The 142,716-nt window shown below is 38.2% G+C and overlaps 9 protein-coding genes and 4 long non-coding RNA genes across 16 annotated transcripts in view; 11 read left to right on the top strand and 2 right to left on the bottom strand.

The window, feature by feature from the left end:
• Positions 1–4,834, top strand: part of LOC137129738 (macrophage mannose receptor 1-like) — a 6,852-nt gene extending 2,018 nt beyond the window's left edge. The window contains exons 4-7 of one of the 2 annotated variants that reach the window (XM_067508924.1): positions 934–1,275; positions 1,763–1,854; positions 1,977–2,074; positions 2,159–4,834. In XM_067508924.1, the coding sequence (XP_067365025.1) occupies positions 934–1,275; positions 1,763–1,854; positions 1,977–2,074; positions 2,159–2,180 (554 nt within the window). In that variant the 3' untranslated portion in view covers positions 2,181–4,834. Of the gene's footprint in view, positions 1–933; positions 1,276–1,762; positions 1,855–1,976 lie in introns of both variants that reach the window. The other variant, XM_067508923.1, reaches the window with a different exon arrangement.
• A 1,676-nt stretch (positions 4,835–6,510) lies between these two features.
• Positions 6,511–10,521, top strand: LOC137129747 (macrophage mannose receptor 1-like). The gene is made up of 6 exons (XM_067508970.1): positions 6,511–6,803; positions 7,607–7,654; positions 8,995–9,399; positions 9,624–9,965; positions 10,057–10,145; positions 10,266–10,521. Exons 2-6 carry the CDS (start codon positions 7,618–7,620, stop codon positions 10,374–10,376), a joined length of 984 nt encoding a protein of 327 aa, XP_067365071.1. The 5' UTR covers positions 6,511–6,803; positions 7,607–7,617; the 3' UTR covers positions 10,377–10,521.
• An 8,036-nt stretch (positions 10,522–18,557) lies between these two features.
• LOC137130952 (uncharacterized) lies at positions 18,558–19,630 on the top strand. Its single transcript, XR_010914923.1, has 3 exons — positions 18,558–18,892; positions 18,986–19,074; positions 19,158–19,630. It is a non-coding gene; the product is annotated as an uncharacterized lncRNA (long non-coding RNA).
• Positions 19,631–22,619: 2,989 nt separating this feature from the next.
• On the top strand, positions 22,620–26,195 carry LOC137130821 (putative C-type lectin domain family 20 member A). Its single transcript, XM_067511409.1, has 5 exons — positions 22,620–22,751; positions 23,372–23,779; positions 24,902–25,228; positions 25,313–25,401; positions 25,529–26,195. The coding sequence occupies exons 1-5, from the start codon at positions 22,715–22,717 to the stop codon at positions 25,634–25,636; spliced, it is 969 nt and encodes a 322-aa protein (XP_067367510.1). The 5' UTR covers positions 22,620–22,714; the 3' UTR covers positions 25,637–26,195.
• Positions 26,196–29,021: 2,826 nt separating this feature from the next.
• On the top strand, positions 29,022–30,015 carry LOC137129795 (uncharacterized). The gene is made up of 3 exons (XR_010914766.1): positions 29,022–29,277; positions 29,371–29,459; positions 29,543–30,015. It is a non-coding gene; the product is annotated as an uncharacterized lncRNA (long non-coding RNA).
• Positions 30,016–38,571: 8,556 nt separating this feature from the next.
• Positions 38,572–43,143, top strand: LOC137130599 (uncharacterized). The gene is made up of 3 exons (XR_010914867.1): positions 38,572–38,624; positions 39,979–40,026; positions 42,684–43,143. It is a non-coding gene; the product is annotated as an uncharacterized lncRNA (long non-coding RNA).
• Positions 43,144–43,148: 5 nt separating this feature from the next.
• LOC137130600 (uncharacterized) lies at positions 43,149–45,012 on the top strand. The gene is made up of 3 exons (XR_010914868.1): positions 43,149–44,236; positions 44,359–44,447; positions 44,592–45,012. It is a non-coding gene; the product is annotated as an uncharacterized lncRNA (long non-coding RNA).
• A 7,361-nt stretch (positions 45,013–52,373) lies between these two features.
• LOC137129746 (macrophage mannose receptor 1-like) lies at positions 52,374–58,829 on the top strand. Of its 2 annotated transcripts, XM_067508969.1 has the most exons (6): positions 52,374–52,448; positions 53,804–53,851; positions 56,858–57,262; positions 57,713–58,054; positions 58,177–58,265; positions 58,410–58,829. In XM_067508969.1, the coding sequence occupies exons 2-6, from the start codon at positions 53,815–53,817 to the stop codon at positions 58,551–58,553; spliced, it is 1,017 nt and encodes a 338-aa protein (XP_067365070.1). In that variant the 5' UTR covers positions 52,374–52,448; positions 53,804–53,814; the 3' UTR covers positions 58,554–58,829. The 2 variants fall into 2 exon arrangements, with proteins under 2 accessions (XP_067365070.1, XP_067365069.1); XM_067508968.1 differs by lacking the exons at positions 52,374–52,448; positions 53,804–53,851 and having other exon boundaries at positions 54,478–57,262.
• A 23,624-nt stretch (positions 58,830–82,453) lies between these two features.
• LOC137131070 (retinoic acid receptor beta-like) lies at positions 82,454–96,954 on the top strand. Its single transcript, XM_067511881.1, has 8 exons — positions 82,454–82,817; positions 88,621–88,781; positions 89,474–89,615; positions 92,914–93,080; positions 94,503–94,679; positions 95,479–95,683; positions 95,836–95,994; positions 96,174–96,954. The coding sequence occupies exons 1-8, from the start codon at positions 82,661–82,663 to the stop codon at positions 96,371–96,373; spliced, it is 1,368 nt and encodes a 455-aa protein (XP_067367982.1). The 5' UTR covers positions 82,454–82,660; the 3' UTR covers positions 96,374–96,954.
• A 1,153-nt stretch (positions 96,955–98,107) lies between these two features.
• On the bottom strand, positions 98,108–111,080 carry nek10 (NIMA-related kinase 10). The gene is made up of 36 exons (XM_067509171.1): positions 110,964–111,080; positions 110,355–110,466; positions 110,184–110,244; positions 109,926–110,062; positions 109,639–109,734; positions 109,483–109,567; positions 109,305–109,346; positions 109,118–109,196; positions 108,956–109,023; positions 108,286–108,365; positions 108,128–108,214; positions 107,310–107,534; positions 106,660–106,799; positions 106,300–106,361; positions 106,126–106,197; positions 105,966–106,030; positions 105,699–105,801; positions 105,418–105,546; positions 105,197–105,334; positions 105,057–105,102; positions 104,845–104,966; positions 104,074–104,176; positions 103,925–104,000; positions 102,665–102,794; positions 102,511–102,581; positions 102,099–102,306; positions 101,901–102,009; positions 101,753–101,827; positions 101,539–101,581; positions 101,373–101,410; positions 101,093–101,193; positions 100,198–100,308; positions 99,864–99,969; positions 99,662–99,705; positions 99,359–99,414; positions 98,108–98,885 (listed from the first exon to the last, which is right to left on the bottom strand). Exons 2-36 carry the CDS (start codon positions 110,435–110,437, stop codon positions 98,849–98,851), a joined length of 3,228 nt encoding a protein of 1,075 aa, XP_067365272.1. The 5' UTR covers positions 110,438–110,466; positions 110,964–111,080; the 3' UTR covers positions 98,108–98,848.
• Positions 111,081–113,556: 2,476 nt separating this feature from the next.
• Positions 113,557–127,252, top strand: septin7b (septin 7b). Of its 2 annotated transcripts, XM_067509168.1 has the most exons (13): positions 113,557–113,658; positions 115,323–115,429; positions 116,648–116,748; positions 116,911–117,045; positions 119,843–119,960; positions 120,495–120,587; positions 120,703–120,799; positions 121,211–121,262; positions 121,509–121,637; positions 122,654–122,674; positions 124,045–124,180; positions 125,253–125,395; positions 125,997–127,252. In XM_067509168.1, exons 1-13 carry the CDS (start codon positions 113,649–113,651, stop codon positions 126,034–126,036), a joined length of 1,182 nt encoding a protein of 393 aa, XP_067365269.1. In that variant the 5' UTR covers positions 113,557–113,648; the 3' UTR covers positions 126,037–127,252. The 2 variants fall into 2 exon arrangements, with proteins under 2 accessions (XP_067365269.1, XP_067365270.1); XM_067509169.1 differs by lacking the exon at positions 122,654–122,674.
• Positions 127,253–127,373: 121 nt separating this feature from the next.
• Positions 127,374–129,841, bottom strand: LOC137129833 (protachykinin). The gene is made up of 5 exons (XM_067509170.1): positions 129,262–129,841; positions 128,992–129,094; positions 128,872–128,895; positions 128,737–128,793; positions 127,374–128,645 (listed from the first exon to the last, which is right to left on the bottom strand). Exons 1-5 carry the CDS (start codon positions 129,361–129,363, stop codon positions 128,608–128,610), a joined length of 324 nt encoding a protein of 107 aa, XP_067365271.1. The 5' UTR covers positions 129,364–129,841; the 3' UTR covers positions 127,374–128,607.
• Positions 129,842–130,054: 213 nt separating this feature from the next.
• si:dkey-256h2.1 (uncharacterized protein LOC337520 homolog) lies at positions 130,055–141,309 on the top strand. Its single transcript, XM_067509163.1, has 12 exons — positions 130,055–130,660; positions 131,274–131,413; positions 131,634–131,809; positions 132,079–132,239; positions 132,487–132,627; positions 134,784–134,905; positions 135,176–135,344; positions 135,572–135,717; positions 137,090–137,214; positions 137,287–137,413; positions 138,589–138,722; positions 141,113–141,309. The coding sequence occupies exons 1-12, from the start codon at positions 130,203–130,205 to the stop codon at positions 141,230–141,232; spliced, it is 2,019 nt and encodes a 672-aa protein (XP_067365264.1). The 5' UTR covers positions 130,055–130,202; the 3' UTR covers positions 141,233–141,309.
• The last annotated feature ends 1,407 nt before the right edge of the window (positions 141,310–142,716 follow it).

The following is a 142,716-nucleotide window of genomic DNA, read 5'->3' as shown; positions in this document are numbered from 1 at the left end:
GATTGAGGTCCATAGGCACTAATGCATAGGCACTAATGCACCCCCAGACCATCAGAGATGCAGGCTCCTAAACTGTCTGCTCCCTCTCCTCTTTAGTCAGCAGGACACAGCGTCCATGGTTTCCAAAAAGAACTTCAAATGGTGATTCATCTGACCACAGACCATTTGTTAAATGAGCTTTGGCCCAGAGAACATGGCAGGTTTTCTGGATCACGTTTACATATGGCTTCTTTTTTGCATGATACAGCTTTAACTTACATTTGTGGATTGAACAGTGAGCTGTGTTCACGGACAGTGATTTCTGGAAGTGTTCTTGAGCCCATGCAGTGATGTCCATTACAGAATCATATCCGTTTTTAATGCAGTGCTGACCTAGAGCACGAAGATCATACAAATACAGTTTTGACGTTTGCTAGCAGAGATTCCTCCTAATTCTCTGAATCTTTTGATATTATATTATAGACTGTAGATAGTGGGACCTTTTAAGTCTGCAATTTTACGTTGAGGAACATTTTTCTAAAATTGTTGTCACTAATTTTTTTGTTGCATATTGGTTAACCTCTGCCCAGCTTTACATTGCAGAGGCTCCGCCTCTTAAATGCTCCTTTTATACCCAGGCATGTTACCGACCTTATGCCAATTAACATAATTAGTTGTCAAATGCTCCTCCATGTGTTTTTTCCAGCAATTACTTTTACAGGCTTTTGTTGCTTCTGTTCCAACTTTTTTGAGATGTGGTGCTACCGTCAAAGTTTTGTATTTATTTATGTTCTATTGTGAGTAAAAGATGGGTTGATGAGCTTTGCAAATTATTGCACTCTGTTTTCATTTACATACTACACATAGTCCCTACTTATTTGAATTGGGGTTGGATATTGACAAACTACGTGTAATTAATGCACTTCCTCCACTCTACTGATTTTACCTCAACAGGTATCAATTACATCCCCGTTTGGACTGCATTGACTTGGATGGATGCCAAGGCAAAATGCAAGGCTCAAGCCTCGAGTCTGGCTAAGATACCTGATCTCATAGCAAATGCTGCAATTCTGGCGACGATGACTGCAGCCCTAATGCCGGAGGCCTGGATAGGCCTCAAAACAACTCAATTGTGGCAGTGGTCAAAAACGAGCGAAAACTACGCATACAGGAACTGGCAACTAGGACAACCTGACACAGTGAATGGAGGAAAAGACTGTGCCGCTATAGCGGTGAAGAATGGAACGTGGACTGACGAGCAGTGCAGTGCACAATACCCATTCTTCTGCTATGATGGTATGAATAACTTTCACATATTCCTAGTTATAAAACTTCAGCTAGAATCCAGAAGCTCAGTGTTATTCTAGACTACAGAAAGTTTGGTGTACTGGCTTTGAAACAGAACAAGCACAGAACAATATCAAAGAACATTTTGGACAGAGTCCAAAGGAAAATAAAGGTGTGGTGACAGATCTGCTCGGCTTGATGTAGACATGGGCTGAGAAAGGTTGAGCTTCATACAAATATCCTCAGCTAGGGGAGACAAAAAAGACCAGCTTGTAGAAACAAATCGTTTGCTGCTGTCAGTGGCACATAGGTCAGGCAACAACTGTCCAGTTGAAGCAGAGCATTTAAATTACATGTTTTAACTCACCTCGAGAACTACAGCTTTGACGAAGCCCAGCTATGGCCAAATACGCTGTATTATTGTGAGGAAACACACTGCGAGGCCTTCTGCTTACTGAAACAAAGTAATTGTGTGGCTGTGTGTAACCCTGTGCAGTTTACAAATCGAGGACAACAGTGATGAGAATGACAATCCAGTCCAGCACAAACATGGAAAATCCAGCTTCGAGTGACAGCCTGCTGCAGCAGGTACCATATACATAATGTGGTACCTGTGGTAAAATTTGTGTGTGTGTGTTTGTGCGTGTTTGTCTGCGTTTAAAAAACAAACGAGGGAAAAACTAAACATATTTCTTTCTATTCCATTTTAGTTGAATGCAACACTTGTTAAACACGGCGTGACTCACTTCAGAATGACCTGGAAAAAAGTGTCAGTGAAACAGACACAAGAGAGTGTGATAACTACTAGGTACAAGTCTCACACACACACACACACACACTCACACACAACATGTCTCCTTTAAATATTAAATGCTTTTGTCTTTTTGTTTAGTTGCTTGTTGACATCGCTGTGAGACCAAGAAGGATGCACAATAGGATTTTCAGAAAAAAAGTTTTGCATTGTTCATTAATCTGGAAACACTGAGAGGACTTAACAGGTTTGTCCCGTTTCAGATTAAAAACTGGAATCAAAGGAGTTCAGCCTCGGCATGTAAATGTTTTACTTGGTTAGTATATTTTGTGCACAATTAGTTTTACACTGCATAAATCCAACACAAAAGTTGCAGCTGTGTGAAGTAAATGTGAAGATGCAGCTTTCTAATTTTTTTTTTCTTTCTCGTTTAGTGATTTGCATTTGACATAGCAATGCATCATGTATATAACCTTTATCACAATAAACATTCCTTAATTGAAGATTAGCACATTAATATTTTACTAGTTATAAACATTTTAAAAATGAAATTTTGGTAAGTTACTAGTTAAGTTTCACTGTTTGTGATTTAAGATTTCTTATGAATTTTAATATAATGGGCTAAAGCAGCATAGTCTGCACACACACTCACACACTCGCGCTCTCCTCACTCCCCTGAGCAATGTGGGTTTCAGTGTTTTGCCCAGGAACTCCTCAACATATTGACAGGAGGAGCCGAACATTGAACAGCCGACCGTGCCATTGGTGGAAGAACCCTCTACCTCCTGAGCCACAGCCAGGTCACTGCAGGAAGAAAGTCCTGTGTTTGAAACTTGGTTGTCACGTTGGCAATCTGTTGTGTATCACTGAACGTAGGAACTGGATTTGAAATGAAAAGGGAAAGTAGGTGTTCAGTGTGTCCAGTTTACTCACACACAGCCCATCATCAGCAAGAGCTTAACTTCAGGTGAAACAAAGGCAAATGTCACGCAGCAGAAAACCACAAACCATTTGTGTTTCATTTTAAAGGTTTGGTTAAGAAATTTGCTTCTCCTTTCTGTAATCTTCTGAAAAGCAAGCTATGATTTAAAGTACAAAAGATAAAAAAAAAAAATTTGGATACTTATTTATATTAAGCTCAAAAATAGAACCCACCATAGCCCCTTTTAGACATGGATATCTGACATTATCCTGATTTTTTAGGAGGTGGTGTATGTGTGAATGAAAATATCCAAGTGAAATGCTGCAGACATTATCCGAACTATATCCTTCGAGCCCCTTAGTGCAATGTCTGTATTATGTTCGTGCAACACGCTGCTCTGTGCCGAACCATCGGGAGGGTTAAAGGCGAGCGAGTGGGCGTGGTGACGTTTCTATCACTCAACTGCCGCTGTAGTCGAATGATTAAACCTTTTTTTGTTAGTTACACAACTCAGATGTTCTGTAAACTTTTTTTTTATTTTAATTTATTAATTTATTTATTTTTTACAGACAGTAGAGTTTTTTTAATGTTTAAGGTACAAATAAGTGTTACACTAGCCATCATTTAGAGACAGCGGCCACTATTTTGGTGCCTGTTGCCAAAAGGGTGCAATTGCAACAGAATCCTGCCTCCCTAAGTGGGGATGCTCCATCCTCTTGGTTGTACAAGAGGGTATATTTATGGGCATAAAGGTTAAAGGACTTTTAAAAAGTCCATGAAAAAAATGATATACCTTCTTGCTATAGAAAATATCTGTTTTGTGTAGGTCACTTTTATAGTTTAGAACTGGTCAAAGCATAACAAAGTGATAAAACCATACTGATACTAGAGTAGAATACAAGACAAATAAGATCTCTACAGGCAAACTGACCCAGGCCGAAGAAGAATTTGTCACTGACCTAGACAATATTCAAATTGTGTAGTTTGCATAGTTATTTGCAATGGAGATTTAAAGGCAGGCAACAGCGGAGGAACAGAGCCTGAAACAACAATATGCCTCCTAATACAAGGAATAAGTTTTTTTCCAACAGTGGTGTGTAAAAAAATGAATTAATACTCCTTTGTTTTTCTATCTAGTCATTTGTTCCTATCATCATTCCTGCTTCAAAAACACACAAGTAGCAATGTAAGTTTAAATTCCAAAAAGAAAAACACCAGAGCTTGTGCTAAGGTCAGTTAAACCATTAGGCTGCATTTTAAATGGCTTCTTCTGGTTTAACTTTCATGTAACAACTGTGATAGAAACACAATATTTGTCTTTTTAAGTTAGATGGGACACTATGGGCTCTAGAGTCAATATTTATATCTTGTACTATAAGTAGTACTATAAGTGTATGATCTCTTGTGAGCCTGTATATTAGCAGTTCGTAAAGGAGTAAAAACAAGTTGTAACCAAGAATTACAAGGATTTACAAATTAATAAAGCAAGTTTTTTTAACCATGTTATAACATAATTTTGCTTTGCATCTGAAAATCATGTTCGGCACTACATATTACATTACATATATATTAATTTATATTCTGTGTTGACGCATTTCTCCGTTTTAGATATATTTGGTAAGATAATTGGCACCTTTGAAATAAATAAGAACTGCAGTAAAAGCAACCTAAATGGCTGTGAAGGAGAGCAGCACCAAAGCAAAACTTAGGCAAACAAAACTCATTAAAGTTCAACCAGGTACGTTCTAAATAAAATGAGGAATTATACCGAATGAGGCGAAAATTAGCAAACTTAAAATCTGTTTTGTTAATCTGAATATGTTTCCCTATACGCATCTGTGTCAAGTAAATACACAGAACTGTTCGTTTACATTATAAATATTTCATTTATCAGATTTCTGCCAGGAAAAAATTGATTTAAAAAGTTGGAAAGAAATTTACTGCCAAAGTGAATTTATTTCAGCACAAGTTGTCTTGTCAGACTTTTTTCTTTGAGTTGTGTGTGCGGATAGTTCACTAAATACACCCTCCATCATCAACTCTCAGGATATATTCCCAACTCCTGCTCCTCCTGGATTTACCTACTGATTTATTTTGACAGGCTGTTTAAAAAAAATATGTGGAATTTAAATACAAAAATGTCACAGTCCAAAAAATAAATAAAACAGAAAAAAAAAAAATCCAAACCAAAACTTGAACATCTCTGACTTTTAAAATTTAGTCCATTCACTCCTATCCAACTGGTCACAGATTCATGATCATCCCGCTGACTTCCTTTGTCTATGATTCAGGCTTGAAAATAGCAACACAGAGCATCTTTTACAGATATACAGGGACTGATTGCTGATAAATGAGTTTTGTGTAGGTGGGCTGCACACATATACATAAGAAATTCCTAATTTTCCATGAAATTTAATTCATTTCTATGAGCTGGGAACTTCCCGAAAGTGAATACAGGCCATTTTTGTTGTCGTATGTCTAAAAACTGAATCTTTTGAGGTTGTGGTCAGACAATCTTGGAATGGAAGAAAGTATTAAGTCTCTTATTAAGTAGGGCTGTTTTGGAGGATGAAAGTGTCTATAAAAACCAAATAAATAATAAAAACAACATCTATAATAAAAGGAAATGTATGAATAAATAAAAATCTATTTTTGTGATGATCTAAAAGTTCACCAAGAAAGTGAAGGGTGTTGCGTTGCATTGTGTAAATCAGTTTTTTGTCATCAAACAGCAGCAGAATTTGACCAGGATTATAATCTGAAATTAAAGGGGAACCACCCAAATTCCTGAAGTTCACTTTAAAGTCTACAAAAAGCAAAAGAACCTGCAGACTTGTATGCACTGAAAAGAACAGCTCCCACCAGACTAAAAAAGTAAAACAGTTTGCCAACCAGATGTGACATAAAAGCTTTCCAATAATTGATTGTATTATGTATTGTTGTTAGTGAAGTTTAGTGTTGAAATGTTGAATCTTCATAAGGAGTAGATTATTTTTCACAACACTGGTTCTTGGTCAATTTTTACCTCAAGCAAAAAATTAATAATAATTTAACTTTAGGGCAAATATCATTATATGTACTTTGGCTCTGTTTGTAATAGTTGTGGGTTTATCTGAATGGCGCCATGAGGAAGATGAACACATTAGTAAGAAGCGTCTCGATGACCCAAAGCAATTGCTTTAAAAGGAGAACAAAGCCAGCAGGGTCAGCATGGTAGAGAAGAGGTTAGTGCTGCTGCCTCAGAGCTAAAAGATCCCATTTTTGGGGTTGGGGGCTTTTCTGTCTGGAGTTTGCATGTTCTCCTTGGTTTTTCCTCTGTGAACTCCAGTTTCGTCCCACAGTCCAACATCATGAACGTTGTATTTATGAATGTATTGGTGTGAATGTGAGTCTGCATGGTTATTAGTCTGTTTCTCTCTGACCCTCCGTTCAACAGGATAACTAGTTAATAAACAACTTCTTTTTTGGACAAAAGGTAAATGTTCTGCACTTATATAGCGCTTTTCTACCTATTGCCACTCAAAGTGCTTTACACTGCTCATACTCAAAGGGAGCAACTAAGTTGGGGTTCAGTGTCTTGCTCAAGGACACTTTGACATGTGAGCAGACAAGCCGGGGATTGAACCAACAACTGTGAGATTGGTGGACAACCGCGCTACCTTCCTGCGCCACAGTCGCCCCAAACTTGCAAATGGGTGGTTTGCATAATATTGCATGAAGGGGGTAAAGAGTAAAAGACACATGAAAAGAACAGCTCCCATCAGACTAAAAAAGTCTCTCTCTCTATCACACAGAGAGAGATAGTTGGGAGCAGCAGTTAGAAGAAAAAGTACAACACTCAATACTTGCTTCTTTTCAAGTGTGGTGAGTAAACTACATGCTGCCTTCTGACAAAAAAAGAGAAACGGTGCATTTAGATCTATGAATTTTTATTTGTGGTGCCTACTTTTAATACCCAATCACAGCAATTTAGGTTGTAATGCTAAACAGTGATGTTTAAAATACTTTGACTGGTTTCTCTGACTTTTGCAACCACTCATAAATACTTTATAATATAAACACACCATTTTTAAGTTGCCAAATATTATGTACAGAAAGAATAATGAAGTTTGTGGCTGAATAGGACCATTTTAAATATGTATGTGGATGAGAATAAGAAGCAGTATAGTTAGAATTGAGTGCACAGATTTTGTTGATTCCGTAAATGTCATATTTATGCTTCAAATGATCTCTGATAGATTACTTTTGCACATGTCAAACTTTGAGTATGAAAATTGGGATAAGCTTAAGTTTTAGCTGGGTTATAGTTATAACATGTACAACATTTTAACTTGTTTTTAACTTGTAATTTGTTTGTTTTTTGTTTGTTTTGATTTTCCTGATCAAATCCAAGACTCTGCAGAATCCCAATATTCAAAATGCTAACAATGTTCTCACAACTTCCCACTTAAACAGTCAATGTTCTTTTTTCTTATCCGTTTTACTTGCATTTGTCCTACAAAACTAAAACATTTCTTCTGATCGCCCTCTCCTTAATTTCCTTCTCCCTTCATTAGATTTTTGCTCACTTTAAATATTACTTATAAGGTATTTTTTAAATAAATTGGTCAGAGGCTTTGATGTTGTGTGTTATATACATTATTCAACCATTTTATTCTTGTTTGCAGTAAAATCAAAAATGGATTTTTACGTGACTCTAATTCTCATCTTCTTTGGTGAGTTTGATTTTAAATAATTTAATGTAAGCAATGTGAATTTAGTTTTGCAGTTGACACACTTAAGCTAAAAAAAGCTAAATAAATGTGCACTGCTAGAAGATAAAAAAAGAAGAAGACTTATTACTGCTGAAAAGTGACTAACTGAAATCTCGCAGGTAAACAAGACTGAGGACACAACCTTATCAACAGAGGCTGTGACACATAGTTTGGTCATCAAATTATTTTGTGTTTTAAAGGATAAGTATGAGCATCTAATCTACATTTACCTTAAATCAACCAAAGCAATTCTAAGCTTGAGGATCTGAACTTCAGCAGCAGGGGTGGGAGGATGGAGCTGTTTATAGACACTGAGCGTATATCCCCAGACTATTGTTACATTAAGCTGGAAAGGGCTGAATGATTCAAATTGACATAGCATTTTAACCTTTTTGTTTTGTTTTGATATTTTTTAACGCTGCAATAATAAGACACGCATTTTACAGAGATGTGAACACTGTATAAGTGAGAGTGAATAAAGAACGTTTAGGACAATTGAGTTTAGGTGTAAGGTCGCATACTGTGATGATAATGGCCTCGGCAGAAGCAAAGCCCAATGTCAACGAGCAAGAGATCACACTGCTACGTGCACGCACATGCATGCAGTTGAATATGAATGGAGTTCGCAAAAAGAGAAAAATGCTCCTGCTGCCACCATCGTACACACTATCACCAACAACATTTTTCAGGCATAGTAGCAAGGGGATAATAGAGGTTTTGCACGCACACACAAAAAAATTTGGTGGGGATGTAATTCTCATGCAGCACCTTTGGTTTGTAAATTATATGTAAGGGTCAAGTAAAACAAAATGAATATAAATAAGATGTATTTTCCTGTAGGTCTCACTGGGTATCGCAAAAATATTACACATCGTATGGCCTTGTTATTTACATAAGATATCACCAACCACTATTACTGTGCTATTATCTAGATATTACACCTATATCGCTGGAATGGAATCGCTGAATGGAAGAGGGGTCAAACATTCCACCGCAGCAATATTAAAGGCTGTTTCCCAGTTATCTGAAGCATTCATTTTAAGTTTTTGCTGCTAAAGGTGGCACAACTATCTATTAAGAATTTTTTACAAGGTAGACGTAGCTGTTGCTTATCTTCCTTTTGAAAATGTAAGTAATTTGTTAAATCATTGAAAAACTTAAAGATAAATAAATGCCTCGGATTTTTGTAAAATTTTCAGTAGAGAATTAGAATCTAGTGTGAGATGAATAATATGAAAATTCTGAATGTATTAATACATACTTTCATACTCAAATGTATACACTCTATTATCAACCCTCAGGATGTAACCTTAGTACCTGCTCTCAGTTCCCCCTGCGTACATACTACTATGTTAACTTGGCAGCGACCTGGACCGATGCTCAGCGGTACTGCAGAGTGTACTACAATGACCTCGCAACCTTCGAAAACATCAATGACATAGGCCTGTTAAAACCCAACTTTTCCTATTCATGGGCATGGATTGGACTGAGTGATGACCCAGTGTCATGGAAGATTAACAATGGCCATGATAGCAACTCTTGGAGATGGTCAGCAACTGGTGAAAGCAGCAATACTGGTTATCATATCTGGAATCCTAACGAACCAAACCGTAAAGGCGGAAAAGAAAGCTGTGTGGTAATGACATCTGGTGGGGGATGGACAGATGTCACCTGTGATTCACAAAACAGTTTTGTCTGTTACAATGGTAAAAGCATATTTGAGTTAAAAAAAACAAAAATAAAGAAATCATGATGTAGACATTTCACACCTCACACAAAAATACAACTTTGACTGTACAGAGTAAACAATTACTTAATTAGGACCCACTTTATTTATTGCCCCATTACAAAGAATTCAGAAAAAAAATTTAATGTTAATTGATTGTATATTCTGTGTTAATTGTAAATGTTAATTATCTTTCTGTTGCAGTCACAAACCAAAATCAGAAAATCTATGCATTCATCTCAACATTGACAACATGGAATTCTGCCCAAGCGTTCTGCAGAACACACTACACCGACTTGCCAACAATCGAGAACAGTATTGAAAATGCCGCAGTCTATTCTGTTACACCAGGCGATGCTCAAGCTTGGATTGGTCTGTACAGAGTACCATGGGCTTGGTCTGACAATTCTCAAAGCACCTTCAGACACTGGCAAGCTTCCAGACCAAATAACTATGGTGGTAACCAGTTCTGTTCGAGTGAGAATTCTCTACACGAATGGGACGACGAAGCGTGTACAACTGAGCACGCTTTTATCTGTCAACAAGGTAATATTGAAGGAAACAAAAACTTTGTTAGAGTTTATGAATAAACTTGTATGTCTCTGTTTTGTAATAGCATTTCTGTTATACTGTTCAGTTTCGAAAGTGAAGACAACGATGAAGATGAGAATTAAGACTGACACTGACATAACCAATACTGTTTTTAATGCCCAGATCTTGCAACAGGTAAAACAATTAATCCCACTTAATCATTGTATAGAAATGTAAAATTACAGACAAATCAGAAAATGATTTAAACCTAAAGAAATTCTTCAAATAAGTCTATATTTTTCTTTTATCCCACAGCTAGGTATGGTGCTGGAAAGCCAGGGATGGACAGACTTCAGTCTGCAATGGAATATTCAGCCCAAAAAGCAGGAGAAAAAACCTGCAGAACCTCTGTGGAAAAAATGCTAATTTAAACGTTTAATTGTGCAAACCGCATGTCAGTGTTCCAATGAGAATTGACTTTTTATTGTTTTATATGTAATATGCAATTTAGGGTGACATTGCTGATTAGTTTTAATGTCCAAGAAATTGTCCCAATACAGAAAAAAAATTAAACCAGAAACAATGTGTTTATGTTTTTTCTTTTGGCAGCAAGATATCAAGACCTCACATTCAACAAAATGCTGAATATGTGGTTGGAACGTTAGCAGATATTATATCCCTTTTTCCTCCACACCATCACAAAAAACACACAAACAAACATATTTTAAATACTATCGATGTGATCATTTTGTGGATGTGTTGTATTAGAATTTTACTTTTGCTGTACGTCCTCGCTACTCTGACTCACTCATTTCTAAACTGGTCTAAATTGACCAATAGCTATTAAAAGTGACAAACTGCCCTACTTTAAGTTGTGACATGATCAGAGAGTGAGAACTGGTGAATGAGAAGCAACATTGAATAAAAGTGCAATATAAGCAGCCCAATTACCAGGGAATTAATTACTAAATGAGATTACACACAACTGCACAAACAATAACTGAACAAGTTTAAACAATAACAACTTTAAGCGCTAAAGTTGACAACTGTGTTGACAATCGTCACCTCTGACTGAAAGATATGCAAAGAAAACAATCCTTGACCTACATAATTTGCACGTCTATCTATGGTTTGCATGATGACATATGAAGAGGATTAAGAGGCAGTATTAGAGGGACAGTCTGAAACAGGAAATGACTGCAAAATAGTTGTAGCTGAAATTGGCAAGATTAAAATTGTGGACACAATGTGAATTATGCTGGTTCACAAATATATTTTGCACTAACAATCAGTTACTAGTGTGGCGTTTCCATGGGGATTGGATCTTTATGATACACCGATCTTTAAGTGATAATTGTGAAGGTCATGCTTTGCATATGAAAATAGTGACAGCAATATAAATTAATCCTTGACAACATAATTTGTGCTTACAAGTGACAACCACTTGCCATTAATACAAAACATGCCTATACAGTAGGCAAGAAAGTATATGTTGTATTGCAATATTCTAGACCTCATTAATAAAACTATATGCATTTTCACAGCTCTCCCAATAATTGTAATAATAATAATAATCACAATCAACATGTTAGGTTTCAAGGTCCCATTCTACAGCACGAGTTATGTAGGCTTCCAGTGAATAGGGATGTCCCTATCAAGTTTAGTTAGTTAGTTAGTTAGTTAGTTAGTAAGTTAGTTTTTAGTCCTTGCATAGTTGCATAGGCAACTAAATAAGCATAGGCCTGTAACACACAAGGTCTGAATCGTTGATCATTGTTTCACTTCTTATTGAATATCCAACAACTTTTAGTGACCAAAATGGTACTATGTATGGTTTAGAGTTTCTCTAAATATATCTCTACTTTTCCATGGCAATGCAGATTTATATATAGAAAAGTTTGATGCAGTAATGTAATGTAATATATACTAAAAGAAAAAAACCCACACCTTTAAATTTGATTTTTGAGTTAAAACACCTCTCTGAGAGGCAAATGGAATGCAGAGAACAGTTTTTCATTCTCCTAGAAGATTTGCAAATGTCTGGGGTTTGCATAGTTATGTATGAAGAGGATTAAAGACAAAAAGACAAACAAAACAAGGAGACAGTCTGAAGCAGCAAATGACCTCCAGAGAAGAAGAGAGAGGACATTCACCGTTTGATTAGTTCATCTTCTACATTCTTACCAATTTTAACAATTAGTGCAGATAGGAAGATGTTTTAAGATGTGTATTTTTTATTTATGATTTTTAGTTGTAGGTCATACTTTTTGTGTAACTGTTAAACTACAACATTTACAAAGTACAGTTTTAGTTTTACACTTTATTATAAGACTCTATTATGACTGTAAATTAACTTTGTACAAGCAGTTTGTGAATAAACAAAATTGAGTTATAGTTGAAGACATACTTAGTTGAAGTTGTACTTATTATGCAATTATGCAACCAATCTCTAAAGCATTACGTTTGCTAAAGAACTAGTTTGCATAGGAAAATTGTGTTCTCAATGGGTTTATAGTGTACTATCGCGTGTGAAAGAGTCTGTAGTTAATAATTCCCTGCAAGATATAAAGACTCCACAATATAACTAAAGGAAGACCTTTTTCCATTTAATTTAAAGGAATGCGTTGCAATCTACATTTTGCAATTCAAAAGTAAAAAAAAAAAAAAAAAAAAAATTGGCAGAGCTCCCAGAGCATCATGTTGATTGCTCTCTGCTTAAAATAACCTCATACTTTAGATGGTCACAGTCTAGTTTTTTCCCCTGCTCATCAGTGATGACTGGTGAGACTCCAAAGTCTCTGCAGACACAGCCATCTTACTTCCTACTTACGGAGCAAAATCCTAAAGAGATTAAAAAGGTCAAAATAATCACAATTAAAATCTAAATTACTATGTACTGGCAAATACATCAAAACTGTCAATGAAATGCCAAGTAAATCACCTATATGTTGTACTTATTGTGATGCGTCTCAGATTGCCACGATACCAGCACAAGTGTGCTGGCATGTCTTTTCTCAGGTGTGTGAAATTCCTTTCAAAACATGTGTGGTCACACGTTTCTGGTAAACCAGAAATAAAATGTGTGTGGTGATGGAACTTTATGGAGGATGGATGGATGTGTCATGTTATTCACAATACAGCTTCATTTTTTACAGTGGTACAAAGAATTCTGAGTTTATGAATTTATCTTCTGACTAAGTGCATCGGGCAGGTTGGGTTTCTTTTAATCAATGAATTTTACTGAATATATCACTGTTCCAAAACTACAGGTTTTATAAATAACTAATAAATGTGTCCATTTTATTAGCAGTAGAATAAGAACAAAGAGAGGGCATCATAAGAATGCTTGTTTTTAAATTGAAGTGTGTCATACATTTCCTCCCTTAATTCAGATTGAAAGGTCTATAAAAAATAAGCATTTACTTTAATTTGAGTTTACATTTGAGTTTAGTTACTAAGAATAGTAGCTCATATATTCATGTTACTGTGGGGGAAAAACTGTAGGAAGCAATGATTTTTGACAATATTCGGTAATGTCACAGTAAAATCTGGGAGCCATGAGTGTAAAATACATCTGAGGTGGAGGTGATATCACATTACTGTTCTGCTACGTACATGTGCATATGCAGATTGAATAACCATGTTTCTTTTCACATTCAATTCATCAAATTAACTGCAAAATGTGATATATTTTACGGTGGGCAAACAAGTTTTGTTTAAGCTTCTAATATCTATACCCAATCTGATTTGCTGACGTGGCAGTTCAAAAACTTGGCCTTCTTTTTAGGTTAAGGGCATACAAAACTGACTTATTTGATATTTGATCAACCAAGTACAATTAAAAATATTTTATTTTAATATTTTAAGGAGCACAACCAACCAGTGAGGAGTAAAATTAGTCAGAGACAGTTGAAATGAATGTCAGCCTAAATGCAGTGAGGGCCTCACAACCCATTCAGCAGAATATGTCCATGGATTAATCCAACAGTTAATTCAAGTTACTGACTGAAGATAATGGTTTTCATTATTTTCTGTATCATGCATGTGTAGTAATTGGTCCCTAAATCACAAATGAATGTAATATTACTTTGATTACAAAGAGCTTGATAATTTCAGAACATCCTGGGATTTATTGAGGGGAATTATCGAAGCTTAAGTAGTTGTGTGTGCCCAATATGTACATAATGTGCTAGAACATGATTGGAATGTGACTTCTAAGGAACTAATGAGGCAGGATACAGTAATAGTGTAAAAAGTAAAAGTGTAGTGCAATGTTAAATGCAAAGACGGTAGTAAAACGAAGATAGTTAACGCTATAATAACAAGAGCAAAGCTGGTTTGGCAAAACGTCCAGTGCAACAAACACGGCAAATGTCATGTCTGTATTGTTTGAATGGGAGTGGGACCAAAACAGCAAGCAGTAGAAATGCTACACCACCATTGGCTCATTATTATTTAGTTTTAACAGTAAGGCCCTTTTTTACAGAACAGAAAATTGTTCATTGACCCTGCCTGTCTGCTATGCAAATTGGTAATGACTTTTAGTGGTACTGGTATTATTAGAATTCTAGTATTATATCATCCCAAGTTTCTTCTGACTTTACTTATTGTGAACAAAAATTTAAAAAAAAAATAAAAACTGAGAGGCCTCAATAAGTTTGTCTCCCTTAGAACCCGAGAAAAAAATGAATGAAGAAAAGAATTACATATAAACTCAAATAAAGAACCGTAGACACACTTAGCAAGTTACTTATGGAGTCAAACAACTGCACGTAAAAAGAAATCTGTAGATATTTTACACACCATGAAGAAAAAAGTGTTCAAATTATTATAGACTCACTGTAGTCGTATCACTATACAGAGAAAACGGAAATGATTTATTTAACTGTTGCACTGGTTTCATTTCTGTCTGTTGCAGTGCAGACTTGGCTATGATCGAAAACACTGTAAAAAACAGTGCAGTCTTTAATGGGGAAAAAAAAGAAAACAGTGGTAACGATAAGCAACAACCCTAAGCACACAGATAACAAAGGAGTGGCTACAGGACAACTCTGTGAATGTCCTTGAGTGGTGCAGCCAGAGCCCAGAACTTGAACCCGATCTCTGAGAGAGATCTAAAAATGGCTGTGCACCGATGTTCCCAATCCAACCTGATGGAGCCTGAGAGGTAATGCAAAGAAGAATGGGAGAAACTGCCCAAAAATAGGTGTATTTGTTGTAATACATTAGCAAAGATGTCAAATAAACTTCTTTCACATTGTAATTATGGGGTATTTTTTGTAGAATTTTGAGGAAAATAATGGATTTAATCAATTTTGAAATAACACTAACATAACAAAATGTTAAAAAAGTGAAGTGCTCTAAATACTTTCTGGATGCACTGTATATATGAGCAATGCAATATATTACAAAAATTAAAAAAAAATAAAAAATAAAACACAGCTTTGATGAGTTTGAAGTACACCTCTCTGAAATGGTCAAGTGGAAAGCACAGAACAGTTTGTCATTCTCCTAGAAGGTTTGCAAATGTCTGTGGTTTGCATAGTTACGGATGAAGAAGATTAAAGACAAAAAGACATATAAAAATCAGAAGGAGACAGTCTGACCATATAAGAAGAGAGAGAACATTCACGGTTTGATTCTTCTCAAGGGTGGTGAGTAAACTATATATCATCCCTAACTATTTTCTATAAAGTCTTTCCAGTCTCTCATAGTTACATAAAATACAGAAAAATTTGTTGTAGTTGAAAACTTTAAAACCAAAATAATTTAAAAATTTATCAAATTTAATCAAATATTATACATTTCTGATCTACACAGAGTACAATATTTATTAATGTAACCAATCTCTAAAGAATGACCTTTGCTAAAGTAATACTTTGCATAGGAAAATTGTGTTCTCAGTGGGTTTTTGATGTACCTTTGCGTGTGAAAGTGTAGTTTTTATTAATTCACTGCAGAGTGCAGATCACAGATTTCTTTTAAAAAATGAATATACCTATATATTTCAAAGGAATTAAAGAGATGGATGATATACCACTGAGGTGTTGTACAGGGAAATAAGATTTAAAAAAAATTAAAATAAAATAAAAAGGGGGGAATCAATCTTTTCTTTAACTGGAAACCGTATCACTGTTTTGTCGAGTTGTATATCAAAATAATCAATATTAAAATCTAAATTACAGTGTCCCGGCAAATATAACAAAACTGTCATTGAAATGTCAATTATACCATCAGTATATCTATGTACTTATTTTCATGTGTCCCAGATTGTGACTACAACAGCAAAAACCTGTGTGGTTTAGAGTTGGGCTTTACATATGTTATTTTTTATTGATTTTTTTGTTTGCAGTGAAATCAGAAATGACTTGCTATGGTACTCTGATTCTCCTCCTCTCTGGTAAGTGTCGATCGTGCGAGTGGGCTAACATTCCCCAACCTGTATGACAAAATACTCAGCTTTGCGGCCCCTTCCGTCTGTAGTAGAATGCAATTTGGTCCAGCGAGGTTTTTTATCTGGTCTGCACTCCTCTGGATTTTCCTGTCATGTCTTCACCAACCTGCGGCAAGTCTACTCCAGTATACAGCCGCCAAGCTCCTGACTGACCATTTTGCACTCTGCCTTTCTGTAATCAATCCATTTTTTAATATTAATCAATATTGATAACCTTCTTTCTAACCTTAACACAAAATCCTCCTGTACACTTTCAAGGCCATTCACATATCGCCCATCCATATCTGTCTGATCTCCTCCACCTCCTCCTGCCCTCTCAGATGTTCCTCTTCCATCCACTGCACTGTCTCCCCCTTGCTTGCCTCAGCACCAGAGCGGCTAAAAGATCAGCTCCCAAACTCTGGAATTCAATCCCACCATACATGTTTAACCTGTTTAGGATACCATACTCACTATAACAGTGATTTCTTTGTCCTGTCATTGTCTCACCCTGTTGGTTTTAGTTATTTGTTGATTCTTTTTTTTCAGTGTCCATGTGTTTTTAGAAACGTGCCTATAAGAAATGTATTATTATTATTATTATTATAATAACAGTAGTAGTAGTACGAGTAGTAGTAGTATTAATACGACATAACCTCTATCTTCAACCCCCAGGATGTATCTTCAACTCCTGCTCTATGTTCCCCCTGCGTACATACAACTTTTTTAATTTGACAACAAACTGGACCAATGCTCAGCAATACTGCAGACACCACAACACTGACCTGGCGACTGTCGACAGCATGATTGACACAAGCATTCTTCAACCCCTTTCTCCCTATACATGGGCATGGATTGGACTAAATGATGACCCCAAATCCTGGAATGGGACCATAGGCAATGATTTAAACTCCTGGAAATGGTCAACAACTGGTGAAACAGTCAAAAGTGTGTATCAGGTCTGGTTGCTTGGTAAACCAGATGTTAGGGTTGGAAATAAAACCTGTGTTGTGATGGAACCTCATGGGGCATGGATCGATGTCTCATGTGATTCACAATACAGTTTCGTTTGCTACAGTGGTAAGAACGTTTTTGAGTTTCTGAATTTACATTCTGACCAATCATATCAGACACGTTGGGTTTATTAACTTAACAATTTCACAGAAAATATCACTGGCTTCACCAATAACTAATAAATTCTTCTATTTTATTAGAAGTAGGATAAGTACAAAGACATGACTTCATATGAATGCTTGTTTTTAGCTGGAGGTGTACTATACATTTCCTCCCTTAATTCAGAGTGAAATGTCTAAAATAGGCTACATTTACTTTAATAGGAGAGTAAACAGGTGAGATTAGTGACTGACAATAGTAGCTCAGGTTTTCATGTTATCATTAGATTACTCTCCTGCTAAATACAGGCGTATAAGCGTATTTCCAAAAACCGTGTTTATTTACCATATGTAAATGCTTTTCTGTAATTACCTGAGAAAACTGATTTCTCAGAGAAAATTGGTTGATTAGGTGCACGTCACTGCAGTCACTTACACAAAAGAAACATGTTGCACCCACTGAAACATTCCACAGTCATCAAAATTACAGGAAAACAAAATGTAGTCTTTTGTTTAAACGTTTATAGGTGTTGGGTGTTGTGTCAACGTAAAATGCAGCGGCACAAGTCTACAGTTAGTAGACTTGTGGCGCTGTAGTAGTTTTAATTAAAGTAGTTTTAATTATTTTCTCTATCACACATCAATCCCTACATCACAAGTAAATGTGATTTTAATGTGATTACATCGGTTTATTTTGCTTTTGCTTGGCAAATTAGTAGAGAAATGTAGACTTTTAGTCACACTGATATTCTGTCATCTCAAATTTCTCTTCACTTCACTTATTGTAACCAGAAATGAAACAAATACAAACTGAGAGGCCTTATTCTGTTTGTTTCCCTCAGAACCTGAGATAAAAATGTGTAATTACATTTAAACTGTAGACACACTTAGCAAGTTACTTTTAGACTCGAACAACTGCATGAAAAGAAAAGATATTTTAAAATGCCATTAGGAAAAAGATTACAATTATTCAAACTAATTCTTCATCACCCTGCCCTGAGAAAACAGAAATAATTTATTAACTGTTGCATTGATTTCATTTCTGTCTGTTGCAGTCACAAACCAAAATCAGAAAATCTTTGTGTTTAGTTCAACATTGACAACGTGGAATTCTGCCCAAGCGTACTGCAGACAACACTACACAGACTTGGCTATGATCGAAAACAGTGTCGAAAACCATGCGGTCTATGTTGCAAAGCAAAGCGGTGCCATTGTTTGGATCGGTCTCCATCGAGTGCCATGGACTTGGTCTGACAATTCTCCAAGCACTGTCAGAAAATGGCAAAGTGGCCAACCTGATAGCAGTGGTGAAAACAAATACTGTGCAGCTGTGAATCTTCAACATGAATGGGCCAGTTATGACTGTGACACCAAGTACCCGTTCATCTGCTATCAAGGTGATACTTCTGAAATTCCTCAGTTAACTTACTGCTCGTGTTTTACAACACGTGTGTTTTGTAACGGCATGTTTTTTGTACTGTATCATTCAGTTTCAAAGAGGAAGACCGTAGTGAAGATAACAATTAAGACTGATGCCAACATAACCAATCCAGCTATTAACGCCCAAATACTGCAGCAGGTAAAATTATATTTCCCTTTTGTTTTTGAAGACATAAATTAAAATTCCAAACTACAACTAAAGTTTACTATGTTTTTCCTCAGCTAGGTTCAGTGCTGAAAATCCGGATTTGGACCAACCTCACTCTGCAATGGAAAATTCAGCCAAAAATTCAGCAATAAAAATCCACAGAAGCTTACATTTTTAATGTTCTTCTCCGTTAACAGCATGTCAGCCTGTTTGCTTTTAAATAAAGTGGCTGGATTTCAGTAATAACAAGGAACTAAATACACAATTCCTTCTATTTTTATTGTGCCACTAATAAAAAACAATTGCTCTTTCTTAGCTAATATAATGATGGTTATGCTTTGTGTGATGTGGCATTATGGCTTTTAAAGTGCCAAGTACAGTGCTTTGTTCATTCTGTGCCTGTGTTTTTGTTTTTCATTGCTTAGAATTGTACTGTAGCTGTTTCCATGCTATGTTATCCCTGTTGCAAAAGGTTTGTCCAAAGTTACACTGAGTTGCATCACTTATATCATTGATCAGTTATAATGCATGAATGTAGTTTTGCTAGATTCTGTCCCACCCATGGCTAACAATAAAAAAAATAGGTTGATATGAATGACATAGTAGCATTGTGCTTGATTTCATGGCCTTGACTCTCTCATGCCTGGAGGTTCAATAAGAAGATATAATTTGCTGTTATTATTGCTACAGTCCTTTATAAAGAAAACCAAATTGGTATTACAGAAATTATGTCTATGATCTTGACAAGAAATGTTCCAATACAGTGCTAAATTATCAGTACCAGCAGCAATCCTGGCATACGGTATGTCAAAGGATTGTTATTAGCCAAAATAAAGCATAATGATTTCCACTAAATCTCTAGTTTACAGTCATATATTTGAGCAGGTTAAGGATACGTGCTCTACAGTCCTTAAGGCAAGTGTGGGATTTGGTTTATGACTTGTGGACATTAGGGAGCAATCAATTTCCGAAATACTCAGGAAACTCTGGAATTAGTGAAACTGTTGCGACCAGCACATTTCTGTGGTTAGAAAAGTTTATGAAGCCACAACACAACTTATTAATATGCAAGAAGCTTTAGACAACACAGGGATGTCACGTTCCTTCTGTAAGGAAGTTGTTGTGGGATGCGCTGCACATACAGTGCAGCCCAGTTCTTCCCACTGAGAAAAACTTGCACATTCTAGAATGATTAGTTTTGACCAAAGAGAGCTCACAAAATTAATATTTATTTATTTATTTATATAGCTATATATCACAAGACTAAATGGTGCAATGTCAGTTTTTTTCAATATTGTGCAGCCCTAATACAATATTTTACAAGCCAAAAAAAGCAAAACTGCAGTTTGACCAGTGGGTTGAATCAACACCTATCAACACCAAAATCAGACTTAATACAGAGAAGAGTTGAGTTTTTCATTATCTCATATAATTTGCAAATGTGGTTTGCATAGTAATTTGCAATGGACATTTGGAGGAAAGGACAAAACAGAAAAGGAAGACAGCCTGAAACAGAAAATAACAACCTTAAGAAAAGCTTTCGAGTTTGATGAGTAAAATAGGTAAAAGTATCAATATACACAGATCAGTGCAGGTATATTAAATTCTTTTAAATTCTTTTCGTAGCCATGATACTTTGTCTACTGCATTTGTACCATTATAGAAAATAGTGTGAAAAACAAAACAAAATAGGGGTTTTCTTGGTTTGTACTTCACATATATACAGTTTCAGTATAAACCGGTCTAGCTGTAAATATTCTGCTAAGTTTGTATCACTACAATTAAAATCGAAATTTAATCTACAGGTTGAATATGACCATTTGTAAACCTGTGTATATAGAATGTAGAAAACAAAAACAAGCTGTAGTTAAAGATTACATGATCAAATGTGCACATAGATAATGTGAATTACACTGGCTTTACAAGTAAAATACACCTGAAAGCATAAGAAGAAAAAAACATTTTTCCATCAATTACATAAAACCACTGGTGTAAAAACATTGTTAAAATGATCTCAACTAGCTGACTAATACAAAGTCAAGATTTGCATATTAAAATTATGTGCTCAGTGTGCTTAGACCTAGACTAAGAGACTCTGTTTTTGGATTATTCACTTCAATGAGTTAAGATCTTGAGATTCAAGAGCTGAACTTTAAATATGTAAGTACAAGTTGGTACTTTGAGAGTTTGTGAGATTGTTACTGCATCTTTACAATGAACATGGACTGCACGGAAAAGCCCAAATTTAAAAAAACTGGATTCTGTTCTACAGGTCCTCATTTACCTAAAATGTGCTTTAAACCAACTTTTTAAATTCTGCTTAATTCTTTTTACATTTTGTTAATACCAGAACAAAATAGCTGGAATCATGTCTTTATTGTTGGAAAATCCATTGTAATACTTGTCTTTTCTTCTTATGACCTTCAACTTTAAAGTATAAACTGGGCAATCTTTGGTTGACACATTTATTTTTAAGATTACTCTCTAGTTTATATGAAAACTAGTACAGAATAGTACAGAATATATATATATATATATATATATATATATATATATATATATATGTATGGACAAGCACCAAGCTAGGACAGGAGATATACTCAACTAGTAAGTACTGTTTGAAATTTGTTTGTTGATTTCAGAGGTAGCTGAGTTTCTGTCATTTTTCTTGAGTCTGCTGCTTTAGTCTGGTTGTTTGTAATAGTTAAGTACTGTAGGTAGAAAGTTTTTCTCTTCTGGTGAAGTGGATATTTGGTCTGTTGTTGGTGGTAGTTTCAGCTTAGTAATCACCAAGCGTTCACACCTTTGACCTAACAAAGGCACAAGAGGTAGGTTGGTTTCAACAAGGGGGCGGTTTCGGCTGTAGCCAATTAAGACCATATTTAAGGCACCTGTTGGGCTGGAGCGTCAGCCCTTGTTCAGCCCTCCTTGTGTGAAGACAGACGGTGTAAAGACAAGCGAGTCTACCTGCGCGAGTCCACTAGGTAGTTTATTTCAAACTTCTTCTACTTCTATTTCTCTACTTTGCTCTACATTAACCCTTTCTACTCCGAAAAGCCTTTTCTTTGTTTTACTATGTGTTTTCAGCAGATCCCTGGGTGGGTGGGACTGGACTCCTCATCAATGACACCTGGAAGTTTTCCTCGACAGCACCACTCAGCATTTTTCTTATTTTTATTTATTTTTAAGATTACTCTCTAGTTTATATGAAAACTAGTACAGAATTATATATATATATATATATATATATATATATATATGCGCTCTATAATACTTTTATTTAACCCTTTGAATTATTACACTGTAAGGACATATTGACTGGTGCAAAACTACAAAAATGTTGTCACAATTCTTTTCGACCTGCCTGTAGATCTTTGTACTTTTGTCTCATTTTGACTCTGGCAGTACAAAGATGTTATAACTTTTCTTCTCTGGAGTGTGACTTGTCTTTCACCAATTACCTGTTGATAGCTATTCATACATGAAATTCTGTGAAATTATTTTACATTCTTTTAATCTTAGTTTCTTTGAAGCATGAATTAGCTAGAATAGATGCAAAAAACTGTGGAGAACATGTGGATAATGTTACATATAATAACAAATTCTCTTCTTGATTGCAGTAACATCGGAAATGAATTGTTATGAGGTTCTGATTCTCATCTTCCTTAGTAAGTCCAAGAGTGTCAAATACATACATTTCATGGATAAAATTTCTGTTTGTTGATTTTAAGTTTGTGAACCACACAGCTGTTTGGTAAAACAGGCCAGAAATCTGTGCTGATGAAAGTATAAAAAGGAGATTATTGCAAGCAACCTAATTTTTAAGGGTTAGGAACTTCAAGATCCTTTTTTTTTTTTTGCTTTACATGGCTTACAGCTGCTGAATATGCTTATGAATAGCCCAATGAAACTGTTTGAGAGGTTTTATAAGTCAAGTTAGTTCTAAACTACACTTTCATTCTTATTTTATTAATTGGACTCCAGGTTTGTCAACATCTGACTCCAGTTGATGTTTAGTGACATCAGAATCCTAGTGTTTCAATTTTTCCACCATAACCTTGTATTTTTAATGGGTGTCTTCAAAAAGAACATAAAACACTAACAGCCAAAGTCTTTTATCAGCTTAGAAATATTGGGTTTGTTCATTTTTGTGGTTTTGGTGAAGATCAGATCACTTTTCATGAAGGATTTGTGCAGAAAACTGGGAAATTGGAATTTTTTTTTACGTGTAACATTGTGTAAACTACTCAAGAAAATACTAAATATACTGTCTATCATCAACCCTCAGGATGTAACATCAACTTCTGCTCCCAGTTCCCACTGCGTACATACCACTATGTTAACATGAAAAAGACCTGGATCGATGCTCAGCAATATTGCAGAGTGTACTACAGTGACCTGGCCACATTTGAAACCATAAATGACATAAGCTTCCCGAAACCTGATTTTTCCTATTCGTGGGCATGGATAGGACTTCAGGATGACCCAAACTCCTGGAAATATAACATGGGCAATGATTCCAACTCCTGGAGATGGTCAGCAACTGGTGAACCAAGCAAAACTGGTTTTCAGGCCTGGAATTTTGTGGGTGGTGATCCAAATAGTTCAGGTGGACAGGAAAAGTGTGCGATGATGAGCACTGGAAAATGGCATGATGTGCCCTGTCAAGACCTTAAAAGTTTTGTTTGTTTCAATGGTAAGAAAGAGTTACTTCACTTTAGCTACTGACTTAGATGGGTTTGTTCGCCCAGTAGCTGTGCTTCTCCCTCCCTGTCTCCTTCTCCCTATAGTTTTCTGCAGGCATCCCTGGTTTCAGACTTGTATGCTTGCAATGTGCAGTAATGGGTTTTACCAACTTGCCTATTCGTGCTCATTCTCTCTCTCTCGCTCTCTGAATGAATGGCTACCATGAGCCTTCCGAGTGTTGCCTAAAGGGGTATTTGTTGGGTTTTATATATAATTCTGTAAGGTCTTGAACTACAATACAAAGTCCCTTGAGAAGATTTTTTTTTATGATGTGATGATATATAAAGAAAATTATGGGACTGAATTATTGCCGGTATCTTATAGAAAGTAGGGCTTTCAACAAATATTCTAGATTAAAATGTTACAATAACTGATTCCCCTACTACTACTACTATTACTAACTCTAACACTTTTTAGTGCTGAAAAGTGCAGACATTCAAAATGAGGACACAACAAAATTTAAAAAAAAAACTTTTTTTTTTTGCAAATTTATGGCATCGACTAATTGGTAGAGGGACGGGGGTGATTTAGTGTGGAGGCTGCGATCATGTCCACCAGAACTTGCCTACTTATTATGTGATAATTTAAGCTAAACTGTGAGCATAAACATCATGTTTTAGTGTAGTGCATTGGCTTTTTACTCTGCAGTTTTTTACTGTGCATGTTACGTCACAAACAATTGTCAACCTATGTCACCTCAGCCGCTTCATCTCCTCTCATGTTTGGCAGAAGTCTGCTGCTGTGGTTTGAGAGGGTGTGTGGAGGAGCTTCTGCTTCCTCACTCAAACAGAGAGGATTTGATACACTACATCATTAACACTACCATAACTTCACATTCTCTACTCTCACTCAGTGCACTTACGTGGAAAAACATTTTTGTAATTGGGGGGCATTGCTACTCAGAGTCATTCAAAGTGTCAAGACTTGTGGACCCATTTCTATTTAATCAAAAAATAAAAAGTTCAAGTCAAGTTATTTAACATCACTGTGGCCTAACAATTATTAACTGTAGTTTGTGCCTCATAAGACAGAGAGAAAATAATTTATTGCATTGTTATCATTTGTGTTGCAGTTACAAACTATGTGTTCATCTCAACTTCTGCAACATGGAATTCCGCCCAAACATACTGCAGACAAAACTACAAAGACTTTCCAACAATTGAGAACAATGCAGAAAACTCTGCAATGTATTCTGCCAAACCAAGTGCTACTGAAGTCTGGATCGGTCTGTATCGAGTGCCATGGGCTTGGTCTGACAAATCTCAAAGCTCTTTCCGAAGTTGGCTAAGTGGCCAACCTGATAATAGTAATGGAAAAGAGTTCTGCGCGGCCGAGAATCCTTCACATATGTTCGCCGATTTGGACTGTGCCACCAAAATTCCTTTCGTCTGTCATCAAGGTAATAATATTTTTGAGTCGACTGATCAAATATTACAAGCATGTCTCCTTTTTTTTGTGACTGCATATTTATTGTACTGTTCAGTTTTAAAACTGAGGACCACGCTACGGATGAAGATTCAGACCGAGGCTGAGATAACTAGTCCAGTTAACAATGCCCAAATCCTCCAGCAGGTAAAGTTATAATTCCTATTTTAGGTTTTGTTCTTAAATGACAGAGGACAAAGAAAATGACATGAAACTAGAGAGTGGTACACAAAATTAGATAAAAGCCCTCCAAATTTTTTCTATTTTAATTTAGTTAGGTGCAGTGCTGAAAAGTCAGGGATGGAGAGACGTCATTCTACAATGGAAGATTCTGCACAAACAAATGGAAAAGACACTCGAAACAACATCAGGAACTATGTAAAAGTAAGGTGGCTGAATCTGAGCAATAATAATGTACAGTACTTAATGTAATATTTCTTTCAAAGGAGTAAGTTGTTTGGTGAATTTGTGTTCTGCAATTACTGTACACTTAAGCCAAAAACAAATATCTACCACTACATTTACTTGGAAATATCTCCGAAGTTGATCATCTCAAGTTAAATATAAAAACCCAGTACTCATCTCTGAGGCTTCACTTTGAGGAAGCTTGGAAACAATTTCTAGAACATTTCAACTTAAAGAAAATGCCTGGGACTGAAGCCACGCGCATCTCCACACACCCCGCCACAAACAGCTAAAAATGACATGCCTTTTATTCCTGAATACCTATCATCACTCTTATTAATATCCATCATTATTATTAGCAGTAGTAATCAATTACAATTACAGTTATCATCATCATCATCATCAATATCATTTTTATCATTAGTGAAAGTAGCAGATTTCATTCCCCCACTTTTGTGTGTGTTCTCCAAATTCTATAATTATATCATTTAACTATGACTTCTTTTGTATCCTTTCAAATAATGCTAATGTTGTTATCAGCCTATTTGGTAATATAAGCTTTATTATCATAACTATTTTTATTAATATTATTATTAACATTATTAAAAAAATTTATTACAATTGTTTGCTATATATATATATATATATATATATATATATATATATATATATATACATTCTCTCTCTCTTTGTTCTGTTTTAGCTAATTTATCTGAATGTGCTATCAGTTCTCAAATAATTATTACACAATATATATGCTTAAAAAATGTTTATATCCTTAGTATGTATACTCTTACCCAGTATTCCCCCCCCCCCAACTTTCGTTTCTCGTTTATGATTATACACGTTCTGCTCATCCTAACTACCCCTCCTCAATCCTTCAACCCTGATGCACCTTTACAAGCAAACATACACTGTACATAGGTAACACATGTCATCTTTTTGTCATACCTCACTGTTGTTATGCAGTTATGTTTTGTATTGTGTGATTTGTACAGGGTTTTTTTTTTTTTGTGGTGAATAAAAAATTAAAAAAACACATACCCAGACATCAGCAACTATTTCATTTTCATACTAAGTGATTTTTGCATACACCCTAATAGAGTTTACACCAACCAGACATAACTTTATGGTCATTGATAGGTGAAGTTAATTTGGAGGGAAAAGAATTAATGCTGGTTCCAATAGAAAAAAATGTCAGAATACACAGTGTATTGCTAATTGTCGTGTACAAGGCTGCATGGATGCGTTTTAGTTTAACTATAGTTTATAACAAGAGATGGCTGTGGCTTAAACATATACACTGTAGGGATGTGTATGTGATCCTGCATGAGTTTTAGTATCTGTGCTTTAGCCTCCGCGGCCTTCTTAAAACCATAACGTTAAACCTCATATTTGAAATCTGCTAGTTGTCTTTTCACTGCATCCGCATGATAAGGAAAAGGATATTTAGCAGGACAGGCAGGTGTAAAGTACACAAACACACACACTGAGCCAACCAAACCTGTCAGAGGCATTGGAACGTGGCTGTATTCATCCTTCCTAAAGCTCTTAACCAGTGTCCCTGTCCCTGCTGCTGGGATGAACTCAGATAGCACAATGCTGCCACCATTTTGCTTAGGGATGGTATTTGCCAAGTGACGAGTAGTGCCTGGGGTTCTCCAGACATTGTGACAATTTTAAGTCTCCCTTACGCTGTAATAATTATTGCTATATACATTAAGTATCATGTTTGGTTAGATTACATTGATTTAAAGCTCAAGAAAAATCATTATTTAAAAAAAATTTAAAAAGTATATAATGTTTGTGAAGTCAAAAGTAATTGCATCATATCATCATGATCACAATACAGAAAAGAATGGTGATTATGATTTTAAGCACAATTGAGCAGCTTTGTTTGTCAAATCATGTTTAAACTATAGATGTTTGAGGGGCCAGGGGAACGCTCTATAAAATGCTATGTTTTCTACAATTATGAAGGCATATAAAGAAAAGGATGGGTAAGCATTCACTAAAGCTTTTGGGTAGTTAGACTTTGCCCACATTTCTAGAGATCAGCTTAAGTGCACAGTGTCAGTAAAGTAAAAAAAGGACTTCTTCCTCAAGTTGTTAAGATGATATCTTATGATGATATGATGATATCTATCATTATCTTTCCTGCTTACTTTGTTTAGGGTTGTGAAGGGTGCGGAAACAAATCCCAGCTGCTGTCAATGCCACAAAAGGCATGATACACCTTAAACAGATTACTGCTTTGTCATAGAAGTATAAATTTGTGTATACACACACTCCCCACGAGTGTGTGTGTCATTGTGAGCATAAAAGGGTGAACAAGAAGCAGTGTATAGCTCTTTGTGTGCCAGTAGGTAGAAAAGCGCTATATTTGTCCAGACTATTTACCATTTAATATATTCTCTTTGTTTGTAGAAAAGTCATAAATGGATCACAACATGTCTCTGACTCTGCTCTTCTTTGGTAAGATCAGCAGTTCTTCTTTGTCTACATCATTTTAAAATGTGGTTTGCTCTTTGGTTTTGGAGGCTGTACCACCGTTCTTATTATCTTATCAGCTCGGCTAACCAAACATAGTAGTGGTGAAACACAATGCTAATCTTCAATGTATTTTTATGTGTCGTGCTTCTTCGACTGTTGAGGACTTTCACCAGACATCATCAGGTCACAGAACAAGTCACTTCCCACATGCTGAACATGTGGCTATGTGTCCCAACCACACAGTCTATGTTCGAAGCATCCATGTGTAGATGTTAGATACTAGGATAAAGACAATCCACCAGACTATAAACAACGGTATAGTAAAAGGTGTTTTAAGTCTATAATCTGCTAGTTGTTTTGCCACATCAAAATATTCTAAAAGCTAAGATGTTTTGTCCAAAGATCAATGGCTTTCGGCTTGTCCCTTCAGGGGTCGGCACAGCAGAACACGTGTTTTTACGCTGGATCCTGTCGCAACCCCCCCCTTTTTTTTAATCTGGGCTGGGGACCAAGGTTGCAATTGGACTCAGGGCGGGGCCACGCCTGGTGGGGTGGAATTTGAACCTGCGGCCTTCTGCATCCCAACCCAATGCTCTACCACTGCACCACTATGCCTAGCAAGTTACTTTTAGACTCGAACAACTGCATGAAAATAAAAGATATTTTAAAATGCCATTAGGAAAAAGATTACAATTATTCAAACTAATTCTTCATCACCCTGCCCTGAGAAAACGGAAATAATTTATTAACTGTTGCATTGGTTTCATTTTCTGTCTGTTGCAGTCACAAACCAAAATCAGAAAATCTTTGTGTTTAGTTCAACATTGACAACGTGGAATTCTGCCCAAGCGTACTGCAGACAACACTACACAGACTTGGCTATGATCGAAAACAGTGTCGAAAACCATGCGGTCTATGTTGCAAAGCAAAGCGGTGCCATTGTTTGGATCGGTCTCCATCGAGTGCCATGGACTTGGTCTGACAATTCTCCAAGCACTGTCAGAAAATGGCAAAGTGGCCAACCTGATAGCAGTGGTGAAAACAAATACTGTGCAGCTGTGAATCTTCAACATGAATGGGCCAGTTATGACTGTGACACCAAGTACCCGTTCATCTGCTATCAAGGTGATACTTCTGAAATTCCTCAGTTAACTTACTGCTCGTGTTTTACAACACGTGTGTTTTGTAACGGCATGTTTTTTGTACTGTATCATTCAGTTTCAAAGAGGAAGACCGTAGTGAAGATAACAATTAAGACTGATGCCAACATAACCAATCCAGCTATTAACGCCCAAATACTGCAGCAGGTAAAATTATATTTCCCTTTTGTTTTTGAAGACATAAATTAAAATTCCAAACTACAACTAAAGTTTACTATGTTTTTCCTCAGCTAGGTTCAGTGCTGAAAATCCGGATTTGGACCAACCTCACTCTGCAATGGAAAATTCAGCCAAAAATTCAGCAATAAAAATCCACAGAAGCTTACATTTTTAATGTTCTTCTCCGTTAACAGCATGTCAGCCTGTTTGCTTTTAAATAAAGTGGCTGGATTTCAGTAATAACAAGGAACTAAATACACAATTCCTTCTATTTTTATTGTGCCACTAATAAAAAACAATTGCTCTTTCTTAGCTAATATAATGATGGTTATGCTTTGTGTGATGTGGCATTATGGCTTTTAAAGTGCCAAGTACAGTGCTTTGTTCATTCTGTGCCTGTGTTTTTGTTTTTCATTGCTTAGAATTGTACTGTAGCTGTTTCCATGCTATGTTATCCCTGTTGCAAAAGGTTTGTCCAAAGTTACACTGAGTTGCATCACTTATATCATTGATCAGTTATAATGCATGAATGTAGTTTTGCTAGATTCTGTCCCACCCATGGCTAACAATAAAAAAAATAGGTTGATATGAATGACATAGTAGCATTGTGCTTGATTTCATGGCCTTGACTCTCTCATGCCTGGAGGTTCAATAAGAAGATATAATTTGCTGTTATTATTGCTACAGTCCTTTATAAAGAAAACCAAATTGGTATTACAGAAATTATGTCTATGATCTTGACAAGAAATGTTCCAATACAGTGCTAAATTATCAGTACCAGCCGCAATCCTGGCATACGGTATGTCACAGGATTGTTATTAGCCAAAATAAAGCATAATGATTTCCACTACATCTCTAGTTTACAGTCATATATTTGAGCAGGTTAAAGATACGTGCTCTACAGTCCTTAAGGCAAGTGTGGGATTTGGTTTATGACTTGTGGACATTAGGGAGCAATCAATTTCCGAAATACTCAGGAAACTCTGGAATTAGTGAAACTGTTGCGACCAGCACATTTCTGTGGTTAGAAAAGTTTATGAAGCCACAACACAACTTATTAATATGCAAGAAGCTTTAGACAACACAGGGATGTCACGTTCCTTCTGTAAGGAAGTTGTTGTGGGATGCGCTGCGCATACAGTGCAGCCCAGTTCTTCCCACTGAGAAAAACTTAGTTTTGACCAAAGAGAACTCACAAAATTAATATTTATTTATTTATTTATTTATTTATATAGCTATATATCACAAGACTAAATGGTGCAATGTCAGTTTTTTTCAATATTGTGCAGCCCTAATACAATATTTTACAAGCCAAAAAAAGCAAAACTGCAGTTTGACCAGTGGGTTGAAACAACACCTATCAACACCAAAATCAGACTTAATACAGAGAAGAGTTGAGTTTTTCATTATCTCATATAATTTGCAAATGTGGTTTGCATAGTAATTTGCAATGGACATTTGGAGGAAAGGACAAAACAGAAAAGGAAGACAGCCTGAAACAGAAAATAACAACCTTAAGAAAAGCTTTCGAGTTTGATGAGTAAAATAGGTAAAAGTATCAATATACACAGATCAGTGCAGGTATATTAAATTCTTTTAAATTCTTTTCGTAGCCATGATACTTTGTCTCATGTGAATTACACTGGCTTTACAAGTAAAATACACCTGAAAGCATAAGAAGAAAAAAACATTTTTCCATCAATTACATAAAACCACTGGTGTAAAAACATTGTTAAAATGATCTCAACTAGCTGACTAATACAAAGTCAAGATTTGCATATTAAAATTATGTGCTCAGTGTGCTTAGACCTAGACTAAGAGACTCTGTTTTTGGATTATTCACTTCAATGAGTTAAGATCTTGAGATTCAAGAGCTGAACTTTAAATATGTAAGTACAAGTTTATACTTTGAGAGTTTGTGAGATTGTTACTGCATCTTTACAATGAACATGGACTGCACGGAAAAGCCCAAATTTAAAAAAACTGGATTCTGTTCTACAGGTCCTCATTTACCTAAAATGTGCTTTAAACCAACTTTTTAAATTCTGCTTAATTCTTTTTACATTTTGTTAATACCAGAACAAAATAGCTGGAATCATGTCTTTATTGTTGGAAAATCCATTGTAATACTTGTCTTTTCTTCTTATGACCTTCAACTTTAAAGTATAAACTGGGCAAACTTTGGTTGACACATTTATTTTTAAGATTACTCTCTAGTTTATATGAAAACTAGTACAGAATTTTATATATATATATGCGCTCTGTAATACTTTTATTTAACCCTTTGAATTATTACACTGTAAGGACATATTGACTGGTGCAAAACTACAAAAATGTTGTCACAATACTTTTCGACCTGCCTGTAGATCTTTGTACTTTGTCTCATTTTGACTCTGGCAGTACAAAGATGTTATAACTTTTCTTCTCTGGAGTGTGACTTGTCTTTCACCAATTACCTGTTGATAGCTATTCATACATGAAATTCTGTGAAATTATTTTACATTCTTTTAATCTTAGTTTCTTTGAAGCATGAATTAGCTAGAATAGATGCAAAAAACTGTGGAGAACATGTGGATAATGTTACATATAATAACAAATTCTCTTCTTGATTGCAGTAACATCGGAAATGAATTGTTATGAGGTTCTGATTCTCATCTTCCTTAGTAAGTCCAAGATTGTCAAATACATACATTTCATGGATAAAATTTCTGTTTGTTGATTTTCAGTTTATGTGAACCACACAGCTGTTTGGTAAAACAGGCCAGAAATCTGTGCTGATTACAGTATAAAAAGGAGAATTATTAATTGATTATTGCAAGCAACCTAATTTTTCATCTAATTTGAATTTTTTAAGGGTTAGGAACTCCAAGATCCTTTTTTTTATTTTTTTGCTTTACATGGCTTACAGCTGCTGAATATGCTTATGAATAGTCCAATGAAACTGTTTGAGAGGTTTTATAAGTCAAGTTAGTTCTAAACTACACTTTCATTCTTATTTTATTAATTGGACTCCAGGTTTGTCAACATCTGACTCCAGTTGATGTTTAGTGACATCAGAATCCTAGTGTTTCCATTTTTCCACCATAACCTTGTCTTTTTAATGGGTGTCTTCAAAAAGAACATAAAACACTAACAGCCAAAGTCTTTTATCAGCTTAGAAATATTGGGTTTGTTCATTTTTGTGGTTTTGGTGAAGATCAGATCACTTTTCATGAAGGATTTGTGCAGAAAACTGGGAAATTGGAATTTTTTTTTACGTGTAACATTGTGTAAACTACTCAAGAAAATACTAAATATACTGTCTATCATCAACCCTCAGGATGTAACATCAACTTCTGCTCCCAGTTCCCACTGCGTACATACCACTATGTTAACATGAAAAAGACCTGGATCGATGCTCAGCAATATTGCAGAGTGTACTACAGTGACCTGGCCACATTTGAAACCATGAATGACATAAGCTTGCTGAAACCTGATTTTTCCTATTCGTGGGCATGGATAGGACTTCAGGATGACCCAAACTCCTGGAAATATAACATGGGCAATGATTCCAACTCCTGGAGATGGTCAGCAACTGGTGAACCAAGCAAAACTGGTTATCAGGCCTGGGATTTTGTGGGTGGTGATCCAAGTAGTTCAGGTGGACAGGAAAAGTGTGCGATGATGAGCACTGGAATTTGGCATGATGTGCTCTGTCAATCCCTTAAAAGTTTTGTTTGTTTCAATGGTAAGAAAGAGTTACTTCACTTTAGCTACTGACTTAGATGGGTTTGTTCGCCCAGTAGCTGTGCTTCTCCCTCCCTGTCTCCTTCTCCCTATAGTTTTCTGCAGGCATCCCTGGTTTCAGACTTGTATGCTTGCAATGTGTAGTTATGGGTTTTACCAACTTTCCTATTCGTGCTCATTCTCTCTCTCTCGCTCTCTGAATGAATGGCTACCATGAGCCTTCAGAGTGTTGCCTAAAGGGGTATTTGTTGGGTTTTATATATAATTCTGGAAGGTCTTGAACTACAATGCAAAGTGCCTTGAGAAGATTTTTGTTATGATGTGATGCTATATAAAGAAAATTATTACAGGTATGGGACTGAATTATTGCCGGTATTTTATAGAAAGTAGGGCTTTCAACAAATATTCTAGATAACTGTTACAATAACTGATTCCCCTACTACTACTACTACTACTACTACTACTACTACTACTACTACTACTACTAACTCTAACGCTTTTTAGTGCTGAAAATTGCAGACATTCAAAATGAGGACACAACAAAATAAAATAAAAAAAACTGAAATCCCAAATTTATGGCATCGACTAATTGGTAGAGGGAGGGGGGTGATTTAGTGTGGAGGCTGCGATCATGTCCACCAGAACTTCCCTAGTTATTATGTGATAATTTAAGCTAAACTGTGAGCATAACATCATGTTTTAGTGTAGTGTATTAGTAAACCACTAATATTGGCTTTTTACTCTGCAGTTTTTTACTGCGCATGTTACGTCACAAACAATTGTCAACCTATGTCACCTCAGCCGCTTCATCTCCTCTCATGTTTGGCAGAAGTCTGCTGCTGTGGTTTGAGAGGGTGTGTGGAGGAGCTTCTGCTTCCTCACTCAAACAGAGAAGATTTGATACACTACATCATTAACACTACCATAACTTCACATTCTCTACTCTCACTCAGTGCACTTACGTGGAAAAACATTTTTGTAATTGGGGGGCATTGCTACTCAGAGTCATTCAAAGTGTCAAGACTTGTGCCTGAATGGCAAGGAGTCATAATACAGAACATGCATGTTCTGTATTACGTCTGTATTGACGAAAAATGCTTTTAACACGTGTTAAAAGCAAATGGACCCATTTCCATTTAATCCAAAAATAAAAAGTTCAACTCAAATTATTTAACATCACTGTGGCTTAACAATTATTAACTGTAGTTTTTACCTCATAAGAAAGAGAGAAAATAATTTATTGCAGTGTTATCATTTGTGTTGCAGTTACAAACTATGTGTTCATCTCAACTTCTGCAACATGGAATTCCGCCCAAACATACTGCAGACAAAACTACAAAGACTTTCCAACAATTGAGAACAATGCAGAAAACTCTGCAGTGTATTCTGCCAAACCAAGTGCTACTAAAGTCTGGATCGGTCTGTATCGAGTGCCATGGGCTTGGTCTGACAAATCTCAAAGCTCTTTCCGAAATTGGCTAAGTGGCCAACCTGATAATAGTAATGGAAACGAGTTCTGTGCGGCCGAGAATCCTTCACATATGTTCGCCGATTTGGACTGTGCCACCAAAATTCCTTTCGTCTGTCATCAAGGTAATAATATTTTTGAGTCGACTGATCAAATATTACAAGCATGTCTCCTTTTTTTTGTGACTGCATATTTATTGTACTGTTCAGTTTTAAAACTGAGGACCACGCTACGGATGAAGATTCAGACCGAGGCTGAGATAACTAGTCCAGTTAACAATGCCCAAATCCTCCAGCAGGTAAAGTTATAATTCCTATTTTAGGTTTTGTTCTTAAATGACAGAGGACAAAGAAAATGACATGAAACTAGAGAGTGGTACACAAAATTAGATAAAAGCCCTCCAAATTTTTTCTATTTTAATTTAGTTAGGTGCAGTGCTGAAAAGTCAGGGATGGAGAGACGTCATTCTACAATGGAAGATTCTGCACAAACAAATGGAAAAGACACTCGAAACAACATCAGGAACTATGTAAAAGTAAGGTGGCTGAATCTGAGCAATAATAATGTACAGTACTTAATGTAATATTTCTTTCAAAGGAGTAAGTTGTTTGGTGAATTTGTGTTCTGCAATTACTGTACACTTAAGCCAAAAACAAATATCTACTATACTGTTGGGTTTTCATTGTTTGTTAACAACCGACTTGGTGATATAGGGTCTGCTGAATACATATTTTATCAACAATGTCCAAAAGGTTGTCCCAAAACAAAAAGGGAGACCTGAAATGAGTTTTCTTAAAATATTTTGATAGCGATTCATTTTGCTTAGTACCAGTTTCTGGAATGTTCAACAGAGAACGTGAAGTTATGTCGCACTATGTTAACGGTTGGTCATCGTCTTGTGATCTTTAAAGGTTTGATCTTTAAACTCTATAAAATTATATCGAGCAAAGACTAATAACAACAGTCCCATTAGAAAAATGAAAAAAAGATCTTACTCTCTCCCCCAACTCTGGCTTTTGTAACAACCTTCTTCATGACTAGCAACAAAACAAATGTACAACTTATACAACACAAGACCATTCACAGAACCCACATCACTCAAAGCCAAATGTTTAAAATGGACTAATCCAACGCAGATACCTGCTCACAATGCACCTCAGGTAGCACAGACGATTACTTCCACGGACCTTGGGCCTGCAAACCGTTGCATTCTTTCTGGGTAGCAGTGACAGAGACAGTCTCCACTACCCTGAGCTGCAGAATCCCCTCATCTCCATCCCTCTGTTTACTTGGAAACATCTCCGAAGTTGATCACCTCAAGTTAAATATAAAAACCCAGTACTCATCTCTGAGGCTTAACTTTGATGAAGCTTGGAAACCATTTCTAGAACATTTCAACTTAAACAAAATGCCTGGGACTGAAAACACGCACATCTCCACAAACAGCTAAAAATGACATGCCTTTTATTCCTAAATACCTACCATCACTCTTATTAATATCCATCAATATTAGTAACAATGTAGTAGTCGATTACAATTACAGTTATCATCATCATCAATATAATTTTTATCATTAGTGGAAGTAGCAGATTTCATTCCCCCACTTTTGTGTGTGTTCTCCAAATACTATAAATATATCATCATTATATTATTTAACTATGACTTGTTGTGTATCCTTTCTGTTATTGGTAATGTTGTTATCAGCCTATTTGGTATTATTAGTTTTATTATCATTATTATCACTACTATTATTATTGATATTATTATTAACATTATTACAATTTTAATTGTCTGCTATATATATTTATATTCTCTCTCTCTTTGTTGTTTTATCTAATTTATCTGAATGTACTATCAGTTCTCAAATAATTATTACACAATATATATGCTTAGAACATGTTTATACCCTTAGTATGTATACTCCTACCCAGTATTTCCCCCCCCCCCCCCCCCAACTGTTGCTTCTCTTCTGATTATACACGTTCTGCTCATCCTAACTACCCCTCCTCAATCCTTCAACCCTGATGCACCTTTACAAGCAAACATACACTGTTCATAGGTAACACATGTCATCTTTTTGTCATACCTCACTGTTGTTATGCATTTATGTTTTGTATTGTGTGATTTGTACAGGGGGTTTTTTTTTGTGGTGAATAAAAAATAAAAAAAAAAACATACCCAGACATCAGCAGCTATTTCATTTTCATACTAAGTGATTTTTGCATACACCCTAAAAGAGTTTACACCAACCAGACATAACTTTATGGTCATTGATAGGTGAAGTTAATTTGGAGGGAAAAGAATTAATGCTGGTTCCAATAGAAAAAATGTCAGAATACACAGTGTATTGCTAATTGTCGTGTACAAGGCTGCATGGATGCGTTTTAGTTTTGCTAAAGTTTATAACAAGAGCTGGCTGTGGCTTAAACATATACACTGTAGGGATGTGTATGTGATCCTGCATGAGTGTTCACACTGCATGTGTTTTAGTATCTGTGCTTTAGCCTCCGCGGCTTTCTTTAAAACCATAACGTTAAACCTCATGTTTGAAATCTGCTAGTTGTCTTTTCACTGCATCTGCATGATGAGGAAAAGGATATTTAGCAGGACAGGCAGGTGTAAAGTACACAAACACACACACTGAGCCAACCAAACCTGTCAGAGGCATTGGAACGTGGCTGTATTCATCCTTCCTAAAGGTCTTAACCAGTGTCCCTGTCCCTGCTGCTGGGATGAACTCCGAGAGCACAATGCTGCCACCATTATGTGACGAGTAGTGCCTGGGGTTCTCCCGACGTTGTGCTTGGAGTTCTGCTCAAGAGTTAAATATTTTCAATAGAGCAAAACACAATTTTAAGTCTCCCTTATGCTGTAATAATTATTGCTATATAGATTAAGTATCTTTTTTGGTTGGATGAACCGCATCCACCTCTGCCACAACATTCATGATTTTTCGGACTCAAGAAGTCACAATTTGAAATACACATCTCAAAACACAGTGAAATCAAGCTAGTACACTAAAGACTAAATAAAGCAGCAGTACAACAATAGAATATATATCATACAACATACAAATATTGTATAGGTGTGAACAGTTACGTAGGTGTGTGCGACGGGGCCTCTGCAACCTACGGTTACCCATAATTTCCTTCTCTACTTACGTCCGCGTTGACATTTACATGCATCAACAGAGAAGTATAAATCAGCCTTTAATTCCCCATTGCAGCTATACACTCACTGGCACTTTATAAGATACACCTGTACAATCTATTGCAATCCAATACAGCAGCTCTGCTATTATTCAACCTTTAAAGTGTTATAATTTCTCAGTTTTTAAGTTGAAACTGTCAGAAAGGTAACATTTCTACTATGCGTTTACTACTGAGGTCAAAGTGGGTAGTGGAGTTGCACTAGAGTGCATTATAAGAAGAGCTGGTCCTAATGTTTCAGCACACATTTTTAAATGCAAGCAGAGCAAATCTGGCATAATCAAGTAATTATTAATATAATTTTGCAATTTTCAATGCAAGAATATTATTTCCAAAGACCAATGTGAGGGTTTGCCGTTTTGTGCCTAAACTAAAAAGCTCATATTTAAAGTCTGAAATGTTGGTCAGACAAAATGACTTTTGAAAATATTTTGGACCCCTGAATAAAAAGCATTTTGTAATTCCACCTGTAAATAAATTGACTGAAAATAATAAACAGATTGAACAATAATGCAAATCTTTAACTACATATACTTTAGATTTGCTCTTTCTATTACCATATTAAACTGCATTACTGACACATGCCCCTGTAACACAAAATGTAAACTTCCAGGGAGCCATTCTTTGCATATGAAAATGAAGGCAAGAGGACTCTGTATAAATCCAAAGGGAAAAGCAGACATCTTTATTTTTGGAAGCTTCACTACAAAGCATTCATATATCACCAATCAACCGCTGGATTTTAAAGTTGTGAGTATCCCTTTACACTTCCAAGGAATTAATGACGGTTAAATTGCCAGTGTAAATGCTATAAGAAAAGAAGTTAAGTACCTAATGAGAAATAGCTACAAGTTACTATTGGGTCAGTTGTGTTAATAGAAATAATTATAATGTCATGACATGGCACGGTTGCTTTTAAAATATTTTTTGAATTATTTTGCCTATAAGACAAATAATTGTTGATCAGCCGTGTACATTATCAACCTATACATAGAAGAGACATTTTGTCTCTCTGAATTAGGCCCTTTGGTAAATAATATTTATTTGAGCTGGCTGGGGTATATTCTTTATACATTATAAGGCTGTACTTAATGTTTGCTGATGTCACTGAAGAAAATTGTATTGCTCCCTCATCTAGAATTGATTTTTGCTCTGGCTTATAAATAAACAGTTTAGGAAAGAGATTAAACTTGATCAAGTATGCAAAAATAGCATTTATTTGGTAAAATGCAGCACGAGTAGATAACTGTGTAGGGTAGATTGAACTACAGTTTCAACGGTTCAAAAATGGCTTTATTTCAGTTTGCAGAAAATTAAGTCACTGAAATACCCCATTAAAAATATAATTTGACTTCCAAATGAGTACATCCCGTTTACCTAGAACCATCATAATAACATGTCCAACTAATGCAACATATATTTGATACTTCAGATTCTGTACTACAGCAATCAAATATTAGCAAATTTGTGGTTTGACCATATTCACTCCGGTAGATTTGATCAACTCAGAGGTTTGTTCACCTGTTTAAAATATGACTGATATAGAAGGAAACATGGTTGCAAAGAGAAGCTTTGTTTGTCAAATCATGTTTAAACTATAGATGTTTGAGGGGCCAGGGGAACGAACTAAAAATGCTATGTTTTCTACAATTATGAAGGCATATAAAGAAAAGGATGGGTAAGCATTCACTAAAGCTTTTGGGTAGTTAGACTTTGCCCACATTTCTAGAGATCAGCTTAAGTGCACAGTGTCAGTAAAGTAAAAAAAGGACTTCTTCCTCAAATTGTTAAGATGATATCTTATGATGATATGATGATATCTATCATTATCTTTCCTGCTTACTTTGTTTAGGGTTGTGAAGGGTGCGGAAACAAATCCCAGCTGCTGTCAATGCCACAAAAGGCATGATACACCTTAAACAGATTACTGCTTTGTCATAGAAGTATAAATTGTGTATACACACACTCCCCACGAGTGTGTGTGTCATTGTGAGCATAAAAGGGTGAACAAGAAGCAGTGTATAGCTCTTTGTGTGCCAGTAGGTAGAAAAGCGCTATATTTGTCCAGACTATTTACCATTTAATATATTCTCTTTGTTTGTAGAAAAGTCATAAATGGATCACAACATGTCTCTGACTCTGCTCTTCTTTGGTAAGATCAGCAGTTCTTCTTTGTCTACATCATTTTAAAATGTGGTTTGCTCTTTGGTTTTGGAGGCTGTACCACCGTTCTTATTATCTTTTCAGCTCGGGTAAAAAAACATAGTAGTGGTGAAACACAATGCTAATCTTCAATGTATTTTTATGTGTCGTGCTTCTTCGACTGTTGAGGACTTTCACCAGACATCATCAGGTCACAGAACAAGTCACTTCCCACATGCTGAACATGTGGCTGTGTGTCCCAACCACACAGTCCATGTTCGAAGCATCCATGTGTAGATGTTAGATTCTAGGATAAAGACAATCCACCAGACTATAAACAACGGTATAGTTAAAGGTGTTTTAAGTCTATAATCTGCTAGTTGTTTTGCCACATCAAAATATTCTAAAAACTAAGATGTTTTGTCCAAGATCAATGGCTTTCGGCTTGTCCCTTCAGGGGTCGCCACAGCAGAACACGTGTTTTTACGCTGGATGCTCTATCCTGTCGCAACCCCCCCCCCTTTTATCTGGGCTCGGGACCAAGGTTGCAATTGGACTCAGGGCGGGGCCACGCCTGGTGGGGTGGAATTTGCACCTGCGGCCTTCTGCATCCCAACCCAATGCTCTACCACTGCACCACTATGCCCCCTGTTCTGTCCAACTATAGTGTTCTGTCCAAATATAGGGTGGGAGACTAGTAAAGTTAAAACAAGGGCAAGCAACATGTTTACATTTAAGAGGATTAAAGTACAGATATTTTCTGTTCGATGTAGTGAAGTAAAACTCCGTACAGTAACGAAGTACTTGTACTTTGTTATTTTCCACCATTTATTATTACTATAGTACAAATAGTACTATAGTACAAATTTTTGAAAAAAGTTTAACCCCATCAGCAACTACACGGGGAGACTTTAGCGTTAGTCACACAGAGCCAGAAGAACAAACGTAACGTTACCTGTGAAAGAGAGACACTGGAAAAGTATCAGACTTACATTATCAGACTGAAGCCCGTTTTCTTTCACGAGGAAGTGAAGTTTCTTCCAAGTTTGTTGACAGCTGATAGGTGACTTAAAAAAAGAAAAAAGCTTTTTAGCTAATATTCGCAACACTATCTATAACTAACGTTAGCTTGACTTGGTTGTTCATTTACCATCAGTATTAAGTATCAACTGTATTTTTAACATTGACGTTGTTGTTAGGTCACATAACAAACGTCACACAAACGTTGCCGCAATTTTCGTAACCAGAGACCGTTTAGTGTTGTTTAGTGGCCAAATCTGCTTTTCTTAATAACTTACATGTTCGTTAGCGAGCGACGACTCTGGACGCGACATCGCCGGCTGGAACGTACGTCAACGTCGCCGCCATATTGGACGTGGCAAGCTCGGCTTGTAAACATTAAAGGCGGGAGTTCCGGGTTTAGCGTTATAACGTTTACATTTGTCAACCGACTTTAGTGAACCTGGTTTCTATTAAAGAGTTAATGATCAAAGTGTGGCAAAAAAAAAACTACAGTCACAGAGAATCTCCAAAATGTTATTATTGTTGTTGTTGTTTGTTTTTTGTTGTTGTTGTTGTACAACAGTACAGTCCCCTACATTAGTAGGGGACAATATAATCTGTATTTAATTTATTGTTAATATATACAGTAAGTAAAAGTGACAATGCCACGCAGTAAAACAAAAACTGCTACAAGAGAAATCCTGTGATTATTTGCTAGGGCTACAAGTAAGTACATACTGAGTGGAGCAGCATATCTTAAGTATCAGTTTCATTTACCCATCACTGCCACTACTCATCCTAGTGGTTCCCAAACCTGGTCCACCCTACCTAACTAGTGCCCTACCCACTGCTGATTATCTGGATCACGTGTGTCCAGTAAATCAAAAGTTGGAAGATACTTGTTTTCTTTGTCTTCCCCACCCCAGCCTAATCTAAGATAGTGTCTTCCAGGTTGGTGTTGACTGAACACACCTGATCCAGGTAATTGGTCAAAGGTGAGGCGCTACCTGGATAAGGCCAACTTAGAGGATTGCACGGGGCCCTTTAAAGCAAAAGGCTCCTAGTTAAAGCTTCTGGCTGAGAATACACATGGATCCTTAGCCTGAGTCTATATAAAAACCTTAATATCTGGAACATTTCTGGCTGTCCAGTGTTGGTTAACTGGCAGCAAGATTTGGAAGTGGCCCACGTGTGGAAGTATTAAGCCAGAAGATATATAAATATTCACCAGAATGATTTTGGTATCTGGGTTCCAACTGACATTTGGTGAATGGCACCTTGATCAATTTGTCAGTCTATCACATGGTGGATACATAGAGACAGACAAAAATTCACACCTACTAGTTATTTAGTTGCAATATTAATCTTGATCTTTGGATTAATATGGTGACTGGGCAGCATACCCTCTCCACCTGAAAAGGCTTTTGCCAGAAAGCAGGTTCAAACCCAGCACTATGAGTATACTTTGTGATGCTTTAACACACAAGCTGCATTTTAGTGCCACAAATGGTCAAGAGGGACAAATCTGAGCATTTAGCTGAGGACCAGCGTGACGAGCATCTAATCACAACTTTAAAGCGCTAATGGCATTGCAACATTTTTGTTCTGTCTTGATTTATGATAAATTCTGTACTAGTCTAAACATATGCTATTGTCAATCCCTAGTCTTTTGCATCTCCTCCTCCTCATCCTCTCTTATTCGTAAGTTCCACTATGTCAACTTGAAGATGACCTGGGCCACTGCTCAAAAGTACTGTAGAACAAATTATACCGACCTTGCTACCATCAGAAGCATGGAAGAAATCAGCAGGTTAAACAGACCTACCTCCATCACCTCAGTGGCCTGGATTGGACTGAATGATGACCCAAATGGCTGGTTCCAAATCATGGGAAACGATGCCAACTCCTGGAGATGGTCAGCGACTGGTGAAGGAAGCAAAACTGGCTATAAAAACTGGGCACATTATCAGCCTAATGATCAATATATAGAATACTGTGGGATGATAAACATTTATGGGTATTGGAATGATATATCATGTGCCACTGTGTCTAGTTTCGTCTGTTATACAGGTAAAGAAATTAAGTTGATGAATTTTAACTTAATTTTATTCATTAAATGAATCAACTACAGCACAATAACCTTTTAACAACATCTGGTCTAATCTGAAGCTAACATTATTTATAATAAATGTATCTATTTTGAAAACACATTTTTTTAGTGATTCATTGCAGGCACTATAAAAATGAATCGTACTGACTGAACAGTAGTCCTCAATTTCAGATACAAAGATACACCTCACTATTATGAAAAAACTAACAAGAGAATATTAGAAATATCAGTTTATGACTTAAGCAAATATTTTCTAAGAATGTTCTGTTGAATAACAGAACAAATTCCCTAAAAAAAAATTCACTAAAAGCAGTGAGATAATTCAATTTTTTACTAACCCTAACCAAAGTGCAATTTCATATTTTACAGCAAAAAACATGTTGGCAGTTTTAAAAGAAAAATGAAACTGTTATGCCAAGTTTATAATATGTGGACAGGAACATTTACTTAGCAATACAACAAACTTTCTCACAACTCTGCTAATATTTAAAGGTCTAAAATATTTTATTATTGCATATCCCTTCTAATTAATCAATATGTTTATTATTGAGGTCACAGTGGAGTGCATTATAAAAATAGGTGGTTCTAATGTTTTGCCTCGTTCATTTTAAATGGGGTGGCCAAAGCATTAAATTGCACAGTTGGTCATAATGGTATGCCTGATTCGTGTGCATATAGTCTATATGGTAGGAACTGCATTAAATGAAAACATAATTTCATTTACTTGAATTATAATTACACTTGTTTCATTTTCTTTCTGTTGCAGAGACACTTCAAAATACAAAAAACTACGTGTTCTTCCCAAATCCAGTAACATGGACTGATGCCCAAAGTTACTGCAGACTACACTTCACAGACTTACCAACAATTGAAAGTTCTGTAGACAATGCAAATGTCTTTAAAGCAATACCGAGCAATAATTATGCATGGATTGGTCTGTACCGACTGGCATGGAAATGGTCTGATTCCAGCAACAGCTCATTCAGAAACTGGCAAACTGGACAGCCAGATAACTATAACACTAACCAGTACTGTGTGAGTGAAAATAATCTACATGAGTGGCAGGACGACAACTGTCAGAACATGAACGCTTTCATCTGCCATCAAGGTAATAATTCAGTGCATGGAGAGTTCGGTTTGCCTTTTTAAAAAAAATGTATTCTATAAAAAAAATAAATTTATTGCATCCACCAGTTTGGTTTGTGATTGTGTGTTTACTGGACTCTTTAGATCTAACAGAGCAGAAGATTGTAAAGATAAAGATTCAGACTAGCGCTGACCTGATGGATCCAGCTGTTGACACCGAGCTTCTCAAAAAGGTACATTTTTCTCCCTCTTTGTTTTGTCTTTAACACAGGAAATTTACAGAGAATGATTAAATGAAGGTGTACAAAGTTTATTAATGTAGATAACACTATAGAAGTTAGAGATGAGATATATAAATGTCCTTTATTGCTTCTCAGCTAGATGCTGTGTTAGGATTGCCTTACAGAACGCTGCGGTGGAGAGTTCAGCCCAGGAAACAGGAGACAGAAAAAAATCTGTGCACCTAACTTTTTTAATACACAGTGCACAACAAAGCTAAATCAAGCCTTGAATCCTTATTAACTTTACCTTAAAGTGCCTTTCATGCCATAACCTAACCTCCATAAACATGTCTGGATGCAAAACCTGCAACCTGGAGTCAAAGTCTTGCATTTTGCATTTCACCTATCCATGTACAACTGTTTGTGTTGTACTAAACATAATTAAAATCCAGGTCCAGTCAGTGATTGCATTTGTTTTTTAGTAAAACATAATTGGAAAAATAAATATGTAAATGCTATTTTGTGAAAATATGGTTGTTTGCTAGCAACAATGTCAGAAATAATACACATAGTTGTTCACTCATAATAGTTTTGCAACCAAATGTAAATTAAAATACATTTTGGGGTGTTGGCCTCATTTTTGTTTCCATTTTTGTGGCTGTGCATTTCTGTTAGCTTGGTTGTTTGTCCATGTGCTGCTGAGTGACACACTTCACAGTTGTTCTCCATTTTACACACAACAAATTGAACTATAAGCACACAAATCTGAAAACTGCCTACGCCCGTATCAACAACATGACTCCAAATAATTAAAGTCAATTCTAGTAGTCTCATTTAAATATCATTGTAAATCACAATTGTGTAAATCTCTGAACACTAATTGCATCAATTAGCACAGTATGTGTAAACATTGGCTTTAAAAATGGATCCCCAAGATTACCAATCATATTGCCCCTGCACAAACTCAGCAACCAGATATTTAAAAAGGAAAACCTGAAACTTGGACACGGTTGTGAATCGTGGCCTAACCATAACCGAAGCTGGGTCCTATAAAGTGTATCATTACATTTTACAGAAAAGAAAGACCTCCAGGAGGAGTTATCAGATGCCGGAAATTCAGCTGTGTTTAATCAGACAAACAAGTGAGCACCACATGCCAAAGCAATCCACACTAAACGAGGATTAAATTTCAGTCGAGATGCTGAAACATTTTACTTTTGTACCACAGGCTGACCTTAGCCAGATTTCTGGCAAAGCAGGTTTGCATATGAAAATGTATCTGCAAATGTGTACGGTTCCAGCTTTGTGCACCAGATGGTTAATTCAGTGGTTGGTTATCATTGAGTAGCAATAGCAGTGTGTATTGCCATATGCAGATTCATTAAATTAATTTACACTTTTTATAAACATGTAAATTAATTTGTATGGAAAATATATATTAGAATGAACAAGTTACATTTTCTGTATTCTTTTTACTTTCTTTGTTTTTCGCATTGAGTGCCAGTCTGTGTATTTTAGTCTATTTAAAAAGCAGAAATTTCATCTATCCATTATCTGTAATCGCATATCCTGTTTAGGGTCAGGGCGCTGAACCCTATCCCAGCTGTCATTGGGCAAGAGGCACGGTATACTCTGGACAGGTTGGCAGTCTATCTCAGGGCCAACACAAAATTAATTAACTGATTGATATAAAAAAGGTACAAGCAGTGGGCTAAGAAAATGATCGACTAAATTTTCAACTTCAAAAAAACAATTTATTTAAACAATACTGATTGTGATTATTATGGCAAACATACATTAATACAAATTAAAAGGTCCACAGTTGCTGTTATTAAAGATGTAGCTGATTCTAACCAATTTATGTGCTGACAGGTGATTAATCCATGATGACACCACAGCATTTATTAGCTGATAATATTTTTAATTAAAAAAAAAAAAAGCAAAAAAAACCTTTGAAATATACATAATACTACATACTACATGACTATACAATGTCTTAGCTTTTAGTTTGGGTTACTTTAAATCAATACGGAAATAGAAAGGCTTTGAGATATGATCCAATGAATACAGTATAGTTTAAAGGACGATCAAAAGTAATTAGTCAGATGAACATTAAGTCAAACAATCATCATAAATATTATTTTGTGGTAAATGGACATGATCACATTTTCTATCTTCCCCTGTGATGCTTGCACAGGCTTTCACTGCAGACATATCTACCTTGTTGTTTGCAAATCTATTGCAAATAAAAAACGAAAAAAATCACACGTACATAAGTATTGTCTGCCTTTGCCATGACACACATTTCTGTAGCATTGATGGTCCTAATGAGCGCAGTGGCCTCTATCATCTGTAAATTGAAGAAGATTGGAACCACCAGGAATCTTCCTAGAGAGGAAACTGAGCGATCGAGAAAGAAGGACCTTATTCAGGTTGGTGGCCAAGAACACGATGGTCACTTTGAAAGAGCTCCAGCATTTCTCTTCCCTTCCAGAAGAACAACCATGTCTGCAGCACTCCACCAATCAGGCCTGTATTGTAGAGTGACCAGACGGAAACCACTCCTCCGTAAGAAGACCATGACATCCTACCTAAAGGACTTTCAGACCATGTAAAACAAGATTCTCTGGTCCGGTGAAACAAAGATTGACGTCTTGTGTCATGTTTGGAAGAAACCAATACCATTCCTACAGTAAAGCTTGGTGGTGGCAGCATCGTGCTGTGGGGAAGTTTTTCAGTGGCAGGAACTGGGAGACTAGTCAGGATTGAGGGAAAGATGAATGCAGCAATGTACAGAGACGTCTTTGATGAAAACCTGTTCCAGAGAGCTCTGGACCTCAGAATAGGGCAACGGTTTATCTTTCAACAAGACAAAGACCCTAAGCACACAGCCAAGATAACAAAGGAGTGGCTACGGGACAACTCTGTGAATGTCCTTGAGTGGCCCAGCCAGAGACCAGACTTGAACCCAATTGAACATCTCTGTGCACCGACGCTCCCCATCCAACCTGATGGAGCTCGAGAGGTACTGCAAAGAGTATTAAGCAGAGGCGGTGAATACTTATGTAAATGTGATTTTTCATTTTGTATTTTTAATAGATTTGCAAAGATTTAAAAAAAATATCATGTTGTTATTATCGGGCATTGTTTGTAGAATTCTGAGGAAAATAATGAAATTAATCAATTTTGAAATAAGGCTGTAACATAACAAAATGGAGAAAAAGTTAAGCAATTCAAATACTTTCTGGATGCACTGTACACCTGCATGATGCAGTACAGTACAGTAGACATATAGTAGGAAACTTGTCAATACAACATTAAAGTATGTAAAAGTACCTCAAATACTATAAAATGACATGTAGTCCATTGCAAGACCAGCGCTTTTGCCATTTTTCTAGTATACATATAAACAAACATAGATTTATAAATACAAAAATATGCAAAAACTATGTCAGATTTTTTACCTGCCATGCAAAGAGAACAGGGTTTTTGCATTTTCTTGCGTATTGCCTGTGCATTGGCTGGGTTTGTGTGTCGTCTGACAGCAGTGTTTGGTTTGAGCAAAGTTAAAATTGTTTTGGATTTTACAAGACAAGTCAGAGGTTTGTTAATTACAGCTTGAACTTTGGGTTTAATGTTTACCATTTTGAGAAAATGGGAGGAGATTTCAGTATATGTGTTTATTATTTTTTTTATATATAAACATGACAGGTCATCAGCACCAGATTATTCAGGAAAAGTGATAAAAAAATTTAAATTTTCGACACACTATGAAACAAAAGAAGGTTGTTTGGCTTTCATCAAGTAGAACCAATGTGACCTTTGCCAAATGGCTGATTTGTATATTTAAATACAAGTCTGTCAATCTCTAATAATACAACATTAGAAGTGGCCTTTCAGCACAAAGGCCACAGAACTGGCTCAGTCTTGGTGTGTCGGGGGATATTTACCTGCAAGCCTGACTGATTCCGGCATCAAAAACTTTGCAACTTTGGGCACCAAGGAGTTGAAGATAACAGATTAAGTCGCATTTTTTGCAAATAGGAAACATCCTCAAAACACCCAACAGCTGGATTTAAAGTGGTGAGTATTTGCTTTCTAAACAACCTAAAGGCATTAGAACATCACTCTGCTTTAAAATGGAAGCAGGAATTCTGCAAAACAAAATGTGCATTAGCAATGTTGTTGCTAATGCACATTTTGACTTTTTAAGGCATTTTTTAAACCACAGGTTAAAATAATGAACTGTTGGTACACACTGACAGCAATCTCTTCATTTTTTTCTTTGGTCACACAAAATGTAAATAAAGGTTGGAAAAAGTATCAAACTGTATTCAAACCTGTTACAGTTTTCCGCTTTGCTAAAACGCTAGACCCCAAATTTTGCAACATTACTGTACACTGCTAAAACTAGTTATTCTGCAAATTCTTCAATAACATTCATTACTGAGACCGACCTTTTGGCAAAACTATAAACACAGTTTCACTAACAAAACACATTGTGCACGGGGATGAGATCTGATGCAAATTGGCAACACACAGGCCGCAAAGATTAAACACAACTATTGTTAACAACTGTTGTTAATACAATACAAGTCAAGACTGTACACACTTGTGCTTAGTCACTGGTTGGGGATAAACCCTCTAAGTTAAAAGCCAGTTCCAAATGCAAGTGTCATGTGTGAGTTGAATTGTGACTTCAGTAACAACACAGGAGAAAGAGGAGCACATCTCAGGGACGGTGAAATGTGAGGAAGAGGAGTATGATGAGGAAGGCCAACAAGAGAGTCATAACAGAGGAAGTAACAACGCTCACTTTTAGTGGGCTCAACAATCAGGACATTCACATACAGTGTATCCAGAAAGTATTCGAATCGCTTAACTCCTTCCACATTTTGTTATGTTGCAGCCTTATTCCCACATGGATCAAATTTATTATTTTCCTCAAAATTCTAAAAACAATGCTACAAAATGTCAACGCGAAATAAGTTTGTTTAAAATCTTAAAAAAACCAAGAAAAATCACATGTACATAAGTGTAAGTCTCACTTTCAGAGGAGTCAACAATCAGGACATTGAGAGACAGTAAGATGTCTTAGTGCATTTCTCACCTGTACTCTGTATAGAGAATGTAACATAACAATATGAAGACTAATACTGTAAAATGAAAGATGGCCATGTGAGGTCCTGTGTTCCATCCAAAGGCCAGAGGCTAAATGAATGGTTGACACTGTTTACTGTAGATATTTACTGAAATTATGATCCTTTTCCCTCCAAATGCAAATGCAAAACTGAACAATTGTTCCAAATTCAAACTGTCAGAACCAAACTACGCATTTAGACATGACACAAAAGCCATCAAATACACAAACACTACACAACAGGTAGGACTGATATACTGTATAACAATCCATTTCGGTAAGATTCTGGGCTAAAAAATGTTTTGGTGGCGGTAACATGTTTCAGTATTTTTCCACTCTTTCTTTACCATGCATTTTACATGTAGGGGGGATGCCAACCTAACCCTAAAGCCAACATAAAAACAACGCATATTCAGCAGGTGCAAACATCAAGTGAAAAAAACTTATACAGGAATGTATTAAAAAAAGTTACAGTAAAGTAATGAAAATTTAATTTGTGCAAAAGTTTGCATCCCCTTTGATGAATTAAGAAAAAAATAACACATTTCTTATGAACATTTGTACAAGCTCAATGCGCATTAAATATTAGGGTGATGAAAACAAATCTTTGCTTTACAGTTTTTGCCATTACAAAATAAGGGGATGCAAATGTTTGCACCAAGCTGCATGTAGCACAAAGCCCACTATGCAATTTTATATAAATACACCTTCATCCATTATCTAAACCTCTGATCCATTTGGAGTTGTTCCCAGCTGTCATGGGCAAAAGGGGAGGTACAGCCTAAACAGGGCGCTAGTTTATCTCAGGGCTGAAACATACATACAACCACTGACACAGACACCTTTATCATTATATTATTTAACTATGACTTGTTTTCTATCCTTTCTATTATTGCTAATGTTGTTATATTAGTTTTATTATCATCATAATTAATAAAAAAATAATTGTTTGATATATTCTGTCTCTTTGTTCATTTTTAGCTAATATATCTGAATGTACTATCAGTTCTCATAAATAATTATTACACAATATATATGCTTACAACATGTTTATATCCTTAGTATGTATACTCCTACCCAGTATCCCCCCCCCCCCCCCCCCCCAACTGTTGCTTCTCTTCTGATTATACACGTTCTGCTCATCCTAACTACCCCTCCTCAATCCTTCAACCCTGATGCACCTTTACAAGCAAACATACACTGTACATAGGTAACATGTCATCTTTTTGTCATACCTCACTGTTGTTATGCATTTATGTTTTGTATTGTGTGATTTGTACAGGGGGTTTTTTTTTTGTGGTGAATAAAAAATAAAAAAAACCACATACCCAGACATCAGCAACTATTTCATTTTCATACTAAGTGATTTTTGCATACACCCTAATAGAGTTTACACCAACCAGACATAACTTTATGGTCATTGATAGGTGAAGTTAATTTGGAGGGAAAAGAATTAATGCTGGTTCCAATAGAAAAAATGTCAGAATACACAGTGTAATGCTAATTGTCGTGTACAAGGCTGCATGGATGCGTTTTAGTTTAACTATAGTTTATAACAAGAGATGGCTGTGGCTTAAACATATACACTGTAGGGATGTGTATGTGATCCTGCATGAGTTTTAGTATCTGTGCTTTAGCCTCCGCGGCCTTCTTAAAACCATAACGTTAAACCTCATATTTGAAATCTGCTAGTTGTCTTTTCACTGCATCCGCATGATAAGGAAAAGGATATTTAGCAGGACAGGCAGGTGTAAAGTACACAAACACACACATCCACCTCTGCCACTACATTCATGATTTTTCGGACTCAAAAAGTCACAATTTGAAATACACATCTCAAAATACAGTGAAAGCGAACTGAATGAACTAAAGACTAAATAAAGCAGAAGTACAACAAAAGAATATATATCATAAAACATACAAATATTGAATAGGTGTGAACAGTTACGTTTCTTGTTCTACTTTTCTGTTGATTTTCGGTTCTATTCTCATTTCGATCCTGCCTCCAGACGTTATCCAATCAGCTTCGTTGACACACAGCTTTGCACAGTACATTGTTGAGATTTGGGAGGTGTGTGCGTCGGGGCCTCTGCAACCTACGGTTACCCATAATTTCCTTCTCTACGTACGTCCGCGTTGACATTTACATGTATCAACAGAGAAGTAGCCTTTAATTCCCCATTGCAGCTATACACTCACTGGCACTTTATAAGATACACCTGTACAATCCATTGCAATCCAATACAGCAGCTCTGCTATTATTCAACCTTTAAAGTGTTATAATTTCTCAGTTTTTCGAGGTCAAAGTGGGTAGTGGAGTTGCACTAGAGTGCATTATAAGAAGAGCTGGTCCTAATGTTTCAGCACAAATTTTTAAATGCAAGCAGAGCAAATCTGGCATAATCAAGTAATTATTAATATAATTTTGCAATTTTCAATGCAAGAATATTATTTCCAAAGACCAATGTGAGGGTTTGCCGTTTTGTGCCTAAACTAAAAAGCTCATATTTAAAGTCTGAAATGTTGGTCAGACAAAATGACTTTTGAAAATATTTTGGACCCCTGAATAAAAAGCATTTTGTAATTCCACCTGTAAATAAATTGACTGAAAATAATAAACAGATTGAACAATAATGCAAATCTTTAACTACATATACTTTAGATTTGCTCTTTCTATTACCATATTAAACTGCATTACTGACACATGCCCCTGTAACACAAAATGTAAACTTCCAGGGAGCCATTCTTTGCATATGAAAATGAAGGCAAGAGGACTCTGTATAAATCCAAAGGGAAAAGCAGACATCTTTATTTTTGGAAGCTTCACTACAAAGCATTCATATATCACCAATCAACCGCTGGATTTTAAAGTTGTGAGTATCCCTTTACACTTCCAAGGAATTAATGACGGTTAAATTGCCGGTGTAAATGCTATAAGAAAAGAAGTTAAGTACCTAATGAGAAATAGCTACAAGTTACTATTGGGTCAGTTGTGTTAATAGAAATAATTATAATGTCATGACATGGCACGGTTGCTTTTAAAATATTTTTTGAATTATTTTGCCTATAAGACAAATAATTGTTGATCAGCCGTGTACATTATCAACCTGTACATAGAAGAGACATTTTGTCTCTCTGAATTAGGCCCTTTGGTAAATAATATTTATTTGAGCTGGCTGGGGTATATTCTTTATACATTATAAGGCTGTACTTAATGTTTGCTGATGTCACTGAAGAAAATTGTATTGCTCCCTCATCTAGAATTGATTTTTGCTCTGGCTTATAAATAAACAGTTTAGGAAAGAGATTAAACTTGATCAAGTATGCAAAAATAGCATTTATTTGGTAAAATGCAGCACGAGTAGATAACTGTGTAGGTTGGATTGAACTACAGTTTCAACGGTTCAAAAATGGCTTTATTTCAGTTTGCAGAAAATTAAGTCACTGAAATACCCCATTAAAAATATAATTTGACTTCCAAATGAGTACATCCCGTTTACCTAGAACCATCATAATAACATGTCCAACTAATGCAACATATATTTGATACTTCAGATTCTGTACTACAGCAATCAAATATTAGCAAATTTGTGGTTTGACCATATTCACTCCGGTAGATTTGATCAACTCAGAGGTTTGTTCACCTGTTTAAAATATGACTGATATAGAAGGAAACATGGTTGCAAAGAGAAGCTTTGTTTGTCAAATCATGTTTAAACTATAGATGTTTTAGGGGCCAGGGGAACGAACTAAAAATGCTATGTTTTCTACAATTATGAAGGCATATAAAGAAAAGGATGGGTAAGCATTCACTAAAGCTTTTGGGTAGTTAGACTTTGCCCACATTTCTAGAGATCAGCTTAAGTGCACAGTGTCAGTAAAATAAAAAAAAGGACTTCTTCCTCAAATTGTTAAGATGATATCTTATGATGATATGATGATATCTATCATTATTTTCCTGCTTACTTTGTTTAGGGTTGTGAAGGGTGCGGAAACAAATCCCAGCTGCTGTCAATGCCACAAAAGGCATGATACACCTTAAACAGATTACTGCTTTGTCATAGAAGTATAAATTTGTGTATACACACACTCCCCACGAGTGTGTGTGTCATTGTGAGCATAAAAGGGTGAACAAGAAGCAGTGTATAGCTCTTTGTGTGCCAGTAGGTAGAAAAGCGCTATATTTGTCCAGACTATTTACCATTTAATATATTCTCTTTGTTTGTAGAAAAGTCATAAATGGATCACAACATGTCTCTGACTCTGCTCTTCTTTGGTAAGATCAGCAGTTCTTCTTTGTCTACATCATTTTAAAATGTGGTTTGCTCTTTGGTTTTGGAGGCTGTACCACCGTTCTTATTATCTTATCAGCTCGGCTAACCAAACATAGTAGTGGTGAAACACAATGCTAATCTTCAATGTATTTTTATGTGTCGTGCTTCTTCGACTGTTGAGGACTTTCACCAGACATCATCAGGTCACAGAACAAGTCACTTCCCACATGCTGAACATGTGGCTGTGTGTCCCAACCACACAGTCTATGTTCGAAGCATCCATGTGTAGATGTTAGATACTAGGATAAAGACAATCCACCAGACTATAAACAACGGTATAGTAAAAGGTGTTTTAAGTCTATAATCTGCTAGTTGTTTTGCCACATCAAAATATTCTAAAACCTAAGATGTTTTGTCCAAAGATCAATGGCTTTCGGCTTGTCCCTTCAGGGGTCGCCACAGCAGAACACTCCCCTCCCCCCCCCCCCCCCTCCCCTCCCCTCCCTTTTTTTTAATCTGGGCTGGGGACCAAGGTTGCAATTGGACTCAGGGCGGGGCCACGCCTGGTGGGGTGGAATTTGCACCTGCGGCCTTCTGCATCCCAACCCAATGCTCTACCACTGCACCACTATGCCCCCTGTTCTGTCCAAATATAGGGTGGGAGACTAGTAAAGTTAAAACAAGGGCAAGCAACAAGTTTACATTTTGGAAGATTTAAAACACAAATTGTTGAAAATACAAACAACAAAAGAATCACTGATAGTAATTCTCCCTATTGGCACCAGACAAAGTTAAAACCAAGTGTGAACTGGCCCACTGCTAATATGTCAAATAAATCTCCTAAATAAGACCGTAGAAGAAGGAACTAACGTTGAACCTGCCTGTGACAGATTTAATAAAGTGATTCCTATTTTGCAAGTGAATCATTTTCATTAAAAATAAATAAAAGAGGAAACGTGCTGTATTATGTTTATGTGTAAAGCAATGTGATAATAAAGTGTAACCCAACTTTGACTGAAAATGTAGTACAAAATGTAGAGTAAAAAGTACAGATATTTTCTGTTCGATGTAGTGAAGTAAAAGTCCGTACAGTAACGAAGTACTTGTACTTTGTTATTTTCCACCATTTATGATTACTATAGTTTCTCAGCAAACGAACGACGTCTAAACCATCACGATTTTTTTAGACCACCCTCTTAAATTGACTTGAGTAACAGAGAAATATGTAACGTTACCACTACAAATTTTTGAAAAAAGTTTAACCCCATCAGCAACTACACGGGGAGACTTTGCCGTTAGTCACACAGAGCCAGAAGAACAAACGTACCGTTACATGTGAGAGAGAGACACTGGAAAAGTATCGGACTTACGTTATCAGACTGAAGCCCGTTTTCTTTCACGATGAAGTGAAGTTTATTCCAAGTTTGTTGACAGCTGATGGATGATTTAAAAAAAAAAAAAGCTTGTTAGCTAATATTCGCAACACTAGCTATAACTAACGTTAGCTTGACTTGGTTGTTCGTTTACCATCAGTATTAAGTATCAACTGTATTTTTAACATTGACGTTGTTGTTAGGTCACATAACAAACACGCTGCCGCAATTTTCGTAACCAGAGACCGTTTAGTGTTGTTTAGTGGCCAAATCTGCTTTTCTTAATAACTTACATGTTCGTTAGCGAGCGACGACTGTGGACGCGACATCGCCGGCTGGAACGTACGTCAACGTCGCCGCCATATTGGACGTGGCAAGCTCGGCCTGTAAACAAGTAACATTAAAGGCGGGAGTTCCGGGTTTAGCGTTATAACGTTTAGATTTGTCAACCGATTTTAATGAACCTGGTTTCTATTAAAGGGTTAATGATCAAAGTGTGGCAAAAAAAAAAAATACAGTCACGGAGAATCTCCAAAATTTTATTATTGTTGTTGTTGTTGTTTTTTGTTTTTGTTTTGTTGTACAACAGTACAGTCCCCTACATTAGTAGGGGAAAATAAGTAAAAGTGACAATGCCACGCAGTAAAACAAAAACTGCTACAAGAGAAATCCTGTGATTATTTGCTAGGGCTACAAGTAAGTACATACTGAGTGGAGCAGCATATCTTAAGTATCAGTTTCATTTACCCATCACTGCCACTACTCATCCTAGTGGTTCCCAAACCTGGTCCACCCTACCTAACTAGTGCCCTACCCACTGCTGATTATCTGGATCACGTGTGTCCAGTAAATCAAAAGTTGGAAGATACTTGTTTTCTTTGTCTTCCCCACCCCAGCCTAATCTAAGATAGTGTCTTCCAGGTTGGTGTTGACTGAACACACCTGATCCAGGTAATTGGTCAAAGGTGAGGCGCTACCTGGATAAGGCCAACTTAGAGGATTGCACGGGGCCCTTTAAAGCAAAAGGCTCCTAGTTAAAGCTTCTGGCTGAGAATACACATGGATCCTTAGCCTGAGTCTATATAAAAACCTTAATATCTGGAACATTTCTGGCTGTCCAGTGTTGGTTAACTGGCAGCAAGATTTGGAAGTGGCCCACGTGTGGAAGTATTAAGCCAGAAGATATATAAATATTCACCAGAATGATTTTGGTATCTGGGTTCCAACTGACATTTGGTGAATGGCACCTTGATCAATTTGTCAGTCTATCACATGGTGGATACATAGAGACAGACAAAAATTCACACCTACTAGTTATTTAGTTGCAATATTAATCTTGATCTTTGGATTAATATGGTGACTGGGCAGCATACCCTCTCCAACTGAAAACGCTTTTGCCAGAAAGCAGGTTCAAACCCAGCACTATGAGTATATTTCGTGATGCTTTAACACACAAGCTGCATTTTAGTGCCACAAATGGTCAAGAGGGACAAATCTGAGCATTTAGCTGAGGACCAGCGTGACGAGCGTCTAATCACAGCTTTAAAGCGCTGATGGCATTGCAACATTTTTGTTCTGTCTTGATTTATGATAAATTCTGTACTAGTCTAAACATATGCTATTGTCAATCCCTAGTCTTTTGCATCTCCTCCTCCTCATCCTCTCTTATTCGTAAGTTCCACTATGTGAACTTGAAGATGACCTGGGCCACTGCTCAGAAGTACTGTAGAACAAATTATACCGACCTTGCTACCATCAGAAGCATGGAAGAAATCAGCAGGTTAAACAGACCTACCTCCATCACCTCAGTGGCCTGGATTGGACTGAATGATGACCCAAATGGCTGGTTGGGATTCATGAGGAACGACGCCAACTCCTGGAGATGGTCAGCGACTGGTGAAGGAAGCAAAACTGGCTATAAAAACTGGGCTACTTATGAGCCTAATGATAAATATATAGAATACTGTGGGACGATGAACATTTATGGGTATTGGAATGATATTTCATGTGCCACTGTGTCTAGTTTCGTCTGTTATACAGGTAAAGAAATTAAGTTAATGAATTTTAACTTAATTTTATTCATTAAATGAATCAACTACAGCACAATTTTTACAATATCTGGTCTAATCTGAAGCTAACACATTTTTATAAATGTATCTAATTTTGAAAAAAAAAATGAATAATTTTTTAATCAGTTTAGTGATTCATTGCATGCACTATAAAAATGAATTGTACTGACTGGACAGTCGTCCTCAATCTCAGATACAAAGATACACCTCACTATTATGAATAAACTAACAACAGAATACTAGAAATATCAGTTTATGACTTAAGCAAATATTTTCTAAGAATGTTCTGTTGAATAACAGAACAAATTCCCTAAAAGCAGTGTAACTGAGAGAATTCAATTTTTTACTAACCCTAAGCAAAGTGCATAATTTCATTTACTTGAATTATAATTACACTTGTTTCATTTTCTTTCTGTTGCAGAGACACTTCAAAATACAAAAAACTACGTGTTCTTCCCAAATCCAGTAACATGGACTGATGCCCAAAGTTACTGCAGACTACACTTCACAGACTTACCAACAATTGAAAGTTCTGTAGACAATGCAAATGTCTTTAAAGCAATACCGAGCAATAATTATGCATGGATTGGTCTGTACCGACTGGCATGGAAATGGTCTGATTCCAGCAACAGCTCATTCAGAAACTGGCAAACTGGACAGCCAGATAACTATAACACTAACCAGTACTGTGTGAGTGAAAATAATCTACATGAGTGGCAGGACGACAACTGTCAGAACATGAACGCTTTCATCTGCCATCAAGGTAATAATTCAGTGCATGGAGAGTTCGGTTTGCCTTTTTAAAAAAATGTATTCTATTTAAAAATATATATTTATTGCATCCACCAGTTTGGTTTGTGATTGTGTGTTTACTGGACTGTCTAGATCTAACAGAGCAGAAGATTGTAAAGATGAAGATTCAGACTAGCGCTGACCTGATGGATCCAGCTGTTGACACCGAGCTCCTCCAAAAGGTACATTTTTCTCAATCTTTCGTTTGTCTTTAACACAGGAAATTTACAGAGAATGATTAAATGAAGGTGTACAAAGTTTATTAATGTAGATAACACTATAGAAACTAGAGATGAGATATATAATTGTCCTTTATTGCTTCTCAGCTAGATGCTGTGTTAGGATTGCCTTACAGAACGCTGCGGTGGAGAGTTCAGCCCAGGAAACAGGAGACAGAAAAAATCTGTGCACCTAACTTTTTTAATACACAGTGCACAACAAAGCTAAATCAAGCCTTGAATCCTTATTAACTTTACCTTAAAGTGCCTTTCATGCCATAACCTAACCTCCATAAACATGTCTGCATGCAAAACCTGCAACCTGGAGTCAAAGTCTTGCATTTTGCATGTCACCTATACATGTACAACTGTTTGTGTTGTACTGAACATAATTAAAATCCAGATCCAGTCAGTGATTGCATTTGTTTTTTAGTAAAACATAATTGGAAAAATAAATATGTAAATGCTATTTTGTGAAAATATGGTTGTTTGCTAGCAACAATGTCAGAAATAATACACATAGTTGTTCACTCATAATAGTTTTGCAACCAAATGTAAATTAAAATACATTTTGGGGTGTTGGCCTCATTTTTGTTTCCATTTTTGTGGCTGTGCATTTCTGTTAGCTTGGTTGTTTGTCCATGTGCTGCTGAGTGACACACTTCACAGTTGTTCTCCATTTTACACACAACAAATTGAACTATAAGCACACAAATCTGAAAACTGACTCCAGATAATTAAAGTCAAGTCTAGTAGTCTCATTTAAATATCATTGTAAATCACAGTTGTGTAAATCTCTGAACACTAATTCCATCAATATGCACAGTATGTGTAAACACTTTACACTTTAAAAAATGGATCCCCAAGATTACCAATCATATTGCCCCTGCACAAACTCAGGAACCAGATATTTCCAAAGAAAAACCTGCAACTTTGACACGGTTGTAAATCGTGGCCTAACCATAACTGAAGCTGGGTCCTATAAAGTGTATCGTTACATTTTACAGAAAAGAAAGACCTCCAGGAGGAGTTATCAGATGCCAGAAATTCACAGACAAGCAAGTGAGCGCCACAATCAACATGTTTTGGAAAATAAAGCAATCACCCTGAGGGGGAAATTGGAGAAAGACTCCTAAAAGACATTATCCATTTCATAGTTACCAGGTCATTCTGTCCACAATGAACTGTGTCATAAATCAGTTCCATTTGAGAATGGGAGACGGTCTATTGATTTCCATTTTAGCCCAACTCTGACCAAGTGAAGGAGCAACAATATTCCCAATTTGTAAATCCAATAGAGGAATTCTTTTCAGCACGGTGGTGGAAAGTGTACAAACAGAGATCCTACGAGTTTGTGGCACTATGCCGGGCAGTAAAAGAAGCGGGTGGTGAAATTTACACAGATAAATGCCAGGAATGGAGCCCAGCCCAACAATGTCCAAAATAAGATGTCCCCCACCAGAACTATGGAGTCAAAGATCCCAAACAAGCTGCACTAAAACTGCTGTTTAATTCATAAGCACAAATAACAGCTAGTGCCTTAACCTTAGCAAATTTCAGTCCCATAGCGTGGAAGGACTCCAACCGTCTGGGAACTTTACAGTATCCCAATACCCGCCCAATGCCTCTCACTCTGGAAAACCCCAGAGTGAGAAAGACCGAAAAGAAAAGGGTCCAACCCCTTTATAGGAGTTTGGATCCAGAGCCAGCACTATGTGTAGCAGCTATATCTAGTTATTGCTCAACTTCTCACTTCAGTTTCAGCTCCTTCACTGACAGAAGGATGATATTCCACATTTCTAGAACTAGTTTACGAAGCCTGTGATCAGCAGGCCTAGACTCCCGACCTTGCCTGCTGCCCAGCTTGCATTCCACCCGACACTGACTCCTGTCCCTCAGGGAGATAGTTCCATATTATTTCCTTACGCTGTGCCCGAATGGGCCCCATGGAATAAGATGGCTACCAGATGCTTGCTGACGAGCTCCCCTCCTACGTCTGGCTCCAGAATAATCAGTTTAATCAATTTAATCGCAATCAGTTTTGAGCGCTGTGTTATATTTTGCAAGAGATTTCTGAGTTTTGACAAAAAGTTCCCTGTTTTCCGTTTGTTTTTAGAGTCTTGAGAAACTGAACCCACAGTGTGGTTAAATATTTTGATAGAACTGTAATAAGTGACAATGCTGAATAGCAACACAGTTTTCATGCCAAAGCAATCCACACTAAACGAGGATTAAATTTCAGTCGAGATGCCGAAACATTTTACTTTTGTACCACAGGCTGACCTTAGCCAGATTTCTGGTTTGCATATGAAAATGTAGCTGCAAATGTGTGTGGTTCCAGCTTTGTGCACCAGATAGTGAATTCAGTGGTTGGTTATCATTGAGTAGCATTAGCAGTGTGTATTGCCAGATGCAGATTAATTAAATTAATTTACACTTTTTATAAACATGTAAATTAATTTGTATGGAAAATATATATTAGAATGAACAAGTTACTTTTTCTGTATTCTTTTTACTTTCTTCGTTTTTCGCATTGAGTGCAAGTCTGTGTATTTGAGTCTATTTAAAAAACAGAAATTTCATCTATCCGTTATCTGTAATCGCATATCCTGTTTAGGGTCAGGGCGCTGAACCCTATCCCAGCTGTCATTGGGCAAGAGGCACGGTATACTCTGGACAGGTTGGCAGTCTATCTCAGGGCCAACACAAAATTAATATTGATATAAAAAAGGTACAAGCAGTGGCCTAAGAAAACTGTCCACTAAATTTACAACTTCAAAAAAACAATTTATTTAAAAACTACTAATTGTGATTATTATGGCAAACATGTACATTAATTCATAAAAATTAAAGGTCCACAGTTGCTGTTATTAAAGATGTAGCTGATTCTAACTAATTTATGTGCTGACAGGTGATTAATCCATGATGACACCACAGCATTTCTTAGCTGATAATATTTTTTAGAATAAAAAAAACAACATATTTTTTATATTAAAACCACCAGGCGGTATTAATATTGTGGCTGATCATTGCATATTCTTTAGGTTTCAGCACAATTTGAAATATACATAATACTAGATACTACATAAATAGACAATGTCTTAGCTTTTAGTTTGGGTTAATTTAAATCAATACGGAATTAGAAAGGCTTTGAGATATAATCCAGGGAATACAGTATAGTTTAAAGGACGATCAAAAGTAATTAGTCAGATGAACATTAAGTCAAACAATCATCATATTTATTATTTTGTGGTAAATGGACATGATCACATTTTCTATCTTCCCCTGTGATGCTTGCACAGGCTTTCACTGCAGACATATCTACCTTGTTGTTTGCAAATCTATAAATTGAAGAAGATTGGAACCACCAGGAATCTTCCTAGAGAGGAAACTGAGCGATCGAGAAAGAAGGACCTTATTCAGGTTGGTGGCCAAGAACACGATGGTCACTTTGAAAGAGCTCCAGCATTTCTCTTCCCTTCCAGAAGAACAACCATGTCTGCAGCACTCCACCAATCAGGCCTGTATTGTAGAGTGACCAGACGGAAACCACTCCTCCGTAAGAAGACCATGACATCCCACCTGATGGACTCTCAGACCATGTAAAACAAGATTCTCTGGTCCGGTGAAACAAAGATTGACGTCTTGTGTCATGTTTGGAAGAAACCAATACCATTCCTACAGTAAAGCTTGGTGGTGGCAGCATCGTGCTGTGGGGAAGTTTTTCAGTGGCAGGAACTGGGAGACTAGTCAGGATTGAGGGAAAGATGAATGCAGCAATGTACAGAGACGTCTTTGATGAAAACCTGTTCCAGAGAGCTCTGGACCTCAGAATAGGGCAACGGTTTATCTTTCAACAGGACAAAGACCCTAAGCACACAGCCAAGATAACAAAGGAGTGGCTACGGGACAACTCTGTGAATGTCCTTGAGTGGCCCAGCCAGAGACCAGACTTGAACCCAATTGAACATCTCTGGAGAGATCTGAAGATGGCTGTGCACCGTCGCTCCCCATCCAACCTGATGAAGCTCGAGAAGTACTGCAAAGAGTATTAAGCAGAGGCGGTGAATGTAAATGTGATTTTTCATTTTGTATTTTTAATAGATTTGCAAAGATTTCAAAAATAAAATCATGTTGTTATTATGGGGTATTGTTTGTAGAATTCTGAAGAAAATAATGAAATTAATCAATTTTGAAATAAGGCTGTAACATAACAAAATGGAGAAAAAGTTAAGAAATTCAAATACTTTCTGGATGCACTGTATAGCTGCATGATGCAGTACAGTACAGTAGACATATAGTAGGAAACTTGTCAATACAGCATTAAAGTATGTAAAAGTACCTCAAATACTATAAAATGACATGTAGTCCATTGCAAGACCAGCGCTTTTGCCATTTTTCTAGTATACATATAAACAAACATAGATTTATAAATACAAAAATATGCAAAAACTATGTCAGATTTTTTACCTGCCATGCAAAGAGAACAGGGTTTTTGCATTATCTTGCGTATTGCCTGTGCATTGGCTGGGTTTGTGTGTCGTCTGACAGCAGTGTTTGGTTTGAGCAAAGTTAAAATTGTTTTTGATTTTACAAGACAAGTCAGAGGTTTGTTAATTACAGCTTGAACTTTGGGTTTAATGTTTACCATTTTGAGAAAATGAGAGGAGATTTCAGTATATGTGTTTATTTTATTTTTTTTTATATATAAACATGACAGGTCATCAGCACCAGATTATTCAGGAAAAGTGATAAAAAAATTTCAATTTTCGACACACTATGAAACAAAAGAAGGTTGTTTGGCTTTCATCAAGTAGAACCAATGTGACCTTTGCCAAATGGCTGATTTGTATATTTAAATACAAGTCTGTCAATCTCTAATAATACAACATTAGAAGTGGCCTTTCAGCACAAAGGCCACAGAACTGGCTCAGTCTTGGTGTGTCGGGGGATATTTACCTGCAAGCCTGACTGATTCCGGCATCAAAAACTTTGCAACTTTGGGCACCAAGGAGTTGAAGATAAGAGATTAAGTCGCATTTTTTGCAAATAGGAAACATCCTCAAAACACCCAACAGCTGGATTTAAAGTGGTGAGTATTTGCTTTCTAAACAACCTAAAGGCATTAGAACATCACTCTGCTTTAACAAGGAAGCAGGAATTCTGCAAAACAAAATGTGCATTAGCAATGTTGTTGCTAATGCACATTTTGACATTTTAAGGCATTTTTTAAACCACAGGTTAAAATAATGAACTGTTGGTACATTCTGACAGCAATCTCTTGATTTTTTTCTTTGGTCACACAAAATGTAAATAAAAGTTGGAAAAAGTATCAAACTGTATTCAAACTTGTTACAGTTTTTCATTTACTTGTCAGTACACTTCCACATATTAGATTTTGTTACATAAAGGACTTTTGACTTTGGGAATATTGAGGTAATTTGTGGTTTCTGCTTTTCAGTAAAGTCACACATGGATCACAAAGTGCTTGTGGTGTTTGTCCATTTCGGTAAGATTCTGGGCTAAAAAATGTTTTGGTGGCGGTAATAGGTTTCAGTGTTTTTCCACTCTTTCTTTAACATGCATTTTACTATAACAATTAAAAATTATAAACTGCTTGGAAAACACTTCATTCATTTGGATTTGTCCATCACAGTGATTATGCATGCTTTTAGTTTTGTTCAAACATTTGCATTGCCTCATTTTGCAATGCACAATTAGCTAGAATAAATGGTCTTTTATTAAATTATTATTATTAAATTAATTAAGTTCATTTTTGTTCACTGAGGGTCACATGTAGGGGGGATGCCAACCTAACCCTAAACCCAACATAAAAACAATGCATATTCAGCAGGTGCAAACATCAAGTCAACAAAACTTATAAAGGAGTGTATTAAAAAAAGTTACAGTAAAGTAATGAAAATTTAATTTGTGCAAAAGAGTTTTTATTCATGAGAATATTATGTTACATTTATACTAGTGTTCTTTACTTTTAACCCTCAGGGTTTGGCCTCATTTGCTCTCACGCTCTCTTTCGTAAGTATCATTATGTAAACCTGTCGATGACCTGGGCCGATGCTCAGAGTTACTGCAGAATGAACTACACCGACCTGGCGACTATTGAGAACGCGGATGATATAAACAAATTAAACAGACCTACTGTCGACGACTCACTAGCATGGATTGGTCTGAATGATGATCCAAAAGGCTGGAAAGGAGTCATGGGCAACGATTTAAACTCGTGGAGATGGTCAGCAACTGGTAAAACAAGCGTAACTGGTTACAGGAACTGGGCACTTGGCCAGCCAAATAATAGTGAAGGGAATCAGAGCTGTGTGGCCATGAACGTCGGTGGGGGATGGAATGATGACAACTGCGAAACTAGAAAATCTGTTGTTTGTTACAGCGGTAAGAGGAAGATCTTGGATGGATTTCACTTATTTCCTCAGCTGGTCAGGGGCAGACAGACAACGAGCTGCCCAAACTCATGAACTTAGAGTTTTTTATTACCTTGTATTGGTTCCTCTGCAGCTGCACCACACCAAACCAAGCCAGGCCAGGCTCCATTTATTCAAATAATAGCCACAGTATTTAATGAGCTGAGATTATTCTAAATATCTCTGCTGCTTTTATTTTATTGCAAACTATTTTGTATTTAACCATAACAAATGTGGTCTGATCTGCTCCAATGTATTAGGACATTTGCTTGTAGATGTGTCTTGTGCAGCTCTGTGTGCACCCTGATTTTTCTTCCCTCTTAAATTGAACCCATTTTAAATTACATTATCAAAACAACATCTATTTATCACTACACACAATTAATACCTTGGGGCTTCTAACCTTGGCTGTTCTCTATTTCAGTAAACAGTTCCACAGGTGAAACCACCTATACAGCAATCGCTGATGTAAAGACGCAGCGAGATGCCCTGGCTTACTGCAGAACGTACCACACAGACCTGCCTATGATCGAGAGCGCTGCACAAAACGCAGCGATTGCATCAGTAAAGTCGTCATTGGTCGTGTGGATCGGCTTGTACAGAGTACAGTGGAAATGGTCCGACACCAGCAGCGGCTCCTTTAAGAACTGGCAAAGCGGACGGCCAAATAACTATGATGGTAACGACTTCTGTGCAGCTGAGAACTCAGATCACCTTTGGCAGGACGTGAGTTGTGGCACTAAGCATTTCTTCTGGTGTCACGAAGGTGAAGAAGTTAAATCTCACTAATATGTGTCAGTTTTTTTCCTAACAGTATAATAATATTTCGCTCCTTGATTTGTTGTCATATGTTCGTTGAACTGTTCAGCCCTAAACCTGACGGCCATGACCATACTGAGGATAAAGATTCAGACTGATGCTGTTCTTTCAGATTCAGCTACTAACGCTGCCATTTTACAACAGGTAAAACTTCTTTTCAGTCTCGTCGCTCTCCGTCAATTCTTATAAGGGAATTTCACATATTTTACCCAATACAGCAAATGCGAAAAAAAGTAGCGCCAAGGAAGTATAAGTTCAAAGGCTTTCGTGGCTCCAGAGGGAGCTGCATTAAACACCTGATGAATGAAAAACAGGAGTCTACAAGTTTGAAAGTCAGTTTTAAGGGGTTTTCTTAAACCCCTTAATTTCCCTTTTTCTTAAAAAGACTGACACATTCTTTGTGTGCATCTATATTTACCTGCAAACAGGCATTTTTGTCCCTTACTACATGAACTTGGATCGTGTTCCATTTAAAGAATAGAATGTGGCAGCTGTGACGCAGAAGGTTGTTGGTTTGTAACAGTTGTTGGTTTGATCCCCGGCTCCTCTGGTCACATGTCAAAGTGTCCTTATGCAAAACATTGAACCCCAACCTAGTTGCTCCCGGTGAGTGTTTGCAAGCTGCATAGTGTGTGTGATTGTGTGATGGTGACTGCGAATAGGTGAATAAGAAGCAGTGTAAAGCGCGTTGATTGCCAACCATTAGAAAAGCGCTGTACTGTCACACTTTCTCTAGTGTTACTTTAATTTTGGTAGGACCCAAAAAAGGAGCAGACGGGAAAGGAAGGGGTTATAGTAACTTAAGGTTTATTTAAAGCAAAGCAAGCAACAGAAAATCACTCAGAGAGGAGGACGGGAAAACACACGCAGCTAAAATGGAACATTTACTTTAACACTCCGGCGGAAAAGAAACTAAATAACAGTGCAAGGGAATTAACTAAGACAATAAGGGAAGGCAGACAGGGACGAACTAAACATTAGGCACTGCCAGACTGAAAGAGACAAACGAACACTCAAACATCAAACGAGGGTCAAACACACAGAGGAGACCAGAAACAAAACTACACACTGAAACGAACTGGAAAGCAAACCTGAGACCAAAATACACGGGGAACAGGTTGGCCATCAAAGGGCAAAGAGGTAATGTTCTCTGGGGAAACTGGGGAGACGATCTGGCAGCGAGCGGTGGGGAAACCTGGGTATAAATAGACTGGGGAACAGGCGAAACAAATCAGGACAAAACGAGGAAAGTAAAGACACTAAACAGACTCACAGGAAGAGACACCGGAGGAGCAACAAAGAAAAAGCCAAAAACAGGAAATCAAGTGAAACAAAACTGGTCCAAAAACGGGGACTGTGACGTGTATAAGTGCAGACCATTTACCAATAGTATGAATCCAGTGTCATGAATGTCTATCACATTGCATCATCTCCAATTCTCCCCATCTTTACTCACCTTTTAGTCTATGTATGCAACACTCCGCAGAACTAGAGGCTGTGTGAGCCGTTAATCCGATTTTCCTCTCATTTACATATGTGAAACACACAAACTATAACATTACAACAGGAGAATGCAGCGTGTTTCAGTTGGAAATAGGTGCATGTGATGTGATGATATATTTTTGAATAACATCAGTCATTCGTATATTGCACATGCGAGTACATTTAGGAGTATATAAGTATTGTTTCAGTTTTTTTTTAATAAAGCTCTCTACACTGTAGTCTGAGAGGATCTTACTAGGAGCAGTTTCTAAATCTCTGGTTCACTCTCTATGTCAGTGACATATCATAATGTATAATAATAGATTGCAAGCTTGCGTCCTTCTTTTGGGCCTACAGACTTTTAATGTTTATTTGTCAACTTACTTTATGCCTAAAGTTGAAAGTTAAAATTAACATTAATAAGTTAACATTAATTAACATAGAATAAGTGGGTTTAAATTCAAACACATTGCAAGTAGATTTCAAGCTTTGTTAAGCAGCGTTTTATGAGTACATTGGAAATGTGCATTCACCAAGTTGAGGTCCGTTTAGGTAGAAATCCCAGTTCTGTCTATTGCCGTTAATTTGACCCTTTTTTATGATGGATTTCCCTAAACACACAAAACAAAATCAACACCACCCCGGCAGAAGCATGTGTATAGAAGAATGATGTCTAGCAAGAGAAATAATGCATATTTCGAAATAAAAAGCACAGCAGAACAAACGATCAGACAAAAATTGAAGAGAGTGATCAGAGTGGTGGCAAAATTGTTTATGCAATAAGATGTACTCTTAAAAACAAGACCCAAGCAGCAGTCCTTTAAGAATCTCCCTGTTTCTCCAAGGTACGGTACACAGTCATTAACACAATGCACCACGATTAAAGCCCCAGAACTATTTCTTCTGTGGCAGACTCTCCCAGAGCAAACAATCAGGGGCTGGGGAAACAAAAAGTATTCAAAATGTTGCAAGCCCCCAAGCTACAAGCTGACACTTCCCTTTTATACACACACCATGTTGGCATAGACACAAGTTTACTTCCGATAATACGAAGTGCTTTGTAGCCACGGCGTAAAAAGAGCTTTAGGGAGGTGTAGCAATTCTGAGTATAGGTTTGACTTGGTTTTGACTGAAAATTGTCGTGTAATATTGAATGTATTTCTTTTTAGCTTGGCACAGTGCTAAAACATGCCGCGCTGCCTGACACCCAAATGAAGTGGATCATTCAGCCCAGAACACAGGAGGAAGGACGCACACATACCACCGAGTGACGAGGGTTGTTTATGAGCAGCAAAAAGAGTTTGCACGTCACTTTGAGTAATGAATCTTGTGTGAGCTACAGTAATAAATGTGGAGCTGCATCCATTTTTCTTAAATTTGGACACAAACCCCACCAGGGAAAAATACTGATACTAGATGCAGGAACACAACTGATGTCTCCCACTGATCTACACCCACTTTCTCCCCACATGGATGTGACAGAAGCTGTGACATTCCAGCTTCTGACATATTTACTTCCACTGCTAGTTGTCATCCCATTAGCTGACTTATGGATAACTTACATCATTGAAAATATTGGAAGGTAGAAAGTCTCCTACTGAGCCATAATAACATGCATAATTGGCAATGTGCTATAAATTGAATGGTCCGGTTAAATGTCGGGAAAACCATCTGCACTGTACATTTTGGTTTCTGTGATTTACATTTAGTAATTTAGTACATGGAACACATTTTATTGTACAGAATATTAAATAAGGAGTCATTTCATTTTTGTAAATTCAGTTTATTTGATAAGTTGTCAGTACAGTAGATTCTATTTGTAGCGCGCACATTTAGTTAACTCAATCATTATTAAGTTACCACTGCAGGTGGGGAAGGACATCTTGTTCCTTTCTTCTTGTACCGTACCAAGAGCCTGCTACCTTAAGGGGGGATTGTACTTTCTGTTTTCGGATTTTGGGTGATTTAGCTATGTTATGTTAGTTATTTAATATAGTTGATTTGGATAATATCTATTCCCATTCTGATCAGGATAATTTGTAACATCTTCTGTGATTTTGCTCAATGCACTGTTTTATCAAAGCATAGCCTCAAAGATTCAAGGCTCTATATGAAAATTATTTTACTGCGTATAGATAATACTGTGTTTCTGCGTTTGCCTACTCATAAAACATACAATAAATTCAATTTGTTACATATGATTTATTACTTGGTACTTCTTGTTTCCTCTTTTTGTTGTTTAATGGTGTTTAGTTTCACTGTTGTATCTTTTTGAGATGCTTCAATATCACAATTTACATTTTTCACGTGGTACAGTACTTTTTAAAAGATATTGCAGAAACATGCAGAACTGATTTACCTTGTGACATTGCTACATTGCCAACACTTGCACTGTTTTCTCTCTGAGTTAAAACTAATCTACTTTCTCTCCTATATCAGCTCTGTACAATAAGCACACTGCAGCCATCTGTTGGTAACAGCCAGCCACCTTTTCCTTTTTCACCTGGCACCTGTAAAAGATCTTTGAAACCCTGTGTGACTAAGCTGGAATAATAGGAATGCAGGGGTTGTAACTTTGGTTTGGTCTCTGACTGGTGTAACTTAAAAAGCTCTGACATATTTTTAATGTCGCATGTATTACAGATGCAGTTAACTGACAATTCATTGCAACAGACCTAACCATAAAAATACTTTGCAGATAAACAGTAGATTTCAGCCCTAACCACAACATTTAAACCTAAACCTAATCATCTTTATTTACCCTGACGTCTTTATGCCCAATTGTAATCCAGCCTTCCTGCCTGTTTAAGACTTTAAAAAAAGTGGTACACCGGCAGCCATTTTGACATCACCGTGCATTTTGAGATGGAATTTTAACTAAAAGGATGGAACCTTTTAATCAAGTCTGACTCAAAGAGAGCAAATAAAATGTGAAAATCTGAATTCAACTGGGCTTATTGACCAGTAGGTCTTTACATACTAGGAATTTGTCTTCTTTATCAGAACGAATCGTCACACTTTAGTCACTGGATCAGAGACGTGACTGCACAACCACATTTTACATGTCAGATCTTTGCATCTTGTACCACGAATCTAAACTCAGTCCTTGGATCCCAGGGAGGAGGTGTCACAGGTCAGATATTTTAGTCCCTTTGCGTTTGGCTTTTAGCAGTTGCATAATTATTTGTGTTTTAAATTCACACTTCTATGAATGTGTCAATTTTTTAATTGCATGTGTTATATTAACTATCATGCCCTGCATGCGTCTTTTAACTAAATTTACTTAACGACCGCAAGAGTCCTGACTGTGTTCGTAGTGGCAGAGCCAGAGGTTGTAGCCAGAGGTCGTAGCTACAAGATTAAAAGAAACTGCCGTCGAATCATGATTTTCTCTAGCCACTTGATGCCCATAAATGTCTTTTTATATAATGTATTTTTAAATTTTATGTATATGTAAAGGTGGTATTGTTAAAGACTTGTATTTGCTCCTCAGCTAATTTAAAATAACGTATGTGATTGTATGTAATCCTTTAAAATTGTGGCTATACTTGGCATTGTTCTGTTTATAAAATTCTAACATTAATTTAAATAGAAACCACATCCCACTCACAGACAGTTTGACATTCCATAACCAGAGCCAGTGTTTCTGAAACATCTCAGGACTTTGTGGCGTGAACACCGTTACTCTGCTACTACACCCAAATTTAAAGCGGTTTCTCCCATCCTTACACTCTCGAGTTACACATTTCTGAGAGTTTTTGGCCGTTCAAACCTGTCACATTTCATGTTCTCAACATTACATGACACACACAATCTGCCCCAACACAGATTACTTTACATTTTTAAGGAAGGGTAAGTCCTCAGTATTCGTCCTTTGGATCAAATCTTAGACCTAAAACATACAAAGATTCAGGCATCAGATGCCCTCAAATAAATTTGCACACATTTTTACAACTTATTTTGTGCTAAACCTCAGTAGACACAGTAAAAACACTCACAATGACCATTGTTTTAAATTGTATGTAGGACTGTGACTACAACAACAAGTAAACAGTTTTACTTTTACTCACTCAAGGTGACCTCTCAGAATCCTCATTTGTATAGTAAAATATCTACTGGTTGTAATGCAGATGTTCTCGGATACTAGTGGGTCCAATTTTGAGAAACTGGCTGCAAAAACTTGATAAAATACCGGATTTAAAACTTGTGAGTAAACTTTCTAATAGAATTTCTCTATTGTTCGTAGAGTTAAGGGACTAGTGAGATATGCCTACATTACTTCACATGCTGTGGTGACCTTCTCAAACTCTAACTGTAGCTGATTACTGCAGCATTATTGAAATAGCCATATTAATGTATTGTTAAACAAACAAATGTATGTTAAACAAAAACGGTGAGTTAATATTAATATTTCTATGGCTTTAGTTTATGTACAATCATGACTTTATGTCATGATTGTGAAAAGTGATGCCACAGTAGATCACAGCTGCTGCCATGCGAGTAGCACTATGTTGCCATGGCTCAGAATTACTGAGTGTGATGACCATGACGAGTAAGGACGACATGAGCTCGTTGTCTAGACCTCGGTCAAACAAGGGATGGTGCTAACGCCTGGTGATGGTCAGTGACTTGCCAAACAAGCAAAACAAGCTATTGCAATTGGAATCCATGCGACTCAGATTGTAGATATGCAAAGGAGACATGTGTGTCTGTAATCACGAATAGGAAATGGGTCGAACGCTCCTGTGACAACCTCGTACTTGCTATATGTTTTGGTAAGAAAGTTATTTATTTTAAGGTAAATCACAACGATTATGAACAGTACCATGTGCAGGAAGTCAGCAAAAGACCAGCAGCTCTCAAACAGTCTTCAATTGATCAAAAAAAAAAAATTTCCCCAGATGTTTATGATTGTTAATGTTTTTTAGATTTGACACATCCTGATGATTACATGATTTTCTGCTTATTTTTTGGCAGATAAAATAAAAAAGAAGAATACACAAACACAAACTGAAGTTGTATTTAATATGTATGTTTGATCAATAAAATAATAAAACCTCATAATAATGATTCCGTTTAATTAATGTCATCACTATATTTTTCCATCTGGTGAATTATCATAAACATTTTACCTGTATATTGATATGGGGCATCCTTTGGTTTTTAAATTGCAATGTTTATTGCAATATTTTTGGGCCTTTCTCAGTAATGAAATTGCAGCAGCAAAGGACAATTGAAAAAAGCATTTGGTTTCAAATATCATACCACATTGAGCCAGATTTTCAAAAGTTCCAAATTTGAACTTAATCTGTTTGTCACAAGATTGAACCAGAATATCCACAGACAACACAAAATATGTGGCAACAATGATATAAATCAACACAGAGATAATAAATGTGGAGAGTACCACGCACTTGGTCTTAAAAAAAAAACAAGTCGCAATTTTTTGATACACAAAAAATGCCATATGCATCAGGAAGGGCATCCGGCGTAAAAACTGGGCCAAATCAACATGCGGACAGTGATCCACTGTGGCGACCCTGAACTCGCGGGATAAGACAAAAGGCCAAAAAAAATACAAAAATAATGTAGAAGTCAACCTGCACTATGAGCAAGTAAAGAAAAGAAAATGCACTGTGTTTGCTGTTGTAATCAGCTTCAGCACTACAAAAGCACAATGAAATGATCACAGCAATTATTACATTGGTTTTGTTTGCTTTTGTTACAGATACAAATGCAGCTAGAAAAGGTTGGACATAAAACAAACACAAAGACCTGGCAATTATTGAGAATGCTGAGGACACCGGAAAATATCCCTGTGACAGTAACAAAGTAGAAAGCCACGTAATATACAATACTCACACTGATTATATTATATAGTTCTACAATCATCATGTATTAATAAACACAGTGTGTCATAATTCAGTGTGGGTAACTTAATGTATCTAAGAAAGTCCTGTGGTTGTGATCAGAACTTTCAGTCCACAAAAATTTGAATTGGTAGCTTACAGTCTGTTAGACGCTCTGTTCTTCATAGTTTGGGTTTGGTTGGTCAGTAAATGCAAAACATGTATAAGTTAAAAGGATTTTTACAATTTTGCCAAACTCAAGGTTTGTAAATGGTAAATGATCTGCACTTACCTATTGGTACTCAAAGTGCTTTACACTGCTTCTTATTCACCCGTTCACACTCACAATCACAGTCCCAATCACACACTGATGGGGGAGCTGCTATGCAGCTGGCCAACACTCACCGGGAGGTACTGAGTTGGGGTTCAGTGTCTTGCTTAAGGACACTCCGTCATGTGACCGGAGCAGCCGGGGATCGAACCAACAACTGATTGGTGGATGACCGCTCTACGTCCCGCACCACATTCTCTCTCTAAATACAGTCAACTGTGAAGAAAAATGTTATTCTCCAAAAATGTGGAATTAATAGAATGTATTTAATCCTGGAATGAACTATTGTAAAATGAATTCAGACAATACAGTTTTTAAAGTTAGTTTATAGTTAGTCACGTTATTTCAAACAGTACTGTAGTAACAGGCATCAATGTGCAATGTATTCTGATACTGTATTTTGGATTTGTTTGCCTAGTGTGGAAAACTGTGCCGTGAAGACAAACTAAAACTGAGTAATATGGTTATTTTCTGTATTTACTTTGAATCTTCTAGCTACAGCTTTCTGGACCATTTAACAGCATCCAATACTCGCTCAGAGAAGGACTGAAAACAAAGCATTACAATAATCCAACCTGATTTGCCTGCACTGGCCATGCACAGAGAAAACTTTTTGTTTAATTTTTATTTTATTTTATTTTATTTTTATTTTAAACGTGTTCCCATGGGCAAAGCTTTAGTTGACAACCTTTGGTTACAGTTTTGGCTGTAACTAAAGTTGGCTGGGTAGTTGGCTTATTTGCAAACGTGTAAAGGCTTTGTCTTGCATATAAAACTAATAAATTTCCTGTCTTCATCAAAACTGACCCTGAATTTGTCGAATTCCGCCTGGAAGCATCTTTAGTGAACTCTGCAGTTCATCTAATGGGGAGGAATTCAAACTGAGTTACACCTCTGTTTACTTTGAAGTAGCTCAGTTAAAACAGCTGCTTGATCTGAAATAACACAAGTTTTTTTTTTTTTATAAACTGGTTTATACCAGTTAAGTGCCAAGTGGACTTCAGACACTTTCCGGGGGGTCGAGTACTGTGCAACATGATGTTCAAACAACCAAAAACATTTTAGTTCAATCAAAGCAAATGTACCGGATAAAAGACTGCAGACAAGGTTTAGAATGAAGGCCAGGTGTGAAACAAAACCCACTCTGGAGGATATAACTGGGTCCCTGGCTCCTTGGATGAGTATCGAAACGTTTCTTTAGATTACTGGTTTAGAGAGTTTCACACTAAATTTTTCTTTGGATTTGAATAATATTAGATAGAGTATTCAACATTATTTAAATGGGCAGGTAGAAAACTAAGTAAAACATTTTATTTATTTAGGTTGAATTAAGGTAAATATTGTTATGAAATTACTTTGACCCTAGTAGAAAAAAACTTCAAAAAACTGGTCTTTTTTTAAAATGTAAGAAACTATATTTGCAATGGCCAAACAATTAGCCATTGTTATTTGCTGCATGTCCTATGAAAAGTGTTAAATACATAAATAAATCTGACTTGACTAAGTTTACTTAACTATGCACCATTTGATGCAACACCACATTTGGACACAATATGCAAATGGACAAAATTAGGGGTTAATTAATGATTTATAGCTTCATCCAACCCAAATATTGGTTTGTGTGTTTTGTACGTTTATGGTAGAGTTCCTCTGTCCAAATCATGACAAAAACATAAATGCGGAGACTGTCCACCCAGTGGACAGTGGACCCAGTGGCTTCAACTATAGTTTGGGGGTAATTATGGTGGATCCACATGTGAATTTTCCTCTTTTGTTTGACCACCTCTGGACTCCATGGCAGAGGTGAGGAGGAGGAGGAGGATGTGATATTGCACCTTAACCTGCAGTTTGTTCCAAAGGTCAGTGACTCATATGGCTGCACACCCCCTCCCTCCCCCTCCCCCCTCCCCCCCCCATTCTGGAACAGTCTGGTCGATTGGTCTTTCCCCTGACACACGTGTGGTGGAACGGGAGGTTCAATGACTGGTCATGCCCAAGGCCACTTCCCAATCCGGGTTACCATAGTAACCAAACAGTTTGTGTACCTCCAGCATTTCCAGCTGTTGTCACCCAGCTGTTGTGTGTGTGTTTGTGTGTGTGTTAAGTACAGTTCACTCACTCATCAGATGTGTGTAGCTTCCACACGACTGTTGGAGATTAGAAATCTGCAGCATTGTCTTCAGACGTGTTCCCAGCAAAAATATTTCGATTATTATTGCTCAAAATCATAGGACTGTGACGGAAACAAACTATTTTGCTTATCGTTGACCAAAGCTGTACATCAGGTGCCACTAAAGGTGACCTTTGTAAGATTCCTTATTTGAATATTTAAATATCAACCTACTGAAATACAGCACAACTCTGGATGCTTCTCACTTAAGTCTTTTTCAATTCCACACAATTCACTGCAAAAAGTAGAAGGTGATTTTAAACTTGTGAGTATATTTTCTTTTGCTGTCTTTAAATGGTGTTATAGTGAACTAGTGCCGCAAGTGTAAGTTAAGCTTTAATTTCTATCAGTGTGTCTTCTTCCCCAGTTTCTCTTTTTAAAAATGAATTACAGAAGTTGATACAAAGTGTGACAAACACGTTGATCATTGCCAAATTGCTTCTTAAATTTAAAATGTCTATTTAGTCAAAATTGGTATGTTTGAGTGGATGAGAAATTAATTTGGATTCTTAATTTAAAGGTTAAATTAGGTAGTTTCTAATATCAAATTGTGTTCTCCTGAAGTCTTTCACATTTTAAAATTGTAAATCCCTTGTCAATTACAATTTTAATTATATTCTGTATTATTTAATTATTCATTAGGTTCGTTTTCCCATTTTCAATGTCATTTTCACACATACTGTATGTATGACATAATAGCCAAAACTCTTAATTTACTTCTGCTGTAAATTTATTTAAACATCAAACAAATGTGAATTTGGGCCACCAGTCTACATCATTGCTCAATAAGACAAAGTCAATACATATTTTTAAATGTTTGTTTCGTTTCGCAAATAAAAAATTCACAATTACACAAAACACAACACACAAAATAGTAACTTTAATGTTTAGCATTTAAAAGGAAAATGACACAGTAAAGCAGATGTACTGAAGAAAAGTATTAGTACTGAAAAATAAAACAGTTTCACCTTCTTCTGTCAATCCAGCTATTATTTGTTATTAAAATATATAATATATACATAGTATATAATCGCAACAATGACAATAACATGTTCCTTATAATCAACCTCTACTGGGTTTATTGTGTCTATGTCTGTGATGGTTTCGGTTATACATGTTATTCTTTATGCACATATTCTGTTGTGGTATAGAATTCTTTTCTCAAATGTCTTCAGCCTATATAATGTATTTTCTCTGTGTTTGTTTGTTTTTTACTTTTGCAGCATAATTGGAGATGAATCGTACAATGTTTTTGATTTCGCTCTTTTGTGGTAAGAATCAAGACTGTGATTTCCATGTTGTGTATGGTTTGCATGCACTATAAATGACACTTTATGAGCTTCCTTTGCAACTTCCTTTGTTTTATGTCATACTCTTTGCCTGGCTCTCCGTACCAGTCATATAAAAACTAACTCTCTACACATGTGATATTTCAAATGTAACTTCAGTCATGAGAACCCCCATACAGACACTAAAACCAACAATAAATTCCCTCTACTCATGTTCAATATTTGTCAACCTATAGTATAAAAAATCCACCAAAAACACATCAGCCAGATACAACTAGAGTAGCACTAGAGTAACACATCATATTATTATTATTATTATTTACATTTTAACATTTCTCATTATCTTGCAGGTTTGGGCTGCTGTCAAGTCGCTCGTCTTAAATACTACTATGCTGACATGAGAGTGAACTTCATCCAAGCTCAAAGTTACTGCAGGGCAAAACTCATTGACATGGCAACGGTAACGAGCAAGCAGGAGATGAGCTTGCTGAACAGACCGAGTTCAAACACAGCATTGGTATGGATTGGTCTGATCGATGACCCAAAATCCTGGCAGGGAGTTATGGGCAATGACACTAACTCCTGGAGATGGTCAGTGACGGGTCTAACAAGCTCTAGCACTTATTGCAACTGGAGGCTTAACCAGCCAGATAACTGGAGGGGAAAAGAGACATGTGTCGTCATCGAAAGTAATGGACGATGGAATGATGTCTTTTGTGAATATCTACTAATGAGTATTTGTTTTGGTAAGAAAAGACATTTTATATACCCCGAGAAATATTTCCAACAGTAGACTGAGCACTTTTTACACACTAATTACACAGCAGCAGAAATTTAACTTGTGTTCTATTTCCAGTGTCTGAGATGAGCAAGGAGCTGTGCAATATTTCAACCATGGATCACAAAGCAGCAACACATAATAATTACTACATGCTCTTCTGACTCGGACAACTGTTTTAATTATTTATTTATTAGTTTTATTAGTTCCGTTTATGATACCCTGGGATATACAAATGCCTAGTAATACTAAAAATACATAAGTAAGTGGGATGTAAATCCATTCAGTACAATATTGCACTACCTAAAGTCTAATGCATCTTAGGTATGACATAAATATGCAGTACATCACAGGTGTTTTCTACCTTTAAATAGGTTATATTAATATGTTTTACATTTGACTTTTTCCCGTGTGTTATTATTTCCTATTTTTGCTAAAGTGTTTGTAGTGCAGTCTTTAGGTCTACAACGAATTAGAGAACGAGCGTAAATCATGATGGGACTCAGACACTCAGGTTAACGGCAGCCAGAGAGGTGGATTCACCTGCTAAATTTAAAAAAGCAAAACAAACAGCTGCTGGTTCAGAATCCAGATACTGAGAGCAGTCATTTCAAAGACCTCTGCAGCAGGGTATATTTTCAGGAGGTTTGAAAACAAAAGACATATCAGCTCAGAACATAAAAAATCTTTTTATGAATTAATTTGTTGTATCACTCACTCACACACCATTTAATTGTCATCACCTTTTGTTATTAGCCCGATAGCTATGGACCAGTAGGTCCCTGCTCCACATGCCAGTAGGCTCAGTAGGTCATTATCATGCAATATTATCTGCTGCTATGTTGCCTGGTGTGCAGCTTGGTGGTGAATTGGTGAACGCTGGCGTTGTGGCCTGAAGGTCTCCGGTTTGAATCCACGTGCTGGCTGCAGCCTTTTTGGTGTGGAACGTGCTATAAATAGAGCCACTTGTTTAAATCGAAATTTGGGCTTTGCTGCTATTGTAATTAATCTAAAATGACTTTTCTTTATCGCAGATACAAATGCAACTGGAAAAACTTATGTGCTCGTTTCAGCTCAACTAACATGGACAGATGCTCGAACATACTGCAGACAGTACCACAAAGACCTGCCAATTATTGAGAGCGCTGAGGACAATGAAGCCGTCCGGTCCCTAAACATAACGACTTTTGCATGGATTGGTTTATTCCGAGTGCCATGGACTTGGTCAGATGGGAGAAACACCACATTCAAGAATTTCGCTGTCGGCAAGCCAGATAACGCTCAGGGGACCAATCATTGTGCGGCTGAGGGTCCTGATCACTTCTGGGTTGATTTGCCCTGTGCAAACAACTTGGCTTTCTTTTGCACTGGAGGTAAAGCACAGATGTTCTTTTGGGTTCTAAAAAATCTGACTTGCAGTTAAATGCATTAAATATTTATGTCTCCCTTGTCTGTAAATATATTATATGTTGGGCTGTCAAGTTCCAAAACTGAGCACCACTTTGAGACTGAAAATTCAGACTGAGGCTAACATGAAAGATCCAACTACTAACACTCAGATCCTCCAACAGGTACAACTTTCTTTCTTCTTCACTGTTTTTCTGTTTCTTTAATGCACTAAAGTGACAACGAGAAGAAATAGAGTGAAACTAGAAACTAAACCCTTGATATTTTTTTCACTTTTACCAGATTAATGCAACGCTGATGAACCAGGGATGGAATGATGTCAAGTTGAAATGGAGGACTCAGGTCACAAGACAAAATAAGACGGACTAAGAAGACTTTTCTAACGTTTAATGTTTTTGCTGCATAGTTTCATAAGTGAGTATAGTAACAGTGCTTTATGAGATTATTTGCACTTTCAGATTGTATCTAATACAATAAAATATTTAAACAGAGTGAGAAATGTTTATTTAACATTTACATACACTTTATCTCACCTTTAACTAGTACTATACAAAACTAGGTTAACCTATAGATCTAGACTCAACAATATTTGTGCATATTATTTTGCCTGTATTTATTGAATTTTATAAATACCAGAATAATAATCAATGTGTAAGTAAATAAAATCTGTTCAGTTTAAATTCAATGAATCATTATTGAACAAATGATTCAAATGTGTAGAACAAATAAATAATACTTAGCAAAATATCAGTACTGACAGTATCTGGAAAAACTTTATTTTGCATCAACAATGTTGTGTCAAACAAAACTGAACTTCATGCTGCGTCTTATCCAAATTTGACCCACATGCACCTCATTAATACATTTTATGCAGGATTGTTAAATCCTTAAACAATCCGTTATTTTGATTTTTATTTGAGAAACATTCATTTACCTTCATCCAATCAGAATATTGCATTTTATTAATAAAAACGGAAACTAATGTTAGGAGAAGAGAAAATATTTCAACTCATTTCACGTAAATGCTGTGAACTGAAAAACCCCTGTACACACTGCCAGGTGGTTAGACATATTTTGTATTTAGAATAAGTATAGGAATAAGTATAAGGTTTCCCAATTAACTGGAGTGAAGTACAAACGACATGAAGAACTTACAACATCAAGTGCAGTAGTGAGTTACGGTGCAGCTATTACATCTTCTTTAGCATATTAGCATGTTGCTGATAACATTACTTTAAAGCAGCTGTGCTAATCACACACATACACACAGCTGTTAACATGTTCGCACACGCTTATTCTTAAATTCCTGCCGAAAAACCATCAAGGAACGGCTGAATCCCCGACCTCAGAACGGAAACAAATGACTGAATGAAAACTGGGAGGAGTGAGGACAAGAACAAAATCTTAGTGACGGAAAATGGGACAGAATAAAGAGAAGGAAGATGAGGATGGATGAAGCAGGAAAAAAGGAGGACGGGGGAAGCCTGATCAGGGAGGGAGGTCCAGTAGCAGCAGCAGCAGCAGGCTGCAGGAATGTTTCAAATGTCTGTCCTCTGGATGACCTCGCCCCCCTGGAGTGTGGGAGATAGTGGGACTAATTAACATCCTTTACCATCGGAGCTGTGCTGCCCCTACACCTCAATGGAGTTAGCAGTGGCATTGAAGGAGATCAAGTGTATTTATACTTAGAACCAAGATAAGTGTTGTGTTTCTCGTTGGCACCACTCACCTGTAGCGCTCTAAGGTGATGCAATAAAACCCCTTTTCTTCTGTCCCTCTTCAGAGAGAAAGTGGTTTAATGGAGAACTGTTAGTTGATGAATGCTGTAAATAAGTTCCATTATTTTGAATGGAACAGACCCCCTCATTCCTAGCACCAACCCATCTTACAGATGACCTACTTTATCCTCAGTAAATTTAATCACAGGTCCTCAACTGCAAATATTTCTAACTTAAAGTCAAACAGAAGGAATTGAAGGGGACACAAATGAGGAGAAAGTGGGCCTAAAAAGTATCGATTTTGTAAAAGGCCACATGGTTTTAATCATGAAATGACGATTGTGGAACATCAGTGTGGTGCCTTTTACTTAAAACGGGAAAGCGTCTTTTTGTGGAAAATCCAAACACTAAAACCAAGAATCCCCTCGACGAGGCTCATACTAATGCACTTGTGTGATTTCTGGAGAATATTTTAATCGGGATTCGGAATAATCGTCAACAATCTGTGAAAACATTTTCAGATTTCAGAAGGTTTAGACCTTGTGTACACAATGACTGTGGAGTCCACTTTTTCTTCTACTTGTAAAATCTTTGAAAAACCATTAGATTAGTATGGAGAAAAAAAATGCATTATCTCTCATATTGTTTACTTTAGTTCGCTCAAAGAAAATAATTTGGTCCCATGTTGTTTTCAGTGGACAATGTTTTGCTATCAAATGAGAAAGCCAAGTCATTTTCTGGCTAATTTAAAGCTTGTACGCTACACAGAATGCACACATTTCGCAAAGCCAAATTTACATTCAGATATGTGAGAAGGTTGATCCTTCATCGAGGTGTGGAGCCCTAACCAAGCCAGAATGACGTGGGTTCCTGACAACACAAACTGGCAGACTACGGGGCAAATTATCCACATCCATGAGTTTGTTTCCAAGACCTAAATCTCCTCACGAGGGTCTGGGTGGACTGGATGGATATCGTATATTAAAGGCTCGTGATTTTCCATTGTAAAGAATCTGGTTTGGTAAAAATCCTGCAACTGCTGGATTTCCTCAACCTGCGGAGGTGCATTCTATCGTGTACCAGCTCTCCTTGTTCTCAATGATGCTTTTTAGAATTAGACATTTTAAGCTACAAGAAACAGTTCAAGAATGATTTACTTTATATTGGAGATGAGAACATAAAAAGCCATCTTGGTACTTCAGCCTTTATGTCTACCAACAGCTTTTGTGCAGATTAAATAACCCTGATCACTACTAAAACCTGACAGACGCGTGATGTCTGTTCTGTAGACCTCCAAGGATTAAAAACAAATCAGCCAGCATTTAGTTTAATTCTTTTCTTCTTCTTTTTTAAATCTCTCTCAAAAAAAAAAAGCGTTTTGGAACAAATAAACATGTGATGGAGCAGTATGTCTGGCTGATTTGTTTCCAATTATTTTTGCACTGCAGCAGTCAAACAAGGGGATCCAGGCTACAACCTACAGCCTGGTTTTAGTGTCTGTTTGCGAATAAATGCAATCAATTTAGAAAAGCATCCTTATAACCTGACCCACTGAATTCTCCACAATCTGGCAACCCAATACTTAGGCTGATTAATTGACTCTAATTGACCTGGGAAACAACGTAGCAATTAATAAAAGCATGAATTGCGGCCTTGGAAAACCTGATTTAACTCTGAGGGCCCTATGGCTGCTTTTGCTCCTTCTCCTCCGCCACTGTAATGGTACTTTTAGTCCTTCAGTACTTGTTTCCACCGCTGCTGGGTCATGTGAAGGTCAGCAGCGGAGGAGGTTCACGGAGAGTTCACGCGCATACATTAGGTAACACCATCGCTCGCCGTGACATAACCAGTACGAGGAAGGTTGAGGCGAAACATTCGTCAGTAAAGAAGAGATAAGATGAAGGAGAAGACGTCCTGGAACAAACTTTGTTATGCAAATCAGCCTCCAGATCTGGATGTTTAGGCGGATCTCTGCTGGCTGCGCGTCTGTACCGGAGCGCGCGCGCCCCTTCTCACTTTTATTCCGCGCCTCCAAGTCGCCTCAGTCTGAAGCATCCGCATCATCTCCAGACGCAGATCATGTTTGACTATGTGGAATTTCAAGCTTTCGGGCCCGAAGACATCATGGATGTCTACGCCGCATCCAGCCCTGTCTCCATGCTGCAGGAGCAGGACTGGGCAGCCTTCTTCCCAGAGGTGATCGAGGCGGACTGGCAGGAGCTCCGGTTCTCGCAATGTAGGTGGAGAACATTTGCTTTGCTTCAGATTTCAACGAGTGCGCAATTGTTGAGCCAAGGGATGTTGTTTGGCCCGGAATCAAAGGGTGTCATATCTGTGCAGGACATGCATTTACTCACCAAAACCTACTTTAACTATGATGCAACTGTCCGGATATTATGTCTTGAAGACTGAGTGCTGCAGCATCCGAATGATGCAGATTTAAATACAATTTCGGGTTTCAGGCGCACAATTAAGAACAGAGCCTTTTACAAGTATCTTCATTTATTCAAAGTGCGAGTACTTGCAATGCAAACATAATGAAGGATAAGCATGTTTACATGAAAAAAGAAGAAGAAATGCTAAATATTAAATCAGTTCAAATACTCACAGGAAACCAAAAGACAAATATAGAGATGGTATAGGTAATATAGTAGGTGTACTGCAGCCAAACCTCACAGATATGAATTCAACTTTATTTATATAGTGCCAATTCACAGCAAAGTCATCTCAAGGAATTTTACAGAATAAAGTCAAGATGCATTTATAGGATGCTACATCGGGGCCTAAATTAGGAAAGACTAGAATTTACAGTAAAAGAAAAAGAATAAAATTTTAAAAAATGGTTAGTTTGAGAATTTTGTCATCCAGATGTGGAGAAGTTAGTCTGGTAAACATTTCCACAGTTGTAATTATAGAAAACATGTCTACATTAATAAATACTTAAAGTATGTATGTATTTATTCAATTATTTATTGAAGAGCTGCCTCATGCAAAGACTTTGCTTTGTAACAGAAAAGCAGCAGAAACCAGTTCACTGTGTTCGAGAGCAGAGCAGCTCAAGTCAGCGTGATGGTCACTTTGGGGTCACTGCAGGTTCACGAGACGGTCACCAGCTCAGTAAACCAGAGCCAGGTTTTCACTGAAGTAAAAGTACAAGTCCTGCATACAGAACCCTAAAGTACTAGTTTTGCAGTTAAAAGGCCTCCATATAATAATATTATTATTAATAATATTTATCATTAATGTTACAGTGATCTGCAGCACAAATCTGTATTACTTTTTTTTTCTATTCTCAAATATTGGAACACTTTTCCTGTCTGGGGCTCAAACAGTCGATTTGAGACGTTCTGAAACACGACAAGGAGGCCAGTTACTTGGTTTCTGTAAAATTGTCCTTTTTAGAAGCTGTCAGACAAATGTAGAAGAGTAGAAGCTACAAGCTACAAACAACAGTAACAAAAGTAACAAAAGTCTTTGTACTGTAACATTTTCCCTAGTACAATATTTGAGGAAATGAATGAAAAGGAACATTTTCAGCTAGAAAACACAAACCAGTACTTATTTGTCATTATTTTATATTTTATTTTAAAAGTTCCCACAGCAGAGAAATGAACAGACAAATGGAGACATTTGAAAACCTCAGCAAACGCTCTGGAAAACACTGATGGACATTTTCTTTACCTTTTTGGGGGGGGTAAAAAAATCTCAATTGAAAATGCTAAAACAGTCATTATTTTTGGAACCCAAACCCAAAGATTATGATTAATTTGTAGTCCATCAATGAATCCTTAGAAAGTGGTCTACAGAGTCCTCACAGCCGCTTCACAAATAACCTGAATGATAATTCCTCTACATATCTGCATAATTTGGACTTTATTATGTAAAGTGCCTTGAAATGACTATGCTGTGAATTGCTGCTTTATAAATCAAGTGATTCATAAAGCAAATTGAAAAACTCAGAAAATGTTGCTGATCATTTTCTAGTGGCCGATGTGACATCCGAACATTGCAGCTCTTAACATAGTACAATAGAGTCTAATAAATAGGCAGTGCTAGCAAAAGGAAATCCAAGATTTAAGATTTTAAAAAAAAGCCCATCGTGTGAAGCGTTTAAATAAAAAATAAAGGAAAATACTACTGGATAAAAACAGAAACTGTTTTTTTTTCTGATGTTTTTTTATTCATGGAAACACTTAAGTTCTCTTTCTTAGTAAAACTGAAAATAACCTTCTGCAGCATGTGTCTGGTTCACACGGCGTCTAATCTCACCCAAACACATCTTCCTTCTGACTTTTCCTTAAAGCTTTTGAGTCACTGTGGCATACATCAAATAACACCACCCAAACCGGGATGGGGGGGGGGGGGGCAACCTCCTTTCCCTTCCCCCGACCAAATCACTTACTCTGCCCCACCACACTCACCACTCACTCTCTGTGTCTGTCTCTTCTCCCTCTCTCTCATCAGTGAGTTGGCCTTGTTGCGAGCTCCGACATTGTTTTGTGTGGGGAAAGCACTCAGAGTGGGGGGGTGGGGGTGGGGGGGGGAGTCCTCGTTTGACCCGCTGACTGCAGGTTCACCCAGAGGCTACGGGTTCAAGGGGACAGAGATGACCAATTTTCTGGTTTTGTCCCCTTTTCAAAATGTCTTTCTTCGTTTTTTTTGTCAGCGCTGCAGCAGTGGAGGTGATCAGAGAACCAGCTGGAGGCTTAAATGAGCCCCTCAGCGCAGAGCGAACCTCTTCTTCAAAGTGTTGTTGTACGTACATTCAGAGGCAGAAAATGGCGGCTGAAGCTCTGCCGTAGGTGACAAGATTTCAGAGGGACAAGAATTCTCCACATTTCGGAACCCAACTGCTGTGTGACACTTTAAGGAAAGCAATGCTGTCTCTGGCTTTTCCATTTGTGACCCAGTTTGGGTTTTTTGGGGTTTTTCTTCTTGGTTCCTGAAGTGCACATATGTAGCCGGTCAAACCGAGCAGTGTAAGTGAATTAGCAGGGGTGGGAGGTGGCTGCTTTTTCTCGGTCTCGTGCCTTTGGGCCTGATAAAAGCTGATGAGATTGGCGCAGATTTACATCACAGCCCTGCTCAGTGAGCTGCGACTAGTGAAGAATGTATGTTAAATGAATTTACCCCCTAAATCTTACACCAGTCCTTTTTTAGGATCAACCAAACTTGAATTGTTTTAGTTCCAAATTTAAAATCGTTCACGTCCAAACACTGACATTGTCTTTTTATGAATACTAAATAGTAGGGACTGATTAGAGAAAGGATCTACTGGGCACTTTGTTAGATATGTGCGGCCATTTTTTATTACAGATTTATGGATATTACTTAACAGACGCAAAATGACCACAAATATTTAAAAAATGTTCAAGTAACACAAAAATAACCAATTAAGAGACCAAAAGCGAACATCAGGTAACGTTGCAGTTACTATATATAACACCTGTTAATGCAGATATCAACTGCAAATATTAAACATTTTTTAAAATGTTCTTGAGAAACAGTCTGGATTGTGAGGGACCTGGTGGATCAGTGGTGGCCACACCCCACCAGGTGTGGCCCCGCCCAGTCACCAAGCTATCTTACAAAAATCGGAGGGTTGCGGCAGGAACGGCATCCGGCGTAAAAACCTATGCCGAATCAACGTGTGGAACATGTTCCGCTGTGGCGACCCCCGAAGGGACAAGCTGAAAGCCGTTGATCTTGATAAACATCCTTGACTATGACTGTTAGTATCTAGATGGAGTGTCGGAGTTTGCAACTGCAGAGCAGGAAGTTAGAGCAGTCGTCCACCAATCTCACAGTGGTTGGTTCGATCCCCAGCTCCTCCGGTCACATGTTGAATTGTCCTTTAGCAAGACACTGAACCCAAACTTAGTTGTTCTCAGTGAGCATTGGCCAGCTGTATAGCAGCTCCCCCATCGGTGTGTGAGTGTGTGTCTGGGTGTGAATGGGTGAACTAGATGCAGTGTACAGTGCTTTGAGTGCCCAAAGGTAGAAAAGTGCTATGTTAGTGCAGATCATTTAGCACAGCAGAGCTGCCGTTGGCCCATCCGTTATCTTAAAACAGCCCTAAACCAAAGATGTTTTTCCACCTCTGTCTGCCTGTGCAGGTTATCATGGTATTGTGTGCAGTATTTGAGAAGTTTTTTGTGTAGTACAAGTACACAAAGGTAGTATTGGGGCCCGATGCCCGATACTGGTATCAGACGTCCCTAACAGGAATTATTGACAATGTAGAGTGTTGATGTTTTGACTTCAGCTTTTCCACACTTGCTCAGTGTGGGACATTATTTATATTATATTTCTTTTTATTTGTTCATATTTTTTGACATTTATTTGTTTTTTGGTTTAGCGTGATGTAAATTTTGCGCCATTCCGGATTAAGTTCTGTCTATTTTAACAATTCCCATGGACACACTAAAACCAACAATGAATTACTTCTACTCACAGCTGATGTGTGTCAGTCTAAAACCTGGATGCCTCTGTGCCATAGACCATATGCACAGTTATTGCAAATGCACAAAGTAATTTGTAGTAAATTCATCAGTAGTTTTGGTGTCTGGAAAGACAGTGAAAGAAGGATTAATTTTGAAACTAACCAAAGTCATTCTATAAAAAAAAAATGGAGCCTCCTTTCCACGTGTTCTTTAGAGGTCGTGTCACAATCCTGTTCCCTGAGTTCAGTGTGTCCCTGTTTCCCCTGCTTCACTTCCTGTCCCAAGCTTTTATTTTGTAGATATTTCAGCATACATCCTGTCAGTTCTCTCTACTACCTGTCACCAGCCCAAAATACTTTCACCTGTGCCCATTTGCCAGCCAGTCTTGTTTCTCTGTTCTGCCTGTTTCCTGTTTTTGCCATTTTGATTTGAGGTTTGGTTATTTGTGTTATTTTGTTCCCCTTACTGTTCTGTCCGGTCCCTGTATGTACACATTCTTTAGTTTATTGTGTAGCCTGGATTCTGTCAATGAATATGTACGCACCTCTTTTGGTTTAATGTTTGTGTGTTTGTGTGTGTTTCTTTGTTTCCCTGCTCCTCCGGCACTGTGTCTTCCTTTTCCTCAGTATTTAAGTTATAGTTCTGATTTATTGTGTTGCAGTTCTTACCCATTTCTTTTTTTTTATTTTTAGTTTTCTTTTTTTACACTTGTGTTCACTCTCAGTTCCTTTTGTTTGTGACCACCTCTTGCCGTCTCCCCACTTGGGTCCTCAAAAGCCTACTACCCTAATCCAGCGGTTGCTAAGTCTCAGCTGGGAACGAGGCCCTTAACCCTAACTGAACCACGTTGAAAGACCTATCCTGTGTTCATCAGGTCTCTAGGTTCAGCAACATTATGTGCCCAAGAAAGGTCAGCTGCCTACGTGAATATACTGAATGACCAGGTTTATCATCAGTGGATTATTATTTTTTTTCTTTTCTGATGGCATGGGCACACTTCCAGAGGACAATGCCAGGATTCATTGGCCTCAAATTGTGAATGAGTAGTGCAGGGAGCACGATGTGATATTTATTTTTTATTTTTTCATATGGATGGGCAACTTTAACTCTATTAAGAACCTTTGGCACGTGCTAGAGGAGAATTTACACAGTGGTGAAAAATTAATGCAACTCTGGACGGAAATAAATGTTATTTGATGCGTAAGCTCATTGAAATAATGCCACGTCGAATGCGTGTTGCAATCAAACAAAATATTAGATTTGATTTTGTTTTGGCCAGGCAGTGTATTTTACAGACACTAATTGATGATTTCTATGATTTGTTTTTTAAGCATATGCATGATGAACACCAGAAAGCTAAATCCTGAAATATACAGTGTGTTTCATGTCTGTGTGTTTACATGAATTACTGCTCTTGCTACTGTAGGAGTGTAATTTTTGCTGCTTTTCACAGCAATTAGACAGAGACGTGCTGCAGCTTAAACGGCTGAATGTCAATTAGCAGACAAATCAGCACATTTCCAATTGTTGTTTCTGGTCAAGTAGACTCTCCCCTTTGTGCTTGTGGATCAGTTTGATCATTTTGTGTATTTGCAGCAGTGGGCAGCCAGAGCTCCAGCTCCAGCTCCAGCTCAGACGACCTTTTCACCAGCCCCCCCTCTCCACCTCCACCTCCGCGTACTTACAAACCCTGTTTTGTGTGTCAAGACAAGTCCTCGGGCTACCACTATGGAGTCAGCGCCTGTGAAGGCTGCAAGGTAACTACAGCTACAAAGATCACAAAATAAATGGGTAAGAAAGTATATATTGAACAGTTCCTGATTTGTTGTTGCTCAGAGAAACAAAATTACTACTAGACCTTGATTTATCCCGATAAACCAAACATGAGTGAGAAACGTGGTGTTCACTTAATATTATCACATCTTACCGTCAGAAAATCCTATACAACACAAACAAGGGCCTTTTCCAACAGTTTCCTCTTAAAAATAATCAGATTTATGTAATTGGACAGACATTTTGTTTGTTGTGTGCAGATTTTTTCCCCCCCCATTATTTCTAATTACATTCTAGTTGTGCGGACATTTTTCATGGAATCAAACAGCTGATTTCTGCTAAGAATCAAGCGATTTAAGTGTGTAGCACACACATCGATAACATCATCCTCAAACCATGTTATAAATTTTAGTAGAAACAAGCAATTTAGCATTTTCCAGCCTGGTGTTATTGTTATTACACATAAACTATTACATGTGTTCCAGGGTAATGAGTTAACAGCAGTAAATGTAGATGTTTTTGATTTTGTGCTGTAGTCAGACATTTTGAAACCATAAACCTATGTTACTATTAATTAAAATATACTTGTTTATAGTCTAAGATTATTCCAAATTTGGGCTGGAATTTCTTTAGGTTAAATTATATATCTCCTAATTCTTTCCTGGTGTTTCTGCAGGGCTTCTTCCGACGCAGCGTGCAGAAAAACATGGTGTACACCTGCCACCGCGACAGAAACTGCATTATCAACAAGATCACCAGGAACCGCTGTCAGTACTGCCGACTGCAGAGGTGCTTCGCTGTGGGAATGTCCAAGGAATGTAAGTGTCTGATCCACTCTCCTTCAGCAACGAGGGCTCGGGAGACCCATTGCTCTGTCGTGCGGAAAATACAGTCTCTTTTCTGACAGCTGACGTTCTCCATTTACAGAATTTGCTCTACCCATATATAGAATTACATCTAGATTATTATGACAGAGCGGAAGAGTGATGACTTACAGTATTGTTATTTACCCCAGTTAGTTCATGACTTGGTTACAATCAGCTCCAACTTTAGCAACTGCAACAAGTAAGTAAAATCTATTTATATTGCACCTTTCAGAGATAAAATCACAAAGTGCTTAACAAAATGTAAAAAAAGAGAAAATAATAAAGACAACAAAAATCTAATCTAAATTAAAAAAAACTACAACAAAGATGCAACCATAAGAGCCCAGTCAGCTAAAAGCTCTTCTGGAGAAAAGGGTCTTCGGTTACTTTTTAAAAGAATCAGCAGAATCGCCCACATGCAGAGACAGTGGCAGGGCGTCTGGGAGCCACTGACTGAGAACAAAGATCCCCAGAGTTTTAAAATGGGTTTTAGGGACCACAAGCAGATTTTGACCCGATGACCTGAATATTTTAGTTGAGTTATAAGGGGTCAACAGGTCAGAGATGTACTCAGGAGCTTGGCCTCGAAGGGCTCTATGAGTGAGCACCAGAATATTAAAATCAATTCTATATTTGATTGGTAAACAGTGAAGGGAATATTAAACCGGTGTGGTCTGGGGTCTTCCACTGGTTCCTGTTAAATGCCTCGCTGCTGAGTTTTGAACAATCTGATAGCGATTTATAACACGTTTGTTAAGAAAAAGTAAAGGGTGAATTACAATTGTCCAAAGGAGACGAGATAAAAGCATGTATGGTCATCTCTAAATCTCCACTGGACAACATTTTCCTCACTTGAGAAATTTTGTGTCTAGATAATAAAAACAGGTGGTTTTGGACCATCTGTCCTGAGAGTTGATCTGAGGACATAAATTGATCGAATGCAACACAGAGGTTCCTGATGGTTGACTAAACAGAGGAGCCCAAAGAACAAAGGTGTTGCCTGATCTGTGGAATGTTACGATCAACTTTACGTCTTTTTTTTTTTTATTTAATTGGAAGTAGTTATTACCCAACCACTCCTCAATACAAGACAAACATTCCAGCCAGCTAGACAACTAGTGACACGTGCTTAAAATGCTGAATAATTCGAGCAAGAGATGTCGTATACAGTAAAAACAGCAAGGGACCTAAACCTGATCCCTGTGGAACTCCACATGAAAGAGGCATTGAGTCAGACATGACCTGGTTAATTCAACAGAAAAAGTTCTATCAGTAAGATATGAAGAAAACCACTGAAGTACAGAGCCAGACAAACCAATAACAATTTGGAGACAATTTGTCAAAATTCTGTGGTATTTCTGTAATGTCCTGTGGGGTGACAGGACCAGGTGTGGAGAGGAGAACCGCTGGTATAGGTGTGCGAGGAAGGACAAATAGTGTCCCTGATGTCCTGCACTTTACTGACAGTCAGCCTGTATACATGAATATACTACGTGCACTCGTGACATATTTTTAATGGTATCAAACAAGACTTTAGGATTATTCTTATTCACAGATATAAGATGAAATAAGGTGAAATAATGTGATCTGGCCTGTTTAATCGTGACATTCAGAGATGTGATGAGTTCCTTAAGTTGTAATCTGTGTACTTTGGTTTAGAGGTTTTTACAAAAATGTCTCCTAAAAACTAAGGAGGCTTTGGTTTAGCCGAGCACAATGTTTCTGAGGAGAAATAACACAATGTGGTGCCACATTATTTAACACAGAGATACAATGATGATTAAATGACTGAACTAGTCACTCAGCATCAGCACATTAATTAAAAGAACTGGGATCAAATGAAGAACAAAACTTATCAACAGCAGCTTGATTTTTTTTTTTTAATGCATCGCTGAGTGATCACCTTAGGTGAGGGAGACTCCGCTGAATAACTTCGATAGATATTGGAAGAATATACAAAGTCCTCCTCCTCCATCATCATCATATAAATCATTCTGCATAATAAGTTCTCTTACTTTAGTTTTTTTACTGTTTCATTTCTGAATTGAGGAAATTAAATGAGTGTTTTTGAAGGAATTCTTTCCTGACCATTTTAGATTTCTGCAGAAAACTTGTCAGGACTAGATTAGTACATTCTCTTTCTTAGTACTTTTACTAATTTCAGCATGTTCATAGTACTTCAGACTGAGTAAAGAATTGTGGAGCACTCTGTTAGGGAAAAGTATTTGTAGTTTTACTTGAATGCTGAGTTTGTGTACTTCTGAAACACCTGTTCATCAACCTGAAACTATCTGCAAGGCTTGGACAAAAGACTTTGACTACAATTATACTTTTACATATTTCTTTTGATGTGATTAACTTGGAAGTGACCCAAATAACTGAGGGAGTGTTATGTATAGAGGGAGAGCCATGGGCACACATAGGGCACAAGTGAAGGATCCACCCATCCACATGTTCCACCCTCAGAAACACACACATTACATAAATACAAACATCAAAAGTAGCAGACAGATGGCTGGATGTGTAATATGATCTCGCTCCGAGTGTTTACGCAATAAGGCCTGGATGTAGGGCATCCGCAGAGAGGAGGCGGTGGCTGGAGAGAGGAAGGGGGGAGACTGAGGTGTTGCATAATGTCGATCTCCCCTGACATGTGCGTGGCTGCCTGAGCCAAGTCAGTGGGACGCACCGAAACGCGTTGACACCGTTAGCGAAGCGATTATGAAAGGCTAACCCGGTTAACGCCGCATTTGCCGGCTTCACGTGAAGCAACGGATGATCCACACAGCTCGCTGCCAACTGCGTTCACTGTAATTTAAGTTCTACAGCGTGAAGAGTTGCTGCCATTTTTCTTTCTATCCTGTTAATTTGAAACTCAGTTCATCTCCATTATAGTTGGTGAAAGTGTTGCTCTGAGGAACTGGCTGCTTAACCTCAGAAATACAAAGCTAAACAACACTTGTGTTTGTCCATGTGTACAAGGCCTATGTCAACCTCATAAATAAGGTTCCTGCAGAAATCAAAAACATTTAAACGTTGTTAAATTTTGGTAATGAAAAGTGTAATTTATGAACAGATTCAGGGAAAGAATGACTTTAAAAAACCTGAGATTTGCGAGACAGTTTCATTTTTTTAAATTCAGAAAAACCATTTGATAACAAAACAAGGCTTTTCCATGATTTCTTATATTTGAGCATTTAAGTACCTTTTTTTTTTTTTTTAAACATCCTGTGTGATTTATTTTCCACAGCAGTGAGAAACGACAGAAACAGGAGAAAGGGGAAGAAGGAAGCAGTGAAGATGACAATAATGGAGACGTATGAGCTGACGGCAGAGCTGGGCCTGATAGTGGAGAAGATCTGCATGGCTCACAGAGAGACCTTCCCCTCCCTTTGCCAGCTTGGAAAATACACCACAGTGAGTCACGACATGAGACCCGACCGCTCCTCTGTTTACAAACTGCCACTAACAGATATTGAGGTGGAAGATTTTTGTACACTTAGGATTATTGAGGATTTAAAGGCTCATGGGAAATGTAGGAATGTCTGCTTTGATCCATGGCAAGAAGGGTTAAGCTTTGTGGGGCCAGTGGCATTTAAAGCTTCCAAAAGGTCAGAGCTCAATGCAGCAGCTAAACTCCTGTTTAAGGTCACTGTGTCGCTGAAATCATAAATGTTACCTGTAAATACAACTTATTCAATCAATATTTGCATTTAACATTGATATTTTTGTTATTATTGACAGAATGTAGAATTAGTCACAGTTAAACCTCAGGGCCATGTCAATAAAACCGTGTTGCTAATCAGGGGATCTACAAGGCCAATTCATTAGTAGAAACCATTTAATTACGTAGAAACTTTTCAAGCACTTTTTAAAATAGAGCCATTAAAACATCAACAAAATAAAAATGAGCAATGCAAATGATAAATACACACTTACTGTGAGTGTATAAAACATAATATACAGGCCTTGAGAAGGTTTAAGAAGCACTATTTCAAGTTTCTCAGAATGAAGGTATTCAAGATAAATATGTGTTGTTGTTTTTTTTTACCAAAATCTGCTTAAAAATATTCCAGTGCCTTTGCTACAGACACTGGATGTTATGTAATAACTTAGATTTATTTCATATATCAGGTGATGTATTTATTTACTTTTAACCAGTAGCTCTATCCATCAGTTTTCTAAAGAAGATGAAGTGCAGGTCATGATCAATACGTAATCACTGGTAGTGTTGGTATTGTGGGACACAGCTATAGGTATCCTTTCTGCTGGTTTTCATCGATATGTTTTATAATCGAAAAGAATCCTGCAGAAACGCTGTTATACCTTGATGGTGAAGATGTAAATTTATACAGACTGAATACGTTTGCTCAGTTAGACCAGTGCATGAGTTGGAATTGCTTTGCTAAAAATTTGCATAGTCTTCAACAGTGAACACACAAAATACACATGGTGCCAGTCATGCAAACTGTGTCTCACACACACACACACACACACACACACACACACACACCCACCCACACACACACACACACACCCACACACGTTGAACCGGAAAATCTGCATAGCCCAGTGTACAGTATGTAATACACAATTGAGGAATCAGTTCCCGAAATCTCTTGTACTTTGAAAAGGCAGCTGAGGTGACGGGTGCCAGAAAGTATGAGGATATTCGGGAAATACAGAAATTAAAAGCCACCTGACTATATTAGTAATGAGAATAATTGCTCCAAAATATGTTAATTGATCTTTTAAAGATAACTGCGTCTGTTCTCTTTATTTACATTACTCTCTCATCATTACATCTGACACATATTTGATCCTCTGTGCTCTATCCAGAACTCCAGCTCAGAGCACAGGATCCAGCTGGACCTCGGTCTGTGGGACAAGTTCAGCGAACTCGCCACCAAATGCATCGTCAAGGTGGTGGAGTTCGCCAAACGAGTGCCAGGCTTCACAGGCCTGACCATCGCTGACCAGATCACTCTGCTCAAAGCTGCCTGCCTGGACATCCTGGTACGTCACCAACAAACAAGATTCACTGATGAGAAATAAAAGAGGTAGAAATCCAAGTAGAAGCTTCGTAATAATGACCAAAATAGTTTAACCGTTACTACTACCGCACCCACACAAGATTAATTTAAACTCCATGACCTGAAGCACACACACACACGCACACACAGCTCCTACAGTGTTGTGATTCAGAGTAGTTATGAGTCACTTGTCATTCAATATTCATGTCAAAGACAAGCAGCCTGACAGACAGAGAGCAGCTGTCAGGCAGAGCGCCGTCGGCATGCTTTATTCTCCTTCATCCTCCCTCCGGCTCCTCTGTCATTTAAGGCCGAGTCCATTATGTCATGGTTCCCGTCGGAGCCTGATAATTTACTGTGCCACTCTCTGATCTCAGCAGGCGAACTGCCGTGCGTCATCGAGAGATTTCATACATGCTCCGCTGATGAGTTTGTCTCTTCCTCCCTGGCACCACTGTAAACTTAAGCATGTCAAAGTGTTCGTGCTTCTCCAGCTGGTGGTTCGTCATTCAGCAGGGGCCCTGCACAGAAACCAACGTGCACCACACACAGACCCGCTGGTCTTTTGCTGATTTATTTTAACTGCACTGTTGGCCCAATGAAAATGGAGGAAAACGAAACAGAGAAGTGGTATTTGACAAAAGTTTTGGTAGCTATGGCAGTAAGGAAGCCAACACAAAAAACTATAAAAAACTTTCAGCGATATCCTGCAGCAGCCTTTGCTCCATATGACCGATCTCTTCCTTAGTGTTTTCTGTTTTTACTTTTTTTCTTTTATCCAGATCCTGAGAATTTGCACTCGGTACACTCCCGACCAGGACACTATGACCTTCTCTGACGGATTGACCCTGACACGCACTCAAATCCACAACGCTGGATTTGGACCCCTGACAGATCAGGTTTTCACATTTGCTGGGCAGCTGCTGCCACTCGAGATGGACGAAACAGAGAGTGGACTCCTCAGCGCTATCTGCCTCGTCTCTGGAGGTACTGAAGCTTGGACTCAAGGAGAATCCACGTCATCCGCCCGACCTGTATAAGTTTAATAGTTTACTGTACCTCATTCTTTACTGAGTGAAAATGTTAATGCAGAAATATTGAAATTAGTAAACAGTCGTCATCTCTGTCTGTCTGATCAGACCGACAGGATCTGAAGGAGCCGTCTAAGGTGGAGGTGCTGCAGGAGCCCCTGCTGGAGGCACTGAAGATCTACTCCCGCAAACGGAGGCCCAGCATGCCCCTCATGTTCCCCAAGGCCCTCATGAAGATCACGGACCTTCGAAGCATCAGCGCTAAAGGTCAGAACAGATCCTCCTTCAGAACAGATCCGTCCTTCTTTAAAATTCTGAATTTGGCACTAATTATTTAAGAAACTTTTATTTCATTTATTGTCAGGAGTTAAACTAGAAGGTCACTGCCACCTTCAAATCTGTTGTTAAGAAGTACTGAGTGTGTAAAGGCAACATTGTGTCCACAGGGGCCGAGCGGGTGGTGACGCTTAAGATGGAGATCCCAGGCTCCATGCCTCCTCTGATCGAGGAGATGCTGGAGGATCTGCAGAACCTGGAGAAACACCAGAAGAAACACTCGGAGGAGAGCCGAGCGGAGCAGAACAACAATCGACACACACAGACCATTTCCTCACAGCACACAAAGTCACCCACTATACTTCTTTGAAGCTGCTCTAAGAACATTTTGTCCGTCGCCACTTTTACCACAGGAAACATTAACACGATAATGTACAGATGCAGTCCCGAGCATCACTAAAGTGCTCCAACAGTGTTGAATATTCAGATCTTGTTCTGCAGACGTGACACCGTGTTAAGGGGAGAGACTCCGTCTTTTACCTTGGAAAAAGAGAAGGATGCAGTAATGTTTGAATTTATCACAGTTTAATTTAAGCCCAGTTTGCAGGTTCCTCATCACCGGTGAGAATCACTCTTACTCTATCTGGTGTTTGTATTTGCGTGAGAGATCAGGTTGATTTTTACCTCATTAAATAACATCGTTAGCATTAGAGTAGCAACAATAGTCACAAATAATAATTTTATTTAGCTTTTCACAAAACAATGAATTCTTTTCACTTATCAAGACTTTCTACTGGCTGTTCGAACCTGTTACTTTACTCTGCCCAGTGTGTATGAAAAGAAAAGGGAAATGGAAAAACTCGACACTTTTTACACATTAGGGTGAATGTTCATGTTCTGCGTTGGCGTATCTACAAATTTGTAGCTATGTTGATGCAGGAAATGGGAAATAAACGCATAAATCTTGCTGCTTGGGTGGGTGGGGTGGGTGGGTTGGGTGGGGAGGACAGTCTACTCTTTTTCTGGAGTCATGCATTTTGTTAAAAAAAATAAGCTTTTTTTTTTTTCTTTTTTTGCAGTATGAATTAAGACTTTATACACTGTAAAGTAACAAAACTTCCTTACAGATTTTTTTTTGATACTCAATACTTTTTGATACTCAAGTGTATAGAGTTAAAAACATCTTTTCTAAAAATTGTTTCACAAAAACCGTCTGAAACACCGGGGTTCTGGTTTCCTGCCGTGAAGCCGCTGTGAAGCTTTGAGGTTGTTTAAGGTCAACTTGTCTCCAAAACAAGGCTCATACTGCCACTTGTGGAGCTGCTAGAGAATCACACCACAGCTCAAGAAATATTTAAAATTCACTGTTCACTGTACTGAAACCTTTGGGCCTAGAGGGCACAGGCCCAAAATACACATTTCATACTGTGAAACTTACTACTCATATTCATAGGACGATGCTGTACTCAATACTCCTTTACATTCATCTGAAAGCTGTATCTCTGCAGATTAACACATTTCATATATACTGTACTTCTAGTAAAAGTTGGTGCATTGTTAAAGATTTTGATTCATGACTTTTTTTTTTTTTTTTTCTTTTTTTTTTACAAAACAAGCAGTTGGAGCCTCTTAGGTGGTCTCGATTAAATAATCATTTATGGTCCAAAGAGATAAAAATGTTCAACATTTCACACCAAAAAGCAAAGATTAGAGGGAAAAAAGCTAAAAATAACGTATAAAAGTTGTGCACACCTATGAATTATCTCACAACTCCTCATATTTCTCTGATGACTCTTTGGGAAACTACTACAAACTAACTTTTAAAAAAGGTATTTCAAACTAGCCACTTCCACCATGTACAGCAGTAAAATACTGCTCACACACATGGAGCTGGTACTTTTACATTTGCTACTACAAAAACATTTCCTGATAACATTTATATGTTTTCTAAATGCAATTGTTTCATAAGTACTAAACTAAGTGGTTTGAATACTTCCACTACCACACGTTTTATCAAGATCAGTCACTTCCTGTTCAATGCGTATGTTCCTCATTGTACAGCATAGAAGACACAAAGTTTATTAAAATATGGCAAAACTGGACATTGAATTAAATATTGTTTATTTAGTGACTCATTTAAAAATTGTTTACTATCTTTACACTGACAAATGTCGCTCACAAGAAAGCTTTCGGTTGCCTATCAAAATCAAATGTTACATTGAATTAGACACAAATTATGTCAGTTGATTGATTAAAATTATAGTTTTACTGCATGTTTGAAAATCTATGCTGAGTTCAGGTGCACGCTGGTATTTGTATCAGCTCTTTGAAAGTGAAGCGAACAAGGAAATTGTGGCTTGCAGCCACCTCCAGAACACGTGCAGTCCTGCAGTGAAGAATCAAGACAGTGAAACTAGCGAGTCTGGTCCTGAGGATTTAAAGTGCTAAACTCACTCGACCGTGTGACTCAAAAAGGGCAAACTGAGTGTGGGGGCTGCACCTTAGAGATAAACAACCTTTACACACTGTAGTGGTGGAGGTTGAGTCGGTTGCCTCCTGTGTGTTTTTTTTTTTTTTTTTGCATGCTCATGCTTCCCGTAGTGTTAGAGGCATTTAACGAGATAAAAAATGCTTCAGCCTTCATTGCCTGCACACGCAGTGTACATATATTAAATTATCACTGGAGAGTCGCAGTTTACATTTGTACAAAAAAATCAATGTCTGAGAATCAAAGGTGTGTGTGTGACATACATGATAAATAATTTTTTGTATATAAAGAGCATTTCATCAGTTAAAATGTAAATGTAAGTGTAGTATCTGGAACAAAGTCCGAGCTGGTTGATGGTCACTTCTTCTTGTCATCATTTCTTTTCTCTGTGACCCTAAAATTGCCATAAAACAATAGAATTATTTGATGTTAATGAATTTAGAAAAGTGTTTTTAAATAGCATTAAGGTAACAGATCAATGTTTTAGGAACACGGAGCTCTGCAACTTTATAACAGTCTAACAGGTCAAACCACATTGAAATAAGCAATAATTTGTGACAATGGATTTTCTAAAGCCTTGACTGTGGGTGGCTGTCATTGAAACCCGAGCTGCCTTCAGTAGGTCATATAAGGTGCAGCTCTGTCACCATCAGTGTGTCAGTGTGAGAATGGCCCCCGAAAGGGTAGAAAGGGTGCTACAGAAGTGTCGACCGTTCACCACAGGAAATAAAATATTATTTCAGTCACACCTAAAAACAAAACACCTTACGGGTTTACTATGAAGCCTCATCATGGGATTAGTTATTACTAAAAGGCCTTTGAGGATGAATAATGCCTGGCTTTCAGGTGTCTGCTGTCAGCTGTCACCTGCTGTGCGTCAGTCCGTAGTAGCTGTTCTCTTCCAGCAGCTCTTCTATGATCCCCTGAGAGAAGAAGCATTTGAACGGGAAATCACTACTTCAGCAGCAGACAGACATTCAATTTGACTTAGAAGTTGAAATTATCTCTTTCAAAATGGAAATTCTAGATCTTCCAAAAAAACAAAAGATAATAAAAAAAAATTTAAACAGACTCAACTTGAGTATTTCCTTGTCAGATGCAGCCAACTGAAAGCTAATAAGCCAAAAATAAAATGACAAATTCAATAAAAGAAATCTCAAGGAAACTGACCTGCATCTGTTGATAAGTGACTCCATCTTTGAGATTATCATCCCCTGTGCAAAAAAACGAAAAGAGGGGTCAGCATTAACATTTTAGCATGAAAACAGAGGCCACTTGTTTCTGCATCCTCACTGACATCAGCAAACCTAATGACAATCGAACAAATCACTAAACCTGATCACATAATTGTGGTGACATGAACCAGCTCTACCTGTGCGGTCAGCAGCCTGGGGGTCTCCTGTGAAGTGATGTGTCATAGGCCACCAGTCTGAGCTGGTTAAGCTTAATTCCATCAGGTCTGGAGAGGCCTGAAAAAGCTGCAGAGAAAGAGGACATGGATTGTCATTTTGCTCACGTTCTCCAGTGCTTATGATGCTTATCACACTGACACCACTGAAAACTTATCGGGGAACAAGACCTAGTTTTGCATCACAGATTTATTAATATAGTCAGTCAAATATAAAGGATTTTCACTAAACTTATGCATGGATGCCAGGGCTCTGGTTAAAATGACCCTTTCACTGCAGTGATTTGACAGTACAAACCTTGCTGAGCTCTACTTTCAGGCTGTATGGATCACTGCCGTGGTGGAACAGAGACTTTTTAAATTTTTCAACGACCCGTCGTTTGATGTTATTGTGTGAAGCTGGTGGAAGCTGGAGATTTAAAAAGAAGTGTTAATATAAAAATCCCGAGTTTCCTGAATACTGTGTATAATTTGAAGCTGTCTGGAAGCTGATATGATTATTCCATAACTTCCAGGAGAGGCAGGATATCTGCAAAAAAGTCTGCTACAGACGGTGGATGGTAAGCCCCTGAACTTCTATACTGTTTTGCAACACCTACAAAGTTGTGATGGATGAGAAACTAATATCATTGATTGACCAACTTTCTACCAGAAAATACATCTGAAAAAAATCACTAAAATGTTAGGACAACAGTCAAGGCAAATCCTTATGACAGACTATTGCATCCAGATCAAGGTAAGATTTATAAAAGCATGTTTAGAGGCAACTTAGTGTTGCATTAATCACAGATGCACAGAAGTTGTGTTTATTTGCACGACAAGCCGTGGGCACCTTATTAACACGAATTGGCTTTCATTTTGAAACAAACATTTTACATTTCAATTTGCTCATGCAATTTGAATGCAAATCAGGAATTTTATGCCAAAATGTCAATACGGCAGGGACTGATTAGAAGCATAAGCTTTGTTGTTATAGACTGTATGAAACTTGCAATATTTTATTTATTGTAATTATAGATACTGTATGAACTGTCTTATACTTACAAATGGAAGCTTTATTTGTGTTGTGTTGCAAAAATGATGCTCATTAGTATTTTGAAAACCAGAATCAGTTTGGGCTGATGAGCTGTGACTGTAGCTTCCAACTCTAAACTCTAATAAGACTATAAAATGAAATTATGTTGTTACTGTACTTGAGAGATGTAAATAATTTTGTGCAGCTGCACGAGAAGCATCTGGATGGGATCATCGATCTGTCGAAGTTTCTTCTGAGAGACGCAGATCCCCGCTGACACTGAGCATATGAGCAAAAACATGCTTACTGACAAGGGATAAACAAACGACATAGTTTTATAATTGAAATATTTAGTTGACACATTTATTCTTTGGGCTGCATTTTAAAGTCTACTCATATCTAATGAGGTTAACTCTTCTTCTCAGAGGATAAGTGTTCTCATGTGATTGAAAAGGTACCTGGTCTTGGTTTCATCTTTGCAGCAACATAATGCCCACTAAGCAGACAGACAAGGGAGGCAATAAACAGTTTTGGATAAAAATTATCGGTGGGTTTATGTCTGGTTGTATATGCATTGCCCAACATCTGTCTCTATTTATTGTTGGTACTGTGGTTTGGACTCACCTAGATATAATTTGGTCGGGTGTAACACAGGAACTGGGCATTTCTGTCAATCAATCAATCAAACAAACAAAGGCAAAAGCTCAAATCTTGGTTAATTGAGACAAATTAACTCTTTGGATCAATCGATCTGTTTAAATTCCATAAGCATTAGATGGAAAACAGTAACTTTATCAGCCTCGTCACAGCAAGCCTTCCAGTTTGAATCCAGACTAACCGTAGTGTTTTTCTGCAGAGTCAACACTGTTGTGTTGCGTATCAGAAGGTTCAACGTCATCATCTGAGGCCTCATCTAAAAACACACACATAATTATTTACAGCATCTGGGAATTTGAAGTTTAGGTCCTTCCTGTGCAACAAGTCACCCTGACTGATTCTTTGATCACCCTGGGTTGTGCTGCAGGCTGCAGAAGAGCGTGGTGTCAGGAATCCAGTCTTCATAAGGGGTCGTTCCTGGAAGTGGAGCAACACACCCTTAAAATCAAGAAATAAGTTTAAAAATACTGTTGGGTCGTACTAAATATCTTCCCTTAATCACTTCAAATCCTCAAAATGTTACTTACCTCAGACAGATTTGACTGACAGCAGTTTGTCCAGTGTTTGTGCCTTTCCAGGAAATACTTCTGCGCTCGTTTTCTGTCTCTCTCTGCTCTTCTTTCTAGTGCATTCTGGGAAGTATAGAGGCCATCTATCAGCTTCATCATAAGATCAGAGATCCTGGAGCTGATGGCCACAATGTCAGGACGCTGGTCTGCATCTGGGCTCAAACACCTTTTCGCACAGTCCAAAAAGAGAAAACTTCATCTCATATCGTTTCATACTTTTATTCTACTACAGTAAATACACAAAAATTAAATTATTATTATATATATGCAATGTCATTTTTTGATGCAAGTTATTTTAAACCCTAACTCTAAGTTTGTAAAGACGTGCTCTGATTAATACACCAACAGGTATTTCAAATAAAAGTCTCACCATCTGATCATGTCGGTGACTCTCTCCGAGAAAGCTCCTTCTTCAATCGGCTCATAGACGGCCTCAACAATCTACCAGCACAGAGCAAGAAGCAAATGACAATAGCTAGACCAAAACAGAGAATCCAGATTGTGTTTGTGTGTGTTTATGCTACCTTGCTGGCCAGCGACAGCATGTTACTGCTGTAGAACGGTGGCTTTAAAGTGGCCATCTGGTAGAGGATGCAGCCCAAAGCCCAGATGTCGGCCTTCTCTCCGTAAGGCTCATTTTTTACCACCTCTGGACTAACACATACACAAACACCTGTAAATCTTTTCTTATAAGCACGTGGGGTGTTCTACTGAATAGGTGAAAAAAGATGGTTAGATTATTTAGACTTTTATGAACACCCAAATCAATGACTGTGGGTGCTTGAGTTATCCAGTCAATAATATATTTGCCAGGTGGTGACAAAGAAAACAATTATAGGAAATGAATGCTCTGATTTTGATACTTTTTGTCCATGAGTCTAAAAATGTTGAAGTGAGAGTGTCCTTTTAAGCTTTACATTCCCTTTAAAGCCCTTTAAAGATGTGAAAACAAGGTAAAAGCTACAAAAATTGCTTTGCTCGCAAGAGCTGCAACTCAAGTTTAGCCTTTAATCAACCAAGCAAGTTTTATTATCTTAACTAAAACTAAAATAACTTTTGGCTTCTGCAGTTTTTGTCTGCGTGTTCTAATCACTTCATCCATTATTCGAAGTGGATATTTGTGCCAGATGTACAAAAACTCCTTCCAAGGCTTTCTGGGACGTGGTGTTCACAAGAATGGGACAGAAATGAGGCCACAGTGACCTTGACCTTTGACCTTCGAAGCCAAATCACTTCATCAATTCGTCCAAGTGACTGCCTGTGCCAAATGTGAAGAAATTCCCTTAAGCTGTTCCTCTAATATAACGTTCACAACATGGAATGAATGTTCACTCAACCTAAGAGCATTGTGCCTCCAGCCACAGCTGTCAGCGCAAAAAGACATAATGAAGTTTAAAACTAAAATGTAATGGACAGTTGCACAAATGGGACTGGAGGATCTATAATGTGACTGTGGTAAGAGTTTTTTGTTACTGCACAATGGTTCGAGTCACAGGACAAACTGTCCCTAGAATTAGAATCTTTAGTGGAAATTGAGCACATATACATTTTCACATACACGTTTTAATGAAATCCAGCCTCTGGATTCAACCCATTCTTCTGGGGGAAGCAGTGGGCTGCTACAGGGGGCACCGGGGCTGTGAGCGCTGAGTGCTGGGATTTGATAATGCAGACTTCTGCATCCCAGCCTGATGCTCAACCCGTTGAGCCACCAGGCCTAGCTAATAGGGTCCTATGACTTAATTCAAAAGCAGCTGGATATTAAAAAAAAATCATGTCCTCACCAAGAGTAAAGGATGGTGCCAACCACGGACGTTAGCTTGCTGCTCTCCTGCTTCTGCTTGGCAAGGCCAAAGTCCGCTTAAAGAGAAGACACGTGTCACAGGAAGTGACATGAATGTGAGCTGTGATAAAACCATAAAATCATACTCACTGATGGTGACTTTGTCTCTCTCCCCCAGCATAATGTTGTTAGGCGTGAGGTCACGGTGGACTATTCTCTTCTCCTTGTGCAGGTACCTCAATGCTAGACACATCTGAGGGAGCACGGAGGAGTTAGAGTTACAGACAGAGAGAGTTTCCACTCAGCTAAAACATCTCTCCTTTAACACTAGAAAATATTTACATTGCTATTTTAGGCTTTCATCCAAAACTGTGGCAATGAGCACAAAAACTGAACAGACTGGAATTCCTGAACTGCTAGAAAATCAAAACACACTGATATTTTGCAGAACGGGGAAGAAACCCGTAGGAAAATGTGGGCATATTTACTTTGGGATACTTTTACTGTGGCGGTTACCAGCTTTTAAAAGGAGCTCAAGTGCCCCCACATCATCATCAACAGCAACATTATAGTGTAACGATTCTCCAAAACCACTTTGGCTCAATTGAGGTCACCGGGCAACCAAAGTTTTCTACGTTTGTATCAGAGTTTCAGTCGCGGTTTCAGAATTGTTTCGCTGTTTTCTTGAGACCCACAGATACATAACACATGAGGCAATAGACTATAACTAAAAACATATCCTTGTGAGTGAAAGGGTGGAATATATTAGCAAATCTGCAACTGACATTTTGTTGAACACCAATGTTTTGTCACAGGACGGTTGTGTAGTAACAGTAGAACATCCAAATCAAACATTACAGATCATTTCCATCCTACATCTATGGAAATTAAAATATACAGAATCTGCAGTTCAGTTGTTACCTGTATGAATATATTCCAAACTCTGTCTTCTGTGAACTGTTGCTGCTTCTCTTTCAGGGAATTAAAATATTCGGCCAGTGGCACTCCTTCGATCAGCTCCATCACAATGTACAGCTTGTCACCTAAAATGCACGTCAGGGTTACGTTTGAAACTTTGGTTGTCCACCTTCTCCCAATAGCTGCAGACCTGCAGGAACAGTAATTATCCTCACCTTCCTTAAATGTCTTGTAATATTTAACAATGTTTGGGTGTGTCATCTACAGAGGAAGAAGCAAACAGCACTTGAAATGACAGGTTAGACAGCATGTTAATAAATAGATTGAAATTGATTTAATGATTAAAGATTTGTGCCTGTTCTTTGATGATTGTCAGCTCAGAGATGATTTTTTCCACATTACTGTCTCTGGACTTTTTGTCTTTGCCAAAAGCTGGGTTGTGCAAGTTCACTTCCTTCAGAGCCAGGAGGTTCTGGCCACTCTGCTTTCGGACCTGTCATTGAGGAGATCGACGTTAATAACTGGCACTAACTGTCAACCGCCTGAAGCCCTCAGGCACAAGAAAGCTTATTGTACCTTGAAGACACTTCCAAAGGCCCCGGTACCCAGATGATCCAGGATGGAGTAACCATTAGTGATTTTAAGAGGCGGTCGGTTCTGGTCAACAGCTTTGATGCTATCTCTCAGACTGTCCAGTTCCTCTTCCTGCATTAGAAAAGCATTCAAAACACCATCATTTTGTAAGATAAAGGATCCATCTTGTCACTCTCCCAAAACAGAGTAATATTTATTTTTATTTTACAGCCTAAAATCCAGCTGAAAAAACAGACAAATCCATTTACAAACTTTTTTCTTACAGTGTAGAGTGAAACTTTGGTTTGCAGTCGCTCATAGGCCGCAAGGTCTCGCACATAATGGCCAACATCAATAAACAGCTCAAAGAGGTCTGTGGGAAAGAGTCTGAAATGGATAAAAGATTATCTAACAGTCATGAGATGAGATTTCGTTCCAAAGCAGCCATCCAACAGAGGCTTGTTTTAATGGATTTATTCATGACACGAACTTGAGAATGTTTTTCTTTTTCCTAAAACATTATTTTATGCTTTTTAATCAAGTAACATCACCTCTTAAACAGATGCCTGTTTCTTTCCACACTAAAGAGAAATCGGAGGGTCCGAAATGCATAGCACTGCCAACAGATTTGCAAATATGTTACTTTCTGGAAGGAAAAGCTTCCTTATGTACATCATACTTTCATGGAACACATTTATTAATCTTACGTACCTGTAAAGATGTGACCTTTGCTTCAAGTGTTTGTGGTAAAGTCAACTTTGCTATTATGTAGACCCCATTTTCCTAAGAAAATCGTGTCAAAAGGAATTATTCTCTTCTTATTATGCAATGTGTTAAATGTTACATAAAAGGTGCACAGTGCGAATAATAGAGACTTTCCCTTACCTGCACAATCTGGTGAGCAGATGTGTCATCCAGACTAAGCTCGGTTAGAGCTGTGCAGCAGGCTGGAAAATGCATTAAAAGGGATATGACTTGTAATCTCACAGTCTCAGACACTATGAACAACACCTATGAAGATTAACAATTCACTCCCTAAACCAGCAGACAGAACAAACACTGGAAAAATTGATGCCATTGAAAAGTACATTTACAGTGGTATCTTTATAAATCCACAAATAGAGAATTGTTTTCAGCCATTTCCTCCTAAATCATAGATACAAGTAGTTTCAATGATCTGGATTCTTACTTCACGAACAATCTATTTACATTCTCAGTTACTGCTAAGACTGCATATTGTCCAACCTGACTGCAGGGCCATGGTGTTGTCCACCTCCTCCTGTGGGCTGAGTGCCTCTCCGATGTGTTCTCTCTGGATGCGACCGGCTGCGTTGGCGCTGGAGAGTATCTCAATGGACGAGCGATCAGAGACATACTGCCTGTCACTGTAAGAGTCATGTTACTGTAAATAATGAAAGTATTAACACCGTTTGCAACCTCCATCATTAGCTGGTGAAGATTTTGTTTTTTAGAGAACAAGCCAACATGTTTTTCAGTTTAGAATTACAGCACTATGTTTAGAAGATGTACTCAAGCTAATTGTGCTTCCCCAATGTTGGGGGTCTAGACAAATTTTCCTTAGATCCTCCTTATTTTCTTTAGATGGTCCTTGATTTGAAGGTAACACCCAGGTTTGTACTGCTGGCTTCCTGCTATTCATTTGTAGTTTTCTTGCCTAAGCTGATATAACTGATAGCATCTAATGGAAAATGCTATCGAACCGTATTATTAGAAATGTCAGGTCTACTTTTTAATTGTCCCTTGTGAGTTACCAGACTATGGAAGTGTAATAATCGTTGGTAACAGAAGTGATAATTTTAACTCAGTGAAAAGAAAGGTAGGTGTGACAAGAAGTAATTTCTTGTCACATACTTTGGTTGCTCACTCTCACAAACCTGCTGAGCAGCCTGAGCAGCTGCTGGACCCCACCCCAGCTCCGGATCTCAGTCCTGGTTTCAGGATCCTCACAGAGCTGGACAAGGACCCAGGCGATGCTCCACAGCAGCTTCAGGTGCTGGCCGTGCAGCAGGCTCAGCAGCATCGGCAGCCCCTCCAGCTCCCTCACCTGTTCCCTCACCCGCCGCACCGGAGACAGGAGTCTGAGCAGCTCTGCGCTCATCCTGGAAAAACAACTTAACCCCTGTATTATGTATGTTATATGACTATTATTTCACATTTGGAATGGTTATAGAGACTTATATATTTGCTAAATATATAGTCATTTTAAAACCTGCCTATCTTTTGTGCTTAATTTCAAAAGAAAGAAAAAGAAAGATTAACATATTTCAGCTTGTCCCTTCAGGGGTCACGGAATCCCCTTGCTGACGACACCCCCCTATTTTTTTTTTATACGGGTTCAGGAACAGCATCAGGGTGGCCCATGGTGGCTGGGCAGGGCCGCACCTGGTGGGGTGGGATTTGAGCCTGTGGCCTTCTGCATCCCAACCCAATGCTCTACCACTGATCCACCTCAATTTGCAATTTCAAAACCACAAGCATATTGTAAATTACCATATAAAACTCTGTACAGATTTAAAAGCTTAATAGTTGCCTTCACCACATTTCACTCTAGCCTTGCTTATTTCCATGTTTACATGGCCCTATTTTGTCAGCACTACAACTGAAGGAAGGTTCCTGCAGATAACTCTAACTTACAGACACAACATCTTATCTGACAGACTGTGAATTTATGAACAAAGAAGTGGTTGCTAACCTCTTTGACAGCAGGTCGTATTCCTGCAGTATTACAAGTAGGTTCTCGGCTATAGGCAGCTTCCCAATCTCCTCCTTGCATTCTGGGCTGCAGGAAAATGTCTTGCAACAAATTAAATTGTAAATGTACTAAATGCATTAAATTAGGTATCTGCTTACCTCTCAGCCAACGTAGTGAGGGCCAGAAGGGCTCCCAAGAGCACACTGCTATCTGTTGTGGAGAGGAGCTTCACCATGGTCTAGAAATTGTTTAATTTAGTTGAGTCAGAATATTTACTATAAATGCAGAAGAATTTGTGATGATAAGCTGAGTGCACAGACACTAATCAACCATCTTTCTACAACAATAACTTTATACTATCACCCATCTCACACACAGAGTGCAGTATTAATTAGTAAAAGTAATTAGTGTATTTAGCATCACCTTTTTGTAAGGGTTTGCATTCCTTCATTTAACAACTGAGAGTAAAAATCGTCACATAGTATCAGATACATTGCAAATTATTATGTTACAATGTCAAACATTTTTGAACTACCATGACTGTTAAGATTTAAACATAAACTAGAAATTGAATTATCTGAAAATTATTTTTCTTTTTCATTTTAAAATGAAAAAGCTAGAGACCATTAAAAAATTAAAATGAAACCTGTGTATGATACTGTTCTATAATCAAGTACAAATAATGTAGTAGTGACTAAGAAACCTACAGTGAGTGACCTGTAGTGACTTCCTGTTATGGCGCACAGTTTAGCTTCAATATAAATATGATATGACATGAAAACAAACAGCCCATGATCACAGATAAGCTTATCACCACTTATCACCTACCTTGTGTGCGCCACACTCAATGACCCAGACCCTTTGGTTTTCAACAGCAGACAGCTTCTGAAACATGTCTGCAGAGCAATTTACAAAGCCAGTGTTGATATGGCCCTGAACAAGTCTCACGTTATCAGTGTTGTTCTCTGATAGTGCCTTCAAATTACTCACAGGTCATTGTGACCAGCTTCTGCACAGCAAAAGCCTGTTCGCCACAAGATATGTACATGGCAGTAACAGATTCCATATACTAAAGGAGACATAGAGCAGGTATGAGGAGACTCACATGAGATATGTGTGGATAAAAAACAAAATGCAGCCTGTTCAGGCATGTGAAAAAATCCTTGTGAAACTTTACCCTGGCAAGTAAAGCGAGTCCTTGGAGCTGATGGAGGATTTTCTAAAAAAAGGAAGAGTTACTGTTTTCAATCTTTTGTTGCATTAACATGGCAAATGTGGAAGTGTTTATGAAATGCATATAATAAATGTTAGGATAGCATGCAGCAGGAAAACTGAAGGGATTTATGCGGTTTTACCTGATGTTGGCTGTCTCTGATCAGTAATCGTAGGCAGATGAGAACTCTGAGGACTGATTCAGGAGGCGCATGGTCAATCCATTCACTACAGAGGGTGTAAATAATTTCAGTGACTTAAACTTTGTGTGCAACAAGAGTATTTTAAAGATACTTTACCTGCAGAGTCGGTTCTTGACCAGAGATGTAAGAATATCAGAAAAGAGTTTATGGAGTGGATGGCTGCTGAAACATCTTTGGTCTTTGTATGTTATGCTGAAAGAAATTAATGTATCTCTAATTACGGGCAAAGAATAAAAAACTGTGTTTCCAACAGCAAAAACAGACTTTACTATTGAGGAAACATGCTGTAATACAATGATAGTGGCTTATTCGTTGTTTATTGTGTGCTCTTTAGAACTTTAACTAAACTTCAAAAACAAAAAAAAATCACTGGGAATGTAAACCTGAACTTTTCCAGCTCAGAAGCTTCGCTATGGATGTCGCTCTCACTCCTGTGTCTGCTGGTGTCTTTTTTCCGTTGCGAGCCTTGTGATCTGCTGGCTCCACCGCCGCACGATTTACTGTGGCTCAGAGCTGCCACCTGCAAAACAGGGAGTCTCAAACTACACTATGTACACAAACCTGAAGACATATGAGCTGCTTTGCATTGTTATCAAAATGTCTAGACACACTGGCTCAGAGTAGTGTCACTTGATGTTCACCTCTTGTCTGGGGTCGCTTTTGACAAGCAGTGTCTGAAGTCTTCTGAGATCATGAGATGCCCTATAGGAATAAAAAGTGAAAAGGTGTATCAGATCATTTGTTTTTGTCACGTCACAGAGGGGGATTTTAAACTGGGTGCAGAATAAATAGCAGGAGATGATCCAGCTTACTTGCTCTGGATTCCTGTGGATTTAAAGGGCAACTTTTCAACTTGTCTCGACCTTTTAAAGTTGGACATTTTCAGCAGTCCCATTTGTTTCCATGAGCAACTTTATGGGTCAACTTGAGGAGAGGTGGAAGAAGTATTTAGATGTTGACTTCGTAAAAGTAGCAATGTCACACAGTCCCAAAAATTCTACGAGTCCTGCACTGAAAGTTGTCATTGAGTAAAAGTGGAAATTGTTATCACTGCATTATAGGCTAATTATTCCTGCATTTAATATACAATATACTACTGAAACATTGTATATATTATATTTTATCTGAACCTGTTATAAATCATGATTATGTATTTCATGATTCTTTTTGTGAAAGAGTAATGTATTTTGTGTAAAGAAATGTATTAAATCCCCCAGAATTTATTGACTTTATTGTACTTGAATAAACCTGAACAATACTTTCCACAAATGGTGACACTTACTTTAGCCAGACATTTAAAAACACGACATAGAAGAAACACAATTAGCCTGTGTGACAGCAGGGTTAGCTTTAAATACTAAAAAAAGGGCAGCTGAACTGAGCTGTCAGCAGTGCAGAAATGACATAAATATGTCTCTTACCCTTCATCCAGCACCGTAAAGTAGTAGGTGAGAGCTGTTTTTGAATGCTAAAGTGGTTTATTTCTTCATTAAATAACCTTACTCAGACGTACAGGCCACATAGTTGGCACCGCAGGCGGCCCTTCGTTAACAAATACGGCAAAACAATGCTAAGTATCGCCGCATTTGTAACCAATCCGAACAGGTAGTGTTAGAGAGACTTGGTTACTATGGTTACAAACGGACGCTAGTCGTCATTTTTATACTGGGATGTTTTGACTTGGCACACATACACGAGATAAGCACATACACGTTGTAACATGACTGCAACTAATGAAATCAAATTACAGCACATGAGCAAGTTAGCTGTGAAATTTTATTAAATTGACCTTTATAACAGGTGCTACGTAAACAAATCAGGCACTATTATTTTTTAATTGCCTTTTGATCGTGTGTGTGTGTGTGGGGGGGTGTAATTCGCTGAACACGCTCCAAAAGTAAATAGTTCCATAAATAGAAACTTCTTGCTGCGACCCTTATCTTAGCGCGAGACGACAATATGGCTCAAAAGAATTAGGCACTATCGCGAGATATGTGCGAGCCTCTTGTTGAGATTCGTGTAGAGTTTACGTCACTATTCCGGCGTGCATTCGTTGAGCGCGGGCAGCGTTACGTGCCTCGTAGTGCGTAGCTCAAGCAACGTAGTGAGAAGGGGAATGTCGGCTTGTGAATGATCGGCTCTGAGGCGGCAGGGAGCGTCAACGTTATGGGTGAGATTGCTGTAGTCAGCTACTGTCACGACTTTTTCATATAACCGTGTTTAAAACTGCAACTCGAATGAAGGTTGTTAACAGCGGGCTTGCTATTAAAGCAGTTTTGCTTCTGCAGTTGTCGGAGCAACCAACGCCCAATTGTCCGCCTCCAGTTGGATAGGTTGCTAGCTGGCTAGCTAACGTTACGCGTTAGCCTCGGCTTCGTTAGCAGGCTGCTTAAACCAACGGGAGTGTCATTTCCTGTCTTTAGCTCTTCAGCAAAGTATTTCAGTTGACGAATTTATGTGTTTATTTGGTGAACATAACATGCTAACATGGCTTAACACTCATGTGACGGTTATATTCAACACTTATTAAAGATTCGAGTTTGAATTTGATTAACAAGCTAACACAGTGTCGTATGTTGGACTAAACAGCTCACGTTAATGCTAACTTGCTTGAACCTTTGGACAAACGACATTTAGAGTTTCTGCATGTGAGCTAAAGTAGCTGTCTATTAGGCTTTTGTTAACGCGACATAACGGTAAATAGTCTGGCAACATGGAGAGTACGACCAATATAGATAGCACCGCATTTGTTCATGACCTACATTTAAAACACGAAATGATCACTTTCCTCTGCACAAACAGGAAAGTGAATGGGGGCTGCTGTCTTTGTGTGTGTGATCAATAATTTGATCAACTTGGCATTAATGGAGAATCTAAGGTTAGACCATCAAAACAAACACAAAGATGAAGCAGCACAAGGCTGCCAGTTCATTCGGATTACAGTGGATCTAGTACCTCGAAAATTATGTTTTGAGTTTTAAGTTCATTAGACACAGGTTGTAACCTATATTTCAGAATACCATGTCTGTTTTATCCCCTCAGATGAAACCAACAAATGTTGTTTATTAGAGTAGTTTTAAATCTGCAGAACAAAAGTGTAGCTTAGTCTTCAGCCTACCACTACTTCCTTTCGCTGGCCTATCAGACATTTCTAGAAAGGAAGCAGACAGCTGTCATTTTAAAATTCAAATTCTAACATTTTTTTTCTCATATGTTTTAGATTAAGATGTAGCTTTGATTAAAAGATGATTGGTGATAATGATTTACTAGATAACCTGTGTGCAAAGTCTAGTGATGGCTCACTAACTCACGCAGTGGGATTCAGCTGATATGAAGCTGCACATCCTGTAGGCAAAGCAGACCACTGCCACACACAGAAGATGTGTGGGCTGTTGTTAGTAGGCAGGAGATGCTCTAGAGTAAGAGCCAGAAATCCTCTCCTGGCCAGAGGCAAAGACAAAAAGCTTTAACAGCGAATGGGACTTTCTTTGTAGTGCTACTAACATTAAAGGAGCACGTGGAGTGAAATATGTACCACACTGGCCAACTGTCTTTTTTGTTACAGTAGCTCAGATCAGTGGCTCAGGTGAATATTTTTGCTCTAGGCTTTACAGCTTAGGAAACAGATTCTGAAGACAGAATGGTTTGTTTGTCAGATGGACTGAAATTGATTCTCTGTTTCCTTATTGTTTTTGTGCTTCCTCCCTTTGCTGTGTAATCCTGGCAATGCCATTCCTGCACATTGGGACCACATGATCTACACTAAATAGCTGTAAGTAGAGAAATGACTTCCAGTTGCTTAAAGCATAGGGATATTGTTCATCCCTTTTCTGGACTGTTTAGCTTGGCAGAATATTAATACAATTTTAAGAATCTCCAGTATGTCAACTGTCTGTGTTATACTTAATTACTGTTAAAGTTAAAAATACATGATTCATATATTTATAAATATATAAATTGATATAATTGTGATTTCTATGATTTTAATTTTTGTATATTTTGCAATCTTGCAGCAACAAAAGAATCTGGAAGGATATGTTGGCTTTGCAAGCCTCCCCAATCAAGTGTACAGAAAGTCTGTTAAGAGGGGCTTTGAATTCACCCTGATGGTTGTGGGTAAGAAGACACACTACGCAGCACTCTGTTTGCCCCTTTATTTGAATCAATTCATTGTATTCATTGCGGTTGCCATTTTAAAATCCTTCTTTGTGGTTTCTTGTTGAGTGTGTGTGTGTGCGTGTGTGCGTGTGTACAGCCACATTCATAGACATGGCCCCCAGCTTCGTATTGAGTAACAGAGGAGGGTGACCACTGCATTGCTGTTGTTTAAATACATTTTAATACCAGGTCCTTGACACTGTCTCACAGATCTGAAACACATGGGCTAGATTTATCTAACACTTTCCTCAGTGACTCAAAAAGGCAGACATTCTTTTTAAAAAGGCTTGGATGTGGTGGTTGACTCAAAGCCAAGTTCCGCCTTGGCTGATCAGTCCCTGTTTGGAGGGAAAATGTTTCCTTGGGTCAAAACCATTTCCTGGGGTGGGACCAGCAGAATTTGTACCCAGTGTTTCACTGAGAGTAATGCACCTACTATTTAATTCACATTTCTGTTAATGTGTTTTGCTTATAAACTTATGAACATGTTAGTGTTTGGTTTCTTTGTTGCCATTATTATGCATTTACATCAGAACATCCAAACCATGGCATTTAGGTTGTTCCCCTTTCCTTTCCCGTTTTTTTAATTTATTTTTAAACATAAAAGTTGCTGCATAAAAGTTGCCGCAAAGAAACCAAGTTGTCCTCTTGGGCCTCTGATTGCTTTTAATGTGTTTGTGGCAAACTACCTAATGTTGGGAATAATTAAAATAGCTTCGTACCTTTAAACAAGGAAAGTAGAAGAGGTCCTCTTGGCCTATAGTTAGTAAATGCTCAGCATTGTTTTTATTTATTTTTTTTGTATTGCCTTCTCATGCCTACACACACACACACACAATATTCAGCTTTTCTTGGCTCTGATAAGCTGTGAGCCCACATGTTCCTGCTGTGCAATGCAATTTGTTAAGTGTGGTGTGAAAACGCAAAGGAAGATGATGGGAAAGGGCAAGATGGGGTTAACTGGCACATCTGTCTATGCCTCATGCAGCACATGACCCAACAACCTGTTCAGTTCATACATTGCAGAGCAGCTCTTTTCACAGGCTTCTCCACACTTTATGTTGCAGAAAACCCACAACACATAGTCGCACGTGACACATAAAATGTATGATAAGCAAGTGCTGCAGTAAAAGCTCCACATTTTATCCTTGATTGTGCATCGGGTGTAAAGGATGGCTTGTTAAATATTGACTTGTGGCCATTGGCCAAAGCAGGCAGTGCCAGTGGTCATTTCCACTAATGATCCTTTTCATTGGGGGCTTGGAAACTGTGCACACAATGGCCAGCCAAGCTTGAGAATGCCTCTCAGAACACAAAACCAGTCAGCTTTACATAACAAGAGCCATTGTCCGTGTTGTTTCCTCAGCTTTCTAACTGTTAACACAAACAGATTAATGTTCTGGGCAAATGTCAGCCTCATGCCCGGCTTGACACATGCCCTTTGATTGTCTTTAAGATGTCAAGAGTGATCTTTGTGAAAATATATTGTGTGGGTTTGGAGCTTTGTAACACAGATTTATAGGTGTTTTATTCCAATTAATTGTTTATTGTTTGGTCAGCTTTCAAACCAGTGAAAACCATGTTCCGGAAATAGTGATGTCTATGTTTTTTCTCTGTCTCAGGTGAATCAGGTTTGGGTAAATCTACTTTGATCAACTCCCTGTTCTTAACGGACCTGTATTCAGCAGAATATCCTGGACCTTCACATCGAATAAAGAAGACCGTACAGGTACGCTGAAGCAAATCATTATTAGCTTTAAGCTTAGATCTTTATGCAGCATCAATATATATTCAAAATTTAAAAAAAAAAAAATGAGAAAAGAACAGCTGCACAAAGATGGGTAGCTACAGGTCTTTTTTTAGATGCTGCACAAAGTAGATGAAGAAGCAAAGTTGAGTATGACACAGTTCTTACCGCCTTCAGCCACAATGCAACAGCATGTGGCTTCTTTAACCCACTAACAGCTTTGATAGACATTCAAACATCTTTATGTTTAATATATAAATGTGGTCTGTGCTACAGCCTGTGTACTATCTCATAGAATGTGTGTCAATGAGCTACAGTTTATACCTACATAATTCAATCATTCTGTTCTCAGTAAAATTGCTCCCTAATTCTAACTTCTCTAAGACAGTATAAGAGAAGATGAAGCTAAGATGAATATTGTCATATTAAAAGTGTTTAACTTGCTGGTAAAATTACAGCAGCAACTGGCATGTATGTATGTATTTAAATGAAAGCATATATTCCAAACACTGATTAATAGTTTCACTTTGCTAGTAAATGTGCTTTGTTAAAAAACAGATCTTTGGCACAGTGGATAATGGAAATGAAAGAACACAGAAACAGTCACCCCTTAAGGTGTGGCATTAGGTAATACAATTATTGTATGGATACAGATGATGATATGATTAAGGTGACTTAACTGAAGTAGGTACAGCTGTGATAAAAGCTGCCTTGATTTGTAAAAACTTTTACCACACTGATAAAGTGTGATTTGATAATATCCAGCAAATCCTTTGTTACTCATTGTGGCAAAAAGAAGCCCGACTCCTTGTCAGCCCTTTGTTCAAGTTTCAGAGAACTTTATTAATTCCAGGGGGAAATTGCTTATCTTCATCGTCCCTAATTACACAATGTTGATCACAAGGGTCTGGAGTGCAGCACTTTAAATGTCTGGCTCCAGACTGACAGAGTTCCTATCTCCAGATGTTTTTGTCCTTTTCTGGTTTCTGGGCATCGTTAGATAATAGCACAGTGTAAGATGGCGTGTTCCTACATGCCGCTAGCTAGTCTAGAGCCTTCTCCATGCAAAATATGTGCTCTGTGATGATAATGATTTAACACTCATGTTTTCATAATTATCATTACTTAAATGGTTCTGTTTCAAAGGCACAATTTGTGGCAGAAGTAAACACTATGTCTCTTTCCTTTGATCTTTGTCAGGTGGAGCAGTCCAAAGTTTTAATAAAAGAAGGTGGTGTCCAGCTGCTGCTCACAATAGTTGACACCCCAGGGTTCGGAGATGCTGTTGACAACAGCAACTGGTAGGGATATCCACAGCTGCAGCCAAGCACAGATGATTTTCCTTCATTTATAATCCTTATAAAATGTCACCTAAACTTTACTTACACGTTTGAGTATTTATCGTGATTGTTGTATCGTTTGTAGCGTTGTGATTAACTGAAGCTGTTAATTGTATCATGCAGTTGGCAGCCAATCATAGACCACATAGACAGCAAGTTTGAAGACTACCTGAACTCAGAGTCACGAGTGAATAGAAGACAGATGCCTGACAGCCGAATCCACTGCTGCCTGTACTTCATTGCCCCGTCTGGACACGGGTAAGTGTGGGAGACACATTCATAAGACAGTAGACACTTGAGGGGGCTCTACTTGTACAAACACCTTACATGTCCGTTGAAGTATCAGCTGCCCTAGTTTTTATATGACTTTATTTCACGATGACAAAAAAAGCAACGAAGCACAGATTTAATCAAATTTATTCACACTCCTTCATGTGATTATATTTTTCAACATTATAAAAGGCATACTCATAAAGGTTAGAGGGTAAGGGTGAACAGTGGGAGGAAATAAGTAAAGAAAATAGTGTAAGGAGAAAAATGCAGGGTCAAGAGTTCCCTGAAGGTCGGAGATTTACAGCAAGCCATGGAGCACTCCACTGTTTCTGGTTTCTGGCCAAAATCACGAGTGTGATTTTTGTTTGTGTGCGAGTGTGAGTTGCCTTTACTCATCTCGTACGGCTACTCCCTCTGGCCCTTACTGCAGATGACAACATGAGTCAGCTTATCTTGCAAAATAAGGGTTAACACTTGAGACTTGGGAAAGGTTAAAAAAAAAGTATGTGGAGCGAGCCACACAGATCAAGACTCTGGCAGAATGCCCAGCAGATGATACTGATCGCCAAATGTTTCATATAGAGATGCCTGTGTGGAATTTTAATTGCAGTGTTTATTATTCACAAGCCACGAGATCTTTTGTATTTAGTTGACAGCCCAAACATGCTCATCTCGTCTTTGTTTTAAAAAGTGTGGTGTACAAAGAGCATAATGTGTAGGAGTAGGGAAAAATGGTGCTTCAGACAGTTATTTCCTGTCCTGAAGAAGAAGAAAAAGAAGAACAAAAGTTCCTCCTCCTGGCAATCATTCTATAGCTCATTTAAATGCAAGCATGGGTTTAAAGTTATGTTAATATGACAGTTTGCCCCCAGTCATGGCTCTTGAATAATACTAGAGTGGAGCTGGATAGTATTGTGTTTTCGATGTGGAATTTGTATATATGCAAGCATGTACTGTATGGTTACATAACCTTAAAGCTGTTGACTGCGACGTACTGTAAACAAGGACAAAGCCTTTGTTCCCCCTTTTCTCCTGTTTTTCCCTTCTTCGGGCTGTCTGTCTGTCCTCTATGAGATATTGTGTTTGTACAGGCCTGTTTTCTGTACCCACACAAGCAGCACTTTAGCCTTGCGAATAGGCTGCATATGCTCTCACAGCCACAAACACACACAGAGCATCGCCTCATAACAGTGGCTCCCAGCTCTCACACACAAAGCAGCATGAAGACCTCCAACACTGAGAGACAGAGTTGCAGAGCTTCCAGCTGAGGAAGTTGTAGAGGTTGATTCATTAGGAAACAGTAATGTGCTTCAGTCAGTAAGTTTATGTGTGTAAAAGTACACATTGGCTTATTACATGTTGTATAGAAGCGTTACAAAAACACTTCTATACAACAAATAAGTTATGGCTGATTATTTTGTTCCTAATCAACAGAAATGTTGTAAATGAGGATCAAAACAGGTACAGTTGAGCACGGAAAGTACACTAGTCCAGGATGTTGATTTTTATAATCAATGTAGTATATCTTCTGATATTTATTATGGGATAATGTATATTTTTGTGTTTTGTTTGCTGTGACTCTATACATAAATCACTTGTTTTGTCAAACACATGTTCATTATGGGAGTTTGTTGTTTCTGGACAAAATGTGGTGCCCTATTTGTGCGAGATATTAGCTTTTGAATTGCGGTGTACATGGTAAAGCATTTCCTCTCAGAGATTGGTCTAGAACATGTTAAACCAGCAGAGTAGGTGATATGTCAAACCGCTGATTGTGCACTGTGACCCAACACCTTGTGAACAGCATGATGAGTTTGTGTAGGGTCAAAGTAAAGGGAACTCCAGACCTTCAGTGATTGTTTTGTAGTAATGTATGTGAATGATACAGGTTAGGTGAAATATTAATATGCTAATGTTTATTGCTAAACTTTATTAGCATTATTACTATTGTATGTATGAATCTAGTACAAAGTGCTTGGGGGTTGCTGATATGAGTATGACTGCTCCATAAGCCAGCTGTCATTATTTGTTTGCTAAGCTAACAATAAAACTTTGACAGGCATTATAAATGAAACCTAGTCAGTTACATCACTCTGTATATTAAGATTGTCACTGCATTTTTCTTCTTTGAACAACTAGAGAAACAATGAAGTTGTGTTTGTTGTTTCTTTTCTCTCAGCACTTTTCCGTCAGATGTTGGTTTTCTCTGCAGCACTGTTCTGTAAACTGACTGGCATCACTGTTGGCTACATGACAAACGCGCTTTCTAATGTAACCGCTAAAAATAACAAATTCTTGTTCAAGCCTGATATTTGCTCTGAGTGCCACAGGAAAATCACATTATGCTTATATTTCAAAACAAAACAGTGAAATGCAAAGTTAAAGCTTCAGTTTCATACTGTCAAATGATGTTTATTTAGCTGCAAACAGCCAGGAATAGCTGCAGTTTCTCATGACTACAAGGCCATGTTTTTAGATATTACAAAGATCAGTCAGGAGTCACAGATTTTTTTTTCTAGGTTTGGTTTGACTCTATTTATTCTTATGTTGTCTAAGCACGAGATAACCAAGAAGCAGTTATCAACTGTGAATCCAAAACACTGTCACCCCCAACATATCTAATTTAGTCCTAAGTTTAGTCCTTAAGATCAGAAAATCACAACCATTGTTTTGACCCAAAATATTGCAGACCTGTATATTTAAGATATCAATAACATGATATCAGTATCACTGTGACTCAACAGTATTCAAATAAACAAAATGTGTATCTTTATCTCTGCAGACTGAAGCCCCTGGACATTGAGTTCATGAAACGGTTGCATGAGAAAGTCAATGTCATTCCACTGATTGCCAAAGCAGACACCCTCACCCCAGAGGAATGCCAACAGTTCAAGAAGCAGGTCAGTGATTTTCAAAGACGCAAACTTCATCAGAAAAACCATCTCAGAGACTGTATTTTCTACTGCGGTCATCAGTATGATGGCAGTGCTGTGCATCTTGAAGGAAAGTTGGGCAAAGAACATTTCCATTGGTACTGCACTGGTTTGTACCGAGATGACCTATGACGTGTTGCACTGCATGGAAGCTTTTTCTCAAGAGGACATGCATACAGAAATTAAAAGACTTTAAGATGTAGTGTTGCAAACAATTTGCACTTGTGCATCAATAATGTTTGTAATGGAGCACAAGACATCACACATCATTTTCTTTCAGCAGACATATGAAGACTGGGGCGACTTGATTTCATTCAAGTTACGACTATTAAGTAACATTATAGCCCCGAGTTTTCACATAAAAAATACAAAAACAAACAAAATCTGCCAAAAAGTCACTGTGAAATTATTATTTACACAAGATAATAGTCCATGTTTTGTGGTAACAGTGTCCTGTTCTGCTCTGCCAGAAGCTATAAAATTGATTTTCCTTCTTGTTAGATCATGAGGGAAATCCAAGAGCACAAGATCAAGATCTATGAGTTCCCTGAAACAGATGATGAAGAGGAGAACAAGCTGGTGAAGAAAATAAAGGTAGTGCACGTTACCTGCTATATCTTCATAACAAATCTGTGAACTAATTAAAAACCATGCACAAAAACACTTCCGTTAATGCATTAATCACGCCCATGTGTTTTTCTTATGCTAGGACAAGTTGCCGCTGGCTGTAGTAGGAAGCAACACCATCATCGAGGTGAACGGCAAAAGGGTCAGAGGCAGACAATACCCCTGGGGGGTTGCAGAAGGTATAAACACTGAGTTAGTGTAATGTTTCTACAGTAGGTAAATTCTGTAGTACTGGATCTGAACCAAATTTGGGCAAGAAATAAAAGCAGTAAGGGACTTGTACTTGCTGTATCCCCACAGTAAGTAGACGAATCTAGTGTACTTATCAGTTATGCAGGGAATGCTTCTGTGCAACATATCTTAGGGTCTTGACGACAGAAAGAACATCATACCTAGGATGTCAGTTAGTTATTTGACCTTTCAGTCACGCCAGGAATGTTCAGTCGCAACAATTAATACAACCAGTGCCCCCTGAATTCTGAACAACCTTTCAATTCCAAACAACATTGCAACATGCAAGGCAATTGTATTTTAGACACTGACCTTTTATTCAGCTTTTTTTTCTGACTAATTTGTTTATTCTGTTGTAGTTGAAAACAGCGACCACTGCGACTTCACCATCCTCAGGGACATGCTCATCAGGTACTGTAAATCCAGCAGCACAAGGAAACTATATCAAATACAGATAATAAAGACTTCGATTAGACTTTGATTAGAGGCTGTATAGAGACAGTATAAATGGTTTCTGAGGAAAGCGATGTAGATTTTGTGGAAGATAGAAGATCTTTTGTATGAAAGTATTAATGAATATCATTTATTGCCAGACTTGCCAGATGTACCATTTGTCAAAGAGCAGTTGTAATATTTTGCTTTCATTGTCATTCCCAGAACCCACATGCAGGACTTGAAGGACGTGACAAACAATGTCCACTATGAAAACTACCGAAGCAGAAAGCTGGCTGCTGTAACCTACAATGGAGTGGACAACAACAGAGCTAAAGCACAACTGTCCACCAAGTAGGTCTTGGATGAAGTTTAACTTTGAAACTGTATCTTTGTTCATTTTATCTGCAGGTTGGCCTAGGTGGATTAGTCTCTGCACACCCTAGTTTGTGAGATTGTTACTAGCCATGTGCTGCTCAGTACTTAGGGTTCTCCTCTGTCAGGATTCTGACAGAACCATTATCTGAGTAGTTGATTCTGTTGTCATCTTCAGAAGAATTGTCGGTAACCTACACAAGCACAAGTGGATGCTTGTTATAGGACACAAAGTAAGACACACATTTTTTAGATATTTTATGCTAAGTGGAATCGGCATTGATTTCTGCAGATGTTTTAAGGTATTTGTTGAGAATAATGTGATCTAATTTGATTTAGTAGTTTTTAGAAATGTAAATTTGGAGCCTTTAATTTAAATTAACACATTTGTCTAGCCACATGTGTAAATTGAATGGAAACTATTTGGGAAAGCAATGTAACATACATTTGGTCTTATTGAAGTGATTGCAGATTAAGGTTCCCACCACTGGAAAAGGCAAAGCTAGAGAAGTTTGATGATTTTATTGTTTGATTATTTCACTGACCATTTGCCGTCTGGTATTTAAACAAACACCCAATGATTCTGCTTTTGTTGTAGCCTCTCACAGTATTTCTTACATAACGTCATGCCACTGATTTTCATATATGATTTCAAAGCACCATGCTGCTTTCTTAATGATGTAGTAACAAGCAAAGGTGTTAACTCACTAAGCTGAAATCTGAGCTCTAATTGTCATCTCACACTGCTAATGCTAACACACAGCTCAACATTTGACACCCAGCTCTAAAGATGAATTTTAATTTTTTTTCCATGTGCACTAAAGTAGTTTGTGTCACAAAACATTTCTAATAGATTGTAGCTTTATTTTAGTGCATGACCTCATCATTGCATGCTGTGTGTCTCTGTGTGTGTGTCTCTGTGTGTGTGTCTCTGTGTCTGTGTGTGTGTCTTTTTTTTTTTTTTTTTGCTGTTTTTTTGTTTGTTTGTTTTTTAGAATTGACACAGTTGAAGGAATGTAAGTGTTCATTTTTTTCCCACCATTTTAAGAACCTATTGATTTCTCCTTTCTCCTGCCTCTCTTATCCCTCTGGGCTGCATTTGGGTGTTGACTCTCCTCTCTGTTGACTCGGGGCCCTCAGTTCTTCCCTCTGTCAGATTTTTACAGGAGGAAAAATCCATTGCCACACCTTCTGATGAATGAATCTAGTTTGACAGCCATTGTTGTGATGCTTTTACTTTTTTCCACCAACAAATCTACGAGTCTTTTCATTGGTTTATTCATTGCTGCTTCCACCTGCTGCGTCTGCTCTGTTTAATAACAGACACCTGTTTGAGATATTTGGAGCGGTTACCAGCATTTATGATGTAAAGTGAAACCTTTCTAAAACTACGACGAAAGTTTTACACTTGAAACAAAAGTGTGTTTTCCTTTACTGCGTTCACTCATCTTGAGCATAAGTATCTAGATATGTAATAGTCATCTGTAAACCTATGACAACTGCAAAATGCAGAGAATTCCATTTCCATTAATTTCCATTTAAAATCTTTATACTACGGCTTGAAAATCGTATCTGTGCCTTTCACTGCCCCAAGATTAAGCATCAGACCAAAAACAGCTTGTCACCAACTTGACAAGCTCCTCTGCTGCCCTCATAATTACCGGTAACCTCACCACATATGTCACGACCGGTCTCTGTGAGCATTACTAATATTTAACCGTCTACCTGCACTAACAAACAGCTTTCACTGGTTCTTTGCATTAGCTTTCGGTTCCCATAAATGTTTCACGGTTGGTTTGGTTTCCTCTTCATGTTACACCCTTGATGGACCCTGTCATTCCAAAACTTTACCTCTTGGTTTGTTTTTCCTCTGTTCTTCCTATACCTCAACATTTTTTGTTTTTGGATGATAATGTTGTTTTGTTAAGTGTTACAACACAACGTAGGATTTCTAGAGTGTTACAGCAGTCTTCTGCTCGACAGGTTTTTAAGTCAGTTTCTTTCTGGAAGAGAAGAGAGTTACATATTTGTCAGTTTAGTCAGACAGTTTAAACTAGAATCCATCTGGTAATTTTTACGTCTTTAGCCTTTAGCCGTGCTCTGTTGTTAATAGCCACAGTTGTCCTCCCACCTCTTTTTCTTAATAATATCTGTCTGCATGCCGGCACGTTCAAGAGGAGAGGAGTTTTAACTTTTAAAGTTTAGTAAAGACTGAACTTCTAATTATCATGACAGTGCTGATAGATTATTAAGAGTAATGTTACTCTTTATCAGCCTACCTGTTTATAGGTTGGTGCTACTGTGTAGTGCTGGTTTAAATCTGTCCATGTGTTTGTGTATCTCTCTCTCTCTGTGTGTGTGTGTTTTTCATATGCTGCCTGTTCAGGAGTCCTCTGGCTCAGATGGAGGAGGAGAGGCGAGAGCATGTGACCAAGATGAAGAAGATGGAGATGGAAATGGAGCAGGTGTTTGAGATGAAAGTCAAGGAAAAAGTGCAAAAGCTCAAAGACTCTGAAGCAGAGGTAAAACGCATGCACGCACACACACACACACACACACACACACCTGGGTAAATGAGTACTGCAATGCAGCAGAAGTCACTCATGTTTGCCTGGGCTACTTCCTTCCTCTTGTGCTGACGTGTCTCAGCGGTAGAGACAACGTGTCGTTGACTCGTTCAATTTAATGGTTCCCTCCATTTTCCCTCAAACCAGATGTCAAGATAAGGACTGTTTGAAAAAAATTATGAGAAAAAAATTATGTCGACGAGTTTAGATTATTCCAACAACATGAAATGTTACAGCAGGTCAAACATTACAGTATATTCAAAGATAAAAACAAATGTGCAATACTTGTTGATCAACACATTGTTGAGCAACAAGAATATTGCTGCTGTAAATTTTGAATATAGTCTAGTCATGACTGTCACTGCGGATGTAAGAAAGTGTAGTACATAAAACGTGCTATTTGTGTGTTTAAGAAACTTGCTAATCTGGCACTTAAACATAAGTGGAAAAAGCCAAATATAAACATAATAAATGAAATACTATGTTTATTTATTTTTTTCAGTCAGCTGTGCATTTCGTCTCCCAGGAGTATTCAGCTGACACAGCACAGTTTAATTAGGTGTTCAGAACAACACTCACTGTAACTGTTATAGTATTATCCCATTATATGCACGTTCCTTTAAGTATTAAAAGGCTCTGTAGTTCCCACTTTGCATTGTACATTTCCTTCAGAAAATATTTTCAACCCTTTATCCCTACAACACTATTTTGTTGTAGATTTAATTTTGAATGAAAACATGATTTAATTTTTTAATTTATATTTTTGTGTATTTATTAAAGGTTAAAACCTGAAATGGTTTGATATTAACTTTAACTTAGTAACGATCCCTTTACTTAGTTATCTTGCGTCAAAATATGCTTTTATTTTTTCGTTATGGGTTATTGAATGAAGATAGATGAGGGGGAATATACAGTTTTAGCCTTATAACATGTCAGAACACAACTGGAGACTCTCGTGTTCTGTGTTAAGGTTTTTGTCTGTGCATTGACATAAAGCACGTCCTCTGTTCTGTCTGTGTCTCTGCAGCTCCAGCGGCGTCATGAGCAGATGAAGAAAAACCTGGAGGCTCAGCACAAGGAGCTGGAGGAGAAGAGACGCGTGTTTGAGGAGGAGAGAGCGAACTGGGAGACCCATCAGCGCCTGGAGCAGCAAAAGCTCGAGGCATCCAGGTACAGCTGACGCTCACGATCACACCTGTCTGTTTTAACCAACCAATCTGCATAGAAGTTTCTGTTCTTCCAACACTATAATTGCAGTTGTATGGACAGAATGTCTTTAATTAGATGGAAATCATAAGTGTAGATTTCACTGCTCATCTCATTGAATGTGCATACACTACATATTTTAACCTGTGAAAAGGGGTTTCCGCCTGGTGGGATTTTGAAGGGGCAAAAAAATATTTCCAGCGTTGAGATAATTCAGTTGGGGGGCGGCAGTGGCTCAATTTATAGAGTGGCCACATACCATAGGGTGGGAGGTTTGCGCCCCCAATTATGTCATGGGGACAATTTTGGTGTTCTTTCTAATTCAACAGCAATCTCAGAAGCACAAACTGCAGTGCTGAGTCAATCATTTTATGAATTTAAAATAAAATCTATAACGCAACAAAGTGCTAAAGGGGAAGAGGTTTGAACATTTTCTGAAGCTGCTGTGTATCAGTAATGTGAAATGTGTATTTACTGTAAATGTGATACATGTGTTACCAGAAGCTGAGATATTACTGAGCTAATGTTACTGATTACTTTTGTTTTCTCTTTTACTTTTCTGCAGGACTCTGGAGAAAAACAAAAAGAAAGGCAAGATCTTTTGAAGGCAGATGGCAGGACCACCCCAACTCGAGTTATATTTTTTTGCCAATGTTGCCAGTCAGGACACCAGCGTGTGGCAATGACTTCACCCCCTACTCCTCCTCCTCTCCCTTCTTCCTCTTCCCTCCCCTCTCTGCTCCTCTTCCTCTGTCCCAGTTCTGTCTGCCAGCACAGCTGTGCTCCTGCTCCCAGCCACTAGAGGGGGTGCTGGGTGTATTTTTGGGGTATGTCGGGGTGAATAGGGTCAGAACGACAACAGAGCCCCCTCTCTGCCTCGGGACTAACCATATTCATCATCATCAAAGATTGTGTTTACCTTAACAACAACAAAAAAAAACCCATTTCAGAACGGCCAAACTCATATTATTATTTTAATTATTATTATTGTCGTTATTGTTGATGTTATAACTGAATAATGCCCCCACCCCCACCTGCTGCTTTTGTTTCCTTACCAGGGTTGCTTTTCAATTACTGATGTGTACATTTTAATGGAGACCAAGGTTTTGAAAAAAGAAAAAAACCACACATACCCATTAAGTCAGGTCTGACTGTTGTACAATCAAGTTTTGGTGAGTTTTGTTTGTTTACAGGAACAATGAAAGTAACGGTATATGAACTTTTACGTGCTCTTCGGCCATGTATTGAAGTGAGAAACGGACAAGGCATTAACTAACCCTTTTGTTTTGAGTCTACCTGCTAAACCCTTCTCCTGTCAGTGCAACAGCCTGCAATGAAAGGTGTCAAAATAAAAGTGAGGAAAAACATTTAAAATTACACCTTGGGCCTGTTTATAGATTTAAAATATGGTTAAAGCTTTTTTTTTTATGGTAAATCTAATGCTTTCTTTACCCTCTGTGTTTAGCTATCTCCCTTAGCCTTGGACCACCATTTATAACGTAATAAGTGTTATATTTCACTTTAGTTTATTTTTATATATACCGAGCCAGCTGAAGTAATAACTTCTTTTGTATGTTTAGAAAACTTTCAGAGACTTGACAGCAGCGTCCACTGTTGACATTAAATAAATACCTAAACATATAGCATTGATCCTTCACGCATTGGAAAAAAACCAAACATTTTGGTCCCTCTGTGAAGACGATCAGTGGGCAATGAAGACTCAATACCACAGTTTGCTTTGGCTATGTACTCCATCTCTGTATTTTTAAATTTATTTTTCATTTGTATTGTACAAAGTCACTTAATAAACCTGTGATGATATTGAGGTGTGAGATGGCTTTATTATGGAACAAACAATAAAGCTGAAAGTCCTATGTTTTTACATGACCTTTACAGGAGTTTCTATCTAATTCTTTGTTTTTTTTCCACCAGAAAAGTGGGGACATTGTTAAATGTAAATGGAGAATACACTTCTTTACCTTTGGGCTGTTCCCTTTCAGGGGTCTCCACATTGTATCATGTTCTCCATCTAACTCTGTCCTCTGCATCCTTTTCTCTCACACCAACTAACTTCATGTCCTCTCTCACTACATCCATAAATCTCCTCTTTGCTCTTCCTCTAGACCTGCCTGGCAGCTCCAACCTCAGCATCCTTCTACTGATATATTCACAGTTTCTCCTCTGAACATGTCCAAACCACCTCAATCTGGCCTCTCTGACTTTATCTCTGAAACATCTAACATGAGCTGTCCCTCTGATGTCCTCATTCCTGATCCTGTCCATCCTCATCACTCCCAAAGAGAACCTCAACGTCTTAAGCTCTGCTACCTCCAGCTCTGCCTCCTGTCTTTTCTTCAGTGCCACTGTCTCTAAGCCGAACAACATCTCTGGTCTCACCACCGTCTTCAACATCTTTCCTTTCATTCTCACTGATACTCTTTTATCACACAACACACCTGACACTTTTCTCCACCTGTTCCAACCTCCTTGCACTCACCTCTTCACCTCTTTTCCACACTCTCCGTTGCTCTGAACCATTGACCTTAAGTACTTAAAGTCCTGCACCTTCTTCACCTCTGCTCCCTGTAACCTCACGGTTCCACCTGTGTCCCTCTCATTGACACACATGTATTCTGACTTGCTGCGGCTAAGCTTCATTCCTCTGTTTTCCAGAGCAGACCTCCACCTCTCTAGATTTTTCTCCACCTGCTCCCTGCTCTCACTAAAGATCACAATGTCTAAATGGAGAATACACTGATTCGCAAATGATATGAAACTTAAAATGTACAAAATCAACACATCAAATGCTGAAACTGATTGATTTATTTTATGCTCGTTTTGAATTTTATGACAGCATCCATCCATTTCAACGTCTTATTCTGTTCAGAGTACACTGTCAGTCTCCACCCAGAACAAGGTGCAAGTCTTAGGACTTGCAGGTTAATTGCATTCTGCATTTATATTTCACTGTAGCCCAACTTTTCTGGGAATTGACTTTGTAATAGAAATATTACTGTTAAAGTAGTTTCAGAGCATTATTTATAATGCCCAGTGTCAGGTTGAGTGTGAGTTTCACCACTTTATTTAGCCACTGGATGTCACTGTTTGCCTACATGTGACATCTCTATGAAAATCAAAACAGCTTAATAAAACAAAAACAAATAAAAGTACTTTCTTCAGTAATCCCCAGTCCTCTGAGCCGCTGACGGGGCTCCTGCAGGCATGACATCACATGTTACCAGGCAGATTTCTATTTCATATGACAGCAGAATATGTTAATATATGTTATAAGTTCCAAGTCATACCTTGGTCCTCGAAGCTCCTTTTACCCATCAGACCCACGAACGTTTGAAATTTATGCCCTGGAATGAAAACAGTTTTGAGAGAAGACAGCTTTTGTCTAAATGTGCAGAGCGATGTGGAAAAATCAAACCACTTACATTTACGCGCTCGCTGCGTTTTTGCTGTTAAGAGACAGAAATGAATAGACTTGAATGCAGCGGCCTCATACGTGAATACAATGTATTCATGGAAGAAAGAATGGCATCAAAGAGACCTACCAGAGATCTTCCTCCCCGTTAGTCCCACATGTCTGCGTGCTCCTGGTTTTCTAGCCATTCTCACTAATATGTCTCGAATTACTTCAGAGTTTGTCCATTTATTCTTGAATGAGACACAGAATGCAAAAATTCACTTTGTTTTTAAGTTACAGTTAAAACACAGCAACTATTACGATCTTGACAATGTTGACTAACGGATAACACAATTATTTGTAAGTTTATTGTGTTTAAGTTAAAACTCGTGTTTTCAGAAAAGGTGATGGGTCTCACCTGTTCGCCGCCTTCTCTCCAGGTGCCAACGTCCTTTTCTTGACAGAAAACGTTTTCCAGAAGCAGCACAAGTATAACAACAAGTTTAACCATCTCCATCATTGGATACCGTGCGCAATGTCATTCACACGTCCCAACACAGAATATGAAAAAAAAAAACGAATCCGTTTTGACTAAATTACAAATAGTAGTTTGTGTGCAGGTAGCCTATACACCCATCTGATGGATCATTTGAAATGCCGATGGATCGCGTCGCAGGGGTCTTTAACGCATGTTTTGCGCACAACTGGATTGGATGATGTGGGTCGGTGCTTGTCTCGTACAATTATCCTGTGAGTCACCGGGATTCATTGCTTGAAATGTGCTACAATTAGTGTTTTATGTCACCATCGAACGTTCACACTGGACATCGAGTTTCTGAAACATTTTGACGGGTGGTCGTCCAGAGTGTAATTAAGCGACAAAGACTTGTTAATTCAAAGAGCTCCTCGTTTGTTTAAGGCTGGTCGAAGGCTGGTCGAACACCTGGAGGCGGCCACCAAATGAAACCTGGTAGCGACTAAAGCGATTCTGAGAAGTTTCCAGTTAAATTTCTGTTCTGATGATTGGGCTCCATAAACTAATAATTTCAGTTCAAGTTTACTGGATGGTTATGTGTTTGGTCACAGAAGATAGAGGCCCTGCAGGGGATCGTAATTACTAACTAATTAATTAAATCCCGGTTTTTCGGTAACAACCGCCCGGTTTCTGTCCCTGTGGGGCCGCCATAGAGCACGGCCCGCCTCCAACTCACATAGCTTAGGGTGCAGGAAGTCAATCAAACTATTGGTCACACACTTTAACGACAGTGTGACTTTGTTTTTGCAGATGAAGACAAATAGTTAAAGGTGCGCTGATGCTTTGCGCTTTGTGGTGAGTTTACGGACACTGTCCACAGAATCATGGCTTTGCTGCGTTCAAAGTCCTCGCTGTTGTGGTTCCTTGTTGCGCTGACAGCTCATGTGACTGAAGCCGCGGGGAAACCGAGGCTGCGGATGAAACTGACCAATGATGAGGAGCTTCTCTGGGGATCCTTTGGCAGCCGGGGAACCAAGAAACACTCCAAACCAGATGTGGCCGCCGGACCCGAGCCCGGGGACCTGGCGGCCCCGTTCAGCGTCCCAACTCTGGATGGAGAGTTTTCTTACCAACCAGGAGCTGTGCGGGGACCTGTGGTCATTCACGCCTTCACCAACAAGTCCGGGTTCCTGGAGTGCCTGTGGAGCTCGCAACCGTCCCTGTCCAGCCTGATTGAGGACCTGCCGGACAGCACACAGGTGGTCTTCCTGTCTCTGGATGACTCTGCGCTCAGTGACGCGCTGTGGATGAGGGAGCAGCTGCAGCGGGCAGCTGTGCGCAGGTGACCGGAGAGAACAACTGCTTTGGTTAGAGGTGTTAGGGCAACATGTGACATGGCCGCTTCTGTGCGGTAGAAGCAGGAATATCTCGAATAGAAAATGTTAAAGTTCTCAAATGCAGGTAGGCTAGTTAGATAAATCTAGCCCAGTCTTTTGTCTACGTGTGTGTGTGTGTGTACATAGAAAGTAAGTCAAATCATATTTTGTCAAATCTGCATGAACAAAAAAATAAACTAAAGCCGCAAAAATACCTGGAATATTAAATAAATAAATAAAACAATGTACATAAAACGAATCAAAAATGGCTCAGATAAAGAGGAAGCACAGTTACAAACCGAAACTTACTAATGTGGATTTGAAAATCATGTCCAGACAAGCTTTTAGTAAATCATAATGAATAAGGTTTCTTGACAATTGCAATTACAGTCCAAGTGATAATGGAGTTAAAGGCGTTTACAGTTAATTTGCTGATGATTTAACCAAAACATGGTCCACATGAAAACAGACAAACTTATGAAGTTTTTATTGCGTGCGGCGGCAATAAACTACACAACTTAACACCAAAATGCTTCACAGCAGTTGTGTCCTCTCATGTTCTCCTACATGTTTCTCCAGTAAGAAGGACGTCCTGTCCAGGCTGCACTTCTCTCCTGTGCCGGTCTTTGCTCTGGGTAACTGGATCCCCAGTCTGCTCTATTGCTGGGGCTGCACGGGGCACAATTGTGGCCTCTCCCAGGCTGTTTTTACCTGTGAGGGTAAGAACCTTGTTGCTTTTTTTTGGGCCTAATGGACAAGATTCTGCTGCTGACTGATGCTTTTGGCTCCTGAATTTTGGAGAAACAAACAAAACAGAAGCATCTCTGAAGCGGGCGGGTGGTGCAGATGCCATGCATGAGTCTTCCATTGCTCTGCTGTGGTTGGGTCTAAAATTAAAGCCTCTTGAGACATCAGCATATGCCATTCTTCTCTTTTCAGGGTGGAAAATGCCAGTAATCATCAAGAGGCTTGATGCCAGGTATGATTGGCTCATGGGACGCTGGGATCAAAGGTCATATCATCTTATTGATGCAGGAGATGGGTGCGATCCCTCCCCCTTAGTGGCCGGTGCTGTGGCTTGGGTGTCTGAGGGCAACTGCTCTTTCTTCACTAAGGTGGGTGCAAATGTCAGAAAAGGTCTTAGATTATGTTCTTGATGATCAGCAAAGTAATACCTAGTTTCATTGTCAGTGACCACAGTGTCCATCACACTGAAACACAAAAGACATTCATATATGTCTTTTTATTTGTCATGTTGTGGGTTTAAAAAAAAAAAAAAGATTGGTAAACTAGTTTAATGCAAAGGGATCCAGCAGAAATGTTACCAATCAAAAAAGGTGGAAATTGCAGTTCATCGGCTTTAAATTGCCGTACCTCCCTGCAGGTGCAGAGCATGGCCAAATCCAAAGCCTCCGGTGTCCTCGTCTACGCCCTGCCCGGTAATCCGATCCAGGACATGACCTGTGTTGGCGATGAATGTTACACACCACTGGGCATCCCAGCTGCCATGGTGCACCTGGAGCCCTCCGTTGCTGAGGCTCTGCGGTAAGACCAGAGGGATTAGGAGTCTGCCAGCACTGATGCTCAACATCGTCGTATAAAGATTAACTGCTCGGTTAAATGGGTAAATTAGGGATTATTAACTGCCGGTTCTGTGATCATACTCTTTAGGAAAAAAATGTTACTCCCATGTGAAAATTGGAGATTTTAGTTTTTTTTTTTTATATTGTAAATGCTGTAGATTGATCTAAAACTTTTGGCAATTTTGTAAGTGATTCAATTTGTTTTGCAGGTTTGGTCAGAAGGTTAACGTGTCCTTCCAGACCACTCCATCCCCAAACTTCTTCATTGGCATCGACCAACAGGGGGCGCTGGCTGAAATGGGCTGGTTCCTTTACCCCACGTTCAGCTTCGTCAACTGGCAGGCTCAGTGGTAAGAAGCAGCACATGTCAGTGGTTCGTGTTATGGTTTGTCAGTGACTTGTAACCATCTGTGTCAGTGCTGATGGTTCTGAACTGACCTGAGTGCATATTGAATTGAAATGTGCCGGCAATAACAGGAACATAATTTGTTTGATAAATGTGTTAGTTCTCAATTTCTTGAGGGAATAAAGATGAGATTGAAGCCTCTTTAGCTCTAGTGTGAACATAACCGGAAAGTCCCATTCAGAGAAACAATGTCTGCACACCAACAAACCAGGAGAGAGGCGAAATGAAAACGAGGGGCCAAGAAGTGGAAAAACTGAAACCTTTTGGTTAAAAGAAAGTCATCAACACCACTAGCAGCAGACATAAGTGGCTAATACTGAGTCTCCTCCACTGACCTACCATGGCGGCACTTTTCAGAATTATGGTAGAGAGTCAAAACACAGACTGCATCAGAGACACAACTTTACACTCTGTTAACAAGGATCAGGGGGCTGTTTTCGGAAGCGGGTTCAGCAAAAACTCTGGGCGTTTGGTTCTAGAAACAGATGACATCTACTCTGAATCAGTTACTGTGGTGCCATGCTTCATATACCCAGAGTTACCGTCTGTCCTGTCCCTCCTAGTGTATGCTGACACGTTGTCATTTCCCCATTTGGAATTGAATTATAAAGGAGCGCATTCATTTTCAGAAGTTTATGTCTGGAAATGAAGATTAAAAAATATTATGTCGATACCTTATTAGTTTGTTGACCAAGACTTTACTGTGTTTCTTTTTTTGGATCAGTTAGCCAGTGTAAAGACATCGATCTCTCCTCACATTTAAAAAGCCTACGGTGTTGACCACGTGCATTCATTCATTCATTCTCAGAATAAAAGAACAAGTCTCTCTATCTCTGGGACTCTGTGGACAATAAGACAGGTTGTCTTTCAGTTATCCTGCACTGAAGCGTTTACATGTTTGTACAAATGCATAAGCATGACGCACGTCCATGAAGAGCTGTTTCTCATGTCCTTTGTTACACCGATGAATCCTAATAGTTATCTAATGTGACATTATCACACTCTGTAGGTGCAAATGTGATGTTTTTGACAAAAGCTGATAAAGGAGATGATCGGAACTTTTTACTTCCTCTTTCAATTTCATTTTCCTGGGCCTGCACATTAAAACTTCTTTTTTCCTTTGGGCTGTTCCCTTTCAGGTGTCGCCACAGCGAATCATGTGCCTCCATCTAATCCCTGTCGTCTGCATCCTCTTCTCTCACACCAACTAACTTCATGTCCTCCCTCACTACATCCATAAATCTCCTCTTTGCTCTTCCTCTAGACCTCCTGCCTGGCAGCTCCAACCTCAGCATCCTTCTACTGATATATTCACAGTTTCTCCTCTGAACACGTCCAAACCACCTCAATCTGGCATCTCTGACTTTAACGTAGTCATTAAATGTTGTTGGGCAAGATTTTTAAATTACAACTACAAGTCTGTATGTAAATTTGTATTTTATTTGTTTAAGTTCCTGTTAAATAATTAGACCTTTTCAATCTTTTATCACCTATGTAAAAAAACGAATAAAAAGCATTAGTGTTCATTTTTACCTTTTGAAAATGTGTCAAACAAATCTGGTCTAGACATGGGCACGAATGTCGTTACCAGCATCACAGGCTGAGTCGTAGTTTCTGAGCTCCAGTGATAACGGCTTTTTACAGTCGTCATGCACATGTTAACATCAAACTTTTTCCTCTCAGCGTTTGAGGTTAAACCTGAGCAACAAAAATCTGCAGAATAGTTGATTGAATCATGTTGTAAATGAAAAGCTTGTTTGCGAATGTTATTTGCAGCACATTGGACTGAGCAAAGAAAATGATTATAAATAATATTCTGGGAACAATGCAATTTAAAAATGCACATTGTTGTGCTCTTGATCTCCTTGTTCTAATGGACATTAGCTCTATAATTACATTTGACTTATTAGAGTCTCTAGATATTTTTTCTTTTCTTGAAAGAAATAAGAAATCTGTTTATTTCACACCACTGATTCTTGTGCCTGTTTATATATATATATATATATATATATATATATCCTGTATAAGGCATTGTAATGTAACGGTTTAGTGTAAAGTAGTGAAAAGTGCTTTGAACTGTGACTTTGGCTCTTTCTCCAGGTTTGATTTCTATGCAGATCTGCAGCTCAAACTTCAAAATCCTGCAAAGGTTGTTCCTGTTTTCGACACAGTGCAAATGCAGGGGGATAAAGGAGCAGTGGCTACAGTAAACCTGCCTCCAGGTAAGTACAGCAGTAGTGCTGTATGTGTGAGATGATGGGGTTTGGAGTTTGGGGTCCACCAAAATGTCAGTTTGTTTGTGCTGTCCTTCTACATTTTTGATTAGTGATCATTTGTATCCCAAGTGATGAGTGTTCTACAAATAATGTCATTATTGTCCGGAAGTTTTGGGGTTGAAGATAAATTGTCAATGGGAAATTTTAATGTTCAGTGTTAGTTCAGTTGCAGGTTATACAGATCGTATTTAATATAGCCTTGGTACTGGTCTGCAGGGGATTCAGACTTTGACATGCTGGAGCTTGATGCGTCCCTTTTATGTCCCGGCAAGAGAGACTTATCCTGTGCTCCGTGGGATCACACAGTGCAGCTTTTTGTCTGCTGCGATCAGTCCAGTCAGTACTGCAACATGGAGCTGGGCCGCTGGATCACAGCCTTCCGAAGGTAGGAGGTTCGTGTAAATCACTGTACGGTCTGTGGGTCCCCAAAAATGTCCCCATCTGTGTAAATGCAAGGCTTAAATGTGTGTGTTAATATTTGTCATTGACATAATAAGATTAAGTTTTCACACTGCACTGTATTAAACACCCAAATACTTTTAGAAATATGGGGCCAAGGATTTATTTTAGCTGTTACTGTATATGATACGGTTGTATGTGTTGTTTTGGCAGAGGAACTGGACGGTGGCTTACAGACGTGTCCCCTCTCATCCCCCTGTTGGACAGCAACAATTGCACCTTCACCATGAAGACCGTGCCCTGGGCAAAGCCGTGGATCGTCTCCCTCAACCTAAGATTCAGTGTCAGCAATCAGACCGGTACGAAGTGATAACACACTTTTCCTCCCTAAACTCATAACTCCGTCAATGCAGCATGAACACACACACAGTGATCTGACTTACAATTCTTTGCATAAACAGAAAATTCTGTTTGGAATCAACAATCTGTGAATCTGAGATCAATGTGGGTTTATTGTTAACACTGATTCCTCACAGCCTGTTTAAAACCAGCAACAACATAAAAATGTAATAAGCTAAATGTAAAGCAATGTAATATATTTTAATACTAATAGTTCCTTGCTATAACAAAGAAAACGAAACAAAAATCAAACGTGTGTCATGTTAACATGGCCTGATATCACAACTTGAACCTCCAGTTGTAATTCTCAAGTTTTAACTCTGTATAAGGTGGAGAAGCATCGTTTAGCTCGGAGTGTGACCTGGTGATGATCTTTAGCAGATCCTGTACAGATCAAGCCTGTCCTCCTATGACAAGGTGGACTGTGAAGGACAAGTTCAGCTTGTCCTCCAGCAGTAGCCTGCTGCTGAATTCCAGCTCCCTTATCCTCATTTTGCTTCCACTTCATTATCCTCCGGCAGTAGCATCAACAAGCTGCTGAGCAGCCGTCTGACACATGTTCTAACGGTGGAGAGACGATGGAGAGAACTGTCCAATCACAGGTGCCCAAGCCAATGAAAGTGAGGGTCCTGGGCTCGGGTCTATGCCACTGTCCCTCACGCTGGGGGCTGAAGGAATTTAGCCCACATGATTAGCAAACCAAGAAGCTGCACCACAACCTCTGTCACTCAGTGACTAAGTAAGATGAAATATGGGATGAAAAAGTAGGCCAGAGGTAACACTGAATCCTTCCTTTTTAAATCCCCCCTAATCTCCCGTTTCTCATTTTAATTTCCAGTAAATTTACTTATACGGTGATAAGAAATTGTATCCATACAATCCACCTACAGCAGTATCATTGTATTGTTTAGAGGTGTTCACATAAAGCATGGTTAGATTTGATATATTGCAATATTGTAGTGCCAAAAATGGCATAAAACATTTGTGTTTTTAAATAATTATAAAGTCGCCTGCATCAAAAAACAGTGTCTCGTCTTTAACATTTCTTCCTCACTGATCTAAGACCATTATTCTCTTAAACATTTTAGTAGCTAGAAAGTGGCCCTAAAACAGCCAATACCAGCTGTGGATTTATTTTAACTTCACAACCTTTGTGCTAAAATCAACAGCCATTATACAAACAGAATTGTTTTTGATGTCCTGCTATAGCAACTGATTAGTAACTAATCAGTTAATAATAATTACTTTACAACAATAAAGGCTGTGCTCATCTTACCCACGCACGTTGTCTAGGGGACCCTCAATGAGCTTGTCTCCTCTCCCCCATCACAGGTGGTGGTGCAGAGAAGCTTCACCCCTTCAAAGTGATGTCTCTCTACAGCGGAGGGACCTTCGACAAAAACTACAACAGGAAATTTCAGCCCATCAAATTCTCTGTGCCAGCATCAACTAAAAAGGTAACGGCAAACAAACGCTTGCGGTCCTTCCTTTCCTCGGAAGCATCTCATTGGCTGTACGTCTGTGTTTAGGTGGAGCTGCTCGCGGTCATCACAGGACACGGCAGCGACGAGAACGGCTGCGGAGAATTTTGTGTCACCTCCCACCACTTCTTGATCAACGGTGTGTTCAACAACACCCGCATCTTCGACTCAGCAGGTGAGCAAACATTTGCCAAAGCTTGCGGACACAACAAACTCTTTTAAAGGGTCAAATGGAATTGTATTAACTTTTGGAATTTATCATTTATTAAAAAAGTAAGACTCAAAAAAAGTTTCCTTCTATTTTCTTGTCATATATTTAAGAAGGAAATAAAAATATTATGAATATGCATGCTTGTATAGCTGTTTATATTATTTATAAAAGTCCAAGCTGCAGTTGTAAATTATTTCAAAACAAATTAAATAATACCTATATTTTGTGATACCATTTAATGAGGAGACTTATTTTTAGAAATTATCTAATTTTGTCTGGGATTTGCTGATTGATGATTATTGTACATCATAATGTACATCACAACATGACCACCTGTTGGTTTTAATATAAAAATATGGACACAAACTACCCCCCAACTTCTCACTTTCCCAGGCCAACAATGTGAATTACTTTAACCCACATGACCATTTCAAATATAAAGTTATCAAAAACTGCTGAAAAAGAAAGAAAAAAGAGTGATTGAAATTATTAATGTGTGCGCTAACTCGGTTTTATGCTTTTTGACTCACACTGCAGCTGTAACAAGGCAAAGTTATTTCCACCTGGGATCAATGAAGTCGTTTGAATCTTGATTCTCCTAAAAGAAACGGGGAAAGTTTAGGCTAAAATAGTATAATTTTTAGTTATTGATCGTTTAATAGATCTATCAGAATAACTGTTCACTTTCCATTGAACATCAGTTTGCTGGGTGAGCTGCATACTGAGGTCAGTAGAAGTTCTTCAAATCTTTTGCTAAGGTTTCAAAACATTCAGATACATAGAGCTACACATAATGTTGTTGCTAAGCCCGTTTTTGTCTCTGGTTTTTATGATTGAGTTTAATCCTAACATCTCCCAGTTAAATTAATTTCTCACCAGCCCCCCTTTGCGTACATGTTTGTTGATGATGTTGCCTATTCAGTTTTTTATTTATTGGAATTTCCTAGTGACTAATACACAGACGTCTGTGCAGAGCATGGCATGTGTATCAAAGTGCCAGCGAGCACAGCAGAGCTTTATGTTCAGTTATTCACTTTTTTTGGGTGGGAACTGACAAATGCTTTTTAGCATTTTCTATTAATCAACTAACGGAGTAGTTGACATGATATTTTGTGCTCTTCTGGTCATATTTTTCTCAGGAACAGCTCTGGGCTGTGCCATGCGGGTGAAAGAAGGAGCTGTCCCAAATGAACACGGCACGTGGCTGTACGGCCGAGGAGGCTGGTGTGATGGGCTCCAGGTCGACCCATGGAGGATCGATGTCACCAAACAGGTTTGCCTCTTCACCAGGTCTTTCTTGTTGAACCTTATTTTCTTGTATGAATCTAAAACTTTATCATTTCCTCCACAATGTCGGTTATAAAATCTTCATTGTGGATTTAAATATGGCGACGTGAGTGGCAGTGAGTTCCAGCAGCTCTGTGTTTCTCTTTGGGAGTTGTTTTAAGTAGGGGCAGTTAGCTCTTAGCCACGCCGTACTTCCCTATGCGAGGACGCAGGAGATTCCTGTGGAGATATGCCGGAAATGGCGAGGGTGTAGAGCTGGCATCAAGCACCAGGACAGGAGACGGAGGTGAAAACCGTGTTTACTATCTGTTATCGTGAGAAACGTCCGCTCTCTCACCAACAAGATGGATGAGCTAACTGCGCTTATGAGGCTGGAGCCGGTACAGGGAGAGTAGCCTCCTGTGTCTCGCCGAGTCGTGGCTAAACCAGGACACACCGGACTCTGAAACTAGATGGTGCATCCCTGGGCAATGTGTCGATGGTGACTGTTTAGATCCCTCCCACTGCCTGTGAGCGTGTGCACAGCACAGCTGCAAACACCCACAGGCCCTACTCCTCATGGAGTGAATATGGCAGTCACCTACCTGTTGCATCAGGCCCTATCCCACCTGGACTCCCCTGGGAGTACTGTGAGGGTCATGTTCTTGAAATTTCCAGTGCTTTCAACACCATCCAGCCATCGCTGCTGGAAGGGAAGCTGCAGGTGGCAGGCGTAGACCAACATCTGGCTGCATAGACCATCGACTTCTTCACTGAGAGACCACAGTATGTGAGACTGCTCCCACTGTTTGATCTGCAGATCTCAGATGAAACTGCCATTGTTGGCTGTGTGGTCGAGGGAAATCGGTGGGAATATGGGGGGAGTCCTCACTGACTGGTGTTGAAAAAAAACAAAAAAAACACCTGCTCCTCCTGAACACCAGCAAGACAAAGGAGTTGGCGGACAGAAGGATGTCGGGCAAACTCACATCCATCATGGATATCTCCTCCCGCCCCCTGCATCACACTGTGGAGACTCGGAGCAGCTCCTTCTGCACAAGACTGTTAGACCCCCGATGGCTGGTCGTTCCTCCCCACAGCTATCGGACTGTACAACACATCAAGTACAAATAAGCTCTGCGACAAACAGAAGTTCATTAGGCTATAAACCAAATCCACACATGACTTAAACATCACCACAACTAATAATTTAGCTCGCTCTCTACCAAAGCCTTTTTTTTTTTTTTTTATAGTGACCTGATAAAGTTAGTGATTGCGAGTTCTAAACTCAAGGAGGCTGTAAAGGTGTTGATTGTTCCCAATAACCTCTGTAATGTCATTTAGCTACTTACTAACACATTTTTTAAGACCTGTAGCAGCATAAAAAATAGTGAGTGAAGTGTTTAATGATCAATTTTATGTTTGGACGAGGAAGCTGGAAGTGCAAAAATGCTCATTTATTTCGAGGTTTAAGATTCGTTCGCACAGCAGATTCTATAGTAGATTCAGTGACTGATAAATGAGAAATGTTTCATTCAAAGTGATGAACCAGACAAATACAGAAACGCAGAGAATCCTCAGACTCCCTGGACTTTCTCTGTATTTAACCTCCATGTCTTTGGTGCTTTTTAATGTTTGAAAGCTTGTTCTTTTGGTTTTTAGCGCAGAGACTTCCTTGAAGGTACAGTGTGCAACCTAAGCCTGTGCTAGAACTCTGAGTTGGTCCTCTCTGCCATACTCAGCCCTCCCTGTCCCTGCTCTTAGAAAGCTTCCCTTCACTTGTTACGCTCCGCCACGGTCTGCACGGCCCCGGCCACTACAAAAAAAACAATAAAAATGCTGGTGAAAAATAAGAAATTCACCTGCAAATATTAGAAAAACGTTATATAATGCAGCTTAAAGATACCATGTGATTAGCCACATTGTGAATAATAACAGTGTGAATGCATCTTAGAGAGGCCCAGTAAACTTCCAGTTCCCCCAGGAGATTTCTACGATTCTTTGACTGAAATCAAAGGAAAACAGCAGCAGTTTAAGTGAAGTGAGCCCATTAGAGTCAAGAGGTTCTTAACTATTGTGAAGTGAATTATCGACCATAAAGACTCCTGATATACGTAACTATGTCAGCTCCTGACTTCAGTTCCTGGATGTAGGCGTCTCATGTCTTCAGCACTCAGAAACTATGAAATCAGATGTTATTGTTTCACATATTCAACAGTTTGAAAAGCTTTTATCTCCTCCTCCTCCTCATCCTGATAGAGAATGTGAAGATACGCATCATCATGTGTTTTATGTTGAGATGGGGGAACCATCTTGTGTGGTATTACCTGCACTCTTTTCTTTAATTCTGTGTTACTATATCTCTCCTTACAAATGTCCTTTTCTGTTTCATTTCAGCTGGACCTCAGTGGGTTCAACACTATCATCTACTTCGGTTTGTTCGAGGGCCAGGATCCGAATCCGTCCCAGCAGCCCGGATACATCATCATGTCTTCTTTTCTTGCCTTCTACAAATAATGCCACTCTGTAAAGATACACTGTTGGGATAATTATTGGAATCAAATCAAAGATTAAATTTCTATTTTCCTACCTATCATTGTCTATGTTATTCTTTCTCCCATTTCTCTGACGTGCACATAGAGAAGGTAACCTGGGTAACCAGTGCTGATGGATGTGAAGATGCAAAGTATCAGACTCTTCCAGCTCGACTGGCCATTTGCATTTTTCTCAAGATGTCACCCGGGAGTCAACAAGAAGACGCCTCGCAGATAAATGGGCACTCCATGCGCTGTTTATGGCACAAGATGAAGATGCATTGTTCCGAGGGCAGCTTTGCACTAATTACATGTAATCATGTAATCCTCGAAACTTTGGGCCGAGTGAGTAATCAGCCTATTGTGCTTCTTCTGGGAGTTGATTTACTCCAACGTCAGCACCACGGGACCTGGCCGTTAAAGACTTATTTTGTTCTTTTATGTGTCACTGGATGGGCCAACTGCAGTCGTGGAAAATTATCAGCAGGCTTAAATTGCTGGTGCAAACATAAGACCACACCAGCTGTTTCCTCTGTAGAAGTTCATATGTGGGAAGTAACAAAGTGCATTTAATTAAGTACAATTTTGAGGGTTTTAATTTTATATTGTTTTTATTTCACTACACCTCAGTGTAATGTTGTACAGACCCCTTTACTCCACTAGATTTATTTGACAGTTGTATTTACAATACTAGAATCTCAACGGAAGATGTAATGAATTAATTATTGTGGATTAACCAGCTGTAGTCTTCAAAATCAGCTCCACCTTTAGCTCCTGGTGATTTTGTTGTTGAAAATTCTTACTCATCCGGGGCCCTTTTCTTTTAACATGGACTAAGGGGGTTAGCTGGATAATTCTGTCATTGATTTGACATTATGTCAGAAGGCTATTGAAGGGATTAAGCTGGGATCTCCAGTTATCCTTCTTTAAATTAGCCACGACTTGGTTGCATGAAAGCAGGTTAAATTAAGCTAAATTACATTAGTGTGGAGATTTATTGTTTGCAGCTATTCTGCTTAAGAGCAGGTGAACAACCAGCCTAAGAATAATCCTAGTAGCAGCAGGGTTGGAGGAAATACAGTAACAAATAAGCATAAATTGTTTTGTGTTAATTGATTATAAATGTGGTTTAAAGTGTTTGTGTTTTTTATTTAAATATTAAAAACTATATTGTATTTTCACCTGTCTGCCTGTCAACCTACAGTGTAATCTTTAGGCCGCTGCTTTACAAATGACCCAGGTCTCTTTAAAGCTTAGGCAGGTGGATGATTGTTCTTTGAAGCTGGTTGTACAGTTGAGTGTGGACCAAACACCTGCTGCTTTTTATCACTTCGTTTTTGCTCTGACAGTCTGGACAAAGACATTGCTGGAACAGAAAATATGCTTTCAAAGCAAATCTGGGCCTGACTGTGTTGTGAACTGTTTTTTTTTTCTGCGTGCTTTTACCATCAGCAGCTGCTTTAAGCA

Source organism: Channa argus, chromosome 7, assembly GCF_033026475.1.
Source record: "Channa argus isolate prfri chromosome 7, Channa argus male v1.0, whole genome shotgun sequence".
In the NCBI taxonomy this organism is placed as follows: domain Eukaryota; kingdom Metazoa; phylum Chordata; class Actinopteri; order Anabantiformes; family Channidae; genus Channa; species Channa argus.
The sequence above is the reverse complement of the archived record's forward strand: the minus strand, read 5'-3'. Positions and strand labels throughout refer to the sequence as shown.

What these genes read in the sequence shown, in the direction of transcription:
- LOC137129747 (XM_067508970.1), top strand. Translation starts at nt 7,618, where the DNA reads ATGGATTTTTACGTGACTCTAATTCTCATCTTCTTTG. An exon ending in TCTAATTCTCATCTTCTTTG is followed by an intron (nt 7,655 to 8,994) that starts GTGAGTTTGATT and finishes ATCAACCCTCAG; the next exon opens with GATGTAACCTTAGTACCTGC. An exon ending in CGCTTTTATCTGTCAACAAG is followed by an intron (nt 9,966 to 10,056) that starts GTAATATTGAAG and finishes TATACTGTTCAG; the next exon opens with TTTCGAAAGTGAAGACAACG.
- LOC137130821 (XM_067511409.1), top strand. Translation starts at nt 22,715, where the DNA reads ATGAATTGTTATGAGGTTCTGATTCTCATCTTCCTTA. An exon ending in TCTGATTCTCATCTTCCTTA is followed by an intron (nt 22,752 to 23,371) that starts GTAAGTCCAAGA and finishes ATCAACCCTCAG; the next exon opens with GATGTAACATCAACTTCTGC. An exon ending in AAGTTTTGTTTGTTTCAATG is followed by an intron (nt 23,780 to 24,901) that starts GTAAGAAAGAGT and finishes TTTGTGTTGCAG; the next exon opens with TTACAAACTATGTGTTCATC.
- LOC137129746 (XM_067508968.1), top strand. Translation starts at nt 56,776, where the DNA reads ATGGCATTGCAACATTTTTGTTCTGTCTTGATTTATGATAAATTCTGT. An exon ending in TAGTTTCGTCTGTTATACAG is followed by an intron (nt 57,263 to 57,712) that starts GTAAAGAAATTA and finishes TTTCTGTTGCAG; the next exon opens with AGACACTTCAAAATACAAAA. An exon ending in CGCTTTCATCTGCCATCAAG is followed by an intron (nt 58,055 to 58,176) that starts GTAATAATTCAG and finishes TGGACTGTCTAG; the next exon opens with ATCTAACAGAGCAGAAGATT.
- LOC137131070 (XM_067511881.1), top strand. Translation starts at nt 82,661, where the DNA reads ATGTTTGACTATGTGGAATTTCAAGCTTTCGGGCCCGAAGACATCATG. An exon ending in AGCTTGGAAAATACACCACA is followed by an intron (nt 93,081 to 94,502) that starts GTGAGTCACGAC and finishes TGCTCTATCCAG; the next exon opens with AACTCCAGCTCAGAGCACAG. An exon ending in TATCTGCCTCGTCTCTGGAG is followed by an intron (nt 95,684 to 95,835) that starts GTACTGAAGCTT and finishes CTGTCTGATCAG; the next exon opens with ACCGACAGGATCTGAAGGAG.
- nek10 (XM_067509171.1), bottom strand. Translation starts at nt 110,437, where the DNA reads ATGGGACTGCTGAAAATGTCCAACTTTAAAAGGTCGAGACAAGTTGAA. An exon ending in AAAGCGACCCCAGACAAGAG is followed by an intron (nt 110,063 to 110,183) that starts GTGAACATCAAG and finishes CCTGTTTTGCAG; the next exon opens with GTGGCAGCTCTGAGCCACAG. An exon ending in GTCACCGACATGATCAGATG is followed by an intron (nt 102,307 to 102,510) that starts GTGAGACTTTTA and finishes CTGTGCGAAAAG; the next exon opens with GTGTTTGAGCCCAGATGCAG.
- septin7b (XM_067509168.1), top strand. An exon ending in CCCCTGGGGGGTTGCAGAAG is followed by an intron (nt 120,800 to 121,210) that starts GTATAAACACTG and finishes ATTCTGTTGTAG; the next exon opens with TTGAAAACAGCGACCACTGC. An exon ending in CTCAGGGACATGCTCATCAG is followed by an intron (nt 121,263 to 121,508) that starts GTACTGTAAATC and finishes TGTCATTCCCAG; the next exon opens with AACCCACATGCAGGACTTGA.
- LOC137129833 (XM_067509170.1), bottom strand. Translation starts at nt 129,363, where the DNA reads ATGATGGAGATGGTTAAACTTGTTGTTATACTTGTGCTGCTTCTGGAA. An exon ending in AACGGGGAGGAAGATCTCTG is followed by an intron (nt 128,896 to 128,991) that starts GTAGGTCTCTTT and finishes GTCTCTTAACAG; the next exon opens with CAAAAACGCAGCGAGCGCGT. An exon ending in AACGCAGCGAGCGCGTAAAT is followed by an intron (nt 128,794 to 128,871) that starts GTAAGTGGTTTG and finishes TTTTCATTCCAG; the next exon opens with GGCATAAATTTCAAACGTTC.
- si:dkey-256h2.1 (XM_067509163.1), top strand. Translation starts at nt 130,203, where the DNA reads ATGGCTTTGCTGCGTTCAAAGTCCTCGCTGTTGTGGTTCCTTGTTGCG. An exon ending in TGGATCACAGCCTTCCGAAG is followed by an intron (nt 135,345 to 135,571) that starts GTAGGAGGTTCG and finishes TTGTTTTGGCAG; the next exon opens with AGGAACTGGACGGTGGCTTA. An exon ending in CAGTGTCAGCAATCAGACCG is followed by an intron (nt 135,718 to 137,089) that starts GTACGAAGTGAT and finishes CCCCCATCACAG; the next exon opens with GTGGTGGTGCAGAGAAGCTT.